Source organism: Somniosus microcephalus, chromosome 30 (genome assembly GCF_052327205.1).
Source record: "Somniosus microcephalus isolate GS21.2 chromosome 30, FLI_Smic_1.0, whole genome shotgun sequence".
Classification (NCBI taxonomy): domain Eukaryota; kingdom Metazoa; phylum Chordata; class Chondrichthyes; order Squaliformes; family Somniosidae; genus Somniosus; species Somniosus microcephalus.
In genome coordinates, this window is record NC_141016.1 from 34,801,123 (window position 1) to 34,945,301 (window position 144,179).

At 45.8% G+C, this 144,179-nt stretch overlaps 1 protein-coding gene across 1 annotated transcript; it reads right to left on the bottom strand.

The window, feature by feature from the left end:
• Positions 1-49,473: 49,473 nt before the first annotated feature.
• Positions 49,474-102,701, bottom strand: LOC147098126 (scavenger receptor cysteine-rich domain-containing protein DMBT1-like). Its single transcript, XM_085971333.1, has 16 exons — positions 102,656-102,701; positions 95,374-95,406; positions 94,273-94,587; positions 83,081-83,395; positions 80,283-80,597; positions 78,803-79,117; positions 76,873-77,187; positions 63,225-63,542; positions 63,064-63,141; positions 62,658-62,975; positions 62,481-62,522; positions 62,172-62,288; positions 61,096-61,203; positions 52,270-52,380; positions 51,631-51,762; positions 49,474-49,634 (listed from the first exon to the last, which is right to left on the bottom strand). Exons 1-16 carry the CDS (start codon positions 102,699-102,701, stop codon positions 49,474-49,476), a joined length of 3,039 nt encoding a protein of 1,012 aa, XP_085827459.1.
• Positions 102,702-144,179: the final 41,478 nt, after the last annotated feature.

The window sequence follows — 144,179 nt, forward strand, 5'->3', positions numbered from 1 at the left end:
GTATAGGCCCATTCTACACAATCTCTCCTCACAGGACATCCCAGTAATCAATCTAGTGAATCTTCGCTGCACCGTCACCAAGGCAAACATATCCTTCCTCAGATAAGGAGAGCAAAACTGTGCACAGTACTCCAGGTGTGGTCTCACCAAGGCCCTGTACAATTGTAGTAAGACTTCCTTACTCTTATACTCCAACCCCCTTGCAATAAAGGCCAACATGCCATTTGCCTTCCTAATTGCTTGCTGTACCTGCATGCTCGCTTTCTGTGTTTTCTGTACGAGGACACCTAAATCTCTCTGAACGCCAACATTTTATAGTTTCTCACAATTTAAAAAATATTGTTTTCCTATTCTTCCTACCAAAGTGAATAACCTCACATTTCCCCACATTATACGCCATCTGTCACCTTATTGTCCAATCACGTAACCTGTTGGGATGTGGGCGTCGCTGGCAAGTCCACCATTTACTGTCCATCCCCAGTCACCCTACACAACCGAGGGGCTCACTGGGCCACTTCGGAGGGCAATTAAGAGTCAACCAGTTTGGTGTGGGACTGGAGTCACATATATGCCCAGACCGGGTAAGGACGGCTGATTTCCTTCCCTAAAGGACATTAGTGAACCAGTTGGGTTTTTACGACAATCCGACAGCTTCACGGTCACTTTTACTGGGACCAGCTTTTTACTTCCAGATTTTTTAAACTGAATTCAAATTCTGAAACTGCCCTGGTGGGATTTGAACTGACTTAACACTGGATTAACTAGGCCAGTGTCATATCCACCACGCCACCCCTGCTGGAAGTGTTCGTTTGTCTTGGACATTGGCTTTGATCTGGATTGGGCTCAGTTCAGAAAGCATGCCGATACTCACTGATGGCGCTTATACCTAAAGAATGGTCAATTGGACAAGGTATTGGAGGGTCAGTGCCCCCCCTGTAAAACTATCCCCACCACAGGCAGCATCTTCAGGAGAGATGGGGAGTTGGCCCTAACTCACAAGGAAGGCTGGGGAAACGGATGGGAAAGTTAATCCCCGGGAGTCTCCCGTCCGTCACCGAGCATGGAGGGGCAGATTTCCAGTCTCATCCCCTGGTGCAGGCCGGGTGATAATCTGAGACTTGGAACAGAAAGAGGGGAGAAAGAGAACCAGTGCACGGAGGAAGACAGCAGACAATGAAAGTGATCGAATGTTGAGAGATTCCACTGATCCCAATCATCTGATTCCCAGGAGCACAGCGTTACAGTGAATATAACGGATACAGTGACTCGTACAGATGGGCCAGATGTTACAATGATGAGACGCCAAGGTGAGTGACATCCCACTCAGGTAGAGAACATGGTGATTGGGTGTAGGGGGCTATCGTAACCATGGCTGCTCAAAGTGGAGATCTGGAGCCCTCTGTCCTGTCGATGCTTAGAGCAACAATTTGCCTGAAATAGTGATTATCAGAATTGGCCATTTGAGCGCCTTTAGTACTCACACTGTTGATGGTGACCTTGAACAGAAACCACCCGTGCTCCAGCTTGGCTCACTTGGAAGCACTCTCGTCTCGGACTCCAAAGGCTGTGGGCTCAGGTCTCAATGCAGGATGAGGGCACATAGTCTAGCTGCCCGAGGTGCCACCTGCCTTTTGAAGTGGATGTTAAAGATCCCGTGTCATTATTTGTCGAACAGCAGGGAGTTCTCCCAGGATCCTGGCCAACACACCTCCCTCAACTAACACCCCCAAAAATGGATGAACTGGTTATTCAACTGATTGCTGTTTGTGTGATCTTGCTTTGTACGGATTAGCTGCTGTGTTTGCCCATAAAACACTGACTTCAATGTATTTCATTGAGTGTGAAGTGCTCTGGGACATTTCTGAGATGATATGAGGTGTTGCATCAGAGCGATTCCGCCTGACTGCCTGGGCCCCTGAAGGTGTTGGGACTCCAGCTGAACACAGTGCAGATCTGGATACCCTCTTCGTTTGGAATGGGATTATGTATCTCCGGCTTTGATTTGGGTTGTAGAACAGAATGAACGTGAGTGGGGAAGAGTGCAGGAAGTGGGTTTCTGAGCACCCACTTTATAGAACTTTAAAAAAAACTGTTTTGGGGTCAAGTTATCAAAAGACTCTCCAAACTTGAGCGATTTGCATTGGGAGATGTGCAGATTGAGAGACAAGATCAGGCAGGTTTGAATAATGTGAAGAATGCAAGATAATTTCAGAAGACACAAGACCTAAATTAAAGCTCGTGGAATTGAAGGCAAATTACTGACCTAGTGAGGAGATTAGTTCTGCAGTGGAAGACAGGGAGCAGGGATAATGGGTGTGTACTCGAGTTGGAAGGAAGTGACTAGTGGTGTCCCACAAGGATTTGTGCTGGGGCCTCAACTATTCACTATATTTATTAACACATTAGAGAGCCATATATCCAAGTTTACCGATGACACAGATTGGTGGTATCGTAAGTCATGTAGACAGGAGCATAAAATTATAAAGAGCCATTGAGAGATTCAGTGAGTGGGCAAAACCCTGGCAGATGGATTTCAACGCAGGTAAGTGCGAAGTCATCCATTTTGGACCAAGAAAGGATGGATCCGAGTATCCTCTAAATAGTGAAAAGCTGGGAACAGTGGAGGTCCCAAGAGATTTAGGGCTCCGTGTACACAGATCACTAAAATGTAGTCAGATACAAAAAATAATCAAAAGGCTAATGGAATGTTAGCCTTTATATCGAGAGGGGTAGAATTTTTTTAATTCGTTCATCGGATTTGGGCGTCGCTGGCAAGGCCAGCATTTATTGCCAATCTCTAGTTGCCCTTGAGAAGGTGGTGGTGAGCTGCCTTCATGACCAGCTGCAGTCCCTGTAGTGAAGGTAGTCCCACAGTGCTGTTAGGGAGGGAGTTCCAGGATTTTGACCCAGCGACGATGAAGGATCAGCGATATACTTCCAAGTCAGGATGATGTGTGACTTGGAGGGGAACTTGGAGGTGGTGGTGTTCCCATGCGCCTGCTGTCCTTGTCCTTCTACATAGATACATAGATACATAGAAGATAGGAGCAGGAGTAGGCCATTCGGCCCTTCGTGCCTGCTCCGCCATTCGATGAGATCATGGCTGATCCTTTAATTCAGTATCCCGTCCCCGCCTTCTCTCCGTAACCCTTAACCCCTTTTGCCCGTAGAAATATATCTAATTCCCTCTTAAATATATTTAATGAGCTGGCGTACACTGCCCTCTGTGGCAATGAGTTCCACAGGTTCACCACTCTCTGAGTGAAGAAATTCCCCCTCATCTCTGTCCTAAATGGTTTAGCCCTTATCCTTAAATTATGTCCTCTAGTTCTGTTCTCACCCGCCAAGGGAAACATTCCTTCTGCATCCAGTCTGTCTAGACCTGTCAGAATTTTATACACTTCTATGAGGTCCCCTCTCAATCTTCTAAACTCCAGTGTGTACATCCCTAAACTACATAGTCTCTCCTCATAGGTCATTCCCGCCATTCTTGGTATCAGCCTGGTGAATCGCCGCTGCACCCCCTCCATGGCAAGAACATCCTTCCTCAGATGAGGCGACCAAAACTGTACACAGTACTCGAGGTGTGGTCTCACCAGTGCCCTGTACAGCTGCAGCAAGGTATCCCTGTTCCTGTATTCTAACCCTTTTGCTATGAAGGCCAGCATACCGTTTGCCTTCTTGACCGCCTGTTGCACCTGCATGCTCGCCTTCAGTGACTGGTGTACAAGAACACCCAGGTCTCTCTGTACTTCCCCCTCTCCCAATCTATTGCCATTCTAGGTGGTAGAGGTCACGGGTTTGGGAGGTGCTGCCGAAGAAATCCTGGCGAGTTGCTGCAGTGCATCCTGTAGATGGCACACACTGCAGCCACGGTGCGCCGATGGTGGAGGGAGTGAATGTTTAAGATGGTGGATGGAGTGTCAATCAAGCGGGCTGCTTTGTCCTAGATGGTGTCGAGCTTCTTGAGTGTTATTGGAGCTGCACTCATCCAGGCAAGTGGAGAGTATTCCATCACACTCCTGACTTGTGCATTGTAGATGGTACAAAGGCTTTGGGGTGTCAGGAGGTGAGACGCTCGCCACAGAATACCCAGCCTATGACCTGCTCTTGTAGTCACGGAATTTATGTGGCTGGTCCAGTTAAGTTTGTGGTCAATGGTGAGCCCCAGGATGTTGATGGTGGGGGATTCGGTGATGGTAATGCCTTTGAATGTCAAGGGGCGGTGGTTAGACTCTCACTTTTTGGCGATAGTCATTGCCTGGCACTTGTGTGGCACGAATGTTGCCTGCCACTTATCAGCCCAAGCCTGAATGTTGTCCAGATCTTGCTACATGTGGGCATGGACTGGTTCAGTATATGAGGAGTTGCGAATGGAACTGAACATTGCAGTCATCAGCGAACATCCCCATTTCTGACCTTATGATGGAGGGAAGGTCATTGATGAAACAGCTGAAGATGGTTGGGCCCCGGACACTGCCCTGAGGAAGTTCTGTTACAGAAGGTTAGAGGCTAAAGTCAGAGAACCCCGAGCTGATGTCTCCAGTAACTCACTCCCGGGTATCCGTTATTGTATATATAAACCCCCTGTAGGACAGAACTGAATAAGGTAGATAGTTGCGTTAGAGTGATATCCTGGCATTACACTCGGCATCAGTGAGAAATTTCAGGGTTTTACCTTGTTAGAAAATGCCGCTGGGGTTGGTCACTCCTCCAGTGAGGGAGTCACCACCTTCAGGAGAGTGGGAAGAGACAAACCATCTGTGAAAGGGCAGATTGTACACGGTCTGTGAAAAGAAAGGGTCTGAAGGGGCATTTGCTGTCCGTAGTTTCATTTGTTCTGGCGGATTGCCAATATTTCAGTTGCTGTGGGAATTAATTTTATTTTCACTATCTAAATAAATCACCAACCGTGCCACATTAATACCTTGGGGAGGAGGGAGTGAATGTTCGGGGTCTTTGCAAACAGAAATATTCATCCCATTTCCATTTTTGCAGGGATTCCTGGCTGAGGCGCAGTACAGAGATAGTGGCCATTGATGCTATGAACCTTTGCAACCCCATGGACCAGTACCAACCTCGGTTTTTGAGAGGGAGCTGAGAATGATAAGCCCTGAGACAGGAAGAACACAACCCAGCAAAGGAAACTGGCTGCATTCAACACCCGTGGTCACACAGCTTGAAACGGATGCAAAGTGCATGGTAACCAGCTTAAAGGCGAGCAGGTCCTGTTGGGAACCCACACACAGTACCAGGGTAAAGTGAGAGCGGCCCACAGGTTAGCTCCTGATCTTAATCACAGGGCTTCAGGGTGACAGCCAGGCAAGGATATCGGAGGAAGTGTTACCGCGCACCACATTACTTCACCTCATGCGTTTTTAAGTTTCAGGATTCATTGAAGTCCAAGGTTGATTGAAACAGGTACAATTTTATGAAGATCTAAAACAGCAATCAGCGGCCCCTGCAGACTTAGATACTGCATCTTTGAGCCGGCCTGATCTCCAGTCTGCATCTAACCAGCTGTCTGATTGTCGAGCTGGCAGTGAAAAGTAGACCCTTGCCTGAGCCTCCCTGCCTGGTCCTGATCTCTGTCACACACCGAGGTGACCATGGGGGCAGCCACCTGTTGTCCACTAGCGGGGTCCCCTGGACATCGCTTCATTGATGCCAATTTACAAATGATCTAAATTTACACATTTTAGTTGGGACGAGCCAAGGGTGTTTCTCATTAGTGGTCGCCTCCTTCTGGAGGGTGTGGGCCCTTGGAGCTGCTCTCCGGGCTTGGCTAGTGTCACCCCACTGGCGTGAGCAAAATGGTCTACTTTGCCTCGACTTTCTGCTCTCGCCTCCCAACAGCCAGTTTCACAGCAGAGGCCAGGGAGAAGGTTTACCCATTTGTAGCCAACGACGTCCATTTGGGAAAAGGGAGAGAATAACTTATTATTTACAATACTTAAAGGTATCAGCAGCAAAAGTAGAATTATACTTTTTAATTGCGGGTCACAGATAAGATTGTGGAAATGATTTGGGTTTCTGCCCCTCTCCTCTCGACCTGCTGGTGTGGCTTGGGGCTTTCACAGTCGCTGCTGTTCCACTCACTGCTAAAGGATCTTGTCCCATCTGGTACTGAACCACAGCGATCCTTGCTTCGATCCCTGGTCAGTGCGGAGTTAGCTGGGCTTTGCCAGCCCAGTTTTGGGGCTGCTGCGGTGGGGGGAGGGGACGGTGGGCGGATGGGACGGTGGGCGGAGGGGACGGTGAGCGGAGGGGACGGTGGGGGAGGGGGCGGTGGTTGGAGGGACGGTGGGGGAGGGGATGGTGTGGTGGGGGAGGGGATGGTGGGCGGAGTGATGGTGGTGGAGGGGGACGGTGGGCGGAGGGATGGTGGGGGAGGGGATGGTGGGGTGGGCGGAGGGATGGTGGGTTACGGGATGGTGGGGAGGGATGGTGGGGAGAGGGACGGGGTGGGATGGGATGGACGGGATGGTGGGGGACGGGATGGTGGGGGAGGGGACGGGACGGGACGGGATGGGGTGGGGGCGGGATGATACGTGTGGGACGGTGGGGATGGACAGTGGGGGGACGGGACGGGGTGGGACAGGACGGGATGGGGTGGGGGCGGGATGGATCGGGCGGGACTGTGGGGGGGCGAGAGTGGACTCAGCCAGTGTCAGAACCTTCAGGAGAAGAGAGGCGAAGGCTGGAAATAAAAGGCCTCAACGACTGCATTTTGCTTGTTGGTCAGTTTTAGCAGCTTTGAGTCTGGTGCCTTTAATGCTGTGTCTCCTCTAACGGCTTTCTATGGATTATCATGCCGTGTGATACCAGCCAGTCAGCTTTCCGCCTTCGCCACCAGCAACTGGGGCTGTGGAGCATACAAAGGGGATGTACAGCTTAAAGGTTGGTTGATTGTTAAACTACCGTTAGTAAAAAGGCCACTTCAAGTGGAGTACAACCATCTGAGGCCACTGTGGGCGAGAAATTAATTATAGCCCAGGAGTGGGCGCTAACTTTGGAAAAGTTTGACATTTAGCGCCAGGCACTATTGAATCTCGCTGCACACAAAATTCAGTGTCATCGCTCAGAGAATGGATGGCAGCACTAAATCACGTGCTAACGGCTTAGCTCAGTGGCGTTACACTCCAAACGCTAACCAATATCAGGTGCAGTCTAATCGAAGGTCATCATTGCCACTGGCTCTTTCCAGTTCTTAGAGGGGAGCTTCATTGATGCAGCAGAACTCCATTCTCAGCATTGCTGCCTGTGAACCTGTGTCAGCAAGCAGGAGCAGGACAAGCCCAAGGAGCCGGATGATTCAAGCAGCTGTACTCATGGCAGATCAACGGCCCAGGGAGAGAGCCCGCAGATTCTGCAACCAAGCATTGGTCTTCGCTGTGGAGAGACACAGGGCCGTGCTGTACCCGGCAAGTGATAGGAGGCCCTTGCCGCAAGTCTTCTGCACCATGTGGAGGGAGGTAGCCCAGCAGGTCTCGGGCAGCACTGTGGTCCCCAGGACCCACACACAGTGCAGGAAGAAATTTGACAACCTCACTCGGGTGGTCAGGGTGAGTCAATGCTTCAAGAAATGCTACATACCACCATCTGAGCCACAACCTTCACACACTGGACAAAGCACCACACGCCCAGCACTCATCCACCAACAATCTCTACCTACCAACACTCACACCCACATCTCACACCTTGCAAACAATGACAGCTATTCAACTATGGCAGGCACATCTCCCAAACACATTGCTCCGCATTCACTCACACACTTACCTTCCTCTTGCAGGCTAAGTTCACTCACAACAGGAGGGAGCAGGAGCGCACAGACGGGGGGAAACCTGACACCCAACCACTGTCTGAGCTGGAGGAGAGTGCGGCAGATTATTGGGCACCAGGTGGTGGGCGTTGTGGCCACCAGCGATGTTGAGCCTCTTTGGGACAACAATGGTATGTACATCCCTACTCCTCCTCCTCATATCCCACTTCCCCCTCACCACACAAGCCTTTCCCACTTTCCAGGTAATCATGCTGAATGCATGCCTTTCTCAATTCCTGCCCGCTCCCCTCACCTTAAGGAAAGATAGGCAAAAAGGAAAAGGGGGTGGGGTAGCATTGCTGGTTAAAGAAGGGATTAACACAATTGTAGGAAAGATATTGGCTCTGATGATGTGGCATCTGTATGGGTAGAACTGAGAAATACCATGGGGTAGAAAACGTTAGTGGGAGTGGTATATAGACCCCCAAACAGTAATGCGGTGGCTGGGGATGGCATTAAAAGGGAAATTAGAGATGCGTGTAATAAGGGCACAGCAGTTATCATGGGTGACTTTAATCTACATATAGATTGGGCTAACCAAATTAGTAACAATACTGTGGAGGAGGAATTCCTGGAGTGTATACGGGATGGTTTCCTGGACCAATATGTCGAGGAACCAACTAGAGATCAGGCCATCTTAGATTGGGTATTATGTAATGAGAAAGGATTAATTCGCAATATTGTTGTGCGAGGCCCCTTGGGTCGGAGCGATCATAATATGATAGAATTCTTAATTAAGATGGAGAGAGAAGTCGTTGACTCAGAGACTAGGGTCCTGAATTTAAATAAAGGAAACTATGATGGTATGAGGTGAGAGTTGGATAGGATTGATTGGGGAATGTCACTCAAAGGGTTGACGGTGGATAGGCAATGGCAAACATTCAAAGATCGCATGAATGAACTACAGAACCTGTTCATCCCTGTTTGGCATAAAAATAAAACAAAAAAGGTGACTCAACAGTGGCTAACAAGGGAAATTAGGGATAGCATAAGATCCAAGGAGAGGACATATAAATTGGCCAGAAAAAGCAGTAAACCTGAGGATTGGGAGCAGTTTAGGATTCAGCAAAGGAGGAAAAAAGGGATTAATTAAGAGGGGGGAAATAGAGTATGAGAGTCCGCTACAGGGAACATAAAAAGTGACTGTAAAAGCTTTTATAGATATGTGAAGAGAAAAAGATTGGTGAAGTCAAGCGTAGGTCCCTTGCAGTCAGAATCAGGGGAATTTATAATGGGGAACAAAGAAATGGGCGACCAATTAAATACATACTTTGGTTCTGTCTTCACAAAGGAGGACACAAATAACCTCCCAGAGATGTCGGGGAACATAGGGTTTAATGAGAGGGAGGAGCTGAAAGTAATCAGTATTTGTAGGGAAATGGTGTTAGGGAAATTGACAGGATTGATGGCCGATAAACCCCCAGGGCCTGATAATCTACATCCTAGGGTTCTTAAGGAAGTGGCCCTAGAAATAATAGATGCATTGCTGGTCATCTTCCAAAATTCTATAGACTCTGGAACAGTACCATGGATTGGAGGGTAGCTAATGTTACCCCACTATTCAAAAAAGGTGGTCGAGAGAAAAAGGGGAATTATAGACCGGTAAGCCTGACATCAGTACTGGGGAAAATGCCAGAGTCCATTATAAAAGATGTAATAGCAGAGCACTTGGAAAACAGTGACAGGATCGGACAAAGTCAACATGGATTTACAAAAGGTAATCCGTGCTTGACTAATCTACTGGAATTTTTTGAGGATGTAACTGGTAAAATTGATAAGGGAGAACCAGTGGATGTGGTGTATTTGCACTTTCAGAAAGCTTTCGATAAGTTCCCGCATAAGAGATTAGCGTGTAAATTTAAGGCACATGGGATTAGGGGCAAGGTATTGACTTGGATAGAGAACTGGTTGGCAGACAGAAAGCAAAGAGTTGGAATAATCGGGTCTTTTTCCAAGTGGCAGGCAGAAACTAGTGGGGCACCGCAGGGATCAGACGTGGGACCCCAGCTATTCACAATATATTAATGATCTAGGCGAGGGAATTGGATGTAAGATCTCCAAGTTTGCAGACAACACAAAGCTGGGTGGGACTGTGTGCTGTAAGGAGGATGCCATGAAACTCCAGCATGATTTGGACAGATTGGGTGATTGGGCAGGCACATGGCAGATGCAATATAATGTGGATAAATGCGAGGTTATCCACTTTGGTGTCAAAAACAGGAAGGTAGATTATTATCTGAATGGCAATAGATTGGGAGAAGGAGAAGTGCAACGAGACCTGGGTGTCCTTGTGCACCAGTCGCTGAAGGTAAGCATGCAGGTACAGCAGGCGGTTAAGAAGGCAAATGGTATGTTGGCCTTCGTAGCGTGCGGGTTCAAGTACAGGAACAAGGATGTCTTGATGCAGTTGTACAGGGCCTTGGTGCGACCACACCTGGAGTATTGTGTGCAGTTTTGTTCACCTTATCTGAGGAAGGATGTTCTTGCCATGGAGGGAGTTCAGTGTAGATTCACCAGGCTGATACCTGGGATGGCAGGAATGGGGTATGAGGAGAGATTGGGTCGATTGGGCTTATACTCGCTGGAGTTTAGAAGAATGAGAGGGGATGTCATTGAAACTTATAAAATATTAACAGGACTAGATAGACTGGATGCAGGAAGGATGTACCCGATGGCCGGGGAGTGCAGAACCAGGGGTCACAGTCTAAGGATAAGGGGTAAGCCATTTAGGACTGAGATGAGGAGGAATTTCTTCACCCAGAGAGTGGTGAACCTGTGGAATTCTCTACCACAGAAGGCAGTAGAGGCCAATTCATTAAATATATTCAAGAAGGAGTTAGTTATATTTCTTAAGATTAAAGGGATCAAGGGATATGGAGAGAAGGCAGGAAAAGGGTACTGAATTTGGTTGATCAGCCATAATCGCATTGAATGGCGGAGCAGGCTCAAGGGCCGAATGGCCTACTCCTGCTCCTATCTTCTATGTTGCTATGTTAACCCGACTCTTGTGCCTTTATGCTTTCAGATAATGAGCAATCAGCTGAGCATCCTGTCCCTGAGGGTACCACAGAGAGCGAGGCGGAAGAAGAGGAGGACGAAGGACACACTGGGTCACTGCATGTCTCACCCACAGGCACCAGCTCAGACATTGGCACTACACGTTCTTTAGAGGCTAGTATATTAGCGGGATCTGCACAGGGTGATGCACTGGGGACAAGCGGGCTGCGGCAAGGCCAGGGGGAAAGGGTAGCTCAGGAGTCAGCTCCCCGGAGGGTGACCTCTCGGCAATGGTAAGGAGCGTGGAGGAGTCTGCACAGAGCTCTGAGCACACCATGGAGCCCATCATTTGCAGTCTGCAAAGGATGTTGGACTCCCAGAGAGACAGTGGTGACCCAGACCTGTTGCCGCGTGTGATGGGCAATGTTGCAGCTTCCATTGCAGCACAGGTGGGAGCCATGCAACGTCTTAGTGCTGTAATGCAGTCTATGCTTGGTGCCGTCGATTCTCAGACTGCTTTCATGCAGTCTCAGCTTGATGCCACGTAAGCTCTGACTGCTGCCATCGTGACTGGGTCGACCACCGTCCACCAGAGCTTTCATGGTGTCGCAGCAGGCCAGCAATCTGTGCTCCAGCAGATTGGCAGTGATGCTGAGGTGTTGCCTCGGGGGAGTGGCAGTGTGTCAGTGGAGCAGGAAGTTACTGTCCTCTCTCAGGATGACAGCATTCCTGCTCCCACCACTGGCACTCCGCCATTGCCCTTGTTGCTGCCTGTCATCCAGCCAGCCCAGACTGCTGCCGCCAATGCTGAGGTGGTGCAGTCTACAGCCGGGCCTTCCAGGCCCAGAGCTGGTCGAGTGCGATCCACAAGGCCATCTGAAGTCTCCCGCATGGACACTCAGCAGCCTTCCACCCACCGTGCTGCAGCCGCTGGGCCAACATTTGGTAGGGGCACTAGGGTAGGCAAAGGCACAGTAACAAGAGGCACTAAGGGATTGCACGAGGGTGAATAGTTAATATTGTTGTTGCAAATATGTGTTCACTGATTATCATTAATTGGCTTTGGATGATTTTGTGATGTCGCTCATTTCAGCGTTGTGCTGTGATGTGACCTGCGACAGGGATGGAATGATGGGGATGTGGTGAGCAACGGGGATCTGGGGTTTTATTTATTGGAACTGCAGTCTGATGAGGCGATCACAGACCGCCCTTCCAGAAGGCAGATTGAGTGGCTGCCTCCTCCCTCGCTCCTGTTCCTCCTACTCCTCCTCCTCCTCTTTCTCTTCCTCCTCGTCCTCGTCCTCCTCCCCCTCTCTCTCTTCCTCTTCCTGAGGTTGTTTCGCAGTCCCTGGTGGCAACAGCTGAGCCCTCATGATGGCCAAGTTGTGGAGCATGCAGCAGACCACAACGAAATGGGACACCAGCTCAGCCGAGTACTGAAGGGCTCCTCCCGAGCGGCCAAGGCACTGGAACCGTTGCTTGAGCACTCCAATGGTCTGTTCGATGATGTTCCTGATGGCAGCATGGATCTCAGTATATGAGTGCTGAGCAGGAGTGTTGGGTTGTGGAGGGGAGTCATGAGCCAGGTGGAGACCGGATAGCCCTCGTCTCCAGCCAGCCAGCCGCGAGCTTGACGTGGTGGCTGGAAGAGTGCTGGCACACCGGTCTCGTGCAGGGTGAAGGCATCGTGGGTGCTGCCACGATAGCGGGCATTCACATTGAGGGTTCACTGTCTGTGGTCGCACAACAACTGCACATTAAGTGAGTGGTAGTGTTTGCAGTTATGGAGACCTCAGGATTGTTATGCAGTGCCCGCAAAGCCACGTGGGTGCAGTCATTGGTGCCCTGCCCCATGGGGAAGCCCACTATCCCGGCAAAGCCACATGCGCGTTTGTCCTGCTCCTCCCTGGTGATGGGGAAGGAAATGTAGTCCCTTCTCCTACTGTAGAGAGCCTCTGTGACCTCCCGGATGTAGTGATGGTCTGCGAACTGGCAGATGTTCACTATATCTCCTGTTGCACAGTGGAAGGAACCGCTGGCGAAGAAATTGAGGGCGACGGTGACCTTGACTGCCACTGAGAGAGCCATGGTCGACCTGATCTGAGGCTCGAGGTCTGGTTGCAGGAGGTGGCCACATCCTTGCTGAAGCAGAGCCTTCTAATGCACTGCTCCTCGCTTAATTGGAGGTAGGAGAAGTGCTCTCGGAATACCCTCGGAGGGTAAGGCCTCCTCTTGAGAGCCCTGCTGGCCCTCCTCCTCCCTCAGGCCACATCTTGCAATCTTTCTCGCTTCCTCTGCTCCATGCGCTGTAGACCCTGGAGGGTGAGGTTGACTGCCAGTACAGCCCCCATTAATGTAACGATGTGTAGCACTTTGAAATTTTGTCAGAATAAATGTAACTAATTTTTAGTAGCCACAACCCTCCTGATACTAAAGAACTTTTAAATGGCTGAATTAAACTCTTGCACAATCGCAAACTGAAACAGCACGAACCTGACAGCTGTGACTGATCCCTTCAAATAGCGCCCCTGGAGCCGACATATGCCTGCTTCACGCCTCCTCCCAGTTCCGCTGTTGGGCGAGTCACTAAAGCAGGGGATGATGCTTAATTTGGCAGATTGGGCGCCCAGTGAGCGTTGCACACTCTGATGTTACGGTTTGCCTGCTGCTGAAGTCACCAGCGCTAATCGTAGCGGCGGTGCTACGGGGTGGGATGTCGAATTTGGCATGCGCTGCTGGATTCACCTCACCGCGGTGCTACTGCCTCAGTGCCCCATTAGCGCCCCGCCAGGCGCTAAGCTACCGAATTTCTCCCTGTGAGTTTTACAAGTTGGGTAAATACTGCAGTTGTAGTACCAGCACGCTGCTGCTGGTGGCGCTGTCGATTCAGTGGAAGGTGGTGGTCTCAGCACTGCCACCTGGAGGAAGTGGGTGGCATTAGCGCCCAGGAAGAGGAGAGAGTCTTGCATTTCTATAGCGCCTTTCACGACCACCAGACGTCCCAAAGCACATTGCAGCCAATGAAGAACTTTTTGGAGTGTAGTCACTGTTGTAATGTCTGAAACGCAGCAGCCAATTTGTGCACAGCAAGCTCCCACAAACAGCACTGTGATAATGCTGCAAATCTTCTGCTGTGTCCTGAAAGGAAAATAAAAATCCACCAGAGACAAAGAGCCAGGTGCTTGCATCCATGGGAACAATTCTAGAAACACAAATTTATATAGCGCCTTTAACATAAAATGGCCCAAGGTACTCAGAGAAAGATTGCTCACGCTGGCAAAGAAATGGGGAATAAGAGGGCGTCAGCACTAGGATCAGAAGAATTTTTGATCGTGCAGAGGGTTATTTGAACCTGGAACATTTTACCACGTGTGGCTGCTGTGGCAGAGCCCCACACATCATTTAAATGGGAATTGGATTCAGTATTTGAAAAGGTAGACGGTAAAGGTATAGAGGAAGGGCAGGATTAGAGTAGAAGGCTGCAGTTGCAGCACGGGCACCAGTACAGACCTGAGGTGCCTCACGGCCTCCTGCTGTGCTGTAATTATTATGACTCTGAAATCATGCTTTCTTTCCACAGCTCTCCTTCAGATAATGGCAGCTGCTCAGGCACAGAGGGACGTGGTGTACTTTACTTTTGGGGACAGGGCCTTGATGAGAAGCATATATGAAATGCATCAGTTTTTGCAAATGAAATATGTCACAGTGGGTAAGTACCAACCAAACTAGAAGATGGATAGTGTACGGTGTGAGCTCAGAGACAGCAGCAGTTTTTGGTATTTTCTGCTCGACGCCATTGGATAGTGATCAGGAACAGATGCCACAGCTGCTCAAATGTTAGGTCAATGTGTAGTTGTCAATGCTTTTATGACTGTTCTAACTCTCGAGGACATGCAAGAGCAGCAGTAGAGAGCCCATCAATAAAGCCATCCAGTGGCATCACTCGGGGAAAGATGAGGAATACCTACACCACCAGTTTACCGAGACCTTCAGCACTTGTGTGAAGGCGAGCTGCTGTAATGGCTCAGTTGAAAATTAATCTCCCAACGTGAGACTGGGGTTTAGAGGAGGATCCCAGGTTCCATTCCTGCTTCGTGCTTTGTTAGCAGAGTTAATGCAGGGCCTTGGTGAGTTGCTACAATTCACATCATCATTCTTATCGGGTGTGGGGGAATGGGCCAAAATCAGCCCAGCTCCTGGTCTTGATTAGTATATACTTGCTTGTAAGTAGTTGTGTGTGTGTGTGTGCGTGCGTGTTCGTGGGTGGGTGTGTGTTCGTGGGTAGGTGTGTGTTCGTGGGTGTGTGTTCATGGGTGTGTGTTCATGGTGTGTGTGTGTTCGTGGGTGTGTGTGTCTGTGTTCGTGGGTGTGTGTGTTCATGGGTGGGTGTGTTCGTGGGTGTGTGTGTTCGTGGGTGTGTGTTCGTGGGTGTGTTTTCCTGGGTGGGTGTTCATGGGTGTGTGTGTGTTCGTGAGTGTGTGTGAGTGTGTTCGTGGGTGTGTGTGTTCGTGGGTGTGTGTGTTCGTGGGTGTGTGTGTTCGTGGGTGTGTGTTCGTGGGTGGGTGTTCGTGGGTGGGTGTTCGTAGGTGGGTGTGTGTTCGTGGGTGTGTGTTTGTGGGTGTGTGTGTTTGTGGGTGCATGTTCGTGGGTGTGTTTTCGTGGGTGGGTGTTCGTAGGTGGGTGTGTGTTCATGGGTGTGTGTTTGTGGTTGTGTGTTCGTGGGTGGTTGTGTGTTCGTGTCTGTGTGTGTTCATGGGTGAGTGTATGTTCGTGAGTGTGTGTTCGTGTGGGTGGGTGTTCGTGGGTGGGTGGGTGTTCGTGGGTGTGTGTTCGTGGGTGTGTGTTCGTGGGTGTGTGTGTGTAGGTGTTCTTGTGTGGGTGGGTGTGTGTGTGGGTTCGTGTGTGCATGTGGGAGTGTGGGTGTGTGCGCGTGTGTGTGTGTTCATGTTTGTGGGTGTGTGTGTGTTCATGTGTGTGTGTCGTGTTCGTGGGTGCGTGTGTGTTCATGTTCTTGGGTGTGTGTGTGTTCGTTTGTGCATGCGTGCGTGTTCGTGGGTGCGCGTGTGTTTGTGTTCATGGGTGTGTGTGTGTTCATGCGTGTTCGTGTTTATGGGTGTGTTCGTGTGTGTGTGTTCATGTTCGTGTGAGTGTGGGTGTGGGTGTGGGTGTGGGTGTGGCTGTGAGTGTGGGTGTGAGAGTGGGTGTGGGTGGGTACGGGTATGTGTGTGTGTGTGTTCTTGGGTGTGTGGGTATGTGTGTGGGTTTGTGGGTCTGTGGGTGTGTTCGTCGGTGTGTGTATGTTTGTTCGTGAGTGTGTGGGTGTTCGTGGGGGGGTGTGCGCGTGTGTGTGCGTGCTTGTGTGGACAGATAGACATGTTAAAGGTAGATTCAGGTGCATATGTGAAGCCCCAAGTGGCTGAATAGCCTGCCACTACTTACTGTCCATGCACAGATTAACACACTGGTCCGGGGGAGGGAGGCTACGGCTAACGCCCGTGGGATTGTACCCCAGCAAGCGGCGGTACCTTAAGGAGAGGAGGTGAGAAATTATGTGAAAAACCTTTGCGAGCTGGTTTGAGTGTAATGTCATCAAACATTCTGCTGTTTTTCTCACAGGGCAACTTTACAACATTTTGGAGAAGTACTCGAGAACAGATTTTGGAACAAGCAGGGCCAGAGATCTATACGAGTTCATTCAGAACAATGTGAACTGCTTAAAGGTGCGAATCTGATCACCAGCAGCAAATGACAGAAAGACGCTCAGTGCATTGATGGAGGAGAGGATCTCATTCATAATTCATTCCTCAAATCAACAGGGTTCTTAAACATTGAAAATCAGTGGCCAGAGATTTATTAAGCTTACAGCACAGGCAATAGTACTTAAACATACACTTAAAAAAGACAGCATTTACAACATAAGAACATAAGAACATAAGAACATAAGAAATAGGAGCAGGAGTAGGCCAATCGGCCCCTCGAGCCTGCTCCACCATTCAATAAGATCATGGCTGATCTGATCCTAACCTCAAATCTTCTATCACTCTGCATCCACCCGAACCCATGTGATCTCCCGGGAGAGGCGAAAAACCAGATAAAGACCCAATGGCCAATTTGGGAGAAAAAAATCTGGGAAATTCCTCTCCGACCCATCTAGGCGATCGAAATTCTTCCAGGAGATCACTCTGTCCCTATATTTTCTACAGTACTTACCTTCTGTAAAGGCGATCTCCACCCCAGCCAGGAACAGGAATAAAACCATCTCCTGAAATCTAACAGAATTAGAACACAGTAGGAGCAGAACAAGGCTACACGGCCCCTGGGCCCGCTCCACTACCCACAGGGCCATGACCATTCCGAACCCAGACTCATGTCCAATTTCCTGCCCGCTCCCCGTAACCCTTTATTCCCTTTACTTCTAGGAAACTATCTATTTCTGTTTTAAATTTATTTAATGATGTAGCTTCCACAGCTTTCTGGGGCAGCAAATTCCACAAACCTACCACCCTCTGAGTGAAGAAGTTTCTCCTCATCTCAGTTTTGAATGAGCAGCCCCTTATTTTAAGATTATGCCCCCTAGTTCTAGTTTCACCCATCATTGGGAACATCCTCACCGCATCCACCCGATCAAGCCCCTTCACAATCTTATATGTTTCAATAAGATCGCCTCTCATTCTTCTGAACTCCAATGAGTAGAGTCCCAATCTACTCAACCTCTCCTCATATGACCACCCCCTCATCCCCGGGATTAACCGAGTGAACCTTCTTTGTACTGACTCGAGAGCAAGTATGTCTTTTCTTAAGTATGGACACCAAAACTGTATGCAGTATTCCAGGTGCGGCCTCACCAATACCTTGTACAACTGCAGCAATACCTCCCTGTTTTTATATTCCAACCCCCTAGCAATAAAAGCCAACATTCCATTGGCCTTCTTAATCACTTGCTGCACCTGCATACTAACTTTTTGAGTTTCGTGCACCAGGACCCCCAGATCCCTTTGTACTACAGTACTTTCCAGTTTCTTGCCATTAAGATAATAACTTGCTCTATGATTTTTCCTGAGGCTTGCTGCTTTAGTCGGGGACTGAAACGTGTCACAGCTTCGAGCTCAGTGTACAGGTTGATCAGACCTTGTGGTATCTGTACAAACACACACCTTTTATACCTTTTTCTTACCCCTTCGATGTGACTACCCACATGTTTCTGCATTAAGATTGTACAAAAGTTTAATTACAGCCCCATATAAGGTGAATCTTAATCAGCTTGTCCCCTTATCAATAATTTTAGTTTTGTTTGCTTAGAGTTATTTTTCTGTTGTGTTAATGAGACTCCTTACTCTGTTATCTTATCGCTAGTTTCTGCTATTCCACCAGGTGAAACCATTGATTGTAAATGTGTCTTTGATTCGGTGACATTCCATACCAGCCAATCTTCTGCTTCTACAGAAACCCCATTAAAAAGGAGGATGTATCCCCAGAGGGTTTCCTTTGTTTTTCACACACTTGTTATCAACTGATTAAAGTTCTGTGAAATATCTGGATCAGTCTGCACTGGGATGCCTTTAGGTTTACTGAAGTGATTAAACTGACCACTGCTTCGAGATCAGCCTTAGTTCAGTGGTCACCGCATCTAAATTAACTTAACAAGCAAAGGTGAAAGGTTAGCATTGCCACACAATGAAGAGAGCTCAGCAGCAGTACAGCGTCAGTCGGCTTCAGGCCAGTCTGATTAACCCTGCGCTTACAGCATTAGGGTCAGGGTTGGTTTTACAGAGATTGTGAGCACAGGAAGCGATGCTACAGCTGGGCAAATACCAACCAGATCCGAAATCAGAGCCTGAAGCTGTCTCATGCATTTTTAGACAGATTCCCAGGGGCCGTTTCATTTCATAGTGGGTCATCCGTCTTTCGGATGAGACGTTAAACCGAGATCCAGTCTACTCTCGCGGGTGGATGTAAAAGATCCCATAACACTATATCGTAGAGCAGGAGAGTTCTCCCCGGTGTCCTGGCCAATACTTATCCCTCAATGAATATCACTGAAACAAATTAACTGGTCATTATCACATCGCTGTTTGTGGGAGCTTGCTGTGCATAAATTGGCTGCCACATTTCTACATTATAACAGTGAGTCCAGTCTGTAAAGTCTGTGGGTTGTATAGCGAAGTAATAGACAGACTACAAGAATAACTTAAACAGGACTTTACTATTCGAAGGTCAGGGCGAATCTGCCCAATAAATTCTGCCACAGCACTTATATACCGGTGTGGTCACCGTCGGTATTACAGTATACAGCAGCCAGGATAAAGTAGTGCCACACCTAAAATAGTTCCCTTAAAGGTGGACAGTTATATACAATAGTTCTCTTAAATTTAGAACAGTTACATACACTACAATCCTCCCTTTCTAGCTTACAACATACTTATTCCCCATTAACATAACATCATAACATATCCAACTTCATGTTACAACAGTTCACAGAGGTAGTCTCTGCGGAAACAGTTCACAGATTCAGTCTCTGTGGGAAACAGTTCACAGATTCAGTCTCTGATCTTCTTGACTCGGTCCAGACCACGCCTCCGTGGTGTAGTCGGGTCACCTTGCTAGAGGGACTCATCCCATAGTCCTTCCCTAGACTTAACAGCTTTACTTCCATCACTTCTGAACCAGCATTGCTGACTTTTTAAAACAAACAAAAAACAGTTGGATTGCCTTGGGAAATTTTCCTACTTTCCAACTGATTTGGCTCCGTTCGGGGGACCACGTGTGTGATCGGGTAGAGGTAATAATGGTTCAGATGGTTATCATCTTCTGCTTCGTCTTTTCCTTTTTTCTTCTTGGAGACTCTCGGGGCTCCATTGTCAGCTGCCAGCTGTAACGCCACCATCTCCCTATGTTCCTTAGACTTTAAGTGATTCATCCTGATTTCGGCACTTTGGGAGTTCTCGGCACAAGCTGGGCAGACCAGGTCCTCGTAATAGTCAGTGTCACTCAACAGATCATGGTAATATTCGGTGTCGTCCTGAGCTGAGCCAGCGAGAGGGTCTTCTATTTCCTCCTTACCCAGCAGGACGTCAGCCGACTTATGTTCCAAATCCCGACATCTGTCCTGAAGAGACTTCATCATGCGTTCAGATTCATCCCGCTTTTTCTGGGCTTCCTGCAAGTCTTTTACTAATGACCTCATTTGTGATTTCAATACTTCAACTTCATTCGGAGATTGGTTGATCGGACTATTCAATCCCTCTACTGAAGTAGCTGTTTCAGTATTCTGTTGTTCTACATTGCCGTGCATCAGCGTACTTTTGGCATCCAAGGGCTGTTCTGCTGCAGACTTCTCAGTCTGGGTTGCCACCTCAGCTCTTCCAATGACTTTTGAGAGCTCCCTTTTCTTCCCCAGCTGCTTCTGTTGTCTTTCCAGATTCTCCCATTCGGTATCATAGAACTTTTTCATTGCTTTCATCTCTTGCTCGAGACAGCAATTCAATTGTTCTAATTGCTGTCGTAATCTGAAATAAGTTTGCATTCGAGCTCGATGTTCCTCAATAATATATATGTCTGTAACTTGAACAGACTCAGAATTCTCTGTCAAGCTATGTTGTTGTTCAGAGGAATTCTGTTCTGAAACTTTGTTCTCCTCTGGAGCATAAGCCTTTATGCCCACATTCGTTCTACCAACCTTAGTCAGCAAGTTCATTTTAGCCTTGTCTTTCATGCTTGGGCTGGTCTTATCGTCATCCGTTTCAGAGTCTGAGCTGATTGTCTGCCCCGAGTCCTCACTCGTTATTGCTTTGAGGTAGTGCCATTCCATGTCTATTTTCTTGATCCACTCCCGTCCTAGAAGTGGTGGTCCTCCCTCAGGTAGTACGTATAAGTCCATTCCGGGGTGTTCTTTGCCCCTGTCTCTCACCTTGACTCTTATCTTTCCCATGGGGTATACCTTATGCCCCGTGTATGTCTGCAATACGAACTTGGTATCTCTCAAGGGTATATGTGAGAATAGCCGGTTGTAATCCCTTCGATTTATGACTGATAGGGCTGATCCAGTGTCCAATTCCATTCTCACTTGGACTCCGGCTATTTTTAGCATGACCCAGATAGTTTGTAGGTCAGCTTCCTTACTCACATTAAGAATTCTCAGACTACCCAGTTCCTGGCCGCTTGGGTCTGAATCCGAATTCTGTTCATCTGAACTCTTCTCAACCACCTTGTGTACTTTGTTGTACTTTTCCTGTGATGGCTTTTTTTGTTGTTGTTGGTCTTCTTCCCTGACCGGCATACTTTGGCTATGTGACCCAGTTTGCCACATTTCCTACAGTCCTGGTTTTTAAACCAGCATTGGTTCTGGTCGTGTGTTGTCTTCCCACAACGATATCATTTCGTTGCACCCAAAGTAATTTGATCCACACTGAGGACCGCTGCCTTCAGCTGCATTTCCGCAGTTCCTTTCGCTGCGGCTTCGTGTGATGCTGCAATAAGGACAGCCCTATCCAGTGTAAGGTCGTTCTCTTCGAGCAGTCGCTTTTGCGTTCCTTCCTTCAACAACCCGCACACGAACTAGTCTCGCAATGCCTCTGTCAGATTTCCTCCAAACTGGCAGTATTTCGCTAGCCTACGCAGTTCGACCAAGTATTCCGCGTTGCTTTCCTCTTTCCGTTGCGTTCTCGCATAAAATTTGAATCGTTCCGCCAACATCAGCGGTGTGGGGTTCAAGTGATCCTTCAGAACAGCAACAATATTACCGAAGGTTTGATCCACTGGTTTAACTGGTGCTAGAAGATGCTTCAATAGCCCGTATGTCTTCGACCCCATCGAGTTTAGCAAGGTTATAGCTTGATCATCATCCTCTATTTTATTGGCCTCACAATATATCTCAATGCGTTCTACATACGTGGCCCAATCTTCTACCTCAGAATCGAAATCGTTGATGTTACCACGCTTAGGCATCTTCACCTCCCTGATAAACAACAACGAAATATTTCTTTAACTCTTTTTCTTTTTTCTTTTTATTTTTTTTTCCAAGATGGCGGTTTCCCCGCACTTATCTTCTTTCCCCGCCGCTTTCAAAATGGCGGTTCCCGCTTCTGTCTTTTTCTCCGCCTACTGGCGGCTTCCCGCGGTTTTCCGCGCTTATCTTCTTTCCCCGCCCACTTTCAAGATGGCGGTTCCCACTTTTCTTCCCCTGGCGGGAGGGGTAAGCTTTCCCCTCGGGCGACGGCCGCTGGCTTTCGGGGTTCGCAGCGTGCTCTTCGGCTTCAGCGCGTTCCCTTCTCTCGGCCGGGCAACCGGCTCTGGGTACAACCCGTTGGCGGCGAACGGTCTCAGCTGCTGGCTGGATCTCGCTCAGTCTCCCTCGGTCGGGCTCTGTCTCTCTGGTGCTGGGTACAACCCGTTGACGGCGAACAGTTTCAGCCGCTGGGCTGGATCTCGCTCAGTCTTCCTCGGGCTCTGTCTCTCCCGCTCGCGCGGCTCTCGCTCGCTCTCTCTCGGGCTCTGTCTCTCCCGTTCGCGCGGCTCTTGCTCGGGCTCTGTCTCTCAATCGTGCCTCCCAGCCCTCTCACAGTCCGGTGCTTCCCTCCCCGGCTGCGGCTGAGTTCTCCGTGATTTATTTATTTTATCTCTTCCCGCGCCTTATGATCCCAGTCGCAGCGCTTCGTGGCCTCGGTCACTGTCCGACCTTTTTCACCCAATCGCTCCTCCCAGCCTCTCGCAGTCCGGTGCTTCCTCCCCGGCAGCGGCTGCATTCTCCGCGGTTTATTTATTTTTATCTCTTCCCGCGCCTTACGATCCGGCCACAGTGCTTCGTGGCCTCAGTCACTGTCTTGCCTTTATCACCCCAATCGCGCCTCCCAGCTTCTCGCAGTCCGGTGCTTTCCTCCCCGGCTGTGGCTGAGTTCTCCGTGGCTTATTTATGTTAATATCTTCCCGCGCCTTACGATCCCGGTCGCAGCGCCTCGTGGTCGCGGTATTTGCCCGGCCTTTTTCGCCGTCGCGGTCTAGTCGTCTCACGATGCTCCCCAGCCCGCTTGTACTGCAGCTTCTGCTCCACGCTGCCCCAGTCTCAGCGCCTCTGGGCCCGACTTCTGTCCGGCTCCTTTCCCCCTCGACCGTGGTCGAGTGCACCGCCCTTATCCTCCATTTATTTGTTTCTATTTTCCCTTTACTCACAGTCACCATGGCTGACTTGCTTCTCGTGTTGATCGGCTCACTCACCACTGTGGCAGAAGGGACAATCCGTGCCTGTTGCTGATGGAAGACTTCGTGTTTGAAATCTTCCTCCTTTCTTGGTCTGCAGACTCGAGTTTTCTTTCAGCAAAACGACGAGGGTGGGTGCCTCTTCTCGACACTCGTTTACTTCTTCAGAAGTATTGTTGCTGCAGGGTAAGATCGAACTCGTCGCCACTGTAAAGTCTGTGGGTTGTATAGCGAAGTAATACACAGACTACAAGAGTAACTTAAACAGGACTTTACTATTCGAAGGTCAGGGCGAATCTGCCCAATAAATTCTGCCACAGCACTTATATACCGGTGTGGTCACCGTCGCTATTACAGTATACAGCAGCCAGGATAAAGTAGTGCCACACCTAAAATAGTTCTCTTAAAGGTGGATGGTTACATACAATAGTTCTCTTAAAGGTAGAACAGTTACATACACTACACAGTCCAAAGTCCTTCATTGGCTGTAAGGCCTGTGGGACATTCTGAGGTCGTGAAAGGCGTTATATAAATGCAAGTCTTTCTTTCTTTATAACTGTTAAGTGGTTCTCCAACCCAAATTGTTCTTATTTTGTACATCCTAATCCAAATTTAAATCTGAAAAAAATGTTGAAAGGAACGAGAATTTCTTTTGATGAGGAAACGGAGCACTCACTACATTTCACCGTCACTGTCAGTGACTGACTGACACATTAACCGCTGGGATGTCTGTGCAACCGCAATAGGATAGAATCAGAGCAATGAACCCAAGCCGAGGCCTCTCACCTGCCCCTCGCTCTCTCTCTTAGATCCACCGGTCTAATGTGCACAGCAGTTGTTCAGATCAGCGCCCGTACGGTGAGGGGCCAACGGGCCTGCTTTCACACCAGGGCGGCTGAGACATAGACCCAGATTATTTTTTTATTCGTTTATGGGATGTGGGCGTCACTGGCAAGGCCAGCATTTATTGCCCATCCCTAGTTGCCCTTGAGAAGGTGGTGGTGAGCCGCCTTCTTGAACCGCTGCAGTCCGTGTGGTGAAGGTGCTCCCACAGTGCTGTTAGGGAGGGAGTTCCAGGATTCTGACCCAGCGACGATGAAGGATGAGCGATAATTCTGCTTATAAAAGCAGAAGTCTATTTGTCACATGATGTGGTGGGGGGGCATTAGTTAGTAAAGTTCTCAATGAACTCTCACCAACAATAAATATCACACCTTCAGCTATCCAGTTTTAGACGGGGAGGGGGTGGTGGGGGGCGGAAGGTCGCAACCTTTCATTTAGCTGGTACATCCTCTGGGAGCCTCGTACCAATGAGCAGGAAGATGATGTTGAAAGAGCTCCGGGCTGGCATGAACAGGCACCGTCACTGACAGGCCCGGCTCCCAGCATGGATCTAACAGGAGGCAGCAAGAGCTGAAGGTGTTTAGTTTGAATAACCATGAAATCGGTTTCATTTTGACACATGGGATGAACTTTTCAGCGCATCCTATTGCTGAACTTGCGTGTGTTTCACGAGTAAGGGTAGAACTCATTTTGTAATTGTTTGTGGAGTGGACAGAGAAGTCATCAGGCCCCTGAATGGCAGCTCAGAGAGTGAGCAAGTCACGCCACCATTCACAGTTAGGAGGGAAGGACAGAAACCCACATCAGTGCTGTCACTAGGATTTCTATAAATGGGGCGTGCGGAACATTCACTCTTTAAAAAGCCTTCCTGAGGGACAATTCTAGAATGTATCCCTTCAAAGCTGGGCTGCATGAAGAGAGCATTCGGAGCCGGATAAAACAACAGTGAGGAGCGAACGGGTACAAGACTGTCACTGGAGTTGGAAGCAGTGTGAGGAGATGAACAAGAATTGCACACCATGAAATCAGTGGGATTAAATGTGATTTTCCTTCACTGCATTGCCAACAAGATGTTAAATGCTTGGCAATTACGGATTTCTTCATCAAAGGAAGTGACTGAGAGCTGGTCTTGTAGAGGTAAGCAAGATAGTCAGTGGGATATCCGCGCCACAGCTAACACCGCCTATTTCCAGCATCGTAACCTCACCTGACTGCCATTGCCTCAGCTCATCTGCTGCTGAAACCCTCATCCATGCCTTTGTTACCTCTCGACTTGACTATTCCAACAGACTCCTGGCTGGCCTCCCACATACAACCCTACGTAAACTTGAGTTCATCCAAAACTCGGCTGCCCATGTCCTAACTCGCACCAAGTCCCATTCACCCATCACCCCTGTGCTCGCTGACCTACATTGGCTCCCGGTTAAGCAATGCCTCGATTTCAAAATTCTTATCCTTGTTTTCAAATCCCTCCATGGCCTCCCCGCTCCCTATCTCTGTAACCTGCTCCAGCCATACAACCCCCCCGAGATATCTGCGCTCCTCTAACTCTGGCCTCTTGAGCACCCCTGATTATAATCGCTCAACCACTGATGGCCGTGCCTTCTGTTGCCTCGGCCCTAAGCTCTGGAATTCCCTGCCTAAACCTCTCCGCCTCGCTACCTCTCTTTCCTCCTTTAAGACGCTCCTTAAAACCTAGCTTTGATCAAGGTTTTGGTCACCTGCCCTAATTTATCCTTATGTGGCTCAGTGTCAAGATTTATTTGCTGCTCCTGCGAAGCACCTTGGGAGGTTTCACTACATTAAAGGCACAAGTTGTTGTTGTTGTAATAAGCATTCTGCTGAACAAACACAAAAACTGACAAGAACGGATAAAAATGAGTTGGATACAGTTAAAAAAATAATGGCCGTATCTTGTAGTGTACCGCCATACCGCCTTTGAAATATACCACAAGTTAATGGTGAACTGGTGGCCTATCAAGATACTCGGGAACGATGCTGCTGGCCACAGTGTTTGGGCCAATAATCCACAACAGGTAAAGCTGGAACTCAGTGAAGTAAGCACTTTTGTTGAAAGATATCACAATGTGACAAGGCAGACTAAAAATGACCTGCTGAGTATTTCCAGCATTTTCTGTTTTTATTAAAAATTGAAAGTTCAGTGAAAAGCTAGCAATCTACGACACAGAAATCTTTAACTCAATGAAATGACTGAATTGACAAATTGAAAGAATGATGGTTGGAATGACTGAATGTCAGAATGAATTAAATTTGAATGAACGACTGAATGAAAGCGTCTCAGAGTCATAACGGCACAGAAGGAGGACATTTGGCCCATCGAGTCCGTGCCGGCTCTCTAGAGCAAGCCAGTCAGTCCCATACCCCCGCTCTATCCCCATAACTCTGCAAGTTCATTTCCCTCAAGTGCCTATCCAGTCCCCCCTTGAAAGCATTGAGTGTCTCCATTGGCAGCGAGTTCCAGATCATCACCACTCGCTGCATAAAAAAGTTTTCCCTCACATCCCCCCTGTATCTCTTGCCCAAAACCTTAAATCTGTGTCCCCGAGTCCTTGTACCATCAACTTGTAGGAACAGCCTTTCCACATCTAGCCTACCAAAACCCATCATAATCTTGTACACCTCTATCAAATCACCCCTCAACCTCCTTTGCTCTAATGAAAACAAATCCAGCTTCTCCAACCTGTCCTTGTAGTTAAGATCCCCCATCCCCGGAAACATTCAGGTAAATCTCTGCACCCTCTCAAGGGCCTTCACATCCTTCCTAAAGTGTGGTGACCAGAACTGGACACGATACTCCAGTTGTGGCCTAACCAGCGCTTTATAAAGGTTCAGCATAACTTCTCTACTTTTGTACTCAGTACCTCTATTAATGAAGCCCAAGATCCCATATGCTGTGTTAACCACTCTCTCAATATGTCCGGCCACCTTCAGGGGCCTATGCACATTAACTCCCAGGTCCCTCTGTCCCTGCACACTCTTTAAAACTGTGCCGTTAAGTGTATACTGCCTCTCCCTGTTCCTTCTGCAAAATGCATCACCTCACACTTATCTGTATTAATTCCATCTGCCACTTGCCTGCCCATTCTGCTAGTCTTTCTATGTCCTGTTGCAGTCGATTGGTATCATCCTCACTGTTTGCCACACCTCCAAGTTGGCGTCATCGGCAAATTTAGAAATTCTACTCTGTATTACAATATCCAGGTCATTTATATATATCAAAAAAGCAGTGGCCCCAGCACTGACCCTTGGGGAACACCACTGTCTACCATCCTCCAGTCTGAAAAACAGCCATTTACCACAACTCTCTGTTTTCTGTCCTTAAGCCAATTCCTTATTCAAGCTGCCACTGACCCACCTATTCCCATGAGCCTCAATTTTGTTAACCAGCCTTTTATGTGGTACTTTGTCAAATGCCTTCCTAAAATCCATGTAGACAACATCCATTGCATTCCCTTCATCAATCCTCCCTGTTACTTCATTAAAAAATGCAATTAGTTTCTTCAAACATGATCTGTCTTTTACAAATCCATGTTGGCACTCCTTAATTAGCTTAAGCCTCTCCAAGTGCCTGTTAATTTTTTCCTTGATTATTGTTGCTAAAACTTTACCCACCACTGATGTTAAACTGACTGGCCTGTAGTTACTAGGATTGTCCTTACACACTTTCTTGAACAATGGTGTCACATTTGCCACTTTCCCATCCTCAGGCACCTCCCCCGCATCTAGGGAAGATTGGAAAATTATGGCAAGCCCTTCTGCTATCTCCTCCCATAATTCCCTTAGCAACCTGGGATGCAAGCCATCTGGACCAGGTGACTTATCTACTCTAAGCATACCCAGCCTTTCTAGTACATCCTGTCTATCAATTTTCACCCCTTTCTACCTTTTCCACTTCTGCTGATATTTTGTCAGCACCACCTCCTTAGTAAACACCGATACAAAGTGATCATTGTGTATTCTAGCCTTGCCCTGCACCTCTAAGCATATATCACCTTCTTTGTCTCTAATAGGCCCCACCCCGCCTCTTACTACCTGCTTACTGTTTACATGCTGGTAGAAGAGTTTTGGGTTCCCTTTTATGTTAACCGCCATTCTGCTCTCATATTCTCTCTTTGCCAATCTTATTTTCATCTTTACTTCCCCTCTCAACTTACTGTATTTGGTCTGGTTCTCCCTTGAAGAATTCACCTGACATGCATTGTAGACTCTCTTTTTTTGTTTCATCATCTTCTCTATCTCCCCCGCCATCCAAGGAGCCCTTGCTTTGGTTCCCTCACCCTTCCCTCTTGTTGGAATGTACCTAGCCTGTACTTGGAACATCTCCTCCTTAAAGATCACCCATTGTTCTGTTACAGTTTTTCCTGTCAGTCTTTGGTTCCATTTTACCCTGGCTAGATTTTAGCCCAGAACCTGCTCCCCTCCTCCAATCCACATACACTGACTCCTGCCCTGCCATTGGCCCAGAGGTTGCTCACCTAATCGAATCCCCACACACTGACTCCTAAGCTGCCATTGGCACAAAGCCTGCTCCCCTCCTCCAATCCACATACACTGAATCCTGCCCTGCCATTGGCCCAGAGGCTGCTCACATCCTCCAATCCACATACACTGACTCCTGCCCTGCCATTGGCCCAGAGCCTGCTCACCTAATCCAATCCCCACACAGTGACTCCTAACCTCCCATTGGTCCAGAGGCTGCTCACATCCTCCAATCAATACATAAGAACATAACATAAGAACATAAGAACATACGTAGGAGCAGGAGCAAGCCATACGGCCCCTCGGGCCTGCTCCACCATTCAATAGGATCATAGCTGATCCGAACCAAGACTCACATCCACTTCCCTGCCCGTTGCCCATAACCCCTAATTCCTTTATCAGCTAGGAAACTGTCTATCTCATTTTAAATTTATTTAATGTCGCAGCTTCCACAGCTCTCTGAGGTAGCAAATTCCATAGATTTACTACACGCTGAGTGAAGAAGTTTCTCCTCATCTCAGTTTTGAAAGGGCAGCCCCTTATTCGAAGATTATGCCCCCTAGCTCTAGTCTCACCAATCAGTGGAAACATCCTCCCCGCATCCACTGGATCAAGCCCCCTCACAATCTTATATGTTTCGATAAGATCGCCTCTCATTCTTCTGAATTCCAATGAGTAGAGGCCCAACCTACTTAATCTTTCCTCATAAGTCAACCCCCTCATCTCCGGAATCAACCAAGTGAACCTTCTCTGAACTGCTTCGAGAACAAGTATATCTTTTCTTAAATATGGAAACTAAAACTGTACGCAGTATTCCAGGTGTGGCCTCACCAGCACCCTGTATAACTGCAGCAAGATTTCCCTGCTTTTATACTCCATCCCCCTTGCAATAAAAGCCAAGATTCCATTGGCCTTCCTGATCACCTGCATACTAACATTCTGTGTTTCATGCACCAGGGCCCCCAGGTCCATTTGTACTGGAGCACTTTGCAGTTTCTTTCCATTTATATAATAGCTTGCTCTTTGATTTTTTCTGCCAAAATGCTTAACCTCACACTTACCAACATTTATATTCCATCTGCCAAATTTCTGCCCACTCACTTAGCCTGTCTATGACCTTTTGCAGGTTTTTTTATGTCCGCCTCACTCACTGCTTTCCCTCCCATCTTTGTATCGTTGGCAAACTTGGATACGTTGCACTTGGTCCCCTCCTCCAAATCATTAATATAGATTGTAAAGAGTTGGGGTCCCAGCATTGACCCCTGCAGAACACCACTAGTTACTGATTGCCAACCCAAGAATGACCCATTTATCCCCACTCTCTGTTTTCTGTTAGATAGCCAATCTTCCACCCATGCCAGGGTATTACCCCCAATCCCGTGATTTTTTATCTTGTGCAGTAATCTTTCGTGTGGCACCTTGTCAAATGCCTTTTGGAAGTCCAAATACACCACATCCACTTGTTCCCCTTTATCCACTCTGTTTGTTACGCCCTCAAAGAATTCGAGCAAATTTGTCAAACATGACTCCCCCTTCATAAAACCATGCTGACTCTGTCCGTTTAAATTATGCTTATCCAAGTGTCCTGTTACTGCTTCCTTAATAATGGACTCCAACATTTTACCAACCACAGATGTTAGGCTAACTGGTCTATAGTTTCCAGACTTTTGTCTACCTCCCTTTTTAAATAAGGGCATTACATTAGCAGTTTTCCAATCTTCTGGGACCTTTCCTGAATCCAGGGAGTTTTGGAAAATTACCACCAATGCATCCGCAATCCCTACCGCCACTTCTCTCAAGACCCTAGGATGTAAGCCATCAGGTCCAGGGATTTATTCGCCTTAAGTCCCACTATCTTACCGGGGAGAGGGCAGGGAAGTGGACGTGAGTCTAGATTCGGATCAGCCATGATCCTATTGAATGGCGGAGCAGGCCCGAGGGGCCGTATGGCCTACTCCTGCTCCTATTTCTTATGTTCTTATGTACCGTCTCCTTAGTGATTTTAATCATGTTTAGCTCCTCCCCCCCTATAGCCCCCTGTTTGTCCAGTGTTGGGATATTTTTAGTGCCCTCTACTGTAAAGACTGATACAAAATATTTGTTCAGCATATTTGCCATCTCCATGGTTCCCACTACTAATTTCCCAGTCTCGTCCTCTAAGGGACCAACATTCACTTTAGCCACCCTTTTTCTTTTTAAAAAACTGAGAAACTCTTGCTAGCTGTTTTTATATTTTTTGCTAGTTTACTTTCATAATCTATCTTCCCATTCTTAATTAATCTTTTAGTTAGTACCAGAGGACTGGAGAACAGCTAACGCAGTACCATTATTCAAGAAGGGTAGCAGGGATAAACCAGGGAATTACAGGCCAGTGAGCCTAACATCTGTGGTAGGGAAATTATTGGAAAAAATTCTGAGGGACAAAATTAGTCTCCACTTGGAGAGGCAAGGATTAATCGGGGATAGTCAGCATGGCTTTGTCAAGGGTAAATCATGTCTGACAAACCTGATTGAATTTTTCGAGGGGGTGACTAGGGGGGTGGATGAGGGAAATGCTGTGGATGTGGTTTACATGGACTTCAGTAAAGCTTTTGACAAAGTCCCGCATAGGAGGCTGGTCAAGAAGGTAAGAGCCCATGGGATCCAGGGTGCCTTGGCGCGTTGGATCCTAAACTGGCTGAGTGGCAGGAGGCAGAGGGTGATGGTCGAAGGTTGCTTTTGTGACTGGAAGCCAGTGTCCAGTGGGATACCTCAGGGATCGGCGCTGTGTCCCTTGTTGTTTGTGATCTACATAAATGATTTGGATGAGAATGTAAAAGGTATGATCAGTAAGTTCGCAGTTGACACAAAAATTGGTGGGGTGGTAAATTGCGAGGAGGAAAGCCTCAGGCTACAGGACGATATAAACGGGTTGGTCAGATTTGCAGAAAAGTGGCAAATGGAATTTAACCCTGAAAAGTGCGAGGTGATGCATTTTGGACGGACAAATAAGGCAAGGGAATACACAATGAGTGGTAGGACCCTAGGAAGTACAGAGGGTCAGAGGGACTTTGGTGTACATGTACATAGATCCCTGAAGGCAGCGGAACAGGTAGATAAGGTGGTTAAAAAGGCATGTGAGATACTTGCCTTCATTAGCCGAGGCATAGAATAAAAGAGCAGGGAGGTTATGATGGAGCTGTACAAAACGCTGGTGAGGCCACAGCTGGAGTACTGTGTGCAGTTCTGGTCGCCTCACTATAGGAAGGATGTGATTGCTTTGGAGAGGGTGCAGAGAAGATTCACCAGGATGTTACCTGGGATGGAGCGCCTCAGCTATGAAGAGAGGCTGGACAGGCTGGGGTTGTTTTCCTTGGAGCAAAGAAGGCTGAGGGGGGACCTGATTGAGGTGTACAAAATGATGAGGGGCATAGATAGGGTAGATAAAGAGGAACTTTTCCCCTTAGTAAGGGGGTCAATAACAAGGGGGCATAGATTCAGGGTAAGGGGCAGGAGATTTAGAGGGGATTTGAGGAGGAACTTCTTCACCCAGAGGGTGGTTGGAATGTGGAACTCAATGCCTGAAAGGGTGGTAGAGGCAGGAACCCTCACAACATTCAAGAAGCATTTGGATGAGCACTTGAAATGCCATTGCATACAAGGCTATGGACCAAGTGTTGGAAAATGGGATTAGACTGGACAGGGATGGATGGGCGGCGCAGACACGATGGGCCGAAGGGCCTCTTTCTGTGCTGTAAAACTCTATGACTATGACTATGACTTATTCTTTGCTGGCTTTTAAATGCTTCCCAATCTGCTATCCTCCCACTAGATTTGGCTGCTTTATATGCCCTTGTTTTCAGTCGGATACTATCCTTTATTACTTTACTTAGCCATGGATGGCTGTATTTTCTTTTACGCCCCTTTTTCCTCAGTGGACTATATTTGTCTTGAAAGTTGTGAAATATCTCCTTGAATGTACACCACTGCTCATGTACCAATGCGATATCACATTGCAATATAATAGTCACTTTCAATGCAATAGCACATTGCAATGGAATATCACTTTGAAATTTAATCGTCACTAGCAATTCAATAAAACATTGCAATGGAATTTTACTTTGCAATATAATAGTCATTTGCAATGCAATAGCATATTGTAATGGAATATCGCTTTGCCATATAACCGTCCTTTGCAATGCAATACAACATTGCATTGGAATATCGCTTTGCAATATAATCATCATTTGCAATGCAATAGAACATTGCAATGTAATATAACATTGCAATATTATAGACATTTGCAATGCAATAGCACATTGCAATTGAATATCACTTTGCTGTATAATAGTTATTTGCAATGCAATAGCATATTGGAATGCAATGTCACTTTGCAATATAATCCTCATTTGCAATGCAATATAACAATGCAATAGAATATCATTCTGCAATATAATAGTCAATTGCAATGCAATATCTAATTGCAATGGAATATAAATTTGCAATGTAATAGTCATTTGCAATGTATTATCACATTGTAATGGAATATCACTTTGAATTAGAATCATCATTTGCAATGCAATAGAACATTGCAATGTAATATTACTTTACAATATAATAGACATTTGCAATGCAATAGCACATTGCAATTGAATATCACTTTGCTATATAATAGACATTTGCAATGCAATAGCACATTGCAATTGAATATCACTTTGCAATATAATAGTCATTTGCAAGGCAATATAACAATGCAATGGAATATCACTTTGCAATATAATAGTCATTTGAAATGCAATAGCAAATTGCAATGGAATAAACATTTGCAATAAAAAAGTCATTTGAAATGCAATGTCACATTTAATGGAATATCGCTTTAAAAAGAAATTGTAAATGGCAATGCAATCGCACATTGCAATGGAATATCAATTTGGAATATAATCGTCACTTGCCATGTAATAGAACATTGCAATGCAATATCACTGCAATATAATTCTCATTTGCAATGCAATTGAAAATTTCAATGGAATAACACTTTTCAAAAAATCACTATGTGCAATGCAATATAACATTGTAATGTAATATCATTTTGCAATATAATAATAATTTGCAATGCAATAGAGCATTGCAATGGAATAACATTTTGCAATATTATAGTCATTTGCAATGCAATAGCGCATTGCAATGGAATATCACTTTGCAGTATAATATTCACTTGCAATGCAATAGAAATTTGCATTGGAATTTTACCTTGCAATACAAGTCATTTGCAAAGAAGTAACACATTGCAATGGAATATGGCTTTGCAGTATAATAGTAATTAGAATATTGCAATGGACTATCTCTGCAATATAATTGTCATTTGCAATGCAATAGAACATTGCAATGGGATACCGCATTGCATTATAATCATCATTTGCAAAGCAATAGAACATTGCAATGGAATAGAACATTGCAATATAATCATCATTTGCAATGCCATAGTACATTACAATGCAATAGAACATTGCAATGTAATATCACTTAGCATCTTCTGAGGCAGTACATGGAACCGTGGATGAATTGCTTCCACATTAGAAATGAGTTCTCAGGTGACTGATGAGTCCAATGCGGGACCTACAATCTCTGTTACAGGTGGAGCAGACGGTGGTTGAAGGGGAGGTTGGGTGGTGTGCTTGGGTTGACGTGCACTCCTTGCACTGCCTGCGCTTGGCTTCTGCGTGCTCCTAGTGAAGAGACTTGAGGTGTGCGGCGCTTTCCCGGATGCTTCTCCTCAACTTTGTGTGGTCTTCGGCCAGGGATTCCCAGGTTTCGATGGGGATGTTATACTTTTTCAAGGAGGCTTTGAGGGTGACCTTGAAGTGTTTCCTCTACCCACCTGGGGCTCTCTTGCTGTGTCGGAGCTCTGAGTAGATCGCTTGTTTTGGGAGTCCCGTATTGGGCATGTGGACAATGTGACCCATCCATCGGAGCTGATGAAGTGTGGTCAAAGCTTCGATGCTGCGAATGTTGGCCTGAGCAAGAACACTTACACTGGTGCACCTATTCTGCCAATGGATTTGCAGGATCTTGTGAATTGCAATGGAATATCAATTTAAAATAGAACAATCATTTACAATGCGACAGAACATTGCAATGGAATATCACTTTGCAATATGTTCATCATTTGCAATGCAATAGCACATTGCAATGGAATATCACACTGAAATATAATCGTCACTTGCAATGCAATAATACATTACAATGGAATATTACTTTGCAATTTAATAGTCATTTGCAATGCAATAGCACCTTGTAATGCAATGCCACTTTGCAATATAACCATCATTTGCAATGCAATAGAACATTGCAATGGAACATCACTGCAATACAATCGTCATTTGCAATGCGAAAGAACATTTCAAGCTACTACCAGTTGGCAATATAACAGTCATTTGCAATGCAACAGAACAGTGTAATGGAACATCACTGCAATATAATCGTCATTTGCAATGCGAAAGAACATTTCAAGGTACTATCAGTTTGCAATATAATAGTAATTTGCAATGCAATAGAACACTGCAATGGAATATTCCCTTTCAATATAATAATCATTTGCAATGCAACAGAACATTGCAATGGAATATCAATTTGCAATATAATTGTCATTTGCAATGCAAAAGCACATTGCAATGGAATATCACTTTGCAATATAATTGTCATTTGCAATACAATAGCAAATTGCCATGTAATATCGATTTGCAATATAATCATCATTTGCAATGCAATAGCACTTTGCAATGGAATATAAATTTGCAATATAATAGACTTTTGCAGAGCAATATCGCAATGTAATGCAATATCGCTTTAAATAAAATTTGTAATTCGCAATGCAATAACATATTGCAATGGAATATCAATTGGCAATATAATCATCATTTGTAGTGCAAGAGCACATTATGATGCAATAGAACATTGCAATGGAATATAAATTTAAAATATAACAGTCATTTGCAATGCAATAGTAGATTGCAATGGAATATCAATTTGCAATATAATAGTCATTGGCAATGCAATAGCACATTGCAATTTAATTTCGCTTTGCAATATAATCATCATTTGCAATGCAACAGCACTTTGCAATGGAAAATAAATTTGCTATTTAATAGTCCTTTGCAAAGCAATATCGCATTTTAATGAAATGTCACTTTGCAATATAATAGGCATTTGCATTGCAACAGTACATTGCAATGGAATATCACTTTGAAATATAATAGACGCTTGCAATGCCAAAGCAAATTGCAATGGAATATCATTTTCCAAAACACAACTATTTTGAAAACAAGATAACAATGCAATGTAATATCACTTTGAAATATAATTGTCATTTGCAATGCAATAGAACATTGCAATGGAATATAACATTGCAATATAATAGGCATTTGCAATGCAATGGAACATTGCAATGGAAGATAACATTGCAATATAATAGGAATTTGCAATGCAATAGTGCATTGTAATGGAATATCGCTTTAAAATATAATCACTATCTGCAATGCAACAGCATATTGCAATGGAATATCACTTTGCAATATTATCATCATTAGCAATGCAATAGCACTTTACAATGCAATAGACCATTGCAATGGACTCTCAGTTTGCAACATAATAGTTAATTGAAAGGCAATGGCACATGGCAATGGAATATTAATTTAAAATATAACAGTCATTTGCAATGCAATAGGACACAATAGAATATCACTTTGCCATATAATATGCTTTTGCAATGCAATAGAACATTGCAATGGAACATCATTGCAATATAATCGTCATTTGCAATGCAATAGAACATTTCAATGGACTCTCAGTTTGCAATATAATAGTCATTTGCAATGCAATAGAACATTGCAATGGAATGTTACCTTGCAATATATTAGTCATTTGCAATGAAAAGAACATTGCAATGGAATATCACTTTGCAATATTATCGTCATTTGCAATGCAACAATGCATTGCAATGTAATTTCAGTTTGCAGAGTAATAGTCATTGGCAATGCTTTAGAACATTACAATGAAATATCACTTAACAGCACAGTAGTCATTTGTAATGCAATAGAACATTGCACTGGTATTTCACTTAGCAATGTAATAGTTGCAATGCAAAAGCTCATTACAATTGAATATCGCTTTGCAATATAATTGTCATTTGCAATGCAATAGCAAATTGCAATGGAATATCGATTTGCAAAATATTCGTTATTTGCAATGCAAGATAACATTGCAATTGAATATCACTTTGCAATGTAATAGTCATTTGCAATGCAATAGAAAATTGCAATGGGATATCACTTCACAATACAATAGTCATTTGCAATGCAATATAACATTGCAATGGAATATAAATTTGCAATATAATTGTCATTTGCAATGCAACATCACATTGGAATGCAATGTCGCTTTTCAATATAATTGTCATTTGCAATGCAATATAACAATGCAATTTAATATCACTTTGCAATATAATAATCATTTGCAACGCAATAGCAAATTGCAATGGAATATAAAACTGTAATGTAACAGCAAATGCAATGCAACATCACAATGTAATGGAATATTGCTTTAAAATAAAATCGTAATTGGCAATGTAATAGCATATTGCAATGGAATATCAATTTGAAATATAATCGTCATTTGCAAAGCATTAAAACATTGCAATGGAATATCACTTTGCCATATAATAGTCATTTGCAATGCATTACCTCATTCAAATGGAATATCACTTTGCAATGTAACAATCATTAGCAATGCAATAGCATATTGCAACGGGATATCACATAAGAATATAGTAGTCATTTGTAAGGCAATAGAAGATTGCAATCTAATATCACGTTGTAATATAATAGTCATTTGAAATGCAATGGCACATTGCAATGGAATATCACTTTGCCATAAAGTATGCTTTTGCAATGCAATAGAACATTGCAATGGAACATCACTGCAATATAATCATCATTTGCAATGCAATAGAACATTTCAATGGACTATCAGTTTGCAATATAATAGTTATTTGCAATGCAATAGAACATTGCAATGGAATATTACCTTGTAATATATTAGTCATCTGCAATGCAAGAGAACATTGCAATGGAACATCACTCTGAAATATAATCGTCACTTGCAATGCAATAAAACATTGCAATGGAATATTACTTTGCAATTTAATAGTCATTTGCAATGCAATAACACCTTGTAATGCAATGCAGCTTTGCAATATAACCATCATTTGCAATACGATAGAACATTGCAATGGAACATCACTGCAATACAATCGTCATTTGCAATGCAAAAGAACATTTCAATCTACTATCAGTTGGCAATATAATCGTCATTTGCAATGCAATAGAACAATGGAATATCGATTTGCAGAGTAATGGTTATTTGCAATGCAAAATAACTTTGCAATCTAATATCACTGTGTAATGTAATAGTCATTTGTAATGCAATATCATATTGCAATGGAATACCACTTAAGAATACAGTAGTCATTTTTAATTCAATAGAAGATTGCAATCTAATATCACGTTGTAATATAATACTCAATTGAAATGCAACAGCACATTGCAATGGAATTTCACTTTGCAATATCATAGTCATTTGCAATGCAATAGAACACTGCAATGGAATATTACCTTTCAATATAATAGTCATTTGCAATGCAACAGAACATTGCAATGGAATATCACTTTGCAATGTGATCGTCATTTGCAATGCAAAAGCACATTGCAATGGAATATCACTTTGCAATATAATTGTCATTTGCAATACAATAGCAAATTGTCATGTCATATCGATTTGCAATATAATCGTCATTTGCAATGCAATAGCACTTTGCAATGGAATATAAATTTGCAATATAATTGTAATTTGCAAAGCAATATCGCATTGTAATGGAATAACGCTTTAAATCAAATTTGTAATTGGCAATGCAGTAACATATTGCAATGGAATATCAATTGGCAATAAAATCATCATTTGCAATGCAATAGCACATTACGATGCAATAGAACATAGCAATGGAATATCAATTTTAAATATAACAGTCATTTGCAATGCTATAGTAGATTGCAATGGAATATCACTTTGCAATATAATAGTCATTGGCAATGCAATAGCACATTGCAATGTAATTTCGCTTTGCAATATAATCATCATTGGCAATGCCAAAACAAATTGCAATGGAATATCATTTTCCAAAACACAACTATTTTGAAAACAATATAACAATGCAATGTAATATCACTTTGCAATATAATTGTCATTTGCAATGCGATAAAACATTTCAATGGACTATCAGTTTGCAATATAATAGTCATTTACAATGCAATAGAACATTGCAATGGAATATTATCTTGCAATATATTAGTCATTTGCAATGCAATAGAACATTGCAATGGAACATTGCTTTGCAATATTATCATCATTTGCAATGCAACAACACATTGCAATGTAATTTCAGTTTGCAGAGTAACAGTCATTGGCAATGCATAATAACATTGCAATGACATATCACTTAACAACATAGTAGTCATTTGTAATGCAATAGAACATTGCAATGGTATATCACTTAGCAATGTAATAGTCACTTCCAATGCAAAATCTCATTACAATGGAATATCGCTTTGCAACATAATATGCTTTTGCAATGCAATAGCAAATTGCAATGGAATATCGATTTGAAAAATATTTGTTATTTGCAATGCAATATAACATTGCAATTAAATATCACTTTGCAATATAATAGTCATTTGCAATGCAATAGAAAATTGCAATGGGATATCACTTTACAATACAATAGTCATTTGCAATGCAATATAACATTGCAATGGAATATCACTTTGCAATATAATAGTCATTTGCAATGCAATAGCAAAGTGCAATGGAATATAAATTTGCAATATAATAGCCATTTGCAATGCAACATCACATTGGAATGCAATGTCACTTTTCTATATAATTGTCATTTGCAATGCAATATAACAATGCAATTTAATATCACTTTGCAATATAATAGTCATTTGCAATGCAATAGCAAATTGCAATGGAATATAAATTAGCAATATAATAGTATTTGCAATTCAACATCACGTAATGGAATATTGCTTTAAAATAAAATCGTAATTGGCAATGCAATAGCATATTGCAATGGAATATCAATTTGAAATATAATCGTCATTTGCAAAGCAATAGAACATTGCAATGGAATATCACTTTGCCATATAATAGTCATTTGCAATGCATTACCTCATTCAAATGGAATATCACTTTGCAATGTAACAATCATTAGCAATGCAATAGCATATTGCAACGGAATATCACATAAGAATATAGTAGTCATTTGTAATGCAATAGAATATTGCAATCTAATATCACGTTGTAATATAATAGTCATTTGAAATGCAATGGCACATTGCAACGGGACATCACTTTGCCATATATTATGCTTTTGCAATGCAATAGAACATTGCAATGGAATATGACCTTGCAATATATTAGTCATCTGCAATGCAAGAGAACATTGCAATGGAACATCACTGCAGAATAATCGTCATTTGCAATGCGATAAACCATTTCAATGGACTATCATTTTGCAATATTATAGCCATTTGAAATGCAATGGCATATGGCAATGGAATATTACTTTAAAATATAACAGTCTTTTGCAATGCAATAGAAAATTGCAATGGAACATCACTGCAATAATTTCATCATTTGCAATGCAATAGAACATTTCAATGGACTATCAGTTTGCAATATAATAGTAATTTGCATTGCAATAGAACATTGGAATGGAATATTACCTTGCAATATAATAGTCATTTGAAATGCAATAGAATATTTCAATGGGATATCACTGCAATACGATCGTCATTTGCAATGCAATAGAACATTGCAATGGAATATCAGTTTGCAATATAATAGTAATTTGCATTGCAATAGAACATTGGAATGGAATATTACCTTGCAATATAATAGTCATTTGAAATGCAATAGAATATTTCAATGGGATATCACTTTGCAATACGATCGTCATTTGCAATGCAATAGAACATTGCAATGGAATATCACTTAACAGCATAGTAGTCATTTGTAATGCAATAGAACATTGCAATGGTATATCACTTAGCAATGTAATAGTTACTTGCAATGCAAATGCACATTGAAAAGGAATATCACTTTGCAATATAATTGTCATTTGCAATGCAATAGAACATTGCAATGGAATAGTACCATGCCATATATTAGTCATTTGCAATGCAAGAGAACATTGCAATGGAACATCACTGCAATATAATCGTCATTTGCAATGGGATAAAACATTTCAATGGACTATCCATTTGCAATATAATAGCCATTTCAAATGCAAAGGCATATGGCAATGGATTATTACATTAAAATATAAGAGTCTTTTGTAATGCAATAGCACATGGCAATGGAATATCACTGCAATAATTCCATCATTTGCAATGCGATAGAACATTTCAATGGACTATCAGTTTGCAATATAAAAGTCATTTGCATTGCAATAGAACATTGGAATGTAATATTACCTGGCAATATAATAGTCATTTGTAATGCAATAGAACATTGCAATGGTATATCACTTAGCAATGTAACAGTTACTTGCAATGCAAAAGCACATTGCAAAGGAATACCACTTTGCTATATAATTGTCATTTGCAACGCAATAGCAAATTGCAATGGAATATCGATTTGCAAAATAATCGTTACTTGCAATGCAATATAACCTTGCAATTGAATATGCAATGCACTAGCTCATTGGAATTCAATGTTGCTTTGCAATATCATCGTCATTTGCAATGCAATACAAAATGCAATGGAATATCACTTTGCAATCTACTAGTCATTTGCAATGCAATAGTAAATTGCAATGAAATATAAATTTGCAATATAATAGTAATTGCAATGCAATATCACATTGTAATGGAATATCCCTTTAAAATAAATTCATAATTGGCAATGAAATAGCATATTGCAATGGAATATCAATTTGAAATATAATTGTCATTTGCAATGCAATAGAACATTGCAATGGAATAACATTTTGCAGTATAATAGTGATCTGCAATGCAATAGAACTTTGCACTGGAATATTACCTTGCGATATAATAGTCATTTGCAATGAAGTAGTACATTGCAATGGGACATGGCTTTGCAGTATAATAGTAACTTGCAATGAATTAGAACATTGCAATGGAATATCACTGCAATATAATCGTTATTTGTAATGCAATAGAACATGGCAATGGAATATCGCATTGCGTTATGATCATCATTTGCAATGCAATAGAACATTGCAATGGAATATCACTTTGCAATAGTATCGTCATTTGCAATGCAACAGCACATTACAAAGTAATTTCAGTTTGCAGAGTAATAGTCATTTGCAATGCATTAGAACATTGCAATGGTATATCACTTAGCAAAGTAATAGTCACTTGCAATGTAAAAGCACATTGCAATGGAATATCACTTTGCAATATAACCGTCATTTGTAATGCGCAATAGCAAATTGCAATGGAATATCGATTTGCAAAATATTCGTTATTTGCAATGCAATATAACTTTGCAATTGAATATCACTTTGCAATATAATAGTAATTTGCATGCAATAGAAAATTACGATGGGATATCACTTTGCAATATAATAATCATTTGCAATGCAATAGCACATTGGAATACAATGTCGCTTCGCAATTTAATCGTCATTTTAAATGCAATGGAATATCACTTTGCAATAAAATAGTCATTTGCAATGCAATAGCAAAATGCAATGGAATATAAATTTGCAATATAATAGTCATTTGCAATGCTAAATCACATTCTAATGGAATATCGCTTTAAAATAAAATTGTAATTGGCAATGCAATAGCATATTTCAATGGAATATCAATTTGAAATATAATCATCATTTGCAATGCAATAGAGCATTGCAATGGAATAACATTTTGCAGTATAAAATTGACTTGCAATGCAATAGAACTTTGCATTGGAATATTACCTTGCAATATAATAGTCATTTGCAATGACGTAGCACATTGCAATAGAATATGGCTTTGCAGTATAATAGTAATTTGCAATGCATTAGAATATTGCAATGGAATATCACTGCAATATATTCGTTATTTTCTATAGCATTAAAAGACAGGCATAGCTTGGACCCATGTGGGTTAACCAGTGACAAATTTATTTGGAGGAAGTGAGCAGTGTCAAAGGAAAAGCTGTTTAATGTGAGACGGAGATTGGCCAGGTGGAGGAGGGTGGTTGTGGATTGGTATTGGTTCGGTCGCCATGCATGGATGAAGCGCAGGGCCCGCAGGCCATCCTGCTGTACCTTTTTGCTATGTAAGCTTTGGCAATATGGTTCTCTGTAAACTTTCATGCCAATAAAGCATTTGAATTGAATTGAATTGAATTGAAAACAGAGCGGGAGTGAAGCGATGAATTAAAGTGACAGGCGACCGAAAGCTCAGGGTCACCCTTACGGACTGAACGGAGGTGTTCCGCAAAGCGGTTGCCCAATCTGCGTTTGGTCTCCCCAATGTAGAGGAGACCGCATCGTGAGCAGCGAATGCAGTATATTAAATTGCAAGAAGCACAGGTAAATCGCTGTTTCACCTGGAAGGGGTGTTTGGGGCCCTGGACAGTGGGAAGGGTGGAGGTAAAAGGGCATGTGTTGTATCTCCTGCGCTTGCATGGGAAGGTGCCAGGTGAAGGAGAAGGGCTGTTGTGGGTGACTGAGGAGTGGACCAGGGTGTCACAGTGGGAGCAGTCCCTTCGGAATGCTGAAAGGGGAGGTGAGGGGATCACGTTGAAGGTGGTGGAAATGGCGGAGGACGATCCGCTGAATGCAGAGGCTAGTGGGGTGAAAGGTGAGGACAAGGGGAACCCTATCTTGGTTCTGGGAAGGAGGGGAAGGGGTGAGAGCAGCAGTGCGGGAAGTAGAACGGGCACGGTCCAGGGCCGTGTCAACCACAGTAGAGGGGAATCCTCGGTTGAGGAAAAAGGAAGACATGTCGGAAGCACTGGTATGGAAGGTGGCATCGTCAGAACAGATGCGGTAGAGACGGAGAAACTGGAAGAATGGAATACAGTCCTTACAGGAAGCGGGGTGGGAGGAAGTATAGTCCAGGTAGCTGCGGGAGTTGGTGGGCTTGTACTGGATGTTTGTTGAAAGCCGATCGCCAGAAATGGAGACGGAGAAGTCAAGGAAGGGAAAGGAAGAGTCGGAGATGGACCATGTGAAGGTGAGGGAAGGGTGGAAATTGGAAGTAAAGTGAATGAACTTATCTAGTTCAGGGCGAGAGCAGGAAATGGCACCAATAAATTCATCAATGTACCAGAAAAAGTGGTGAGGGATGGGACCTGTGTAGGACTGGAACAAAGAATGTTACACATATCCCATGAACAGGCAGGCATAGCTAGGGCCCATGCGGGTTCCCATAGCAATACCTTTAATTTGGAGGAAGTGAGTGGAGTCAAAGGAGAACATGGTCAATGTGAGAACAAGTTCAGCCAGGCGGAGGAGGTTGGTGGTGGATGGGGACTGGTTGGGCCACTGTTCAAAGAAGAAACGGAGCGCCCGAAGCCCGTCCTGGTGGGGGATGGAGGTGTAGAGTGATTGGATATCCATAGTGAAAAGGAGACGGTTGGGGCCAGGAAACTGGAAACTGTTAAAGTGACGGAGGGCATCGGAAGAGTCGGGAATATAGGTGGGAAGAGACTGGACAAGGGGAGAAAAAATAGAGCCGAGATAGGAAGAGCTAAGTTCCGTGGGGCAAGAACAAGCTGAACCGATGGGTCTTCCAGGGCAGTCCTGTTTGTGGATCTTGGGAAGGAGGTAGAAGCGGGCTGTGCGGGGTTGGGGGACTATGAGGTTGGTGGCCATGGAGGGAAGATCTCCAGAGGAGAGGAGGTCAGTGACATACTTGGAAACAATGGCTTGATGTTTGCTAGTGGGGTCATGGTCAAGGCGAAGGTAGGAGGAGGTGTTGGAGAGTTGGCGTTAAGCTTCCGCACGGTAGAGGTCGGTTCGCCAAAGAACAGCAGCACCACCCTTATCAGCAGGTTTAATGATAATGTTAGGTTTGGATCGGAGAGAATGGAGTGCTGCAAGTTCAGAGAGAGGTAGGTTGCAGTGAGAGAGGGGAGTAGAGAAATGGAGATGGCCGATGTCACGTCGGCAGTTAGCAATGAATAGATCTAGAGAGGGTAAAGGCCAGAGGGAGGGGTCCAAGTAGAAGGAGCATTTAGAAAGCGGGAGAAAGGATCAGCCATGCGGGGGAAGACTCCTGGCCAAAGAAGTGGGCACGCAGATGAAGGCAACGGAAGAAGAGCTCAGCATTGTGCCGAGCTCAAAATTCATTCAGTTAGCGGCATAAGGGGATGAAGCTCAGGCCTTTGCTGAGGACTGATCGTTCGGGGTCAGAGAGGGGAAGGTCAGAGGGGATAGTGAAAACATGGCCAATCCTTTCTCCCGCTTTCTAAATGCTCCTTCTACTTGGACCCCTCCCTCTGGCCTCTTACCCTCTCTAGATCTTTTCGTTGCTAACTGCTGACGTGACATCGGCCGTCTCCATTTCTGTGCTCCCCTCGCTCACTCCAACCTACCTCCCTCTGAACTTGCAGCACTCAATTCTCTCCGATCCAACCCTAACATTATCATTAAACCTGCTGATAAGGGTGGTGCTGTTGTTGTTTGGCGAACCGACCTCTACCGTGTGGAAGCTGAACGCCAGCTCTCCAACACCTCCTCCAACCCATGCCTGGACCATGACCCCATTAGCAAACATCAAGCCATTGTTTCCAAGTGTGTCACTGACCTCATCTCCTCTGGAGATCTTCCCTCCATGGCCGCCAACCTCATAGTCCCCCAACGCTGCACAGCCTGATTCTAACTACTTCCCAAGATCCACAAACAGGACAGCACTGGTAGACACCATCGCGTCTGTTCAGCCTGTTCTTGCCCCACGGAACTTATCTCTTCCTATCTCGACTCTATTTTTTCTCTCCTTGTCCAGTCTCTTCCCACCTACATTCGCGACTCCTCCGACGCCCTCTGTCACTTTAACAGTTTCCAGTTTCTTGGCACCAACCGTCTCCTTTTCACTATGGACGTCCAATCCCTCTACACTTCCATCCCCCACCAGGACGGACTTCGGGCGCTCCGTTTCTTCCTTGAACAGAGGCCCAACCAGTCCCCATCAACCACCACCCTCCTCCACCTGGCTGAACTTGTTCTCACGTTGAACAACTTTTCCTTTGACTCCACTCACTTCCTCCAAATTAAAGGTGTTGCTATGGGAACCCGCAAGGGCCCTAGCTATGCCAGCCTGTTCATGGGATATGTGGAACATTCTTTGTTCCAGCCCTACTCAGGAACCCTCCCTCACCTCTTTTTCTGGTACATCGATGACTGTACTGGTGCCATTTCCTGCTCTCGCCCTGAACTAGATAAGTTCATTCACTTTACTTCCAATTTCCACCCATCCCTCACCTTCACATGGTCCATCTCCGACTCTTCCCTTCCCTTCGTTGACTTCTCCGTCGCCATTTCTGGCGATCGGCTTTCGACCAACATCCACTACAAGCCCACCGACTCCCACAGCGACCTGGGCTACACTTCCTCCCAGCCTGCTTCCTGTAAGGACTCTATTCCATTCTCCCAGTTTCTCCGTCTCCGTCGCGTCTGTTCTGACGATGCCACCTTCCATACCAGTGCTTCCAACATGTCTTCCTTTTTCCTCAACCGAGGATTCCCCTCTACCGTGGTTGACACGGCCCTTGACTGTGTCCATTCTATTTCACGCACTGCTGCTCTCACCCCTTCCCCTCCTTCCCATAACCACGATAGGGTTCCACTTGTCCTCACCTTTCACCTCACCAGCCTCCACATTCAATGGATCATCCTCCGCCATTTCCGCCACCTCCAACGTGATCCCACCACCAAACACATCTTCCCCTCACCTCCCCTTTCAGCATTCCAAAGGGACCGCTCCCTCCGCGACACCCTGGTCCATTCCTCAATCACCCCCAACAGCCCTTCTCCTTCGCCCGGCACCTTCCCGTGCAAGCATCTGCCCTTTTACCTCCTCCCTTCCCACTGTCCAGGGCCCCAAGCACCCCTTCCAGCTGAAACAGCGATTTACTTGTACTTCTTGCAATTTAATATACTGTATTTGCTGCTCACGATGCGGTCTCCTCTACATTGGGGAAACCAAACGCAGATTGGGCGACCGCTTTGTGGAACACCTCCGTTCAGTCCGTAAGGGTGACCCTGAGCATCCGGTCGCCTGTCACTTTAATTCACCGCTTCACTCCCGCTCTGATCTCACTGTCCTCGGCCTATTACACTGTTCCAATGAAGATCAACGCAAGCTCGAGGAACAGCAGCTCATCTTTCGATTGGGCACTTTACAGGCTGCCGGACTCAACATTCAGTTCAACAATTTCAGATAATTATCCCTGCCCCCATTTTTCATGCAGTATGATTTTTGCCATTCCAATTTGCAACATTTTATCTTTTCTGCCTCTTACAAAAGTACAGGATGTTCTTTCAATTCCTTCCTCCCCTCCTAACCCGCCCCCCTGTCTCTGATCCTGCTTATTATCTGTTACATCTCCAGGTTTTTCCAGTTCTGATGAAGGGTCCCAGACCTGAAACGTTAACTGTGTTTCTTTCTCCACGGATGCTGCCTGGCCTGCTGAGTATTTCCAGCATTTTCTGATCGGAATCTTCTTGAAAGGTCCTCTGTATCCCAGGGCGATGGGTCTCTGCGGGTGGAGATTTCCGCTATTTGCCCAAGTTACGCCCGCTGAATGCCTGTGAAGTTCTTATGCCTGGTAAATGCAGGTGTGAGGCCTGCTGTTACCAGAATCAGAGTTTTAAAAAATAGCAAAATAAAATGTTATCACTCATTTATACATTAAAAAAAACTGTGCAATAATGTAAGTTGATTTTTAGCCCGTTAATACATTTAATTTTTTTCAAAAAGTTAAAACTTTCGTTTAAAATAATTAATTAAATGGCATTTTAATTAAATTTAAATATGTAATTTATTTATTTATTTTATGTGTTTGTGTATTTTTAAAGTGATCCCATTCACACTTATGGGAGCTCCGTACGCACGAAACTCCCAGAAATATGAATGGGGGTTCCCTTCTTTTATTGGTTGAGCTGGCCCATGTGATCCCATGGGCGCTTGTGAGCCGCATGCGCACCTGAGATCCCTGGGCCTCTGCCCGCGCGGACCCGGAGAAGCCCAGGATCGCGAGCCTCCAAACCTCCCGGGCCACCAGGGAAATGCGGAGATTTTTCACAGGTCGGAGGCATCCACCCGCGGGAAGCCTCCGCTCGCAAATTGTGGGCCTTTGTGTTTAGACCCCACAAGGTGGCGCTATTTTCATCACACAACAACAGCGACTCCCTTATCAGCAGATTTAATGATAATGTCAGGTTTGTACCTGAGAGAATGGAATGCTGCAAGTTCACAGGGACATGGTTCAGAGTGAGGGAAGCGAGGATTCACTGAATCACTCCTGCCCTCCATCCTACCACAGACCTTCAGCCTTTTGATCTTTTCATGCCCCCTTTTCCCTGGCTCTTTATTTACTAAAAGCGGTTAATCTCTGACATTTTAAATTTCTGAAGTTATCACTGACATGAAACGTTAACTGTTTCTCTTTCCACAGATGCTGCCTGACCTGCTGAGTGGTTCCAGCATTTCCTGTATTTATATATAATAATTTTCGCCCTCTGCTGGTGGACACTTGCCATTGCAGTGGTCACACTGATGGAATAAGCATCGCCACCTGCTGGCGGACACTGCACGGTACAGGCGTTTTTCTGATTGAGTGACCATTTCTCCCTGCGGCTGAATAACTGAAATATTTAGCTTTTAGAATTAAAGTCCAAAAACAGTGGCTGTGGAACTCTGATCAGATTCTCCTGGTCTCCTGCCATACGCCGAATTCCCAGGGACAAGTGTCGTGCAGCAAAACAACATTGTGCTGTATCTAGGGATTGGTGTGTGTTTACTGATGGGACATAATAAAAACATGAACATCGACAAAGGCACAGATTTCAAATAATGTTTAATAAATGCATTTTTATTTTTCAACGCAATGTACATCACCATTTCCAGTAGGAGACTGCAGCAGTCTCTGTACATCGAGTATATGGCGGTGCAGGGACCAGTTACAATAAAGGGAGATAAAACAGACAGACTATTCCTTTGACCCCCTGCGGGTTCTGAACAATCTTAAATGGAGGATGTAAAAGTGAAGCGGTTACAAAATGAAGTTTATATAAAACCTTCAGCAATAAACAGATGTTCTTAATCTCTTTTACACAGTTGCTTAATCCACGCAGAGCAGTGTCTTACAGTATTACTATAGACAGAGCAATGATCCGAATACATTCTTCCTCTTTAATAATGTTTAATTAAGCAGAACGCAGCCAGAATATAGAGAAAAGCTAAATCTATGTATTTCAAAACAAATTTACATGGCGATTGATCAAATACATTGATGTTTATATCGTGAAGAAAAGCACATTCAGCATGTTCACACTGTTCGTTAAGTTAATGGATATTCGCTCAGATTTAACACAGGTTATTTCCCGCTACACTGTGACACGCCCCGAGACATCGCAACCTGGATTTTCCACTTAATTCTCTCTGAAAGGAAAAAAAACACCTTGAGAGAGCGAGAGAGGATTAAACAATTCACCAACACACCATACAATCAAATGGAGTCTTTTTCACTACTCAGAATGTTCTCTCTGATACTTCACTTCAATTAGCCTTTTATTTAAATAATAAATAAACAACATCTTCTCTCTGACAGTTTCAGTATCATTTGCCGTTAAACACACTCCCCACAATCACAGAATTGAATTAATTACAGCCAGTATAATGGGGTATTTATTTCCACAGTAAATGCACAGCATGTTCTCTCTGCTAGTTTCAGTATCACTAACGGTTGAACTCACTGCCCATTGTCACACAGTAGAATCCACCCGGGACTGGACACTCCCCCAGCACTGGGACACAAACAATGCAACAGATAATAAAACATTGCTCTTACCGGCTTGACGTAGATGTAACATTTTGAGCCACACAATCACTGCCCATCGGTGGCGGAATGTCCGGGGTTGTGAACGTGTCCCAGTGAACATGGTCATTGTTACCAGGAGTGGAAGGAACAGGTAAACCGGGATCAGTGCGGGTCTGAGAGCTGTACACTGTGGGAGAGACAGATTATGGATTAATGATGGCGGTAAAACCCGCATCAGTGTGGGTCACATATATCTGTCAATTTGGTGAAGGGGCTGGACTTTGTTCGTCTGTGAGTGGAAGAGAATTGTTTTCTACCCACACCCCCGTGCTGGGTTTAGAGTCATAGAGTCATAGAGTTTTACAGCACAGAAAGAGGCCCTTCGGCCCATCGTGTCTGCGCCGCCCATCCATCCCTGTCCAGTCTAATCCCATTTTCCAGCATTTGGTCCATAGCCTTGTATGCAATGGCATTTCAAGTGCTCATCCAAATGCTTCTTGAATGTTGTGGGGGTTCCTGCCTCCACCACCCTTTCAGGCATTGAGTTCCACATTCCAACCACCCTCTGGGTGAAAAAGTTCCTCCTCAAATCCCCTCTAAATCTCCTGCCCCTTACCCTGAATCTATGCCCCCTTGTTATTGACCCCCCCACTAAGGGGAAAAGTTCCTCTTTATCTACCCTATCTATGCCCCTCATTATTTTGTACACCTCAATCAGGTCCCCCCTCAGCCTTCTCTGCTCCAAGGAAAACAACTCCAGCCTGTCCAGCCTCTCTTCATAGCTGAGGCGCTCCATCCCAGGTAACATCCTGGTGAATCTTCTCTGCACCCTCTCCAAAGCAATCACATCCTTCCTATAGTGAGGCGACCAGAACTGCACACAGTACTCCAGCTGTGGCCTCACCAGCGTTTTGTACAGCTCCATCATAACCTCCCTGCTCTTATATTCTATGCCTCGGCTAATGAAGGCAAGTATCCCATATGCCTTTTTAACCACCTTATCTACCTGCTCCGCTGCCTTCAGGGATCTATGTACATGTACACCAAGGTCCCTCTGACCCTCTGTACTTCCTAGGGTCCTACCACTCATTGTGTATTCCCTTGCCTTATTTGTCCGTCCAAAATGCATCACCTCGCACTTTTCAGGGTTAAATTCCATTTGCCACTTTTCCGCCCATCTGACCAACCCGTTTATATCGTCCTGTAGCCGGAGGCTTTCCTCCTCGCAATTTACCACCCCACCAATTTTCGTGTCATCTGCGAACTTACTGATCATACCTTTTACATTTTCATCCAAATCATTTATGTAGATCACAAACAATAAGGGACCCAGCACCGATCCCTGAGGTACCCCACTGGACACAGGCTTCCAGTCACAAAAGCAACCTTCGACCATCACCCTCTGCCTCCTGCCACTCAGCCAGTTTAGGATCCAACGCGCCAAGGCACCCTGGATCCCATGGGCTCTTACCTTCTTGACCAGTCTCCTATGCGGGACTTTGTCAAAAGCTTTACTGAAGTCCATGTACACCACATCCACAGCATTTCCCTCATCCACCCCACTAGTCACCCCCTCGAAAAATTCGATCAGATTTGTTAGACATGATTTACCCTTGAAAAAGCCATGCTGACTATCCCCGATTAATCCTTGCCTCTCCAAGTGGAGATTAATTTTGTCCCTCAGAATTTTTTCCAATAATTTCCCCACCACAGATGTTAGACTCACTGGCCTGTAATTCCCTGGTTTATCCCTGCTACCTTTCTTGAATAATGGTACTACGTTAGCTGTTCTCCAGTCCTCTGGTACATCCCCTGTGGCCAGAGAGGTTCTGAAAATTAGTGTCAGAGCCCCTGCAATCTCCTCCCTTGCCTCCCACAGCAGCCTGGGATACATCTCATTACCGCTGGGTGACAGCAGACGAGGTGCGTCTAATATCCGACAATCGGGCGGTTCAGTTTGAGCACTGGAATGATTCCTGGTGCGAATATTAACAAGGAAGATAATCCACACTGAACAGCATCAGGATCTCTTTTCTAGAACACTTCATTCCCTGTAATCACAACATGGTCTTAAATCAACCATCGCTCTGTGTCACCGCCGATTAAAAGGGAATTTAAAACAGCGCCAGTCCATTCCTACACAGAGGGCTGGTGACTGCGGGAATATCAGAGATGTAACTCACCGAGAGTGGAGAGATCACCGCCGGCACTTCTGAGTGTGAGGAGATCATCAGGACCACCGTCCAGCAGAAAGTGACCGCCCTGAGTGTCAGTGACTCCAGTCTCAACATCGTCATAATCGCCCGGAACCGGACCTGGGAGGAAATAGAGATTTCCACTGAAACCAAATGCCAGCACTGAGTACTCAGAATGATATTATTATAAATCAATCTACCCGGGCCTTGCAGGGCGGGAGAGTGGACCAATGTGGTCTTCGGGTGAAGTGGGGTTATCTGGGGGAATGATTGGACCGTGTCGTGTCGAGGTAGTTTAGTCTCCGTGTTAAAGTCACAAATATCGCATTGAATCACCCACCCAAGCTGCACACACATTTCACATTTCACGGCCCATGGAGCCGTGTGAGGAAACACAATGAACTGAATGTTTCCTTCCATTATACCATTGGGGGAAATCGATATGATTTTGTTTCAAATCCAAAGTATTTCCACAATATTTTGTAACAAAAATCACTGTCTAGTACTACGGATCCTTGACACTGTCATTTTTCGGCGAGTAAGCTCTGATGTCTTTAGTTGTTGGTTTTAGGTAATAAACTGTGTGAAGTCCAACAAATGATTGTAGTAATTGGGATATTTACCCACCCTGAATAGTGGAGGAGTTCCCTTCAGGATTTTCTGATCCCGGATCAATGTCACCCAAAATGTCACTGGTGTAATATTCAATCTGATTGAGGGAGTCAATGGAACCCGAAACTGTCAAACACAAAAAATGGATGGTTATTAGAGTGATTGATTAGCACATCGGAGCAGACAACAAAATACCTTCATCGTCCCATTGACAAAATCTTGGGATTTCCTAACTGACACCATTGTGGGAGATCATTCACTACAAGGGCTGCAGTGGTTCAGAGGAAGGCCCACCACTACCTTATCAGGGCAACTAGGGATGGACCATAAATGCCGGCCCTCCCAGCAGTCAGACACAATAATGTATAATCCATTAGGACAGGCAATACCTCAGGTATCAGAGCAGAGAAAATAGTGTATAACACAGTCGGTTAGTACAGAGAGAGTGAGCGGGGTTTCCTGCTCATGATCCCCCTTGGACATGACAGCAGCACACCCAGCCCAGTCAACACTGCAAAGTTCTGCTCACGAACATCTGGGGACTTGTTCCAAAATTGTGCGAGCTGTCCACAGACTAGCAAGCAACAGCCTGACATATGATACTCACAGAAACATACATTAAAGCCATTAGGTAACCTCTCCAACACCGACCCTGGCTATGTCATGCCCCACCGGCAGGATAGACCCACCAGAGGTGGCGGTACAGTGCTATACATTCGGGAGGGATTGGTAATGGGAGTGCTGAACATTGACTCCAGCACCATGAAGTCTTATGGCTTCAGGTCGAGCCGGGCAAGGAAACCAGCTGCTGATTACCACCTACCACCCTCCCTCAGCTGCTGAATCAGTACTCCTCCATGTTGAACACCACTTGGAAGAAGCACTGAGGGCAGCAAGGTTACAGAATTTACAGAATCAACGGTTCAGATCAAAATGTACCCACCCTGAATATTGGAGGCGTTCCCTTCAGCATTTTCTGATCCCGGGTCAGTGTCACCTAAAACGTCACTGGTGTAATATTCAATCTGATTGAGGGAGTCAGTGGAACCATAAACTGTCAAACACAAATAATGGATGGTTATTGGAGAGGTTGTTCAGGATATCGGAGCAGAAAACATAAACCGGATTCTCCGGGGCCTATGATCGCATACACACAATGTACATGGTCATAAGTGTCCCACAAGCTCCGTGTTTCCACATGTGATGCACTTGAACAAAAACGCAGACCTTGCAATCTGTCAAGATTCTGTTTGACAGATCGTGCTCACCCGCAGGAAATGGACATTCGCTGGCGCAGGGCTCGGCTCTTTGCCCAACTACCGCCCAGCGAATAAACACAACACTTACACCTGGTAAAAGCAAGAGTAATGCCTTCTTGTACCAGTGTAAGCATTTAAATACCTAGTAAAATACATTTATTTAAATGATTTAAACATATATAAACGTTTAAAATTAGTTTCCGATATTTTTTGCCCCTTGAAAAAAGTTTAAATTTATTTTTCAAAAATTAAATTTTCTTTTAAATGTTTAATTACATTTTATTTTAATTAATTTTGACCATGTGATGATTTATTTTTATTTCAGTTTTGTTAAAATGTACATTTTTAGGGGATTCCTGTTATGCTTAAGTGGATTCCGTATGTAAATATTTGTCCTTCAATCAACATAACAAGAACAGATTATCCGGTCATTATCACATTGCTGTTTGTGGGAGCTTGCTGTGCGCAACTTGCCTGCCGCATTTCCCACATTGCAACAGTGACTGCACTCCAAAAGTACTTCATTAACTGAAAAGTGCTTTGAGGCGTCCAGTGGTCGTGAAAGGCGCTATATAAATGCAAGTCTTTCTTTAAATTGAATCCCCATAAGAATGAGAATCCCCCTTTGTGATTTATTGGGCTGGCCCACCTTATCACAGGGGCGCTTGCAAGTGCTCCTGGGATACGTGGGCCTTTACACAGGCTTATGCCTGGAGGCCCAGGAGCGCAAGTGTCCGAAGGTCCAGGGGCACCAGGTAGGTGCTGAGTTTACTTGTGGTTCAGAGGCATTCCCCCGCGGGAAGCCTCTGACAGCAATTTCCAGCCCTATAATCGCTTCATCACCCCTGTGACACTGTCCTGGAATTTGGTAACTGACACCATTTTGGGAATCCTTCACCACAAGGACTGCAGCGGTTCTGGAGGAAGGCCCACATTACCGTATCAGGGAAACTACGGATGGATCATAAGTGACGGCCTCCCAGCTGTCAGACTCAATAATATACATTACAGCCCATTAGTACAGGCAATATCTCAGGTATCAGAGCAGAGAGAATAGTCTATAACATAGTTGTTAATACAGAGCGAGTGAACGGGGTTTCCTGATCATGATCCCTCCACCCTCCCATCATCTCTTTCATTTACAGAGACTCTAAAACCGCCAGCGGTGACTGCAAAAATTGGCCCCCGCCCCACTCATGGGCCAGAAAATAGTGCAAGGAGGACAATATCCGATTCGTTCATCCATCTGTTTTTTAACCAAATGATTTATGTTAACGGTTAAATCCCTCCCTAACAATAGCCCAAGACAAAGGTTTCACCGATTCGATAAGCGTTATTGTTCTAATATCCTAAAGAACAATTTGTAAATTAAAGTTATACATAACAATACAACCTGTTAGAGTAAGTCGGATAGAAACAACCAATCCCTGGTTAGGATTTCCTGCGAGGAACATGTTCCAGATACAGGAATCCAGACTCCGAGAGAAATGGAATCTGGGACAATGCGGCTGTCGCCTCATAAAAGCAGCGAGTTTTTATGGGATTGTTTAAAGGGAATAAAATGAAATGTTAGTGACAGAGAATCCAAGGTCAGCTAATACTGGAAACAATGGCCCGGATTTTCCGTGACATATGGCGGCGTACACACACCATCGTAAGTTTCCCGCAAGTTCCGGGGTTACGCGTTTGATGCCCGACAACCCACAACTTGCAATCTGTCCAGATTCTGTTTTACAGATCGTTCGAATCCGCAGGAAATTGACATTCACTGGTGCAGAGTTGGACTATTTGCCCAACTACTGCCCAGCGAATGCCCACAAAGCCCTTAGGCCTGGTAAAAACAGTGGTATGGCCTTCTTTTACCAGCGTAATGGTTTAAATAATTCTTGAAATACATTTTTTAAAGTAATGTAAATATTTAAAATTAGTTTAGGTTATTTTTGCCCCATTAAAAATGTTTATATTTAATCTACAAGAAAAATTGTTTTAAATGTTTAATTAAATTGTATTTTAACTAATTTGGAACCTCTGATTATTTATTTTTATTTAAGTGGTGTGAAACTGCGCTTTCAATTTGCGGTCGCAGGCTTCCCGCGGGCGAATGCCTCCGAGCCGCAAGAATAGTGCGAACCGACCTGATGGTCACGGATATTCGGACACTTGCGCTCCTGGGCCTCTCCGCGCACACCTGTGTAAAGGCCCACGTATCCCGGGGCGCACGCAGTTCGCAAATACCTTGCGATCACGTGGGCCGGCCCAACCAATCATAAAGGGGAATCCCCATAATCATGATAGGAATCCCATAAAAAAGACAATTACACACCAGTTAAAATCAAATCATTACACATTCAAAATGAATTAAAATGCAATTTACTAAAACATATAAAGCCAAAGTTTAATTTTGCAAAATATAAATTTAAATGATTTAAAGGGGCTTAAAATAACCTAAACTAATTTTAAACGTTTATTATTTTTAAATGATTAGAAAATATTTTAATATTTACTGAAAGTCTTACGCTGTTAAAAGAAGTCCTTATCTCTGCTTTTACCAGGTGTAAATTTCACGGGCATTCGCTGGGCAGTAGTTGGGTAAATAGCCCAGTTCTCCCCAGCGAATGTTCATTTCCGGGGATGCGGTGGATCTGTCGAGCTGATACTTGACAGATCGCATGTTCTGGGTTTTCGCGCATGTGCATCGTGGAAACCCAGAGGTTGCGGGGCACTAGAGGCTGCGTACACACCGCATACTCGGTCATCGGCACCAGGAAATCTGGACCATTCTGGTTACCGAGACTCCATACTAAAATGGAATTCCCATACGCAAAATAGGAATTCCCCATTGAGATTGATTGGACTGGCACACTGCTTGCGAACCGCTTGCGCCCCTGGGATATGGGGCATTTACGCATGTAGATGCCTGCAGGCCCAGGAGCGGAACAGAGCAAAGGTCTGGAGGCAGCAGGTAGCTGCATACTTTTCTTGTAGGAAGTCACACAACACCAGGTTATAGTCCAACAGCTTTATTTGAAATCACAAGCTTCCGGAGCGCTGCTCCTTCATCCACCTGACGAAGGAGCAGCGCTCCGAAAGTTTGTGATTTCAAATAAAGCTGTTGGACTATAACCTGGTGTTGTGTGACTTCCTACATTTGTCCACCCCAGTCCAACACCGGCATCTCCACATCATGGCTACTTTCGTTGTGGTTCAGAGTCGTTCGCCCGCGGCAGGACTGCAACCGCAATTTCGAGGCCAATTTTGGGCCATATTTTCTGATCAGAGACTTCCCGCGTGCGGAGGCTGCCGATCTGGAAAAAACTCCACGGGCTTACCTGAGGGCTCCTGAGGTGAATATAGTTCTGCTCCTGGGCTTCTCCAACTCCAAGGGCGCCGGGCCCACGTATCCCAGAGGCACATGCGGTTCGCAAGTGTACCTGGGACCATGTGGGCACCAGGGAGCCAATCAAAGAAGGAAATCTCCCTTCATACACTTGACAGACAGTCCGGAAACATAGTAAAACTTTAAATACATTTTAAAATAAGCCATCACCTTTTGAAAATTAGTTGAAATTACAATAAGTTAAATATTTTTTTTTTAATTATATTTTTGGAACAAAATAATTAAAGTTTTTTACGGGGCTAAAAATAAACTGACCTTTTTTGAAAGTATTTTTACATGATAAATGAGTGAAAACATTGTTTTTTTTTACTTTTTAATACTTATCCTGGTTAAAGCAGGCCTGCTTTTACCAGGTGTAAGAATTGTTTGGGTTTTCTGTCATAGAGTCATAGAGTCATAGAGTTATACAGCACAGAAAGAGGCCCTTCGGCCCATCGTGTCTGCGCCGTCCATCAAGCCCTATCCAATCTAATCCCATTTTCCAGCATTTGGTCCATAGCCTTGTATGCAATGGCATTTCAAGTGCTCATCCAAATGCTTCTTGAATGTTGTGAGGGTTCCTGCCTCTACCAACCTTTCAGGCAGTGAGTTCCAGACTCCAACCACCCTCTGGGTGAAAATGTTCCTCCTCAAATCCCCGCTAAACCTCCAGCCCCTTACCTTGAATCTATGCCCCCTTGTTATTGACCCCCCTACTAAGGGGAAAAGTTCCCCTTTATCTACCCTATCTATGCCACTCATCATTTTGTACACCTCAATCAGGTCCCCCCTCAGCCTTCTTTGCTCCAAGGAAAACAACCCCAGCCTGTTTAGTCTTTCTTCATAGCTGAGGCGCTCCATCCCAGGTAACATCCTGGTGAATCTTCTCTGCACCCTCTCCAAAGCAATCACATCCTTCCTATAGTGAGGCGACCAGAACTGCACACAATACTCCAGCTGTGGCCTTACCAGCGTTTTGTACAGCTCCATCGTAACCTCCCTGCTCTTATATTCTATGCCTCGGCTAATGAAGGCAAGTATCCCATATGCCTTTTTAACCACCTTATCTACCTGCTCCGCTGCCTTCAGGGATTTATATACATGTACACCAAGGTCCCTCTGACCCTATGTGCTTCCTAGGGTCCTACCACTCATTGTGTGTTCCCTTGCCTTATTTTCTGTCAAAAATGCATCCCCTCGCACTTTTCAGGGTTAAATTCCATTTCCCACTTTTCCGCCCATCTGACCAACCCGTTTATATCGTCCTGTATCCTGAGGCTTTCCTCCTCGCAATTTACCACCCCACCAATTTTCGTGGCATCTGCGAACTTACTGATCATACCTTTTACATTCTCATACAAATCATTTATGTAGATCACAAACATCAAGGGAGCCAGCACCGATCCCTGAGGTACCCCACTGGACACAGGCTTCCAGTCACAAAAACAACCTTCGACCATCACCCTCTGCCTCCTGCCACTCAGCCAGTTTAGGATCCAACGTGCCAAGGCACCCTGGATCCCATGGGCTCTTACCTTCTTGACCAGTCTCCTATGCGGGACTTTGTCAAAAGCCTTACTGAAGTCCATGAATACCACGTCCACAGCATTTCCCTCATTCACACACCTAGTCACCCCCTCGAAAAATTCAATCAGATTGGTCAGACATGATTTACCCTTGACAAAGCCATGCTGACTATCCCCGATTAATCCTTGCCTCTCCAAGTGGAGACTAATTTTGTCCCTCAGAATTTTTTCCAATAATTTCCCTACCACAGATGTTAGGCTCACTGGCCTGTAATTCCCTGGTTTATCCCTGCTACCCTTCTTGAATAATGGTACTACGTTAGCTGTTCTCCAGTCCTCTGGTACATACCCTGTGGCCAGAGGGGTTCTGAAAATTTGTGTCAGAGCCCCTGCAATCTCCTCCTTTGCCTCCCACAGCAGCCTGGGATACATCTCGTCCAGGCCTGAGGATTTATCCACTTTTTGGCCTGCTAAAACCGCTAGTACCTCCTCCCTCTCGATGCTAATATGTTCAAGTATATCACAGTCCCCTTGCCCGATTTCTATGCCTACATCGTCTTTCTCCATAGTGAACACAGATGCAAAAAATTCATTTAAAACCCCGCCTACATCATCTGGCTCTACACACAGATTGCCACTTTGGTCCTGAATGGGTCCTACCCTTTCCCTGGTTATCCTCTTGCCCTTAATATACTTAGAAAACATCTTAGGATTTTCCTTTATTTTGCTCGCCAGTGTTATTTCATGGCCCCTCCTCGCTCTCCTAATTTCTTTTTTAAATATGCCCCTGCACTTTTTATACTCCTCTAGGGCTTCCTCCGTCTTTAGTAACTGCCAAAAGCCCCCCTTTTTTTCCTAATGCATTTTTGTATATCCCTTGTCATCCAAGGTTCCCTTTGCTTGTTGGTCCCACCCTTGACCTTTACGGGAACATGTTGGTGTTGTACTCTCTCTATTTCCCTTCTGAAAGTCTCGCACTGCTTTGATGTGGATTTTCCTATAGGTAGCTGCTCCCAGTCCACTTTGGCCAGATCCTGCCTTATCATATTAAAATCGGCCTTCCCCCAATTTAGAACCCTTATTTCTGGGCCGTCTTTGTCTTTTTCCATGACCACCTTAAATCTCACCGAATTATGGTCACTGTCGCCAAAATGCTCTCCTACTGACACTTCCACCACTTGCCCGGCTACATTCCCTAGAATTAGGTCCAGTACCGCCCCCTCTCTTGTAGGACTTTCTACATGTTGGCTCAAAAAGCTCTCCTGGATGCACTTTAAGAATTCTGCACCCTCTAAGCCTTTCACACTCTGACTATCCCAATTAATATTGGGGAAGTTGAAAACCCCCACGATTATTACCCTATTATTTTCGCACTTCTCTGAGATTTGCCTACATATCTGTTCCTCTATCTCCCCCTGGCTGTTTGGGGGCCTATAGTACACTCCCAGCAAAGTGCTTGCCCCCTTTTTGTTTTTAAGTTCTACCCATATGGCCTCATTAGAGGAACCCGCTAATATATCATCCCTCCTTACAGCAGTAATTGACTCCTTAATTAATATTGCAACACCCCCTCCCCTTTTACACCCCACTCTGTCTCGCCTGAAGATTCTATACCCTGGAATATTGAGCTGCCAGTCCTGACCCTCCCTCAACCATGTCTCCGTGATAGCAACAATATCGTACTCCCATGTGTTCAACAACAACTTCAGTTCATCCACCTTATTTGCAAGACTCCTTGCACTAAAATAAATGCCTTCCAGCCTTGCCATATTCCCTTTTGCCTTCACATATTTGCTCTGCCTTCCCAGCTGACTTGTTTTTTCCTCCGTAAATCACCCCCTACTATAGCTCCACGCTGTATCCCATCCCCCTGCCAAGTTAGTTTAACCCCCCCCCCCCCACAACAGTGCTAGCAAACCTCCCCGCAAGGATATTGGTCCCCCTCTGGTTCAGGTGTAAACCGTCCGACTTGTACAAGTTCCACCTTTCCCAGAAGCAGACCCAGTGATCCAGGAAACTAAAGCCCTCCCTCCTGCACCATCCCTTTAGCCACGCATTCAACTGTTCTATCTTCCTATTCCTATACTCTGCGGGCGGAGGGTCTCCAGAAAGCGGAACTCTCTGCTCGCGGAGGCCCTTCTCCAGGGCAGGTGGAGGATCTGTCAAGACCATGCATGAAACCGGCATTTCCGATGTCCCTGCGGGTGCGTACACAGCGCGTAAACACACGTAGGGATCGGAATATCTGGCCAAACGAAAGGCGATAAGTGAAGGAATGAAGATGGTTTCAATCAATCTGTGACTGCATGTCATGTTTGAGTGAATATAAAATAAGAAATACAATCAGCCGATGGGTTTATTATTCCTGGGCTCAGATATCTGAAGGAGTCCGTGTGGAGCCGGGTGGGAAATAGAAACAGCGTCTCTGCTCTCTATTTACAAACAACCCAAAATCCCATTCTGTGAAAAATACCGACCAGTGGGAATCTTCCCAAACCATTGCTGTTCTCACTATACACACGGACACAGAGACACTCTCACTGTGATAGGATTCCTTCACATGGGGACAGTGAGCGTACTGCTGATCGTGTCCAGTCAGTACATTGACCATTAAAAGGGGTATTTAAGGGAAGGCAACATTTGTCCAGTGAAGATTCAATATCAAACGGAAAATACAGACCTGAACCCTGGGTCTGAGCGGAATCCTGGCCAGGTGGAATATTCTCAATCTCTTCATAAATTGCTTGGTACAAACAAGCAGGTGACTTCCTGCCGCGAGTGACAGCACCTGTTGGAGGGAGGGCGGGGAGATTAACATTTTGATTCACTTCACGCGCGTTTCACGGGAATTCATCTGCGGAAAAATCCAAATAACTGATATAGTGATAGTCAAGGGACAGAATCAGTTAGCGTGAATGTGGAGGAGTTTAGTTGTGTGTGTGATTCCGTGTGTGTGTCTGTGTCTCTGTGCAGACACATGTTCACTTCCAGCAGACTGCGGCCAGTTGTATTGACCTCGGGAAGAGGGAATGAGGGGATATCAGGAGAAATGAGCTCCAGTTGATCGCTCGGTTACGGGGCCACACGGGGAGTTCAGCTGAAGAGAAGCTGGGTGAAGTTGACTGATCTCTGCGGACAGCATCAGTTTGGAAGCGCGAGTAAGGAGCTGATGGTTCTTTGGCATGTCCCGTCAGTGTGAGAGGAGCCTTGCTGTATACACAGTACAGGAGTGTGCTGGGCGGGTGAGATAGGTGTGGAATAGTTGTGTTGGGATGTAGAGTAATCACCGGAGAATGCAGAAAGTCCTATAAAACTGTCACCTCTCAACATGGTGGACAGAACCCGGTCAGAGCGTTCGAGATTGGGCATCCGGACCCAGAAACTGAAGGGGTGGAACGGACACCCAATGGATAAAGGAAGCACTACAGACCAATAAATAACTGAGCGCACAGCCCAGACAGTTCAATAAACTTTCTGTCCCATTGTTGCAGCAATTAAATTCTTCAGGAATCTCATGTACCGGCTGATGAACTGGGACAGTGAATGTGGACACTTTAAATAACTCTCCCTTTTAAATGTCACATTTTACTCATTCGAGCAGCACATTGAATGGAACAATTCGCCAAAAGCGAATTCAGATTTATTGCTAACAAGACAACATGACACTCTATGGAAAATGAAGTGAACTGGAGACTCGCCCGGGTATGAAGCGATCTGAGATCAAGTGTTAATTCAGCGGCAAGATATGAGCCTCACCTCTTCTTGTGGACTTTCTCTGTATTACCGTCATCAGTGCGATCAGCTCACAGATTAGAAGGACTCCGAGGGTTATGCAGACGGCAACAGGGTTGGAGGTGGTTTTTCCTCCCTGTCCTTAATCACAAGATTACAGAAAGGTTTAACACAGACACAGTCCGCCTTGTATTTTAAAAATGTTCCAGTCAATTTGGAACTGCTCACATTATCTACAGAAATTAACACAACCAAGAAAATGTCAATAACACCAATACCACTAATACGAACGCTAACATTAATACTAATAATAGTGCTAATAATGGTAAGCACCTGCAGGTGTGGACGGAGAAGCAGTAGGAGGCAAATCGAGTCCTGTGGAATATATTGTACAAACAGTTCATCAACTTCAAATATAAGGATTTTATATTGAAAATATAAACGTTGTTCTTAATTTCCGCAATCCATGAGTAATGATCACAGAACGAGAAAACGCCCTGCGACCCTTACCGGAACAAATCACACTGGCATCTTCCTTGTGATCACAGTCATGTTGACCTGCCGGTGAGGAACGACAGTCGGACAGAAAGGATTCACTTCCGGTGCACTTCACCTCATCCAGCCAGATAAGGCCGGCCCCCTGGGCAATTGCGGCCCCTCCTGCGGCCAATAGAGCGGGGCCGCAACCCAGCTGTCTGCAGACAACATTGGAATCGGCCATATCCCAGGAGTCATCACACACCGTGCCCCAGCTGTTATTGGACAATATCTCCACTCTCCCGGAGCAGTTGGTGTTGCCTCCAACCAGGCGCAATGGTTGTCCCGAGTCTATCACAGAGAATCATTTATTGTTATTTATTTAGTACAAGCCTGGAGTACAAGTTAGATAGTTGATATAATGAAGAGGAGGAAGCACCTGGTGAATGTTCATGTTTAGGATCAGATTCTCGATCGCAGACCCTTGAGCTGTGGGGCCTCTCCGTCACTTTGACTTCTGTTGAGAAGAGAAATATGCTGACTCTATTGGACAGCAATGTTTTAAATGACACGCGCACATTGAACGGTTCCTTGTGTTACCTGAACAAACAACACCTGCATCCTCCCTGTGATAACAGTTGTGTTCCCCCCACGGGTCTGACTGACACTGCCAGAGGAAGGACTCGTGTGATTTACATTCCATCTCATCGAGCCAAATGGTTCCGGATCCCGCTCCGAATAACCGAGTGTTATACTCAATAGATATGAGGGGGCCGCACTGTAACTGTTTACAGATCACTTCTGCATCATGTCGATCCAGTTTCTCCGAGCACACTGTTCCCCAGGTCCCATTGTAGAACACTTCCACTCTTCCCTCACAGCGATGCTTTCCTTTCACCAGCCGCATCTCTTTGTGCTCTGTCAATGAAACAAGAAATGTCCAGGTGGTTCGATTGGTAACTCTGTGTGTTCATACTGCACAACACATATTGCACCGGTTGTGTTCACTAGTGTCGATAATTATTTCAGAAATTTAATGGAAATACAGCTAGAAATCGAAAATAAAACAAACAATAAAAACAGAGCATTCTGGAAATACTCAGCAGGTCAGGCAGCATCTGCGGAGAGAGAAACCGAATTAGATTTTCAGGACGATGACCATTCGTCAGAACTTGAATAAAGTTAGAGATGTAACAGGTTTTAAGCAAGTGCAGGAGCGGGAAATTGGGGAGGGGAGAAAGAACAAAAGGGAAGGTCCGTGATAGAGTGGAAGGCAGGAGAGATTGAGAGACAAAAGAGATGATGGTGCAAGGCAAAAGGAGATGGTAATGGGGCAAAAGAAACCAATATGTGTCGAGAGGAGGTATTAATAGGAGTAACAGAATCATCAGCAATAGCTACTGCAAGAAAACATTTGGGCAGAGGTTATGATCTGATATTGCTGAACTTAATGTTGAGTCCTGAACTCTGTACATTTCCTTACCGAAAGATGAAGTGCTGTTCCTTGAGTTTACGTTGAGCTTCATTGACTGGTGTAGGAGTTTGAAGACAGCGAGGTCAGAGTGGGAGGGGGGCAAAGAATAAAAATGACAGGTAACTGGAAGCTTGGTGTCAGCTTGCAGACTGAGTGGAGGTGTTCCACAAAGCGAACACCAATCTGCGTTTGGCCTGCCCAATGTAGAGGGGACCGCATCGTGAGCAGCGAATGCTCAATACTAAATTTAAAGAAGTACAAGTAAATCGCTGTTCCACCTGGAAGGAATGTTTGGAGCCCTGGATGGTGGGAAGGGAAGTGGTAAAATGGCAGCTATTGATTCTCCTGCGCTTGCATGGGAAGGTGCTGTGGGAAGGGGACGGGGTGTTGAGGGTGATTGAGGATTGGACCAGGGTGTCGCGGAAGCAACAGTCCATTCAGAATGCTGAAGGGGGAGGGGAGATGTGTTTGGTGGTGGGAACATGCTGGAAGTGGCAGAAATGTTGGAGGTTGATCTGTTGAATGTGGAGGCTGGTGGGGTCGAAGGTAAAGACAAGGGGAACCATATCGTGGTTCTGCGAGGGAGGAATGGGGTAAGAGCAGAGGTACGGGCAATGGAAAGGACAGTTCGAGTGCCCTTTCAACCATGGTGGAGGGGAATCCTCAGTTGAGGAAAAAGGAAGACATATCGGAAACACTAGGATGGAAGGTGGCATCATCAGAACAGATGCGATGGAGATGGAGAAACTGGGAGAATGGAATAGAATCCTTACAGGAAGCTGCCTGGGAGGAAATGTAGTTAAGTTAGCTGTGGGAGTCAGTAGGCTTATAGCGGATATTGGTCGATAGCCTATCCCCAGAAATGGAGAGAGAGATGTCGAGGGCGGGAAGAGTCTCAGGTTGACCATGTCAAGGCCAGGTAGCGCTGGAAATTGTTCACAAAGTTGATGACATTTGCCAGTTCGGCACAAAAGGAGGAAATGGCATCGATACAGTCACCAACATTCCAGAATCAGATGTGAGGAATGGGGCCTGACTAGGAATGGAACAAAGAATGTTCCACATATCCCACGAAAAGACAAGCACAGCTACGGCTTCCCAGAGCAATGCCATTTATTTGGAAGAAGTGAGTGGAGTCAAATGAGATGTTGTTCAATGTGAGAACATTTTCAGCCAGGCAGGGGAGAATGGTGGTGGATGGGAACTGGTTGACCCACTATTCAATGAAGAAGCTGAGAATCTTCAGGCCGTCCTGGTGGGGGATGGATGTGTAGAGTCCATGGCGAAAAGCAGATGGGTAGTGCCAGGAAACTGGAAGCTGTTCAAGTAGTGGAAGGTGTCAGAAGATTCATGGATGCAGGCGTGAAGAGGCTGGATAAGTTGAGAAAAAAAGTCGAGATAGGAAGGAATCATTTCCATGGGGCGAGAACAGGCTGAAACATTGGGTCTACCAGGGCAGTCCTGTTTGTAGATCTTGGGATGGATGTAGAATCGGGCTGTGTGGGGTTGGGGGTCTATGAGGTTGGAGGCCATTGAGGGAAGATGCGGTCGGCAACCGTCTTTCAAATGATGGCTTGATGTTCGGTGGTGGGGTCTTGGTCCACGGGGAGGTACGAGGTGGCTTCAGAGACTGGGCGTTCAGACTCTGCAAGTTAGAGGTCGGTTCGCCAATCAACAGCAGCGCCGCCCTTGCCAGCAGGTTTAATGACAATATTAGGATTAGGTACGAGAGAATGGATTGCTGCAATGTCAGAGGGAGGTAGATTAGAGTGAGTGAGTGGAGCAGAGAAACTGAGACGGCCGATGTCACGTTGGCAGTTCCCAATGAAAGGAACTAGAGACGGTAGGAGGCCAGAGCAACGGGTATAGGGGGAACGAGAATTCTGAAAATGGTAGGAAGCATTCTCTGTGCGGGGGCAGATTCTGGCCAGATAATTGGGCACAGAGGTGATGGTGATGGAAGATTAGTGCAGCATTGTGCCGATCTCGAAATTCACTGAGTTAGGGGCGTATGGGATGCTGATCATATGGGGCCAGACCGGATAGTAAAAACACAGCAATTGCTGAAATTGGAAGTTCGATGTCAGCTCAAGGAACAGCTCCTCGTCTATTGATTAGACACATTACAGCCTTCCGGATTCAAAATTGAGTTAAACAATTTCAGATCATAACTTTGCTGTATTTCTTTCAGATGGCAGCCATTGCTGATGATTCTGCTGTTCCCATTTACACCTCCACTAGACCCAACTTTAGTTTCGTTACTTGTCCCATTACCATCTCCTTTTGCTTGGCACTATCACCAGTTTTGTCATTTATTCTCCCCTGACTTTGCGTATGTTCTTTGCTCCACTCCCAGCTTTCCCACTACTGTACTTGCTTAAAAACCTGTTACATATTTTTCCAGTTCTGGTGAAAAACCATCGATCTGAAACGTTAACTCTGTCAGTGTCACCAAAGATGCTGCCTGACCTGCACAATATTTCCAGTATTTTCTGTTTTTATTTCAGATTTCCAGCAACTACAGTGTTTTGCTTTTATATGTAATAAAGAATAGTCAACACGGATTTTAAGAGAAAGTCATGCTTTACCAACGTTATTGATTTAAAGAAGAAGTTACAGACAATATAGACAAGGGTAATGTGGTGGGTGCAATATACATGGATTTGAAAAAGGTCTTCGATAAGTTAGCACGTCATAGAAACAGGACTGACGTCAGGCGATGTGGAGTCAGAGGACAAGTAGCAGAATAGATAGCTCGCTGGCTACAAAACAGAAAACAGATAGTTGGGGTTAAAGGTATTTATCAGACTGGTGGAAGCTCAGAACTGGTGTTCCCCAAGGATCGGTACAGGGACTGCTACTGTTCATCATTTGCATAAACGATTTGTACTTGGGATTTGGAAGTACAATTTTAAATAAATGGAGTACACCAATCTGGGGGCTATAGTTAATACCGAGGAAGATTGCAACAAAATATTAGAAGATATTAATAAACTTGCAGAATGGGCGTGTAAATGGTAAATTAATTTTTTTATCGGTAAGTGTTAGGTGGTGCATTTTCATAAGCAGCATAAGGAGGCCACAAAATCTTTGGAAAATAAACGCTTAATTGGGATAGAGGAACAAAAGATACACTTTAACTAATAATTAAAACTAGCAATGGAAGTTAACAAGGGCATAAAAACGCAAACAAAGCAAAGAGGTTCAATTCAAGTGGAATTTAATTGAAAAGCAAGGACATTACTTTAAACGATAGCAAAATACTGCAGATGCCGGAAATCCGAAATAACAACAGAAAATACTGGAAAAACTCAGCAGGCCAGGCAACATCCATGGAGAGAGAAATAGACTCAACGTTTCAGGTCGAAACCCTTTGTCAAGACTGAAAAAGCACACGGAATGAAACAGATTAAAAGGCCAGGCTGGGAGAGAACAAAAGAGAAGTGAAGAGACATTAAGCAGTATTCAAAACGAGACGAGATGGTGGTAGGAATAGTGGAGACAATAAACGGCTCTGGACTAGATGTGAAATGCGCTGGCAGAATGGGAGGCAGCTGCCATGTGGGAGAGAAAAAAAGGGGGAGGGCCAAAACAAAGTTATGGATAAAAAATATAAGTAAAAATGTAATGGGGGCCGAGGTCTGAGTGGAATGGGGCGGTGAATTAAAAGGACTGGTGACCGGAAGCTCGGGGTCATCCTTACGGACTCAATGGAGGTGTTCTGCAAAGCAGTCACCCAATCCGCGTTTGGTCTCCCCAATGTAGAGGAGACCACATCGTGAGCAGCAAATACATTATACTAGTTTGCAAGAAGTACAAGTAAATCGCTGTTTCACCTGGAAGGGGTGTTTGGGGCCCTGGCCAGTGGGAAGGGGGGGAGGTATAAGGGCAGGTGTTGCATCTCCTGTGCTTGCACGGGACGGTTCCGGGCAAAGTGGAAGGGGAGCTGGGGGTGATAGAGGAGTGGACTAGGGTGTCTTGGAAGGAGTGGTCCCTACGGAATGCTGAAAGCAGAGGGGAGGGGAAGATGTGTTTGGTGGTGGGATCACGTTGGAGGTGGCGGAAATGGCAGAGGATGATCCATTGAATGTGAAGGCTGGTAGGGTGAAAGGTGAGGACAAGGGGAAACCTATCGTGGGTCCGGGAGGGAGGGGCAGGGATGAGGGCAGATGTGCGGGTGATAGAATGGACACGATCGAGGGCAGTATCAACCATGGTAGAGGGGAATCCTTGGTTGAGGAAATAGGAAGACATGTCGGAAGCACTGGTGTGGAAGGTGGCATCGACGGAGCAGATGCAGGGGAGATGGAGAAACTGGGAGAGTGTATAGAGTCCTTACAGGAGTCGCAGTGGGAGGAAGTGTAGTCCACGTAGCTGTGGGAGTCAGTGGGCTTGTAGTGAATGTTGGTCAATAACCTATTCCCAGAGATGGAGATGGAGAAGTCGAGGAAGAAACATAGGAACATAAAAGATGGGAGCAGATGTAGGCCATTTGGCCCCTCGAGCCTGCTCCGCCATTCAATGAGATCATGGCTGATCATTAAACTCAGTACCCTGTCCCTGCCTTCCCCCAATATCCCTTAATCCCTTTAGCCTTAAGAAATATATCTAACACCTTCTTCAATATATTTAATGAATTGGCATCTACTGCCTTCTGTGGTAGAGAATTCCACAGGTTCACCACTCTCTGGGTGAAGAAATTCCTCCTCAGCTCTGTCCTAAATGGCTTCCCCCTTATCCTTAGACTCTGACACCTGGTTCTGGACTCCCCCGCCATCGGGAACATCTAATCTGTCTAGTCCTGTTAGAATTTTATAAGTTTCAATGAGATCCCCTGTCATTCTTCTAAACTCAAGCGAGTATAAGCCCAATCGACCCAAGCTCTCCTCATACGTCATTCCTGCCACCCCAGGTATCAGTCTGGTGAATCTTCGCTGCACTCCCTCCATGGCAAGAACATCCTTCATCAGATAAGGCGACCAAAACTGCACACAATACTCAAGGTGTGGGCTCACCAAGGCCCTGTACAACTGCAGCAATACATCCTTGTTCCTGTACTCAAACCCTCTCGCTACAAAGGCCAACATACCATTTGCCTTCTTAACCGCCTCCTCCACCTGCATACTTACCTTCAGCGACTGGTGCAAAAGGACGCCCAGCTCTCGTTGCACTGCCACTTCTCCCAATCTATTGCCGTTCAGGTATTAATCTGCCTTCCTGTTTTGGCCACCAAAGTGGATAACCTCGCATGTATCCACATTATACTGCATCTACCATGCACCTGCCCAATCACCAAACCTGTCCAAATCATACTGGAGTTTCTCGGCACCCTCCTCACAGCACACACACCCACCCAGCTTTGTGTCGTCTGCAAACTTGGAGATATTACATCTAGTTTCCTCGTCTAGATCATTAATATATATTGTGAATAGCTGGGGTCCTAGGACTGATCCCTGCAGTACCGCAGTAGTCACAGCCTGCCACTCAGAAAAAAACCCGTTTATTTCAACTCTTTGCTTCCTGTCTGCCAACCAGTCATCTATCCACGTCAGTACCTTGCCCCCAATCCCATGTGCCTTAAGATTACACGCTAATCTCTTATGCGGGACCTTATCAAAAGCCTTCTGAAAGTCCAAATACACCACATCCACTGGTTCTCCCTCATCTGTTCTACCAGTTACATCCTCATAAAATTCCAGTAGATCAGTCAAGCACGATTTACCTTTTGTAAATCCATGTTGACTTTGTCCGATCTTGTCACTGTTTTCCAAGTGCTCTACTATAATATTTTTTAGAATGGACTCCAGCATTTTCCCCACTACTGATGTCAGGCTTACTGGTCTATAATTCCAAGTTTTCTCTCTACCACCTTTTTTGAACAGTGGGGGAACATTAACTACCCTCCAATCCATGGGAACTGTTGCAGAGTCTATAGAATTTTGGAAGATGACCAGCATTGCATCTACTATTTCCAGGGCCACTTCTTTAAGCACCCTAGGATGTAGATGATGAGGCCCTCGGGATTTATTGGCCTTCAATCGCGTCAATTTCCCTAACACCATTTCCCTACAAATACTGATTTCATTCAGTTCCTCCCTCTCATTAGAACCTATGTTCGCCGACATCTCTTGGAGGTTATTATTGTCCTCCTTTCTGAAAACAGAACCAATGTATGTATTTAATTGATCTGCCATTTCTGCGATCCCCATTAAAAATTCCCCTGATTCTGACTGCAAGGGACCTATGTTTGACTTCACCAATCTTTTTCTCTTCACATGCCTATAAAAGCTTTTACGGTCAGTTTTTATGTTCACTGAAGCTTACTCTCATACTCTATTTCAACCTCTTGATTAATTCCTTTTTCCTCCTTTGCTGAATCCAAAACTGCTCCCAGTCCTCAGGTTTACTGCTTTTTCTGGCCAATTTGTATGTTCTCTCTTGGGTTTTATGCTATCCTTAATTTCCCTTGTTATCCATGGTTGAGTCACCTTTTTTGTTTTATTGTTATGCCAAACAGGGATGAACAAATTCTGTAATTTATCCGTGCGATCTTTGAATGTTTGCCATTGCCTATCCACCCAATCGATCCTACCCAGCTCGCAACTCATATCACAGTAGTTTCATTTATTTAAATTCAGGACCCTAGTCTCTGAGTCAACTACTTCACTCTCCATCTTAATGAAGAATTCTATCACATTTTGATCGCTCCGCCCCTAGGGGCCTCGCGCAACACGATTGCTAATTAATCCTTTCTCATGACATATGGAAATGTCATGGAAAAGGACAGGGATGGGCCAGAAATAAAGGTTCTAAATTGGGGGAAGGCCGATTTTAATAGGATAAGGCAGGATCTGGCCAAAAGGGACTGGGATCAGCTACTTGTGGGAAAATCTGCATCGGAGCAATGGCAGGCTTTCAGAAGGGAGATTGAGATCATACAATGGCAACATGTTCCCATAAAGGTCAAGGGTGGTTCCAAAAACCACAGGGAACCTTGGATAGCTGGGGATATACGAGAATGGATTTGGAAATAAAGGAGTGCTTTTGGCAGATACAAAAGGCTAAAGACAGAGAAAGCCCTAGAGGAGTACAAAAAGTGCAGGGGGATACTTAAAAAAGAAATTAGGATATCAAGGAGGGGCCATGAAATAACACTGGCGAGCAAAATAAAGGAAAATCCTAAGATGTTTTATAAGTATATTAAGGGTAAGAGGATAACTAGGGAAAAAATAGGGCCTATTAGGGACAAAAGTGGCAATCTGTGTGTGGAGCCGGAAGATGTAGGAGGGGTTCTAAATGAATTTTTTGCATCTGTTTTCACTATGGAGGAGGACGATGTAGACATAGAAATAGGGCGGGGGGACTGTGATATGCTCGAACATATTAACATCGAGAGGGAGGAGGTATTGGCGGTTTTAACAGGCCTAAAAATGGATAAATCCCCAGGCCCGGACGAAATGTATCCCAGGCTGCTGTGTGAGGCAAAGGAAGAGATTGCGAGGGCTCTAACACATATATTCAGGACCTCTCTGGCCACAGGGGATGTGCCAGAGGACTGGAGAACCGCTAATGTAGTACCATTATTCAAGAAGGAAAGTAGGGAAAAACTGGGGAACTACAGGCCTGTGAGCCTAACATCAGTGGTAGGAAAATTATTGGAAAAAATTCTGAGGGACAAAATTAGTCTCCACTTGGAGAGACAAGGATTAATCAGGGATAGTCAACATGGCTTTGTCAAGGGAAGATCATGTCTGACTAATTTGATTGAATTTTTTGAGGGGGTGACTAGGTGTGTGGATGAGGGTAATGCACTGGATGTGGTATACATGGATTTCAGTAAGGCCTTCGATAAAGTCCCGCACAGGAGACTGGTCAAGAAGGTAAGAGCCCATGGAAACCAGGGTGCCTTGGCACATTGGATACAAAACTGGCTTAGTGGCAGAAGGCAGAGGGTGATGGTCGAAGGTTGTTTTTGTGACTGGAAGCCTGTGGCCAGTGGGGTACCACAGGGATCGGTGCTGGGTCCCTTGCTGTTTGTGGTCTACATTAATGACTTGGATATGAATGTAAAAGGTATGATCAGTAAGTTCGCGGATAATACAAAAATTGGTAGGGTGGTAAATAGCGAGGAGGGTAGCCTCAGTCTGCAGGACGATATAGATGGGTTGGGCAGATGGGCGGAACAGTGGCAAATGGAATTTAACCCGGAAAAGTGCGAGGTGATGCACATTGGGGGGACTAACAAGGCAAGGGAATACACAATGAATGGTAAGACCCTAGGCAAGACGGAGGGGCAGAGGGATCTGGGTGTGCAAGTACACAGATCCCTGCAGGCGGCGGAACAGGTGGATAAGGTGGTAAAAAAGGCATATGGGATACTTGCCTTCATTAGCCGAGGCATAGAATATAAGAGCAAGGAGGTTATGATGGAGCTGTATAAAGCACTGGTTAGGCCACAGCTGCAATACTGTGTGCAGTTCTGGTCGCCACACTACAGGAAGTATGTGATCGCTTTGGAGAGGGTGCAGAGGAGATTCACCAGGATGTTACCAGGGCTGGAGCGCTTCAGCTTTGAAGAAAGACTGGGCAGATTGGGTTTGTTTTCCTTGGAGCAGAGGAGGCTGAGGGGGGACATGATTGAGGTGTACAAAATTATGAGGGGCATAGATAGGATGGATACTGAGGAGCTTTTTCCCTAAGTAGAAGGGTCAATAACTAGGGGGCATAGATTCAAGGTAAAGGGCGGGAGGTTTAGAGGGGATTTGAGAAAGAGCTTTTTCACCCAGAGGGTGGTTGGAGTCTGGAACTCACTGCCTGAAAGGGTTGTGGAGGCAGGAACCCTCACAACATTTAAGAAGCATTTGGATGAGCACTTGAAATGCCATAACATACAAGGCTACGGACCAAATGCTGGAATATGGGATTAGATTAGACAGGGCTTGATGGCCGGCACGGACACGATGGGCCGAAGGGCCTCTATCCGTGCTGTATAACTCTATGACTCTATGACTCTATGACTCTACAGTACGCAGTCTAAGATGCCCTTGTCTCCAGTTGGTTCCTCGACATATTGGTCCAGGAAAGCATCCCGTATACGATCCAGGAATTCCTCCTCCACAGTATTGTTACTTATTTCGTTAGCCCAATCTATATGTAGATTAAAGTCACCCATGATAACTGCTGTGCCCTTATTGCACGCTTCTCTAATTTCCCATTTAATGCCATCCCCAATGTTCGCATTACTGTTTGGGGGCCTGTATACCGCTCCCACTAAAGTTTTCTGTTCCTTGGTATTTCTCAGTTCTACCCATACAGATTCCACATCATCAGAGCTAATATCCTTCCTTACAATTGTGTTAATCCCCTCTTTACCAGCAATGCTACCCCACCTCCTTTTCCCTTTCGCCTGTCTTTCCTGAATATTGAATACCACTGGATGTTGAGTTCCCAGTCTTGGACACCCTGGAGCCATGTTTCCGTAATCCCAATCATATCATATCCGTTTATCTCTATTTGCACAGCTAATTCATCCACATTATTATGAATGCTCCTCGCATTAAGACACAAAGCCTTCAGGCTTGTTTTTAACACTCTTAGAACTTTTAGAATTATTATTTACTGTTGCCATGTTTGATTTAAACCCTTGATTTCTCTGACTGCCACCTTTGCTTGTCTCCTTCCTGTCTTTTGCTTCTATCATTGATCCCCTTTCATCTGCCTCCCTGCTCAGGTTCCCAACCCCCTGCCATTTTAGTTTTAACCTTCTCCCAGAGCACTAGCAAACACTCCCCCTAGGACATTAGTCCCGGTCCTGCCCAGGTGCAAACCATCCAGTTTGTACTAGTCCCACCTCCCCCAGAACCGGTTCCAATGTCCCAGGAATTTGAATCCCTCCCCCTTGCACCATTCCTCTAGCCATGTATTCATCTATTTCTACTCTGACTAGCACGTGCCACTGGTAGCAATCCTAAGATTACTACCTTTGAGGCCCTATTTTTTAATTTACCTCCTAACTCCCTATATTCAGCTTTTAGGACCTCATCCTGTTTTTTAGCTACCTCGTAGGTACCTATATGCACCATTACAACTGGCTGTTCACCCTCCCCTTCCAAAATGGGAAGGGAAGAGTCAGAGATGGACCATGTGAAGGTGAGGGAAAGGTGTAAATTGGAGGCAAAGTGAATGGAATTGTCTAGCTCAGGGCAAGAGCAGGAAACGGCACCGATACATTCATCAATGTACCGGAAGAAGAGGTGAGGAAGGTGACCTGAGTAGGACTGGAACAAAGCATGTTCCACATATCCCACGAAAATGCAGGCATAGCTAGGACCCATGCGGGTACCCATAGCAACACCTTTGATTTGGAGGAAATGAGTGGAGTCAAAAGAGAAGTTGTTCAATGTGAGAACAAGTTCAGCCTGTCAGAGGAGGGTGGTGGTGGATGGGGAATGGTCTGGACTCTGTTCAAGGAAGAAGTGGAGTGCCATCAGGCCATCTTGGTGGGGGATGGAGATGTAGAGGGATTGTACGTCCATGGTGAAAAGGAGGTGGTTGGGGCCAGGAAACTGGAAAATGTTAAAGTGGCGGAGAGCATCAGAAGAGTTGTGGATGTAGGTGGGAAGAGACTGGACAAGTGGAGAAAAGATAGAGTCGAGATAGGAAGAGATAAGTTCCGTGGGGCAAGAACAGGCTGAAACAATGGGTCTAGCAGGGCAGTCGTGTTTCTAGGTCTTGGGAAGGAGGTAGAAGCGGGCTGTGCAGGGTTGGGGAACTATGAGGTTGGTGGCCGCTGGGGGAAGATCCCCAGAGTAGATGAGGTCAGTGACCGTCTTGGAAACGGTGGTTTGATGTTCGGTAGTGGGGTCATGGTCCAGGTGGAGGTGGGATGAGGTGTCAGAGAGTTGGTGTTCATGTTCCGCTGGGTAGAGGTCAGTTGGCCAAACAACAACAGCACCACCCTTGTCAGCAGGTTTAATGGCATGTCAGAGTTGGATCAGAGAATGGAGTGCTGCAAGTTCAGTGGGAGGTAGGTTGGAGTTAGTGAGGGCAGCAGTGAAATGGAGATGGCCAATGTCACGGCGGCAGTTCCTTTTTCCTCAACCGAGGATTCCCCTCTACCATGGTTGACATGGCCCTCGACCGTGTCCATTCTATCTCCCACACTTCTGCCCTCACCCCTGCCCCTCCCTCCCGGAACCACGATAGGCTTCCCTTGTCCTCACCTTTTACCCCACCAGCCTCCACATTCAATGAATTAACCTCCGCCATTTCTGCCACCTCCAACGTGATCCCACCACCAAATGCATCTTCCCCTCCCCCCTCCTTTCAGCATTCCACAGGGAGAGCTCCCTCCGAGACACTCTAGTCCACTCCTCTATCATCCCCAGCACCCATTCCCCTTCGCCCGACACCTTTCTGTGCATGCGCAGGAGATGCAACACCTGCCCTTATACCTCCCCACTCCCCACTGTCCAGGGTCCCAAACAGCCCTTCCAGCTGAAGCAACGATTTACTTGTACTTCTTGCAAACTAGTATAATGTATTTGCTGATCACGATGTGGTCTCTTCTACATTGGGAAGACCAAACGCACATTCGGTGACCGCTTTTTGGAACACCTCCGTTCAGTACATAAGGGTGACCCCGAGCTTCCGGTCGCCTGTCATTTTAATTCACCGCCCCATTCCCACTCAGACCTCACTGTACTCGGGCACTTGCAATGTTCCACGGAAGCTCAGCATAAGCTGGAGGAACAGCACCGCATCTTCTGATTAGGCACTTTACAGCATTCCGGACTCAATATCGAGTTCAACAATTTCAGATCATAACCTCGGCCCCCATTACATTTAAACTTATATTTTATCCACATCTTTTGGTTTTGGCCCTTCCCCCCTAATCTAGAGCCGTCTTTTGTCTCCACTACTCCTATCACCATCTCGTTTCGTTTTCAATACCTCTCAATGTCTCTTCACTTCTCTTTTGTCCTTTCCCAGCCTGGCCTTTTAATGTGTTTCATTTCCTGTGCTTTTTCAGTCTTGACAAAGGGTTTCGACCTGAAACGTTGACTCTATTTCTCTCTCCATGGATGTTGCCTGGCCTGCTGAGTTTTTCCAGCATTTTCTGTTGTTATTTTTGAAATTACTTTAAAACATGTATGGAAACTTGGTTTAGAACCCACTTAGAGTAATGTATAGTATACTGGTCTAAAAAAGGATATACAAGCACTGGAGAAAGAGCAAAAAATGAGTTGTAAAAATGATACCAGAACGCAAAATTTAGAACTATCAAATAAGACTGAATAGGCTGCGGCTCTTTCCTCTAGAAAAGAGAAGGCTGAAGGGTGTCCTCAAAGAGGTCTTTAAAATTATGAAGGGAATAGGTAGGTGGACATAGAGAAGATGTTTCCAATTGTGGGGAGTCCAGAACAAGGTTACCTGTATATAAAATAGCCGCTTGTCCAACAGGGAATTCAGGAGAAACCTCTTTACCCAGAGAGTGGTTAGAATGTGGAACTTGCTATCAGATAGAGTAGTTGAGGCGAATAGCGTAGATGCCTTTAGTTGAAGCTAGATATGTACATGAGGGAGAACGAACAGAAGGATATGGAGATAGAGTTAGATGAAGTACGGAGTGAGTAGGCACGTGCGGAGCAAAAATATCGCACAGACCATTTTGGTCAAATGGCCGGTTTCTGTGCTGTAGATTCTATGTAAAATCTCCAGAGTAAAGCCTCGCATATAACGCTGCAGAAATGAGCAGATAGAAAGCTCCCTTACCTGAACACACCACCCTCGCATTTTCTTTATGAGTACAGTCGTGTTTACCCCACGGTGCTGAGGGACATTCCCAGAGAAACGATTCGTTTCCCGAACAGTTCAGTTCATCCAACCAAACTGGGCCTGAGCCTGGTCCACAAGCAGTAGGAAGTTCCACATCCACCGCATTCCCGCAACCCAGCTGTTTGCAAACCACGTCAGCGTCGGCCAGGTCCCAGGAATCATCACAAACTGAGCCCCAGGTCCCACTGTAATAAACCTCCACTCGCCCAGCACATGGGCTTCCACCGTCGGACAACCTTAACTGCACGTGTCCTGTTAGAGAACAATACAGGAGGATTATACTTCAAATATACATTTATCTCATCACTCAATCCAAACATTGCTGCTTCTCCAGCTAAAGAAAATGGTGCTTTTAATGTGTCTGTGACAGGTACATGATATTATATCCCGCAACATCTGTCTGCACTTACATATTACATACAATTATACAGAATGTACAGCACAGAGTCAGGCCATTCGACCCAAGGGGTCCAACACGGTATTCATGCTCCACACTAGCCTCCTCCCACCCCACTTCCCCTAATCCTTTCAGGATAACATTCTATTCATTTCTCCATCGTTCGATTTATTGCCTCCAGTTCTCCCGTTTGGTTTGGAATGCTGTGCACATAGATGTACAGCCAAATTAAGTTGTTTTTATTAATTGTGCCACTCACTTTATTTTTAACAATCAATTTATAATTCTGTTCTATAAGTGTATCTGTTCCCTAACCGTTAATCTTACCCGTATTGGTTACCTTGGTCTGACATTCACTCACACCTCCTCTTTCTTTTATCTTCAGGCTTATGTTAATTTCACCAGATTCCTCCCCCCGTAATACTAGCTTATAGACTTATCCACAGCTTTATTTATCACTTCCGCTGCACACTGCATACTGCAGAATGCAACGTACGTACAGCATAATGGAACTTACACCATTTCAGGCCCAGAATGTCTGTCTACATTCATATGCTGTGTAATAACACTTAGACCAGTCCATGCCAAAACATCCTTCCATACTTATACACAACATAATGGAACTTAGACCAGTGAATCTCCAGCACATCTGTCTGCACGTTTATGCTGCACAATGGAACTGACTTGCAAACTCGGCCGCATTTGACCGCCGAGCTGATCTTCCAATCCCACGTGCTCTCCGTCACAAAGACCGCCGACTTCCACCTCTGTATCATCACTCACCTCCGTCCCTGCCTCAGCCCATCTGCTGCTGAAACGCCGTCCTCCCATCCTGCACCCTCCATAACCTTCAGCTCACCCGAAAACTCCTGATATCCTGACCCGCACCAGGTCACACTCACCATCATCCTTGTGCTCACTGCTTTGGATTGGCTTCCTGTCCGCCAAAGCCTCCAGTTTTAAATTACCATCCTCAGGTTCAAATATCTTCATGCACTCGACCCCCTCTATCACTATAACCACCTCCAGCCCGAATCATTTCGGGAACTCTACTGTTCTCCAAATGTGGCCTCTTGTGCATCATTCACTTCCTCCCTCCACAATTGGCGGCCGTGAATTTCTCCGTCTCGGTCCCAAGATCAGGAATTCCCTCCCTAAACCTTCCGCCTCTCCTGGTTTAAGACCAGCTCTTGAAACTACCCAAATGGCCAGGCTTTTAGTCGCCTGTTCTAATACCTTCATCTCTCTTCCTGTGAAGCACCTTACGACGGTTGTCTTTCGTTTAAGGCGCTATATAAATGCAAGTTCTCGTTTTTTTCCAGTTCAGCCCGTATCCTCTCGCTTTTCGCTCACCCCCTGAGTTAAATAACCAATGTAGAGACACCGAGGAACAAGTGACCAATTTACCACTTTTCTCAGCAGATTAGATATTCCCCTTGATGGTTCTGTAAAATTGAACCATTTGTTCACCTGAACACAGGACCCCTACGCCGATGCTGTCATTGAGAGAAGGATTCAATGTGAATGAGCTGCAGTTCCGGAGCCGAGACTCGTTTCCTTCACACTGGACATCATTCACCCACACGGGCCCTTCACTCTCACCGTACTTTGAAGAGTTATAAGCGGCTATCGCAGAGCCGCAGCCCAGCTGTCTGCAGACCACGTTGGCATCATTTAGGTCCCAGAGGTTGTCCCGCACTCTCCCCCAGCTGCCGTTGTAGTAAATCTCCACTCGCCCGTCACAGCGGCTTCCCCCATTAGTCAGTCTCGGCGGCCAACCTTCATCTACAAACAGAAACACATTGCGAGCAACGGTTAAACTGAGCCAAAATATCCCATAATTTACTAACTCTCACCCGGACAGTTATTGTTAATTTTAATGATTATATTTCTGTAATAATTACCCACAACGCTTGTAGGGTGATCCTCTCCGCCATTACCTTTTCTCAGTGAATTGATTTTAGAGAGATGCCGAGCAGCTTCCGGAGGCTAATCTGGGGAAAGGGGCTAAAAACTAACTGAGGGCGGGCGGCCCAGGCTGGCTATTGATATGAGCTCTGATCAAAGGCAGGAGCACGGGCACAAAATAGCTTCTGGCTGCTCACAGTTCAGCTGATGTGGAGAGAAACAAACAGAAGTGTAATTGATGGAGCGCTTCCCAGGACGGCCCAAAGCTCTTCACAGCCACTGAAGTACTTCTGATTTGTTGTCACTGCGACAGCAGCAGGACAGGCCGGAGGGGCTGAAGGGCCTCCTCCTGTCCACATGTTGCGATGTTTTAAGTGTGAAACGCGAGAGCTGATTTGCGCTCAGTCAGTTCCCACAAACAGCAATGAGATAACGGACCAGATAATCTGTTATAAGCTGGGGCTGGTTGATGGATAAATGTGTTCCAGGACACCGTGACAACTGTGATGTGCGGAAAGTTCGTGAAATAATCAGAGATACAGAGCAGTTTATGGATATTAAAACTCATCTCGCACTATTTATCTGGCAAGAAATTAACAGAATGTTCTGTTAAAATACAGCTGATGTGTGCGGAGAATTCTATGTTGATTCATATTTGAACCGGTAACATTGATAACGGTTCCAATACTGGTGCAGTGTTTCCGTGCTATAGCAGTGGTCCCGGGGGCTTTTTGCCGTTTCAATAGCTGTTGGTGGCGACCGCTGGGTGTTACTTTGTATTTACAAAGATTTACACCGTAACACGAGATATGTATTTATTAAACGTGCACTGGATTGAAAGCCTTTGATTCATTGCTAATATACTTCAGTCCAATCGACCGACACACACACCTCAGACTCGCTTAGTGTCAGAGGAAGAAGGTGATCTTGATCAGTAAAACGGGTGAATCAGTGACTTACAGAAATAGTGCCACTGGTGTGAGACTCTGCTCGACAGGAGAACAGTTGGTGTATTTCATTTCAATACACTGAGTGGACTCACCCGAGCAGATGACACTGGTGTCATTTCCATGTGAGCAGCGAAACTGATCCCAGGATGAAACCGGACAATCCCACAATCGGGACTCGTTCCCCCGGCACCTGTAGTTCTCCTTCCACACTGGGCCGGTTCCCTCCCCAAAGTGAGCTGCTCCCGGGGTTGCGGTGACTGCCCCGCACTGAAGGTGCTCACAGACCACGCTGGCATCTTCTAAACTGAAATAAACATCACACAGAGTCCCCCACTGGTCTCCGTGTAGCACTTCCACCCGGCCGGAGCACCTGTTCTCCCCACCAACCAATCGGGGTCCATGGTTCCCTGTTTTGGAAACAAATACAGATTCAAATAGAATGTAAATCACCTTTAGTATATATAAGGGGCAAAATAGAAAATGGGGGAAGCTTATCCACCACTATCGCACGTCCGTAATTTATCAAATAGTTATTTCTTTGTAGCAATCAAAGTTACTGCAAGACCCCAAGAAGTTGTGTGATAACTCAAAAGTTGACAGCTCTTCCTGAAAAACTAATGGATTGTTGGCCGTTATCTCAATGGGCTTGGAATATAAAAGTGAGGAAGTGATGTTTCAGTTGTACCGAGTCTTGGTCAGACCCAAACTGGGGCACTGCTCTCAGTTTTGGGCACCGCATTTCAGAAAAGATATCTTGGCCTTGGAGGTGATGCAGCGCAGATTCAGCAGAATGACAACAGTGCTTAAAGTGATGGAGGGACTGGGTGTTTAAGGTGGTGGATGGGCAGGCAATCAAGTGGACGGCTTTCATCTGGATAGTGTCGAAATTCTTGAGTATTGTTGCAGCTGCACCCAACTAGAGAGTATTCTATCAACTCCTGACCTGAGCCTTGCCGGTGGTGAAGAGGCATTGGGGAGTCAGAAGGTGGGCCACTCGCTGCAGAATACCCAGCATCTGACCTGCTGTATTAGACACGGCATTTATGTGGCTGGTCATGTAGGGTTTCTAGTAAATGGCCACACAGAAAATATTAATGGTGGGGGATCGGCGATGGTAAAGCCAATTAATATCAAGAGGAGGTGGTCAGAGTATGTCATGTTGGAGATGGTCATTGCCTGACCCTTGTGTGGCACGAATGTTACTTGCGAACTATCAGCCCAAGTCTGGATGATGTCCACGTCTTGGTGCAAGTGGCCATGGCTTGCTTCATTATCTAAGGAATTGCGAATGGAGCTGAACACTCTGCAATCATCAGCAAACAGCACCACTTCTGACGTTATGTTGGAGGGAAGGCAACTTATGAAGCAGCTGACGATAGTTGGGTCAAAGACTGAAATTGCGAAGAAACTTTTCACATAAAGGGTAGTGGAAATCTGGAAATTCTCCACCTGCTCCCCAAAGGAAAGCCTTTGCATGCTGAGTTCAATCGAAATGTTCAACACTGTGATAGATTTTTGTTTGTTAAGGGTAGCAAGGAATATGGCTCAAAGGCAGATAAATAGAGTTGAGATACATATCAGTCATGATCTAATAGAATGACCGAACAGGCTAGAGGTACGGAATCTCCTATTTCTGATCATATGGATTTGTTTCCCATCATATCAGCTGTGGGGAGTAAAGAGAATTGATTCTATAATATAACTGCCCAATCTTCTCCCTCTGGCCTGATTGTACTGACCAGTGCGGGAGTACAGCCGCCCCCTGATACCCCGCTGTTCAGTAAGTGTGACTCTGGACAGGGTGGGTCGAAATGCTATTGCCATGTGGTACAATTAATAGGGCCTGGTGTTCACATCAAAGTATCTAATTAGGTCAATGCGCGTTTATGAAGTCAATGTCCGACTTTTGGGGACAATGGTCAATTATCTAGGTCAGTGAACAGTTAATGAGATAAGTGATCAGTGTCTTGTTACTACGATTGATGCTAATTAAAGTGACTGCACCACTGAGAAGTTCAGTGCGGGTCTCCTAAGTCAGTGTACCGGTAAAGTTGACGGTGCACGGCTGGTGACATCATTGCGCTGTTAATCAAGTGAATGTCGGGCTAATGACCGCAGTGCAGGCACCATCACACAGGAGCATCAGCAATGGTAAAGGTGCCCGGGGTTTAGGACAGTGTCGGTTTAATGACGTCAGCGGATGGTTAAGGAGCGCAGTGAAGGGACCAGAAAGTCCGTGGTTGGGCAACGAGGACAATCGACCGCCCATAACATCAGTGCACGACAAATCAAGTCAGAATCAAGGGATGGTTAACAAAAAAGGAACCAAACTAATGACGTCAATGCACAGTTCATCAAGTCAGCTTATTTTTAGCAAGGGTTCTGAGTTGTTACTTAAGTTAACCTGTAGTTAATAAAGTCTGTAATTTGTTAATGAGTCAAAGTACATTGAACGATGTTCTCGGTCAATGATGTCAGCGTGTGATTAATGATGATAACCCGTAGGGAATGAGGCGGTGTCCTATTAATGAACCTACCGTGATGGTCTATGAGGTGTGCACAAGTTTAATGAGACAGTGCGCGACTAGCGAGTTGTTAGACACCGATTGTGACATCAACTGTCTAAGAGAAAAATACGTTCAGTGCAGGCGGTAAATAAACTAGCAACAAATTTGCTTACTTCAGAAGAAACCTTTAAGTTTAGAAACTTTCTATTGACAAATTATTGCGGATATTTTGACGTGTTCGGCCAGACCTATAACAATAATAGTAAACTGTAAGGACTAGTTTATATATGATATTGTTAGAGAGAAACACAGGAATGTCACCTTCCTCAGTTTTCCCAATATTAAGGAGGAAGTTGTCTGTTGTTCAGTAAGTCTGTACTCACCGGAGCAGATCACACTGGCATCGTTCCTGTGGGTGCACTGGTGGTGATTTACTGGAGAAAGAGGGCAGCCAACCAGACTTGTCTCGCTGCCTGTACATTCAAAGACATCACTCCGTAGAAGTCCAGTGCCCTCTCCAAAATAAGCCCCTCTTGGCACGGACACCGCGGCTCCACACTGAAGCTGAGCACAGGCCACATTGGCGTCATTCAAATCCCAGTGAAGGTCGCACACTGTTCCCCAGGTTTCACCGTACTGGACCTCCAGTCTGCCCGAGCATGGGGAGTCTCCGGATACTAGTCTAGGAAATCTGTGATCTGAATAATCATAATAATCACAATACTCACGATATTCACCATAAAATATTTGCAAATGAGTACACATCTGATTAATGACAGGTCTGACACTATTGGTTCTCAGATTGGTTCCAATCTGGTCCAATACCGATGATGCTGTTTTTCCTCTAACGCTATTGGTTATAATGTGACTGTCTGGCTTTTTATAATATTGCTTTATTTGTTGGTACCTTACCCAGTGGCCGTCACTCTGATGTTACAAACACGCACTGTATCAGCAGAGAGAACGCGGCAAAGTATCGATAGAGAGAGAAGAGTAAATCGAAGTCAAGCAATCTCTGTCCTCCCTGCACCCACTTTGGGTTGGCTCCACTGCCGGCCGCATCCATGTTCTCCTCCAGAAAGTAGAGGCCGAGATGGGCCGGCAGAGGGCGCCCTCGCTTTCACCCTGTAACTGAAGGACACCGAGGGGAGAATTTCCCGACCACCCCGTCTCCCTCCAGGAACACCCTGCCTTTACACAACACACGATGCATCCGTTTGATGATGACGGTTGGAGCCGGTACAGCTCATTAACCCAGAATGACCCTAAAGACGGCTTTTCGCATCTGCCTTGTCAATGATTCTATTTTCCTCAATCAATCTACACCAGATTCCAGACCAATCCTCCATCGCTCTCTGTGAGAAGAATATCCGGACACCAGTCCTAAGTCTGTCTTTCTCTCCCTTCGGTATTTCACACCTTGTTGTATTGACATGTTCAAATTAAAGTTTTTTTTATCTGATTCACGATTTCGCCCCATTTACTGCCTCCAGCAGATCACATCCCGCTACAAGGCCCATTATTCAGCACAGCGGTTTGTAGAGATCTGACTCCAGTTTTGGCTCTACACCACTTCCAGGGTTTAATTGTCCCCGTGTACCTCGTTACCGGAACGATACACGGTGCACAAGGCGAGGCCTGGTCAGAGCACTGTCTAGTTTAACTCTGAGCTCTTGTGCCTCGTGACCGGATGTATACACACAGCACAAGGCGTGACTGGATGGAGCTCTGTTCCGTGAAATCCAGACACCCTGATTTGCCCTGCACTCTTTTGCTTACATAGTTGAGCATTCGGTTTGTTTGCTGATTGCTGTTGTTCGCTGATTGGACATTTGAGGATCAAGGCCAAGAACTACGCTCGATCAAAAACAGATAGAGTCGTGAATTTCTAAATGCTGAAAAGGTAGAAACATTGAAGGCCCAAAGAAATTGAGGGGTACATGTACACAGATCACTAAACTGCAGTGGTCAGTTACAAAAACATAATAAAAAATGCTAATGGAATGTTAGCCTTTATATCTAGAGGGCTAAAATGTAAACGGGAGGAGGTTTTCCTACAGCTATACAGCGCCCTGGTTAGACCACATCTGGAGAGCTGGGTCCAGTTCTGGGCACCGCACAACAGAACGAAGATATTGGCCTTGGAAGGAGTGCAGCGCAAATTCACCAGAACACTGCCAGTGCTCCAAAGGTTAAATTATGAGGAGGGATGACATGAACTAGGCTTGTATTAACTGAAGTTTAGAAGGTTAAGGGGAAATTTAAATGGTGTTTATAGAATTTTGAAAGGAACTGGTAGGACAGAGAGAGAGAAACTTCTTCCACCGACGGGGAGTCTGGGACCAGGGGACAGAACCTTTAAATCAGAGCCAGGCCATTCAATAGAGTTCAGGAACAATTCTTCATATTAAGGTTGGTAGAAGTGTGGAACTCCTTCCCACAAAAAGCAGTAGATGCAAGCTCAATTAATAATATTACATCGCCATATAGGGACCGATCTCTAACATCAGATTCAAAGTTTTACAGTGAAATTCCCATAACCAGTTATTCATTTAATCAAACACTTCAGCAAATGTCCTCACAAGACGACGACTATAGTGGCCATGATTGATGAGAAACACGGGCCGGAGTGCAGATTTCCAGCCATGTTCTCTCTCTTCCCCACTCGCTCTCCCCTCGGTTCCTGTTTAACTGAGACAGAGAGTGCCGATGTGAAGGGAGCCGCAGTGATCCCGATCCTCCCTCATCGACCTCCGCCACTAACAGCGAGTAACCGTTCAGCACATACACCGAATTGCCCGGATTAATTTCAGGGAACGCAAATCCACAGTCAGTACAGCTCTCAGTAAACAGGATCTCTTAACTCCGACCAACACTTATGCTACCGGATCCAGGCCGTTCCCTTTTATAACCGGGACCCAGACCGCTCCCTTTGATAACCGGACCCAGACCACTCCCTTTGATAACCGGACCCAGACCGCTCCCTTTGATAACCGGACCCAGACCGCTCCCTTTGATAACCGGGACCCAGTCCGCTCCCTTTCATAACCGGACCCAGACTGCTCCCTTTCATAACCGGACCCAGACCGCTCCCTTTGATAACCGGACCCAGACCGCTCTCTTTGATAACCGGACCCAGACCGCTCCCTTTCATAACCGGACCCAGACCGCTCCCTTTCATAACCGGACCCAGACCACTCCCTTTCATAACCGGACCCAGACCACTCCCTTTCATAACCGGACCCAGACCGCTCCCTTTCATAGCCGGACCCAGACCACTCCCTTTGATAACCGGACCCAGACCGCTCCCTTTGAGAACCTGGACCCAGACCACTCCCTTTCATGTTATGGAGCTTGAGACCGAGCTTCGGACACTGCGACACATCAGGGAGGGGGAGAAGTTCCTGGACTCTATGTTTCAGGAGATGGTCACACCTATGAAGTTAATTACTGCAGATGTAGTCCGTGGTCAGGGACAGGACGGTGTGACTACGAGTGAGGAAGGTACAGGGATCCAGGATGTAGTGTTGAAGGAGACGCAGCCCTTGTTCTTGTCCAGCAGGATCGAGGTTCTTACTCCCTGTGAGGGCGGGAGCGGGGACTGCAGGGAGGATGAGCAACCTGGCCAAAGCACCGTGGTACAGGGGGCCATTCAAGTGGAGGGAGTAAAAAGAAATGTTGTAGTGGTAGGGGATAGTATCATTAGGGGGATAGATAGGGTTCTCTGCAGTCAAGAGCGGGAGTCCCGAAGGCTGTGTTGCCTGCCTGGTGCCAGGGTTAAGGACATCTCTTCTGGGCTGGAAAGAAACTTGCAGTGGGAGGGGGAGGATCCAGTTGTCGTGGTCCATGTTGGTACAAACGACGTAGATAGGACAAGGAAGACGGTTCTGTTAAAGGAGTATGAGCAGCTAGGGGTAAAATTAAAAAACAGAACCTCAAGGGTAATAATCTCTGGGTTATTACCTGAGCCACGAGCGAATTTGGCTAGGATAACTAAAATTAAAGAGTTAAATGCGTGGCTCAAAGACTGGTGTGGGAGAAATGGGTTTTGCTTCTTGGGACACTGGCACCAGTACTGGGACAGGAGGGAGCTGTTCTGTTGGGACGGACTCCACTTGGCCAGTGCTGGGACTAGAGTCCTGGCGAATCATATAACTAGGGCTGTAGAGAGGGCTTTAAACTAATTAGTGGGGGGGAGGTTTCTAGAGAGCAAATAATAGAAATGACAACAGAGAAGGTCATAGACTTAGGTAGCAGTGGGGGAATTAAAAAACAGAATGTGTCAGGAAGGGACAGAAGGTATGGAGTAAAAAGTAAAGTACTAAAAAGGGAAAAAACAGGAACTAAGTGTTACAAAACATATTTGAAAGTCCTTTATCTGAATGCACGTAGCATTCGTAACAAAATGAATGAGTTAACGGCACAAATAATGACATATGGGTATGATCTTGTGGCCATTACAGAAACATGGCTGCAGGGTGACCATGACTGGGAATTAAACATACCAGGTTATTTAACAATCAGGAAGGACAGGCAGGAAGGGAGAGGAGGTGGGGTGGCTATGTTAATAAAGGAAGGAATCACTATAATACAGAGAAATGATATTGGGTCAAAGGAGCAGGATAGTGAAACAGTTTGGGTGGAGGTAAGGAATAATAAGGGGAAAAAAACACTAGTGGGTGTAGTCTATAGGCCTCCGAACAGTTGCAACTCTGTTGGACGGAGTATTAATCAGGAAATAGTTGAGGCTTGTAATAAGGGAACAGCTATAATTATGGGGGATTTTAATTATCAAAGTAACAGGACAAATCAAATTGGGCAGAGCAGCCTTGAGGAAGAGTTCATTGAGTGTATTAGGGATGGGTTTCTTGAGCAGTATGTAACTGAACCGACCAGGGGGCAAGCAACCTTAGATTTGGTCCTGTGTAATGAGACAGGATTAATTAAAAATGTCCTAGTAAAGGATCCCCTTGGAATGAGTGACCATAACATGGTTGAGTTCCATATTCAATTAGAGGGTGAGAAGGTTGGATCTCAAACAAGCGTGCTGAGCTTGAATAAAGGAGACTATGAAGGTATGAGAGCGGAATTAATTAGAGTGGACTGGGAAAATAGATTAAAGGGTAAGACGGTACATGATCAGTGGTGTACATTTAAGGAGTTATTTTACAACTTCCAAAAAAAATATATTCCACTGAGGAAAAAAGGGTGTAAAAGAAAAAATAGCCATCCGTGGCTAAGTAAAGTAATTAAGGATAGTATCCGACTAAAAACAAGGGCATATAAGGTAGCCAAATCTAGTGGGAGGATGGAAGATTGGGAAGTCTTTAAAAGACAGCAAAAAATAACAAAAAGATTGATTAAGAAAGGGAAGATAGATTATGAAAGTAAATTAGCAAAAAATATAAAAACAGACAGTAAAAGTTTCTATAGTTATATAAAAAGAAAAAGGGTGGCTAAAGTAAATGTTGGTCCCTTAGAGGATGAGACCGGGAAATTAATGGTGGGAAACATGGAGATGGCAAAAACACTGAACAATTATTTTGTATCAGTCTTTACAGTAGAGGACACTAAGAATATCCCAACATTGGACAAACAGGGGGCTCTAGGGGGGGAGGAACTAAATACAATTAAAATCACTAAGGAAGTGGTACTTGGTAAAATAATGGGACTCAAGGCGGATAAATCCCCTGGACCTGATGGCTTGCATCCCAGGGTCTTGAGGGAAGTAGCGGTAGGGATTGTGGATGCATTGGTAATAATTTTCCAAAACTCACTGGACTCAGCAAAGGTCCCGGCAGATTGGAAAACTGCTAATGTAACACCCTTATTTAAAAAGGGTAGTAGGCAGAAGGCTGGAAACTATAGACCTGTTAGCCTAACATCTGTGGTTGGTAAAATGTTAGAGTCCATTATTAAGGAGACAGTAACGGGACATTTGGATAAACATAATTTAATAGGGCAAACTCAGCATGGTTTCATGAAGGGGAAGTCATGTTTAACAAATTTGCTTGAGTTTTTTGAGGAAGTAACATACAGGGTCGATAAAGGGGAACCAGTGGACGTAGTGTATTTAGACTTCCAAAAGGCATTTGACAAGGTGCCACACAAAAGATTATTGCTCAAGATAAAAAATCACGGGATTGGGGGTAATATTCTGGCGTGGGTGGAGGATTGGCTCTCTAACAGAAAGCAGAGAGTTGGGATAAATGGTTCATTCTCAGATTGGCAACCAGTAACTAGTGGTGTTCCGCAGGGGTCAGTGCTGGGTCCCCAACTCTTTACAATCTATATTAACGGTTTGGAGGAGGGGACCGAGTGTAACATATCAAAGTTTGCAGATGATACAAAGATGGGACGGAAAGTAGTGAGTGAGGAGGACATAAAAAACCTGCAAAGGGACATAGACAGGCTAAGCAAGTGGGCAGAGATTTGGCAGATGGAATACAATACTGGAAAGTGTGAGGTTATGCACTTTGGCAGGAAAAATCATAGAGCAAGTTATTATCTTAATGGCAAGAAACTGGAAAGTACTGTAGTACAAAGGGATCTGGGGGTCCTGGTGCACGAAACTCAAAAAGTTAGTATGCAGGTGCAGCAAGTGATTAAGAAGGCCAATGGAATGTTGGCTTTTATTGCTAGGGGGTTGGAATATAAAAACAGGGAGGTATTGCTGCAGTTGTACAAGGTATTGGTGAGGCCGCACCTGGAATGCTGCATACAGTTTTGGTGTCCATACTTAAGAAAAGACATACTTGCTCTCGAGTCAGTACAAAGAAGGTTCACTCGGTTAATCCCGGGGATGAGGGGGTGGTCATATGAGGAGAGGTTGAGTAGATTGGGACTCTACTCATTGGAGTTCAGAAGAATGAGAGGCGATCTTATTGAAACATATAAGATTGTGAAGGGGCTTGATCGGGTGGATGCGGTGAGGATGTTCCCAATGATGGGTGAAACTAGAACTAGGGGGCATAATCTTAAAATAAGGGGCTGCTCATTCAAAACTGAGATGAGGAGAAACTTCTTCACTCAGAGGGTGGTAGGTTTGTGGAATTTGCTGCCCCAGAAAGCTGTGGAAGCTACATCATTAAATAAATTTAAAACAGAAATAGATAGTTTCCTAGAAGTAAAGGGAATTAAGGGTTACGGGGAGCGAGCAGGAAATTGGACATGAGTCTGGGTTCAGAATGGTCATGGCCCTGTGGATAGTGGAGTGGGCCCAGGGGCCGTGTAGCCTTGTTCTGCTCCTACTGTGTTCTAATTCTGTTAGATTTCAGGAGATGGTTTTATTCCTGTTCCTGGCTGGGGTGGAGATCGCCTTTACAGAAGGTAAGTACTGTAGAAAATATAGGGACAGAGTGATCTCCTGGAAGAATTTCGATCGCCTAGATGGGTCGGAGAGGAATTTCCCAGATTTTTTTCTCCCAAATTGGCCATTGGGTCTTTATCTGGTTTTTTGCCTCTCCCGGGAGATCACATGGGTTCGGGTGGATGCAGAGTAATAGAAGATTTGAGGTTAGGATCAGATCAGCCATGATCTTATTGAATGGTGGAGCAGGCTCGAGGGGCCGATTGGCCTACTCCTGCTCCTATTTCTTATGTTCTTATGTTCTTATGTTCATAACCGGACCCAGACCGCTCCCTTTGATAACCGGACCCAGACCGCTCCCTTTGAGAACCGGGACCCAGACCGCTCCCTTTGATAACCGGACCCAGACCGCTCCCTTTCATAACCGGACCCAGACCGCTCCCTTTGATAACCGGGACCCAGACCGCTCCCTTTGATAACCGGGTCCCAGACAGGTTGTGATAATCCTGGGAAATCCGCATTTTTATTTTCTCTTGCTGAACTGAACTAAATCAATGATTATATTATGCATTCTAGTTTAAAGATTTCATTGTGTTATTGCTTCATTTATAACCATACTTGTAAACCCTGATTATAACTGTACCTGTAAACCCTGATGTAATATGCCATGGGTAGACCTGATTAGATTTTAAAATGGAAAAAACCGAGCCGCTGGGCCTCCCTTGATTAACTTTTTAAAACTGCCTCTCAGCAAACATAATAATAAGAACAGACAGCGTGTCTGTCGGAACAGAACTAGCAAGGTCCTGTGTGGCTGCCACTTTGTGGAATGTTCTGATATCTGCAGTGAATTAAAAACATAGTCAAACAGCAAGGACACCACATCTCAGCCTATGGAGACATGTTCCGTTTGTGTTGCCAGAACCACCCCAGATATGGGTCTTGATGGTCAAAAACAGATGATGTCAGGGTGTTACGGGATGAGGGCCTGACGGGGGCAGGCGGGATTTTTAGGTCCGGGGCATCCCTGTAATTGTACACGGGCTTTCAGGTGTAAGTCAGTGATTAGGTTAACTGGTCCCCAGAGGCTTTGCTGGGATGAAGTATAAGAAGGGGGTTTCTGAAACACATAGATTGTAGAGACAGTCAGAAAAGAGCTTGGGAACATCCTCCAGACCAGCCGAGGAGGGATTCGGGTTGTTGGAGGACCCACACGCGTCACACCAGACGGCCGGGCGAGCCTCGAGGCCAGGGCCGATTGGAGTTGAACCCTGGATATCGCGTCTTCTACCCAGGGCATAACGGGAAATATAAATCTTGATTGCACCTTGTTTAACTACCGCTCAGATGCTGTAATGTATCAAATCTCACTTAAACTGAACAAAATATAATTACTGTCACCAATACGGGTCAAGTCGAATCTTTTGGAACTTGGGAGTGAAAGGGTTAATTGGCAACGATCCAGAACCTCTACACGCACCCTTTGATAACCGGGTCACAGGCCGTTCCCTTTGATAAGCGGGACACAGACCACTCCGTTTGATAATGGCTACCATCTCTGTACACGGATTGTTCCCCCAATAACAGCAGCTGCCCCCAAATATTCCCTCTTGTTTTCGTAATGATGAAATGTCATCGACCTGAAACGTTAACTTTGCCTTTCCACAGATGCTCCCTGACCAGCTGAGTGCTTCCAGCATTATCGGATTTTAGTTCAGATTTCCAGCAGCCGGAGTATTTTGCTTTTGTTTTAGAGGGAAATTCTGGGAATTTGGTGTAAATAAACACTTTGAGTTCGGGTAGTAGCAGAGTGGATAGTAAACAACACAATAAGTCATTTTTCTTGGAAAGTAAGTGCCTAAATTGGGTAGAGTAGCAATGGGATCTAGAGGTACAGGTACACAAATCATTAAAAGTAGTGACGCAAGTTAATAAAGCCATAGAAAAAGCAAACACAGGTTTGTTTCTAGAGGGACAGAATTGAAAAGGAGAATAGTTATGTTTGACTTGTATAGAACCTTGGTTGAACCATACTTAGATTATCATAGAAACATAGAAGATAGGAGCCCCTCGAGCCTGCTCCGCCATTCAATGCGATCATGTCTGATCATCCAAATTCTGTACCCGGTTCCTGCTTTCTCCCCATACCCCTTGATCCCTTTAGCCTTGAGAAATATATCCAAATCCTTCTTGAATATATTTAATGAATTCACCTCTGCTGCCTTCTGTGGTAGAGAATTCCACAGGTTCACCACTTTCTGGGTGAAGAAATTCCTCCTAATTTCTGTCCTAAATGGCTTACCCCTTATCCTTAGACTGTGATCCCTGGTTCTGGACTCCCCGACCATCAGGAACATTCTTCCAGCATCTAGTCTGTCTAGTCCTGTTAGAATTTTATGAGTTTCGATGAGATCCCCTCTCATTCTTCTAAATTCCAGCGAGTACAAGCCCAATCGATCCAATGTCTCCTCATACGTCATTCCTGCCATCCCAAGTATCAGCCTGGTGAATTTTCGCTGAACTCCTTCCATGGCAAGAACATCCTTCCTCAGATAAGGTGACCAAAACTGCACACAATACTCAAGATGTGCTCTCAACAAGGCCTTGTACAAATGCAGCAAGACATCCTTATTGCTGTACTCAAACCCTCTCGCTACGAAGGCCAACATAGCATTTGCCTTCTTAACCGCCTGCTGCACCTGCATGCACACCTTCAGCGACTGGTGCACAAGAACACCCAGGTCTCGTTGCACTTGCCCTTCTCCCAATCTATTGCCATTCAGATAATAATCTGCCTTCCTGTTTTTGCTACCAAAATGGATAACCTCACATTAATCCACGTTTTATTGCATCTTCCATGCTTCTGCCCAATCACCCAACCTGTCCAAATCATCCTAGAGTTTCTCGGCATCCTCCTCACAGCACACACGCCCACCCAGCTTTGTGTCATCTGCAAATTTGGAGATATTACATCTAGTTCCCTTGTCTAGATCATTAATATATATTGTGAATAGCTGGGGTCCAAGGACCGATCCCTGCAGTACCCCACTAGTCACTGCCTGCCACTCGGAAAAAGACCTGTTTATTCCAACTCTTGGCTTTCTGTCTGCCAACCAGTTCTCTATCCAATTCAGTACCTTGCCCCCAATCCCATGTGCCTTAACTTTACACACTAATCTCTTATGCGGGACCTTATCGAAAGCCTTCTGAAAGTCCAAAAACACCACATCCACTGGTTCTCCCTTATCTATTTTACCAGTTACATCCTCCAAAAATTCCAGTAGATTAGTCAAGCATGATTTACCCTTTGGAAATGTATGTTGACTTTGTCCGATCCTGTGCACAGTTCGGGTTTCCAATTTATAAAAAGGATAAAGAGGCACTGAGAAAATAAAGATTTACAACGATGATTCTGGAACTGAGAGGCAATACCTATCAGGAAAGATTGAACAAGCTAGAAAAAAGACGGCTGAGGGGCGGAATTAGTAGTGGTATTTAAGAATATGACAGCATTTGATAGGGTAGAATAGAGAAGGTTTCCACTTGTGGGGTGAGCAAAACTCGGAGCCATAAATATAAGCGGGTCACAAATGAACTACTCTCTGGGTAAATTTGTTTCCCCTGAACTCCCTATTGGAGTCATTTGTCTAAGATTCTGTCCTTTTTATCTTCTCAATATTTATCAAAACTGGAAATGAATGGGAATGTACAGGCATCTGTGGGATCTTACTGTGTATTTCCTCCCGTGCTGCCCACAGTAACCGCGGACCCATTGCCCAGGCTCCCTGAGGCTGAGAAACCACCCTCCCCAGTCTCAGATTCACAGTCTGTGGAAAATATCAGATCGCACAACAAGCGATGAGCGCAGGCGCAGAGCCGGGCTCACGGCGCATGCCCGGTAGCGGCTGTTGGGTTGAGAATGGAGAGTTGGATTGAGATTGTGGCATTTCCAGCGGGTCAGCTCATTCACTGCGGCTTTGGGGCAAATCTCAATGGAAACTTGTTCTGTCTGCATTGTAAATGTGCCGCGTGTCAGCTATTTACTGCTCCCGGTGGGGGTGTTTATTGTATTAAATAACAGTAATATTATAATAACACAAACATTAATCCTAATATTAATAATATAACATTAATAATAACCGGGGAATACTGGAATTATAATCTCTCTCTTTCCGGGGACGGACACCCGCTGATAATTTTACTTCCGCTTTATTCCGGAAACAATCAGAGGCGGCGGGAGATGAGAGACAGAAGAAAGATGTTTACCTGCACAGATGACGCCGGCATCATAGGAGTGTGACAGTGAAGAGTGATCCCATTGATCTGAATCACACTCCCGCAGAGCGGCCTCGGTCCCGCCGCACTGAACATCATACGTCACAATGGGTCCGGACCCTTCCCCAAAGTGAGCCCCGCCCGGTGCTGACAGCGCGACCCCGCAGCCCAGCTCCCGGCACACAACAGCGGCGTCCGGCAGGTCCCAGAGATCATGGTCCACAGTCCCCCACTGTCCCCTGTAGTGAATCTCCAGTCTCCCAGCGCACGGACTGCCCCCATTCACCAGTCTCAGCTTCACCGTCTCTGTAAAATATCAGAAATAACATCAAGCGGTTAGAGTGTATTAAACCCGCAGTCTCCCAGCGCACGGACCGCCCCCATTCACCAGGCCAGAGGGACCATGTGAGGAATCAATGGGAACATCAGACTGTGCCCAGACCCCGAATAAAACCCGGAGTAAATATTAAACATGGCAAAAGGGAGATGGAAATATTAATAAACGGTGTGAACGAGCAGGGAACCGGGAGTCAGCGGGAAGTTCCCAGCACCAGAGCGGCTCCCACGGGGCCGGGTGGTGATTGGCTCAGAATATATTCCAGCCTCCAGAGGTCGGGAGATGGGCGTGGCTGCAATGGTCAGCTGTCCATCATGGTCAGTACCGATTGGCCGAACGTAGTGAGAGCACAGCCCCAGTCAGGATTGGAGGAAATTCCCCCCAATCCCAGGAGACAATAGAGGAAGAGGCGGGGCTGGATGGTCATGTGATCCTAATGTCAGCACTGATTGGTGAGGTGAATGTGAGAGCTGCTGTGGGACCGGCAGCAGTGTCAGTGCAGCCGGTCCTTCACACTCTGCCCTTCAGGGACCCCGTTTATTGTCGCTCTGCATGAAGGCAGCAGCCGCCTCTCGGCTGGAATTAAAGATCTTTAGTAACAGTCCGCGGGAAACACTCTTCCTGTCCGAGGGACACACGAGGAGCGGGTTAATCGGTGATCAGAAAGGCCCTGAGATTGTCATCTAGCCTTAATATTCAATGGGATGGATCAGAGCAGAGAGATTCCAGATAACGTGACAATAAAAGGCGATTACCTGACGGGTGAGCTTGACTGTTCCCGGGTCTGCCTGAAATGAGACATTGAGAATTAGAGTTCGCTAGGGCAAGAAATGGATAAAACTGTCAGAAAGAAAAGTCACAAATACAAAGAACTGTGCGGTAAAATTTCCCATCAATTTGCGAAAGAACTGATACCGGGGTCTGTGATTTCATCTGTTCTTCATTCCTTATAAAACCGCAAATACAATCTATGCAGCAACCTGACATTTGTAAAGTGCCTACAGTTTATCGAGAATGATTTTCACACAAACACACACTGACCCCTGGGCGCACTCTCTCCTTGTGATGACGGTGCTCGGGCCCCATTTATTACCAGTGTGTAGGTGCCCAGAGATGGCGGTGGTGATGGACCTGCTTCTCCCGAATGCTTCTCCTTAACGTTGTGCGGTCTTGGGCCAGGGATTCCCAGGTGTCGGTGGGGTTGTTGCACTTTTTCAAGGAGACTTTGCGCGTGTCCTTGAAGTGTTTCCTCTGCCCACCTGGGGCTCTCTTGCCGTGTTGGAGCTCCGAGTAGAGCGCTTGCTTTGGGAGTCTCGTACTGGGCATGCGGATGTCCTGGCTCATCGATCGGATCTGATAGAGCATGGACAAAGTTTCGATGCTGGACATGATGGCCTGAGCGAGAATACTGACGTTGGTGCCTTTATCCTGCCAATGGATTTGCAGGATGTTGCGGAGGCAGCATTCGTGGTAATTCTCCAGTGCTTTTAGGTGCCTTCTGTACATGGTCCATGCCTCTGAAGCATACAGGAGGGCGGGTATCACTACTGCTCTTTTGACTGTGAGATTGGTGCTGGGTTTGAGGTCCTAGTCTTCAAACACTCACTTCCTCAGGCGACCGAAGGCTGCACTGGCGGTGTTGGACTTTGTCATCGATGTCTGCCCTTGTTGACAGTAGGCTCCCGAGGTACGGAAAGTGGCCCGTGTTGTCCAAGGCGTCGTCATGGATTTTGATAATCGGGGAGCAGTATTGTGTGGCGGGTGCAGGTTGATAGAGGACCTTTGCCTTACGGATGTTTAGGGTAAGGCCCATGCTCACGTACGCTTCAGTGAAGGTGTTGACGATGGTTTGGAGTTCGACCTCAGAGTGTGCGCAGAAGCAAGCATTGTCTGCATAATGTAATTTGATGAGAGAGGATGGGACGACCTTGGACCTGGACTTGAGGTGATGGAGGTTGAACAGTTCCTGTTTGTTCTGTAGATTAGCTCCACTCCAGCGAGGAGCTTACTGAGGATGAGATGGAGCATTGCAGCAAGGAAGATTGAGAAGAGCGTTGCTGCGATAACACAACCTTGCTTGACCACGGTCCATACGTGAATTGGGTTTGCGGTGGATCCATTGGTCTGGAACACGGATGGCATGTCGTCGTGAAGCAGCCGGAGGATGTTGACAACTTTTGAGGGCAGCCGAATTTGAGGGCTCTCTCACAGTGATATTAGGTAGCGAGGTAAAGGATTCCCATGCAAAGTTCATGATGGAACACAAATATGATTGAAATTATGTTACAGATAATCTTATTGTGTGATGCATTTCATCTCTTTTATTTTAAACCAATGTTTTCCACGTGGAAATGTCAACGTTTCAATAAAGTTGTAACTGGAAGTTTCTGCTACTCATTTTATTTCTAAATTCGCCAAACAAAACAAAATGAGCCGTTTGTCAGGCGGGTTCCCACCTCCTATCTCCGTGCTGGGTGTTCCTCATTAAGTTCCTGCTGAGCGAATTCTCTTGTAAACTGTCCTCGCCGATTGGTCCATCATTTTACCTGTTAATGATGTTCGGTTAATGGTCCTCTCATTCACTGCTTAAGCTTTGCTGCTTTTTGAAATGCAGCCAGTTTGTTGACCTGCTCCCAACCCCCCTGATGATATTGTGTCCCACAGATCTCCAGGTCTCTTTCTATTCCCCCGGTTGTATATTACAGACAACGTGAAACCGATTCCTGTCCTCAGCTGCGTTTGTCAAGAATACTTGAATGAGAGCAGTTTCCAAACAGAATCTCTCTGGTCTCGTTTTGGCCCGGGCTCTGTAATGTTGACAGAGCGTTACAAACTTCCACTCCAGGAGAGCCTCTGCAGTCCTTCCCAACACTCTGCTGTCCTGCAAATTCATCTTTTATTGTTAACCATTGACAGACGAGTGGGAAAATTCTTTCAGTATTTACTCAAAAACGTTAAAAACTCAACCCTTCTGTTAGAATTGGTCATTTTGAGATTACAAAATAGAGTCACTAGAGAGTGTTTATAAGAAAAGTGTTCTCATGTCAGACTATCAGGTCTGTCAAGAATCAAAATAATTATTTTATATTAAATGATTTCAAGTCCGACTTGAACAGCTTTCACAATTAAATGAGTCCTGTTATGTTTAAGAAGCAAATGAATAGAAAATCTTTAATTGTAGGTTAAAACCTCCAGTAAAACACCAGAGGGAGCTCACACCAAACAATCCAGACTCTGAGCGTTAACAGCGCAAAGAGTAATTTCAAACAAAATATCTCCATAGCCCTTAACTAGTGCTTGGATAAACGTTACAATGGTTAGAAAATCAGCAAACACGCATCGAATATTGACAAGAACAGGAAAAAGTGCTCTGATCGCTATCTGCCGAAGTTAAATATACAAACAAAATCAGGATTTGTTACACAAAACTACCAGAGCATGGGACATGTGGAAGGAGATTGAGAAACATGTCCCGCTATCTCATTAAATGCTACATGACACTATCTAAAACTATGGAGTAATTGGAAGGGTATTAAGAAACAAGTCCCTATACCTCATTAAACACTACATGACAATGTATATAAAGTATGGGACATGTGGCAAGAGATTGAGAAACATGTCCCGTTATCTCATTAAACACTACATGATTCTGTAGAAAAAGTATGGACCATGTGGAAAGAGACTGAGTAACATTAATTGTTACATGACACTGTTCGTACAAATGTATGGAATAGAAAGCTTAATTTAACATAAAAAGCTCATAGTTTTGACGATCCTCACAAATTAAACAAAAATAGCATACAGCAAAACCCGGTGTGATTTAGGATCTTTCAATAGCATCATTTATGATGAGTGTACTTGATAAGAACTCCATTAATAATGATTACTAATTGAGGCAATATTGGTTCCACCTCTAGTTAATATTTAACTTTTACAATATTTATAGTCCTTGTCAAATGCTCCAACGCTGAACACATTTTTTAAAAAAGGTCAATTCTCTGCATCACATGGTGTCAGACAGCGCTTCACTGAGAAATATCTGGGACCGAAATCTCTATGTGGGTTCATTCGGCAGTAGGTGCAGCTTTGACTGGTGTTCCACACTCAGTGAGTTCACTTACACCCCAGACTCCGATACACTCTATTCCAACAGTGACCGCGCTCTACTTCCAACAGGCTCTGTTTGAAACACCGACTGGAATATCATCTCCAGTCTGCTCTGTCTGTACGAGAGCCGCAGGGAACAAAATAACAATAACTGGTGCAGAGTTTGTGCTCGATTTCGGTTTAAAATCTAAATTTGACACAAAGATCCTCTGAAAATTAAAGTAAGTTTTGATCAGATGCAATACATAATACACATATTTACTGTCACCGAGAGAATTGAACAATTGTTTCCAATTTGAAGTTGATGGAATTTTAAAATCAAACAAACAACCCAAAAGATGTATTAAATTAAAATTCTACAAATTAACAAAAACATTTCAATATTCACTTCACTTCACTTCATTTCATACGATCCCAATGAATGACATATTTGAATCAAATATGCCCATTATCTGTAAATTGATTTTCATCAACACGCGATTTGTGAAAATGATTCAGGGAGTGGGATACATTTCATGATTTTTCTCCGTTCTCTGATTTACAGCAAATGTTCTTTAAGCTATCTATAAAGCAGGATTTTAGTTTCCAATCAATTTTATAACATCAAATAAATCACGGTAACATAGTTCGTTAAACGTACAATGCATCTGATAACAGTGCGATAATGTTACCCTGTCAGTAAACCAGGCTTTGTTAATGATCGAGATTAATAAATATAACCAAACACACACTAAAAACTGAGAGAAACTGAATGAAGTCATCGACCGACAAACTCAGCAAAGGTTATCGAGCAGTTGGAAGGAGATTGAGAAACCAGTCCGGATATCTTATTAAACACTACCTGATATTGTATAAAAACATGGGCATGTGGAAGGAGACTGAGGTACGTTAATTATTACGTGACACTGTTAATACAAATGTATGAAATAGAATGATTAATTTCAGATAAAATGTTCATAATTTTGAAGGTCATCAGTGACTAAACAACAATAAGCACACTCCCGGACAGTGTGGAAATTTCAGGAACATATTTGTTTGGAGAGTAAACTTAACAATGATTGTACTGATAATGAATGCAAATTGAACAATATTGGTTCCACGTCTAAGTAGTATTTATCTTAACAATATTTAAATTCCTTCTCCAACCCTCTAATGCTGAATAATCTATTTAAAATAGTTCAGTTCACTGTACCACACGGGGTTAGACAGCACTTCTGCTGAGAAATATCTGAGACAGAAATGTGTGTGCGTGTTCAGTCGGCAGTAGGTGCAGCTTTGACTGGTGTTCTACACTCAGTGAGTTCACTTACGCCCCAGACTCTGATACACTCTATTCTAACAGTGAATGCGCTCTACTTCCAACAGGCTCGGTTTAAATAATCGGATTAGAATTTCAACTCCAGTCTGCTCTGTCTGTGCAGGAGCTGCAGGGGACAAAATAAAACAAACTGGTGCGGTAGTGCCTTAGATTTCGGTTTTAAAATTAAATTTCGCTCAAGGCTCACCTGGGAATTTAAAATAATTGCTATTCGGATGTAAAATATTCTTATATCTGAATAGAATGACATCGACAGAAATGGGTAAAGTTTCCCTACTTGTAGTTGATGCAATTTAAAATGAAACAACCAACCCAAAATATGTTTTAAAAGAGAATTCTTCAAAATGCATCAAGCATTTCAATATTCACTTCATGCGATCCCAATGAATGACAAATTTGAAGAAAAGATGCCCGTTTTCTTCAAATTGAATGTGATCAGCAGGCGACTTGAGAAAATGATTCAGGGAGTGATACACATTTCATGCTTTTTCTCCGTCCTATGATTTGCAGAAAATGTTCTTTGAATACTAAAGTCCTGTTTTGTAGATAATTTAATCAGTTTTTAAAAATAATATAAATTTAAACACAGATCAAGTGTCTGATAGCAGTACGATAATATTTCCCTGTCAGTAACCAGCATTTGTTATTGATAGAGGTTAATAAATATAACCAAACACACACTGGACACAGAGAGAAACTGAATGGAGTCACCGACCAAAAACCTCAGCAAAAAATATCGAGCAAGTGGAAGGAGACTGAGGAACAAGTCCCGAAATATGAATAAACCCTACATGACACTTTATAAAAAGTATGGAGAATGTGGAAGGAGATTTAGAAACAATCCCAATAGCTCATTAAATTCTACATGACTCTGTATGAAAAGAATGGGGCATGTGGACACAGACTGAGTAAGCTTAATTATTACATGACTCTGTACATGTAATTGTTAGATCTGGAAAAATAATTTAATATTAAAAGTTCAAAACTTAGAAGGTAATCACTAACTAAGCAACAACACACACAGAAAATTCTCCAAAGATTTAGGAAATTATATTAACATCAATAGTTGGAGAGTGTATTTAATTGTAATTGTACTAATGATTAATGTTAATTTTGACAATATTGGTTCCACCACTAGTTAATATTTTATTAGAAAATATTTATAAACTCATCCAACATTCTAATACTGAAAAACTTTTAAAAATATTTCAGTTCACTCTATCACACGGGCGTCAGACAGCACTTCTAGTGAGAAATATCTGTCACAGAAATGTGTGTGTGAGTTCAGTCGGCAGTAGGTGCAGCTTTCAATGATGTTCTGCACTCAGAGATTTCACTTACAGCGCAGACTCCGATACAGTCTTCTCTAACAGTGACCGCTCTACTTCTAACAGGCTCAGTTTAAATAATCCGAATATATTTTCCACTCTAGTCCGCTCTGTCTGTACAAAAGGTACAGGTGGAAAGCGAATGCGAAATCAGTCCGATATCTCATTAAACTCTACAGGACACTATTAAAATTCAAGGAAACAACCTTAAATTTCCACATCACCTCAATGTCTTCAGTAGTAAAGACCAATAATTATATTAACGTGGTAATAAAAAGCGTATACATAGATAAACTAAACAACAACACTCACAGTAAACTCCCCAGAGATTCAAGAAGTTTCAGTGACATATTCTTTTGGGATAGAGTAGTAAAAAATACTAAGAATTAATGCTAATTGAAACAATATTGGTTGCACCGCTAGGTAATATTTTATTATACAATATTATATACCTTGTACAACACCCTAACGCTGGACAAACTCTGCAAAACACGGGGGTCAGACAGCATTTCTACTGAGAAATATCAGTCACAGATATGTGTGCGTGTTCACTTACACCCCAGACACCGATACACTCTATTCTAACAGTGACTGCGCTCTACTTCCAACAGGCTCGGTTTAAATAATTCGATTAAAATTTCAACTCCAGTCTGCTCTGTCTGTACAAAAGCCGCAGGGGACAAAACAAAACAAAACTGCCGCGGTATTTGTGACCGATTTCTGTTTTCAATCTAAGTTTTACACAAATCTCGAGTGGGAATTTAAAATAGGTGTTAATCAGATGAACAATATTCTAAACCCGCTCATTGTCACCGACAGAAATGGAGAATTGATTCCCTATTTGAAGTTGATGGAACTTAAAATCAAACAAACTGCCCAAAATATGTATTAAGTGAAAATTCTACAAATTAAATAAACCATTTCAATATTCACCTCATACGATCCCACTCAATTGCAAACTTGAATAAAATATACCAGTTTTCTGTAAATGGACCCAGAGCCCGATACATTCCATTCTATCAGTGAACGCGCTCTACTTCGAACAGGTTCAGTTTAAATCGTCCGATTAGATTTTGAACTCCCGTCTGCTCTGTCTGTACAGGAGCAGCATGTGAAGGCGATTGAGAAACCAGCCCCGACATCCCATTAAGCTCCAGATGACATTATTACAATTCAAGAAAATAACATTTGCTTTCCATATCACTTCAATATGTTCAGTAGTAAAGAGCAATAATTGTATTAATGAGGCACAGATTGTAATATTAATAATCAGCGATGACTCACAGTTGAGAAGCTGCAGTAAAAAGATGGTCAGGAAAGACCGCAGCATCTTCCCCGGAGCCAGTTACAGCGACGGGACATGAACATTAACCGAATGTTGTTCCCGGTTACCGAGCGGGCCCTCCAGCACCTTCCGACACCCCGACTGAACTGGAACTTAATTCGTGGATTACTGTTTGTACAGAAACCAATGTTTCTTTCAAAATAACCAATAGATTTTGAAATGTGTTAACCGTGAATTGCAGCCTGGTAAAATACACCAATGAGAAGGAACCTGCCCATTAATAGATGCAAAGAGCCCCGGTTCCATCCACTGCCGTTGATCTGCGTGAGTCTGATAAACAAAATGAATCACCGACCCCGCATCCGGATCACAGAATCATACAGAACAGAAGGAGGCCATTCGGCCCGTTCTGCTTGTGCCGGCTCTTAGAAAGAGCTGTTCAATTTAGTTCCACATCCCCAGCTGTTTGCCTATAACCCGAAACTCCTTTCTTAAGCCTGGTGTGCAGAATTGTATCCAATACTCCAGCTGAGGCATAACCAGAGATTTGTAAAGTTTTAGCATTATTGACTAGTTTTTTATATTCAATACCCATATTTACAAAGCCAAGTATCCCATACGCTTTCTTAACCACCCTCTCAACTTCCCCAGTCATCTACAAATATTTGTCAGTTCCCTCTGTTCTTGCACCCCTCAAAATAGTACCATTACGATTATACTGTCTCTCCATATTATTCCACTCAAAGTGCAGCATTTCACACTTATCCACGTTAAATTGCATGTTCCATGCGTCTGCCCATTTCACGGGTATGTCGATGTCTTTCTGAATTCTGCTACTATAATGTTCACTGACATAATAAATCTCACTACACAATTGGTTTGTGCATAAAGCAAGGCTTTAATCAACTTGTTTCAGAACATGGAGGTCTAGTTGTACTTCACTAGTTCCTTGTCTTACAAAATGTCCCTGGCAGGCTGGGGCCGACGCCCGAGTATTTATACTCCTTGGACGGTGCCAACAGCTGGCCATCCAGCATTATTTTGCGAGTAGTTTCTTGATGAATTATGACATTTATAAAACTCACTATTTAATAAGTTGTGTAAATGTATATCGCCTGCAATATTTGAAATTGTATTCCATGCACAGAAGTCCAGGTCATTTATAGATTGCAAGAAAAGCAATGGTCCTAATACCGACACCTGGGGGACCCCACTTCATAATTCTATCCAGTCAGATAAAAATTCCTTCACCACTACTCTCTGCCTCCTATTCCTTAGCCAATGTACTACACAAGTTACCATCATCCCTTTAATATAATGAGCGTCTATTTTCGGAATAATCTTCTGTGAGATACTTTATTAAATGGCTTTTGAAAGTCCATAGATACAACATGTACTGCAGTACCTTCATCAGTCATCTCTGTTACTTCATCAGAGAACTCAATCAGTTTAGTCAGAAACGAATTACTGCCCGTTATTAACCTATGCTTCTACAAGTGAAAATTAATTTTGTGCTTGACAATGGTCTCTAGTAGTTTTTCCCACCAGCACTGACGTTAGACTGACAGGCCTGTAGTTTCCTGGTTTTTCCCTCTCCGCTTTTTTGAAGAGGTGTGTGACAGTTACAATCCTCCAGCCCTCTGGCCCCACTCCAATATCCAAGGAGATTGACAGATTGTGATCAGAGCATCTGTTATCTCTATCCTAGCTTCCCTTAGCAAGCTAGGATTCACCCATCTGAACCGGGTGACTTGTTAACTTTGTGTGGTGCCAACATATTTAGCACCTCCTTTCTATATTTTTTATCTTATCCAATATCTCTACTCCCCACTCCTCTACTCCGGCATTAACTTCATCTTCTTCCTTTGTGAAAATAGATGCAAAGTATTCATTCAGTAGCTCAGTCATGCCCTCTGCCTCCACAAGAATATTTCATTATTTGCCCCTAATCGGCCTCACAATTCCTTTAACTATCCTTTCACTTCTTATACGTATGTAGAAGATTTGGGGGTTCCTTTTACATTACAAGCTAATATTTTAGCATTCTCTCTCTTTGCTCTTATATCCTTTTTCAATTGCCCTCTGCACTCTCGTTAATTTGCCTGGTTTCAATTGTATTCTCTATCTTCCTTTTGTCATAATCCTCAGTTTTCTGTTTTATTTTAATCTCTATTTTCTTTGTCATCCAGGGAGCTCTAGTTTTGGATACCCAATTTTCCCTCTTTATGGGGATATATTTGTAGTGTGCCCGAATCATCTCCACCTTCAAGGCCGGTCATTGTCCCTTTACTGTTTTCCTGGTCTTTTTTTAATCCACATATGCTAGATCACTTCTCAAATCAGTGAAATTTTAGTTCTCTTCCATTTGATTATTTTCATAGATACATAGATACATAGAAGATAGGAGCAGGAGTAGGCCATTCGGCCCTTCGTGCCTGCTCCGCCATTCGATGAGATCATGGCTGATCCTTTAATTCAGTATCCCGTCCCCGCCTTCTCTCCGTAACCCTTAACCCCTTTTGCCCGTAGAAATATATCTAATTCCCTCTTAAATATATTTAATGAGCTGGCGTACACTGCCCTCTGTGGCAATGAGTTCCACAGGTTCACCACTCTCTGAGTGAAGAAATTCCCCCTCATCTCTGTCCTAAATGGTTTAGCCCTTATCCTTAAATTATGTCCTCTAGTTCTGTTCTCACCCGCCAAGGGAAACATTCCTTCTGCATCCAGTCTGTCTAGACCTGTCAGAATTTTATACACTTCTATGAGGTCCCCTCTCAATCTTCTAAACTCCAGTGTGTACATCCCTAAACTACATAGTCTCTCCTCATAGGTCATTCCCGCCATTCCTGGTATCAGCCTGGTGAATCGCCGCTGCACCCCCTCCATGGCAAGAACATCCTTCCTCAGATGAGGCGACCAAAACTGTACACAGTACTCGAGGTGTGGTCTCACCAGTGCCCTGTACAGCTGCAGCAAGGTATCCCTGTTCCTGTATTCTAACCCTTTTGCTATGAAGGCCAGCATACCGTTTGCCTTCTTGACCGCCTGTTGCACCTGCATGCTCGCCTTCAGTGACTGGTGTACAAGAACACCCAGGTCTCTCTGTACTTCCCCCTCTCCCAATCTATTGCCATTTAAATAATAATTTGCCCTCCCGTTCCTGCACCCAAGGTGGATAACTTCGCACTTGTCCACATTATAGTGCATCTGCCATTTATCCGCCCAATCGCCCAGTCTGTCCAAATCGCTCTGGAGCTTCCTGGTCTCTTCCTCTGAGCCCACCCCCCCTCCTAGTTTAGTGTCGTCTGCAAATTTGGAAATGCTGCATCCGACTCCCTGATCCAGGTCATTAATGTAAATTGTGAACAGCTGGGGGCCCAGGACAGATCCCTGTGGTACCCCACTTGTTACTGCCTGCCATTCAGAAAATGAGCCGTTTATTCCAACTCTCTGTTTTCTATCTGACAGCCAGTTCCCTATCCACGCCAAAACTTTCCCCTTTATCCCATGAGCCTCAATTTTCCATGCTAATCTTTTATGTGGGACCTTATCGAAGGCCTTTTGGAAGTCCAGGTACACCACATCTACTGGCTCTCCCCCATCTATTCTACCAGTTACTCCCTCAAAAAATTCCAATAGATTAGTCAAGCACGATTTACCCTTTGTAAATCCATGTTGACTCTGTCCTATCCTGTCCCCATTTGCTAAGTGCTCCGCTATTTCATCCTTAATGATGGACTCCAGCATTTTGCCCACAACTGATGTAAGGCTTACAGGTCTGTAATTACCTGCTTTTTCCCTACCCCCCTTTTTGAATAGTGGGGTAACGTTAGCTACCCTCCAATCCATCGGCACTGTTCCCGAGTCTAATGAATTCTGAAAAATCATCCTTAGTGCATCCGCTATCTCTAGGGCCACCTCCTTCAGTACCCTAGGATGCATGTTATCAGGCCCTGGGGATTTGTCCACCTTCAATCCCTTTAGCTTCCTTAACACCATATCCTTAGAGATATTGATTTGCGTCAGTTCCTCCTTTGCCAATGTCCCTATTTTTCCCGATATCCCAGGGAGGTTTTTTGTGTCTTCCTTCGTAAAGACTGACCCAAAGTATGCATTTAGTTGATCTGCCATTTCCTTATTTCCCATTATATATTCCCCCGTATCTGACTGCAATGGACCAACTTTGGTTTTCACCAGTCTTTTCCTTTTGATATACTTATAAAAGCTTTTGGAGTTAGTTTTTATATTTTCCGCCAGCTTGTTTTCGTAAGCTATTTTGCCCCTCTTGATTATGCCCTTTGCCCTCCTTTGCTCTATCTTAAACTGTTCCCAATCTTCCGCTCTGGCGCTTTTTTTGGCTATTTTATACGCCCTATCTTTGGATTTTATGCTGTCTCTAATTTCCCCTGTTATCCACGGTTGAGTCACCTTTTTAGATTTCCTTTTATGCCAGATTGGTATAAACAATTTTTGCAATTTTGTCATTCTATCTTTAAATGTTTGCCATTGTTTATCTACCTCCAGTCCTCCCAGGAACGTTGTCCAATCAGACCTACTCAGTTCCCGTCTCATGGCATCATAATTCCCCTTGTTTAAACATTTAATTTTTCTTCTACCATGTTCATAACAAGTTACACATAATTATATTATGATCACTATTACCCAGATGTTCTCACTCTGAATCACACTGCACTTGCTCTACTTCATTACCCAGAACTAGATCCAGTAATGTTTCATTCCTCAGAAATGTAACAGCGCATTCAGAAATGTAACAGCTCATTTTCTGTCCCGTAACTCTAAGCTCATCTATTCAGTGTTTTAACTATCTAATATACCGTCCCTTTCTAGAACTGTAATATTATCCTTGATCAATCTGCCAGCCCTTCTTTTCCCCTTCCCTATCCCTCCTTACTATATTGTAGCCATGAATGTTTAGTTCACATTCCTGCCCATGTTTAAGCCAGTTTTCCTTCAAAGTGAATTTATTATAAACCCACGTGGCAACTTGCACCTGTAGATCGTCAACATTATTTGTAGCAGTCCTTGCACTAACACACATGCATTCCAAAACCATGCTAGTCGGCTTTGTTTCTTTCCTCATTTTCCTTACTTCTCTTAATAAGTTATTGTTTGTTCTGTTGCTGTTCGTCCCTCCTAGATTTACTTACTGCAATTACTGTTCGTTCTGTTGCTGTTTCTATGCACCTGGTCTCTCCTCCCTGCTGCTACATCCTGGTGCCCTTTTCCCGGCCAAATTAGTTCAAACCCTCGCCCAGGGCACTAATAAAACTCCCCATGAGGACATTGGTCCCAGCCCTGCTCAGGTGCAAGCTGTCCTGCCTGTACAGGTCCCCGCTACCCGACAACTGGTCACAATGCCCCAGAAATCTGAAGTCTTCCATCCTGCACCACTTCTCCAGCCACGCATTCACCTGCACTCTCTTCCTGTTTATGTGCTCACTGGCACGTGGCACTGGGAGAAATTCGGAGCAGATCACCTTTGAGGACCTGTTCTTTAATAGTTGTCCATCTTCTGAAATTCTGCCTGTTTGACCTCAGCCTTTTTCCTGCCAATGCCATTGTTTCCAATATGGATCACAACTTCTCCTGTTCCCCTTCCCCTCGCACAATGTCCTGCAGCCGTTCAATGATATACTTTACCTCGGCACCAGGGAGGCAATACACCATTGGGAACTCATATTTGTGGTTGCAGAAACGCCTGTCTATTCCCCTGACTATCAAATCTCCAAAGCCCCCCAGAGCTACACACTCTTGTGCCCCACTGTGCAGTCCAGACTCCCACAGTGCCGCACATTTGACTCTGACTCCAAGACCCCGCGCTAACTCCACCCGAATGTTATTCAACACTGATTACCGGTTTGTGAGTGAAAATAGGAGTCTATCAGGGAAACACGGACGTAAATCCCCATGAGAGATGATTTTGGTCTCAGACCAACTTTACTGATCGTTATCACTGATATTATCATTTTATTACATATAAAGAAGAATGAATCCTCTCACTTTCTGATGTGCTGCAGCCCTTTACCCAGCACTAAAGTATTCGGAATAGGATTGAGTGATTAAACACCGACAATCAGATGGATTCAATCCCAGTTAATGCCTTTCCCAAGAGTGGTTCACAGTGTAGCGGCGCTCACTTTTTTAAATTGACTTCACCGATACAGAGAGGAGAATGTGAGATCCATTAACACTCCGAGCCGGGAGATTCCCGAGTCGGGCCGGTCACCATTCCCGCTGGCGGTCAACACCAGACGGGCTAGAGCTGGACCGATAACCCCACTGGGACAGGCCCGGAGCAGCAACAGGTCACCTCACACATGAGAGCAGCAGTTGCTTTAAATTATAACATATTGAGGTAATTATATGTAACACGTTAATATGAAATCATTCTCCATTCTGATAAATACCGTGATTGTTAATCACCCGGTAGAATTCCCTTCGTCCCTTACACGCACTAAAGCTGGAGTTTAATATCAGTGATCGGCCCCACAATGGTTCCAGTGGGTCCCCCCAGTACTGCAGCTATAATGATCTCACTCTGAACAAACATTCAGTCTTTGGTTTATTCACGTTAACCGCGTCCCCTAGTGTTCCTCGCCCTGGACTATACAGAGGTAGAGAGCCGATCCACGGACAATTCCTCTTTAGTTGGCGGCCTATATGACTGTGTCTGGTGAAAAAGGAGACCCAGACTAAACTGTCGCTCAGGCCCATTTGCTTTTCCCGATATCACATCTGATACATTCTGCCTCTAATGTAAAATATCCGCTACAGAACAAAACGGGATTAACAATCACAGGCTGAATGAAACTCGCTTTCACTCAACTGTTCAATCTCCCGAATATAACGAAAAGCGGAACAGGTGCCTCCAAACCCAGTGACTCTTTCCAGCCACTACTAAATGTGATGTGATAATTAGGACAGCTCCATACAGAGAAAGGAACGTAGTGAGGGAGAATAAAACAAGAATTCCGGCTCCTCATAAATTTGGGGAAACTGTGACAGGTAAGGACACCAACAGACACATTTGGAGCCCGACACTACAGTGCTGGAGTGTCAGAGACACGGAGCAGAATGACGGAGGGGCAACTGAGAGCCCAATGGTTCCAGTAAGCCAGTGTCAAGCAGTAAACACAGGTCGAGATAATGATTCCAAACCCTCTCCCTGACAGACAGACTCTATTGACCTGACTGCAGAGAGTGTAGATGCATTTTGACAGAACCAAGGGTTCGGGACCTCTTGTGTCCAAGTGTTCCACAGGAGTTTATCCAGCGGACCGGGGCCGTTTTCCAGTACAGAGCACTGGGAAGGTTCTTCAGGCTATAGGTAATGTCTCCAGCGCTGTCCCCAGAGTCTCAGAGATTCCCATTTAGACGTCAGATGGGCCAACTGCCTTCAGCACGGTGGATGCTGTGACACAGGGCCGCTGGCAGGGTGTCATTCTTCTTGATGCTCTAGCAGATTAAATCCAGCACCATTTACCAGACTCACGCACCAACAACTACGGAATTGAAAATACACGGCCCCATGTTCGGGGGTTTAATAGAAGCTTTCCCATCTTGGGATTGATTGCCACACTGTTGCTATGTCACAGTCTGCCAGTGCTCTTACCCTGAGTCCTGCCTCCATGCAACCGGTTCCCCTTTTGCCCGAAAGCCGCATCGTAACTTGGTCGTGGATCTTGTACATGGAGCAGAGGGACTGCTTTTACTGCATGTCTAGGAGGTCAGAACAATGAAGTAGAACATGCAGCACACCGGTATGATTCGGCCACTTTCCTGCCGCACTCTCTCACCCCAATCGCTCTGCCCAGCAAGGTTTAATATTCTCATCAACTCTTTAATGTCGGCATATGTCTGCCATATGCCATTAAATAAGCGTGAAGAGAAAGCCCATGAAATGGCTTTCCCAGTCTTTCTCCTTCTTTTACCTTTCCCGGAAATCGGTCTCTCCCGGTTGTGCTGCTCTGTCCTGATCTTATTAAACCCTCCTGCAACTTTACCTCCCTTATCACCCTGCCTGCTCGAGGTTCTCTGTTTCCATCTTTCTATTGTCTTGTGGGCTCTCTCTCTCTCTTCATTCCTTTATTTGGTGTACTGATTGACAACCACTCTAGTGTATTTTTTCACTGGTATCCTATCTATCAATCTATCTATCTATTTATCTATCTATCTATTTATCTATCAATCTATCTATCTATCTATCTATCTATCTATCTATCTATCTATCTATCTATCTATCTATCTATCTATCTATCTATCTATCTATCTATCTATCTATCTATCTATCTATCTATCTATCTATCTAGCTATCTATCTATCTCTCTATCTATCTATCTCTCTATCTATCCATTACTCTGATTAGTGTATAGGTTTCTCACGTGCTCTAGTTCATTGGTTTCACTCCTCTCTCTGTTTCAATATCTCTCTTTTCTCTCTGTCTCCCTCGCTCTCTCTGGCTCTCTCTCTATATTTTATCATTTTTCTCTCTCTATGTCTCTTTCTCTATAACGTTCTCTCCATCCCATTGATTCTTGTACAGGGTCGCCTCATGCTGTAGATAATTGCGTTCACTCTCATCTCTGTCTGTGTCTCTGTCTGCATTTCTCTCTCTGCCTGTGTCTCTCTATATCTATCCGTCTCTGTCTGCCTGTCTCTCTCTGTCTCTCCATCCCTCTGATAAAAGTACAATGTCACTACATGCTCCAGATCAAAGCTTTCATTCGCCTCTCTGTGTCCATCTCCAGTCCCACTCACTCCCACCGCTCACTGTTTCTCACATATTCTCTGTTCTACCCTCGAATGGTGGAACTGCAGCTCCGGGAAGTTCAGGCGCCAATAGTTAAACCAATATGTTTAAATAGCTTCATGTTTATCTAAATACTCTTATGTGAGTATCACCGATGGGCCGATGGAATCACTGCAATAGTGAGAAATGATATTGGGTCAAAGGATCAGGATAATGAAACGGTTTGGGTGGAGATAAGGAATAATAAGGGGAAAAAGTCACTCGTGGGCATAGTCTATAGGCCTCCTAACAGTTGCAACTCTGTTAGTTGGAGTATAAATCAGGAAATAGTTGGGGCTTGTAATAAGGGAACAGCTGTATTCATGGGAGATTATAACTTTCATATTGACTGGACAAATCAAATTGGGCAGGGCAGCCTTGAGGAAGAGTTCATAGAGGCATTAGGGACGGGTTCCTTGAGCAGTATGTTACTGAACCAACCAGGGGGCAGGCAATCTTAGATCTGGTCCTGTGTAATGAGTCAGGATTAATAAAAAATGTCTTAGTAAAGGATCCACTTGGAATGTGTGACCATAACATGGTTGAATTCCAAATTCAGTTGGAGGGTGGGAGAGTTGGATCTGAAACCAGCAAACTAAGTTTAAATAAAGGAGACTATGAAGGTATAAGAGCAGAGTTGACTAAAGTGGACTGGGAAAATAGATTAAGGTGTAAGATGGCACATGAGCAGTGATGTACATTCAAGGAGATATTTTGCAACTTTCAAGAAAAATATATTCCACTGAGGAAAAAGGGGTGTAAAAGAAAAGACAGCCATCCGTGGCTTAGTAACGTAATAAAGGATAGTATCCGACTAAAAACAAGGGCATATAAAGTAGCCAAATCTAGTGGGATGATAGAAGATTGGGAAGCATTTAAAAGGCAGCAAAGAATAACTAAAAGATTAATTAAGAAAGGGAAGATAGATTATGAATATAAACTAGCAAAAAATATAAAAACAAAAAGCAAGAATTTCTACAGTTATATAAAAAGTAAAAAAGTGGCTAAAGTGAATGTTGGTCCCTTAGAGGATGAGACTGGGAAATTAGTGCTGGGGAACATGGAGATGACAGAAATGCTGAACAAATATTTTGCATCAGTCTTTACAGTAGAGGACACTAAAAAATATCCCAACACTGGACAAAAAGGGGGCTATAGGGGGTAGAAGCTAAACATGATTAAAATCAGTAAGGAGATGGTACTCGGTAAGATAATGGGACTTAAGGCAGATAAATCCCAGGACCTGATGGCTTACATACTGGGGTCCTGAGAGAAGTAACGGCAGGGATTGCGGATGCATTGGTGGTAATTTTCCAAAACTCCCTGGATTCAGGAAAGGTCCCAGCAAATTGGAAAACTGCTAATGTAACGCCCTTATTTAAAAAGGGAGGTCGACAAAAGGCTGGAAACTATAGACCCATTAGCCTAACATCTGTGGTTGGTAAAATGTTGGAGTCCATTATTAAGGAAGCAGTAACAGGACATTTGAATAAGCTTAATTTAATCGGACAGAGTCAGCATGGTTTTATGAAGGGGAAGTTATGCTTGACAAATTTGCTCGAATTTTTTGAGGACATAACAAACAGGTTGGATAAAGGGGAACCAGTGGTATGATATGGCAGCTGTTGCTCCTATGACCGGAAAGCCCTGCAGCGGGTAGTCAAAACTGCCCAATGCATTACTGGCACCCGGCTACCGACCATAGAGAATATCTACCAGAAACGCTGTTTACGGAGGGCACTGACCATCATCAAAGACCCTTTCCACCCCAGCCACAGTCTGTTCACCCCCCTGCCATTTGGGAGATGCGACAGATGCATTCGCACCCGAACAACCAGATTTAGGAACAGCTTCTTTCCCAGGGCTGTCATCCTACTGAACTCCACAAATAAACTCTAACGCCTGCACATCTGCCAACGCACTTTATTATGGTTATGTTTATGTATTACAAGCCAAATGAATGTTGAATGTTAAATGTCTTAACCTTAAATGTACACTCTCGGGAGCCGCAAGCCTACATTTTGTTGTGCTGCACTTGTGCACTAAAAATGACAATAAAGTTGATTATTATTATATTATTATTATGTGGTGTATTTGAACTTCCAAAAGGCATTTGACAAAGTGCCACACAAAAGATTACTGCACACGATAAAAAATCACGGGACTGGGAGTAATATACTGGCATGGGTGGAAGATTGGCTGTCTAACAGAAAACAAAGAGTTGGGATAAATGGTTCATTCTCGGGTTGGCAATCAGTGACTAGTGGTGTTCCGCAGGGGTCAGTGCTGGGACTCCAACTCTTTACAATCTATATTAACAATTTGGAGGAGGGGACCAGGTGCAACATATCCAAGTTTGCCGACGATACAAAATGGGAGGGAAAGCAGTGAGTGAGGAGGACATAAAAAACCTGCAAAAGGACATAGACAGGCTAAGTGAGTGGGCAGAAATTTGGCAGATGGAATATAATGTTGGAAAGTGTGAGGTTATGCACTTTGGCAGAAAAAGTCAAAGATCAATTTATTATCTAAATGGAGAGAAACTGCAAAGTGCTACAGTACAAGGGATTTGGGGGTCCTGGTGCACGAAACATAGAAGGTTAGTATGCAGGTACAGCAGGTGATCAGGAAGGCCAATGGAATCTTGGCTTTGATTGCAAGGGGGAAGGAGTATAAAAGCAGGGAAGTGTTGCTTCAGTTATACAGGGTACTGGTGAGGCCACACCTGGAATATTGCGTACAGTTTTGGTTTCCATATTTAAGAAAAGATATACTTGCTCTCGAGGCAGTTCAGAGAAGGTTCACTCGGTTGAGTCCGGAGATGAGGGGTTTGACTTATGAGGAAAGGTTGAGTAGGTTGGGCCTCTACTCATTGGAATTCAGAAGAATGAGAGGCGATCTTATCGAAACATATAAGATTGTGAGGGGGCTTGATCGGGTGGATGCAGGGAGGATGTTTCCACTGATGGGTGAGACTAGAACTAGGGGGCATTAAGTGGCTGCCGTTTCAAAACTGAGATGAGGAGAATACTTCTTCACTCAGAGGGTAGTAAATCTATGGAATTTGCTACCTCAGAGAGCTCTGGAAGCTGCAACATTAAATACATTTAAAACGGAGATAGGCAGTTTCCTAGCTGATAAGGGAATTAGGGGTTATGGGGAGCGGGCAGGGAAGTGGACGTGAGTCTCGGCTCAGATCAGCCATGATCCTATTGAATGGCGGAGCAGGCCCGAGGGGCCGTATGTCCTACTCCTGCTCCTACTTCTTTTGTTCTTATGTTCTTATGTTCTACTCAGATATTGTTTTGGTAAAACATATGGTCGCTTCGCATTGTTTAATTCTGGCTAAATTATTTCATTATTTCTTTTTTATATAATATATAACCACAACATATAATGCTGGTTCATTACATCTATTTCTCCATACAATAGGCAAGTACTGAAATGTCTAAACCAAAATACTGCGGATGCTGGAAATCCGGAACAACAACAGAAAATGCTGCAAAAACTCAGCAGGCCAGGCAACATCCGTGGAGAGAGAAATAGAGTCAATGTTTCAGGGCGAAACCCTTCGTCCCATAAGCAGAATAGCAATCACCTGATAAATACAATTTCACAAAACTGAAATAAAAAAAAATTACAAGTTCAAAGTTACTTAAAATACCCTATAATTAAAAATTTTAAAATAGATTAAATTTTTTAAATAATAAATTCAAACATTTATAAACGGGTCAAAAATAACCTGAACTAATTTTAAAAGTAAGTGAATGTTTAAAGCATTAAAAAATTGTTTTAACATTTATTTAAATGCTCATGCTGGTAAAAGAGAGACTTATGCCTACTTTTGCCAGGTGTAAGGGTTGGGTGGGTATTCACTGGGCAATAGTTGTGCCAATCACACAAATCTGCACCACCGAATGTGAATTTGTAGTGGCTGGTTATGATCTGTCACGAAGAAACTTGACAGATCGTAAGTTCTGGGTTATCGCACATCAGTACCTCTCCATGTTGAACACCACTTGGAAGAAGCACTGAGAGTAACAAGCGCACAGAACATACTCTGGGTGGAGGACTTCAATGTCCATCACCATGAGTGGCTCTGTAGCACCACTACTGTCCGAGCTTCCCGACTCCTGAAGGATATCGTTGCCAGTAAGGGCCTGTGACATGTAGTGAGAGAACCAATACGAGGGCAAAACCCACCTGACCCCATCCTCACCAATCTCTCTGTTGCAGATGCATCTGTCCATGACAGTATTGGTAACATTGACAACCGCAGTCATTGTGGACACGAAGTCCCGTATTCACACTAAAGACACCCTCCATCGTGTTGTATGACACCCCCACCATGCTAAAAGGAATAGATTTAATCTCCAGTGCAGCACGGTGGCATAGTGGTTAGCACTATTGCCTCACAGCACCAGGGACCCGGGTTCAAATCCGGCCTCGGGTGACTGTCTGTGTGGAGTTTGCACATTCTCCCCGTGTTTGCGTGGGTTTCCTCCGGGTGCTCCGGTTTCCTCCCACAGTCCAAAAATGTGCGGGTTAGGTTGATTGGCCATGATAAAAATTGGCCCTTAGTGTTGGGGGGGATTAAATACGTGGGGTTACGGGGATAGGGCTTGGGTGGGATGGCTGTCGGTGTAGGGACCGGGTGCTAGGGTTTGGATGATCAGCCATTATCTAAGGGCAGCACGGTGGCATAGTGGCTAGCACTGTTGCCTCACAGCGCCAGGGACCCGGGTTCGAATCCGGCCTCGGGTGACTGTCTGTGTGGAGTTTGCACATTCTCCCCGTGTTTGCGTGGGTTTCCTCCGGGTGCTCCGGTTTCCTCCCACAGTCCAAAGATGTGCGGGTTAGTTTGATTGGCTATGATAAATTGACCCTTAGTGTTAGGGGGATTAAATATGTGGGGTTACGGGGATAGGGTGGGATATGTGTTGGTGTAGGGGTTACGGGGATCGGGTGGGATATGTGTCGGTGCAGGCTCGATGGGCCGAAATGGCCTCTATCTGCACTGTGGGGCTTCTGTGATCTGTGAACAGACCAAGCAGCTCAAAACTGGGCATCCATGAGACGCTGTGGACCTTCAGCAGCAGCACGATTGTATTCCACCAAAATCAGTAACATCATGACCTGGCATATTCCTCATGTTAACATTGCCAGCAAGCCAGGGGACCAAGCTTGGTTCAATGAGGAGTTTCGAAGAGCATGCCAGGAGCAGCACCAGCCGTACCGAACAAAGGGTGCAAACCTGGGGAAGCTGCAACACAGGACTACATGCATGCTAAAAAGTGTAACAGCAAGCTACAGAAAGGGCTAAGCGATACTAAAATCAACGGATCAGATCAAAGCTCAGCAGTCCTGCCACATCCAGTGGTGTACCATTAAACAACTAAAGGGAGGTGGAGATTCCATGAATATCTCCATCCTCAATGATGGTGGAGCCCAGCACGTGAGTGCAAAAGACAAGGCTGAAGCGTTTGCAACAATCTTCAGCCAGAAGTGCTGAGTGGATGATTCATATCGGCCTCCTCCTGAGCTCCCCACCATCACAGAAGACAGTCTTCAACCAATTCAATTCACTCCATGTGATATCAAGAGATGGCTGAGCTCACTGGATACAACAAAGGCTATGGGCGCCGACCACCTCCCAGCTCTCGTGCTGAAGACTTGTGCTCCAGATCTTTCCGTGTCTGTAGCCAAGCTGTTCCTGTACAGCTAAAACACTGGCATCTATCTGACAATGTGAAAAATTGCCCAGGTATATCCTGTCCACTAAAAGCAGGACAAATTCAATCCAGCCAACTATTGTACCATCAGTCTGCTCGTAATCATCAGCAAAGTGATGGAAGGTGACATCGACAGTGTTAACAAACGGCACTTACTCACCAAATACCTGCCCACTGATGCCCACTTTGTGTTCCACCAAGACCACTCGGCTCCAGACCTCATCACAGCCTTGGTCCAAACATGGACAAAGCAGCTGAATTCCAGAGGTGAGGTGAGAGTGACTGCCCTTGACATCAAGGCAGCATTTGACCGAGTGTGACATCAAGGGGCCCTAGTAAAACTGAAGTCAATGGGAATCGGGGGAAATCTTTCCATTGGTTGGAATCATACCTAGCACAAAGGAAGGTGGATGTGGTGGTTGAAGGTCAATCATCACAGCCCCAGGACTTCACTGGAGGAGTTCCTCGGGACAGTGTCCTGGGCACAAACATCTTCAGCTGTTTCATGAAAGACATTCCCTCCAACATAAGGTCAGAAATGGAGATGTTCACTGATGACTGCAGTGTTCAGTGCCATTCACAACTCCTCAGATAATGAAGCAGTCCATGCCTGCATGCAACAAGACCTGGACGACGTTCAGGCTTGGGCTGATAAGTGGCAGGTAACATTCACGCTGCACAAGTGCCAGGCAATGACAGTCTCAACCAAGCGAGAGTCTAACCATAGTCCCTTGTCTTTCAACGGCATTACGATTGCTGAATCGCCCATCATCAACATCCTAGGGGTCACCATTGACCAGAAACTTAACTGGACCAGCCACATCAATATTGTGGCAACAAGAGCTAGTCAGAGGCTAGGTATTCTGCGTCGAGTCTCTCACCTCCTGACTCCCGAATGTCTTTCCACCATCAAAAGGCTCAATTAAAGTGTGTGATGGAATACTCTCCACTTGTCTGGATGTATGCAGCACCAAAATCGCTCAAGAAACTCGACACCATCCAGGACAAAGCAGCCCGTTTGATTGGCACCCTGTCCACCACCTTAAGCATTCACTCCCTGCACCACCAGCAAACCGTGGCTGCTTTATATACCATCTAAAAGATGCACTGCAGCAACTCGTCAAGTCTTCTTCGGCAGCACCTCCCAAACTTGTGACCTCTTCCACCTAGAAGGAGAAGGGCAGCAGGCGCATGGGAACACCACCACCTCCAAGATCCCCTCCAAGTCACAAACCATTCTGAATTAGAAGTATATCGCCGATCCTTCATTGTTACTGTGTCAAAATCCTGGAACTCCCTACCTAACAGCACTCTCGGAGTATCTTCACCACACGGAATGTAGCGGTTCAAGTATTCGGCTCACCACCACATTCTGAAGGGCAGTTAGGGATGGGCAATAAACGCTGGCCTTACCAGCAACGCCTACATCCCATAAACGAATAATAAAAAAGTGCTTTAGGAAGGGAATTCCAGAGCTTAGGCCCTTGGCATCTGAAAATCCTTTAATTACCAAGAGCTGCATCAATGGTCGTTGAACAAAAACTACTGATTAAGTTCCATTGTTGAGTCGAGTATTGATGGGAAATAGGTCTGTTTTTGTTGAGTGGTGAAATTCTATAGCAAGCTGGTGTGTCTGACTAAATATTTCATTTCTTACCTGATTTCAGTAGAATTAAAATCAGCCAAGTTCTGGACAGGGCGTGCGATCTGCCCATCAGAATAATACCCAGAGGGTGAGGTTGAAATTTCACCAGAAATGTACTGGACAGACAGTATATATAGATAGAGGGGCACAGGGATCAGGCAGAAATCTCATAAGAATATAAGAACATAAGAAATAGGAGCAGGATTAGGCCAATCGGCCCCTCGAGCCTGCTCCACCATTTAATAAGATCATGGCTGATCTGATCCTAACCACCATTCTACTATCACAGAACCATCTCCTGAATCTAACAGAATTACACACACGAAATAGGAGCAGGATCAGGCTACACGGCCCCTGAGCCCGCTCCGCTAGCCACAGGGCCATGTCCGATCGGAACCTAGACTCATGTCCAAATTCCTGCCCGCTCCCCGTAACCCTTAACTCCCTTTACTTCTAGGAAACTGTCTATTTCTGTTTTAAATTTATGTAATGATGTAGCTTCTACAGCTTTTTGGGGCAGCATATTCCATGGACCTACCACCCTCTGAGTGAAGTAGTTCCTCCTCATCTCAGTTTTGACAGAGCAGCCCCTTATTCTAAGACTATGCCCCCTAGTTCTAGTTTCACCCATCATCGGGAACATCCTCCCCGCATCCACCCGATCCAACCCCTTCACAATCTTATATGTTTCAATAAGATCGCCTCTCATTCTTCTGAACTCCAATGAGTAGAGTCCTAATCTACTCAACTTCTCCTCATATGTCCATCCCCTCATCCCCGGGATTAACCGAGTGAACCTTATTTGTACTGACTCGAGAGCAAGTATATATTTTCTTAAGTATGGACACCAAAACTGTATGCAGTATTCCAGGTGCGGTCTCACCAATACCTTGTACAACTGAAGCAATAACTCCCTATTTTTATATTCTATCCCCCTAGCTATGAAAGCCAACATTCCATTGGCCTTCTTAATCACTTGCTGCACCTGCATACTAACCTTTTGAGTTTCGTGCACCAGGACCCCCAGATCCCTTTGTACTTCAGTACTTTCCAGTATCTTGCCATTAAGATAATAGCTTGCTCTACGATTTTTCCTGCCAAAGTGCATAACCTCACACTTTCCAGTATTGTATTCCATCTGCCAAATCTCTGCCCATTTATTAGCCTGTCTATGTCCCCTTGCAGGTTTTTTATGTCCTCCTCACTCACTACTTTCCCTCCCATCTTAGTATCATCTGCAAATTTTGATATGTTACACTCGGTCCCCTCCTCCAAATCGTTAATAAAGATTGTAAAGAGTTGGGGACGCAGCACCGACACCTGCGGAACACCACTAGTTACTGATTGCCATTCTGAGAATGAACCATTTATCCCAACTCTCTGCCTTCTGTTAGATAGCCAATCCTCTATCCATGCCAGAATATTACCCCCAATCCCGTGATTTTTTATCTTAAGCAATAATCTTTTGTGTGGCACCTTGTCAAATGCCTTTTGGAAGTCTAAATACACTACGTCCACTGGTTCCCCTTTATCCACCCAATGGGCCAGAAATTCCAGAACGGGGCTTGCAGCGCGTGCAAGCCCCGTATTTGCACTTACCCCGCGCTCCTGCCAATCAGCTCCAGGGACGCCTGCACTTCCAGAAACTGAAACAAGAATCCCGGGCAGCGTATGACGTCACGCCGCCCAGGAGTGCAGCCAGCGCGGACCCAGGAGCGTGCAGTGTAAGTGAGACACGCCCCTTGAGGTCTCAGTTTCACTGGACACGCCCCCAATGTTTCTGTCAAGCTGCTTTGCTTTTTTACATGCAAAGCAGCAGTTTAAACATAGAAACATAGAAACATAGAGATAGGAACAGGAGTAGGCCATTCGGCCCTTCGAGCCTGCTCCGCCATTCAATGAGATCATGGCTGATCTTCGTCTGAGATCATAGCTGATCTTACCAGTTCAGTACCCCGTCCCCGCCTTTTCTCCGTAACCCTTAATCCCCTTAGCCTTCAGAAATATATCCAATTCTCTCTTGAAAATATTTATTGAATTAGCCTTCACAGCCCTCTGTGGCAGGGAATTCCACAGGCTCACCACTCTTTGAGTGAAGAAATTCTTCCTCATCTCTGTTTTAAATGATTTGCCCGCTATTTTTAGACTGTGGCCCCTGGTTCTGTGCTCCCCTGCCATTGGAAACATTCTCTCTGAATTCAGCCTGTCCAGGCCTGCCATAATTTTATATGTTTCGATGAGATCCCCTCTCAATCTTCTAAACTCCAGTGAGTACAAGCCCAAACTATTCAATCTCTCCTCGTAGGTCATTCCCGCCATTCCAGGTATCAGCCTGGTGAATCGCCGCTGCACTCTTTCCATGGCAAGAACATCCTTCCGCAGATGGGGCGACCAAAACTGTACACAATACTCCAGATGCGGTCTCACCAGCACCTTGTACAGCTGTAGTAAGGTATCCCTATTCCTATACTCGAACCCCCTTGATATGAAGGCCAACATACCATTTGCCTTCTTAATCGCCTGTTGCACCTGCATGCTCTCCTTCAGTGACTGGTGCACAAGAACACCCAGGTCCCTCTGCACTTCCCCATCTCCCAATCTATTGCCATTTAGATAATAATCCACCCTCCTGTTTTTACCCCCAAAGTGGATAACCTCGCATTTATCCACATTATAGTGCATTTGCCACGTATCCGCCCATTCCCCCAACCTGTCCAAATCGCACTGTAGCCTCCTGACATCCTCATCAGAGCCCACCCCTCCTCCTAGTTTAGTGTCGTCAGCGAATTTGGAAATATTGCATCCAATTCCCTGATCCAGATCATTTATATATATTGTGAACAGCTGGGGTCCCAGGACAGATCCTTGCGGCACCCCGCTGGTCACTGCCTGCCACTCCGAAAACGAGCTGTTTATTCCAACTCTCTGTTTTCTATCCGCCAGCCAGTTCTCTATCCACGTTAATACTTTGCCCCCAATCCCATGAGCCTTAATTTTGCATGATAATCTTTTGTGTGGAACCTTATCGAAGGCTTTCTGAAAGTCAAGGTACACCACATCCACTGGCTCTCCCCCATCTATTTTACCAGTTACTTCCTCAAAAAATTCCAGCAGATTAGTCAAACACGATTTACCCTTTGTAAATCCATGTTGACTCTGTCCGATCCTTTCCCCATTTGTCAGGTGCTCCGCTATTTTATCCTTAATAATGGACTCTAGCATTTTGCCCACAACCGATGTAAGGCTTACTGGTCTATAATTCCCTGCTTTCTCTCTACCCCCCTTTTTAAATATTGGGGTAACATTAGCTACCCTCCAATCCACGGGTACTGTTCCCGAGTCAATGGAGTTCCGGAAGATGATCCTTAGAGCATCTGCTATCTCCAGGGCCACCTCCTTAAGTACCCTAGGATGTAGTTTATCAGGCCCCGGGGATTTGTCGGCCTTCAATCCCCTCAACTTACCCAACACCATATCCCTAGAGATACTAATTTCTGTCAGCTCCTCCCTCTCATTAGTCCCTATGTTTGCCGATATTCCTGGGAGGTTATTTGTGTCCTCCTTTGTGAATACAGGACCAAAGTATGAGTTTAATTGGTCTGCCATTTCCTTATTCTCCATTATATATTCTCCCGAATCGGACTGCAAGGGACCGACTTGGGATTTTACCAGTCTTTTCCTCCTGATATACCGATAAAAGCAGAGACCTGCGCACACGCGTTGGACCTCTGAAACCCTTGGTGGAAATGACGGTTTCCCGCGCATGCGCTGTGCATGCTGAAATCCGGCACATCCAACGGGCCCACGCATGAGTACCCCGTCCGTACTCACATGTTGGGACTGGAATTACTGGCCCACTAACTGTGGTGTGATATGTTCAATAACACTGAATGAACGGTGTGCAAACACCTAATAAGTTGAATGACCTGTTAATTTTGGGAGGTTTGCTAACGAGGAAACTGGGAGAACTGAGCGTTCTTCTACAAAAATGCCATGGGATATTTTACTTCTACCTAAACAGGCAGATGGGTCCTTAGTTAATCTTAAAGACAGCACTTAAAACAGTGCAAAATTCCCTCACTACAATATATTTTATTCGTGCATACTACCTGTCAACTTTACCATTATTACTTTATTTACCTGCATTTAAAATGGCAATTCCTTCTGTAAGTTTGTGAAGCTGTTATTACACCCTCTCCGCATTGGGCACGTTGCAGCGCCGTCACTGGCAGGAGGGCATAACAGCAGCCTAACGGGTTTAAGACGGGAAATGTTCATCTATATCTATATATATAAAGCGGCTCTTCTGTCTGTCTGTCTGTCCGCCTGGTCTCTATACGTTTGGAAGTTACAGAGCGTACCGACGCGTGCGTCGCCTCAAAAGAAAGCTTGCGATTCCGGACCGGTCATCGGCGTATTTACGTTTCGGCCGGACAAAAGTCACGCCCGCGGTATCCCAAAAACGTTCAGCGTTCCGCTCATTAGCATCTCATTAGTGACCGTGTGACGTCGAGGTCTTCCTACAGTTGAGTGTCGAGTGACTCGACGATTGACCAATCCCACGCTTGAAAGTCAATCATCACAGCCCCAGGACATCGCTGCAGGCGTTCCTCAGGACCGTGTTCTAGGTCGATCCATCTTCAGCTGCTTCATCAATGAAATTCGCTCCAACATAAGGTCAGAAATGGGGATGTTCACTGACGATGGCACATTCAATGGCAATACGATCACAGAATCCCCCACCATCAACGTCCTGGGGGTCTCCATTGGCCAGAAACCTAACTGGACCAGCCACATAAATACTGTGGCAACAGAGCAGGTCAGAGGCTAGGTATTCTGCTGTGAGTGTATCACCTCCTGTCTCCCCAAAGCCTTTCCACCATCTACAAGGCACAATTAAGGAGTGTGATGGAATAGTCTCTACTTGCCTGGATGAGTGCAGCTCCAATTCAAGAAGCTCGACACTATCCAAAACAAAGCAGCACAATTGATTGACACCCGATCTACCACCTTAAACATGCACTCTCTTCACCACCAGTGTAACATGGCTGTAGTGTATACCATCTACAAGATGCACTGCAGCAATCCACAAAGTCTTCTTTGGCAGCATCTCCGAAACACACGCCCTCTTCCACCAAGAAGGACAAGTCCAGCAGGCGCATGGGAATGGCACCAGCTTCAATTCCCCTCCAAGTCACACACCATCCTAACTTAGAAGTATATCGCTGATCCTTCATCGTCGCTGGGTCAAAATCCTGGAACTCCCTACCTAACAACTCTGTGGGAGTACCTTCAACACACAGTCTGCAGCATTTCAAGAAGGCGGATCACCAGCACCTCCTCAAGGGCAACTAGGGATGGACAATACATTCTGGCCTTGCCAGCAATGCCCAGATGCCATACACGAATAAAACATAACACATTGAGGCAGTGAGTTCTAGACTGCCTCCACCCTCGGGGTGAAAACATTTCTCCTCAAATCCCCTCTAAACTTACTACCAATTACTTTAAATCTATGCCCCTGGTTATCGAACCCTCTGCTAAGGGATATAGGTCCTTCCTGTCCATTCTATCATGGCCCCTCATATTATATACAACTAAATTAGGTCTTCCCTCAGCCTCCTTTTTTCCAAAGAAAACAACCCCAGCCTATCCAATCTTTTATCATAGCTAAAATTCCACAACCCGGGCAACATCCTCGTAAATCTCATCTTCACCCTCACTGGTGCAATCACATCCTTCCTGTAATGAAGTGACCAGAATTGCAACAATATTCTAGCTGTCGTCTAACTAGTGTTTTATACAGTTCAAGCATAACCTCTCTGCTCTTATATTATTTGCCTCGGCGAATGAAGGCAAACTTCCCGTATGCTTTCTAAACCAATTATCTACCAGTCCCACTACCTTCAGGGATCTGTGGACATTCACTCCAAAGTCCCTGAGATCCTCTGCACTTCTCTGTGTCCTACCATTTATGGTGTATTCCCTTGCCTTGTGAGCCCTTCCCAAATGCATTTCCTCACACTTCTCCGGATTTAATTCCATTTGCCACTGTTCTGCCCACCTGACCAGTCCATTGATATCTTCCTGCAGTCTGCAGCTTTCTTCTTCACTATCAACCAAACGGCCAATTCTTGTATCATCTACAAACTTCTTAATCATACTCCTCCGTTCAAGTCTAAGTCATTGATATATACCACAAAAAACAAAGGGCCTAGTACTGAGCCCTGCTGAACTCACTGGAAACAGCCTCCGAGTCACAAAAACAGCCTTCGAACTTTGTTTCCTGCATCTGAGCCAAGTTCGGATCCAACTTCCACATTACCTTGGATCCCATGGGCTTTTACTTACGTGACCAGTCTGCCATGCGTGAAATAGAAACATAGAAACATAGAAGATAGGAGCAGGAGTAGGCCATTCGGCCCCTTGAGCCTGTTCCCCCATTTAATGAGATTATGGCTGATCTTTCAAATTAAGTACCCTTTCCCTGCTTTCTCCCCATATCCCTTGATCCCTTCAGCCTTAAGAAATATATCTAACTCCTTCTTGAATATATTTAATGAATTGGCCTCAACTGCCTTCTGTGGTAGAGAATTCCACAAGTTCACCACTCTCTTGGTGAAGAAATTCCTCCTCATCTCTGTCCTAAATGGCTTACCCCTTATCCGTAGACTGTGACCCCTGGTTCTGGACTCCCCACCATCGGAATCATCCTTCCTGCATCTAGTCTGTCTAGTCGTGTTAGAATTTTTATAAGTTTCAAAGAGATCCCCTCTCATTCTTCTAAATTCTAGCGAATATAATCCTAATCGACTCAATCTCTCTTCATATGTCATTCCTGCCATCCCAGGTATCAGTCTGGTGAATTTTCGCTGCACTCCCTCCTTGGCAAGAACATCCTTCCTCAGATAAGGCGAACAAAACTGCGCACAATACTCAAGGTGTGGTCTCACCAAGGCCGTGTATAACTGCAGCTAGGCATCCTTGCTCCTGTACTCGAATCCTCTTGCTATGATGTCGTGCCTAACATTTTCCTTCTTAACCAGCTGCTGCACCTGCATGCTTACCTTCAGTGACTGGTGCACAAGGACACGCAGGTATCGTTGCACTTTCCGTTTTCCCAATCAATTGCCATTCAGATAATAATCTGTCTTCCTGTTTTTGCCACCAGTGTGGATAAGCTCGGATTTATCCGCATTATACTGCATCTGCCATGCATCTGCCCAGTCACCCAACCTGTCCAAATCTCAGTCGAAAACCTTGCTAAAATCCATATAGACTACATCAAACACACTACACTCATCGACACCCAGGCATCATCTGCGGAGAGAAAAACAGTTAACGTTTCAGATCGATGACACTTCAGCAGAGCTGGAAACTGGTATACATTTAACAGTTTTTAAGCAAGTACAGAGACAATGAAAGGGAGAGGGGAGGAAAGAACAAAAGGATAGGTCTGTGATAGGGTGGAAAGCGGGAGTGATTAAATGACAAACTGGATGATGTTGCGAGGCAAAAGGGGGTCATAATGGGACAAGTAATGAAACAAAAAATGGGCCTAGATGAGCTGAGAATGACAAAAGCAGAATCATTACCAGCAACTGCTGTGCAACACAGTGGGAGCAGTGGTAATGATCTGAAAACGTTGAACTAAGTGTTGAGACATGAAGGCTCTAAAGTGCTGAATCGAATGATGAGGTGTTGTTCCTCGTACTTCCATTGAGCTTCATTGGAACAGTGTCAGAGTCCGAGGACAGTGAGGTCAGAATGGAATTGGTGCGGAGAATTAAGATGACAGGTGACTAGAAGCTCAGGATCAAGCTTGCGGACTGAATGGAGTGTTCCACAAAGCGATCACCCAATCTGTGTTTGGTCTCCCTATGGAGAAGAGTCAGGATCGTGAGCAGAAAATACAGTATACTAAATTGAAAAAAGTAAAAGTAAATTCGAGGCACCACAATTTAGGAAGGAGGTGAAGGTGAATGATTTAGAGAGTACAGGAGAACGTTACTAGAATGGATCCAGGGCTGAGGGATTACAGTTACTTGGAGAGTCCAGAGAAGCTTGGGTTGTTCTACTTCGAGCAGATAAGGCTATGAGGAGTTTAGATAGTGTAAATGAAGAGAAACCATTGCCAATAGCAGAACTATCGATAACTGGAGGTCACAGATTTAAGCTGATTGGCAAAAGAATCAGGGGTGAAAATGAGGCAAAACTTTATTACGCAACAACTGGTTAGGATTTGGAATGCACTTCCTGATAGGGTGGTTGATATAGATTCTACAGTAGTGTTCAATTCGGAATGTGATACATACTTGAAGGGGAAAATAAGTGCAGGGTTATGGGGCAAGAGCAGGGGAGTGAGACTAACCGGATTTCGCTTCAGAAGACCGGATGCAGACACAATGGTCCAAATGGCCACCTTCTGTGCTCTACTATTCTATTTGGGGCCCTGGATGTTGGGAATTGAGGAGGTAAAAGGGCAGGTGTTTCATGTCCTGCGTTTGCATGGGAATGTGCCGATTGGGAGAGGATGTTTAGGTGATTGAAGAGTGGACCATGGTGTCGTGGAGGCAACAGACTCTTTGTAATGATAAAATGGGAGGAGAGGGGAAGATCTGTTTGGTAGTGGTATCATGCTGGAGGTGATGGAAATGGCAGAGGATGAGCCGTTGCATGTGGTGGCCGGTGGGGTGGAAGGTGAAGACAAGGGAAACCCTATCAAGGCACTGCGAGGAAGCGTAAGGGGTGAGATCATAAGTCCAATTCATGGGATGGACATGGTCGAGGGCCCTGACAATCATGGTGGAGGGGAATCCTCGGTTGAGGAAAAAGGAAGACATATCAGAAACAATGGTATGGAAGGTGCCATCTTCAGAATCGATGCGGCAGAGATGGAGAAACTGGGAGAATGGAATATAATCCTTGCAGGAAGCGGGATGGGAGGAAGTGAAATCAAGGTAGCTGTGGGACTCAGTGTGCTTATAGAAGATGTTGGTCAACAGCATATCCCCAGAAATGGTGATAGAGAGGTCGAGGAAGTGAAGGGAAAAATCGGAGATGAAGCATATGAAGGCGAGGGAGAGGTGGAAATTGGAAGCAAAGATGAAGGTATTTTCCAGTTTGGGGCAGAGCAGGAAGTGGCACCAATACTGGCATCAATATGCCGGAAATAGAGGTGAGGGAGGGTTCCTGACTAGAACCGGAACAAAGAATGTTCCACGTGTCCCACGCAAAGGCAGGCATAGCTAGGACCTATACGGTTTCCATAGGAACACCTTTTCTTTGCAGGAAGAGAGTGGAGTCAAAGGAGAAGTTACTCAATGTAAGGGTGGTGCATGGAGACTGCTTGGGTCTCCGCTCAAGGAAGAAGCAGAGGATCCTTAGGCCATCCTGGTGGGTGATGGAGGTGTAGAGGGACTGGATGTCCATGGTGAAATTGAGATGGTTAGTGCTAGGAATAGTGGCGGAGGGCGTTGACCTGAAACGTTAACTCTTTGTCATTCCACAGCTGCTGCCTGACCTGCTGAGTACTTCCGGCATTTTCTGTTTTTATCATCCTTTTAATTAATCCTGGATATATATATCATATTAAAGGTAGACAACTCAATAGTCTCGAAGAGAGTTCTTCCATTATGTCTGAGCACTGTAATATTTTATAGTTTAAACCTAGTGTGTTGCCCTTTTCAAACTCTTTCTACATCCTGATTACAATCAGTGTATTAATTGAGAGAGCGTGTGGTTTACAGCGTTTATTGTCAGTCACAGACTGCAAGGCCTTTAACCGAATGTTAAACAAGCTGTTAAACACACAGACAAAAACCGACCTGAACCATTCAGACATGTTGTACAATGGCCTTTATAACATGTTAGAAAATGACAGCGATAACTAGCTGAAATATCTACTTGAAAGTTCTGTTCTCCTGTCAGTGACCTAAAGGGGCCGTTTAAAAGGACCTCAGTTAAACAATTGTGCGGGTATTGATAGCATTGTGTTTGGACTGGGATTTGTGCGTCTCATTATTATAGATTCCGGTGGATTCTCCAAAATCCCAAATCAGTCTCATTAGTAGAAGAAACAGCGGAATATGGAGAATTCACAGCGAATTTCTACAGAGATACTCAAATGATTTGATTTGCATTTCAGAGAGGGCAATCACTCCAACAGGAGACCTTTAGCAAGCTGTTGGGTTGACCTTCAGTCTGAATGTGGTCTGAAGCTCAGAATGTTTAGTTTTGCTAGTATTGATAATTAGGAACATGGTAACAGGGTACTTAGAACATCGAAATATGATTAGGCTGAGTCAACATTGTTTTATGAAAGGAAAATCGTGCTTGACCAATCTGTTACAGGTTCTTGAAGATGTAACTGGTCGGATGGATAAGGTGGAACCAGTGGATGTAGTGCAATTGGATTTTTAAAAAGCCATCGATAAGGAGCCACACAAGAGGTTATTACACAAATATCGGACTCATTGCATAGGGGGTAGTATATTAGCATGGATTGAGGATTGGTTAATGGACAGAAAACTGAGAGTAGGAATAAACGGGACTTTTTCGGTTTGGCAGGCTTTAACTAGCAGAGTATCACCAGGATCAGTGCTTGGGCCTCAGCTGTTTACAATCTATATTAATGACTTAAATGAAGGGACTGAGCATAACATATACAAGTTTGCTGATGACACAGTATTCAGTGGGAAAGTTAGCTGTGAGGAGGACGCGAAGAGGCTGCAGAGAGATATAGACAGGTTGACAGAGTGGGTAAGAACACTGTCGTCCAAAGATGTGCAGGTTAAGTTGATTGGCTATGATAAATTGACCCTTAGTGTTAGGGGGATTAAATACGTGGGGTTACGGGGATATGTGTTGGTGCAGGGGTTACGGGGATCGGGTGGGATATGTGTCAGTGCAGGCTCGATAGGCCGAAATGGCCTCTATCTGCACTGTGGGGTTTCTGTGACTCTGTGATTCTGTGATTGCAAATGGAATACACTGTGGGGGAGATTGAAGTTATCCACTTTGGTAGGGAAAAAAAATCTGAATATTTTTGAATGGTGAGAGACTGGGAAATGTTTGCATTCAGAGGGACCTGGGTGTCCTTGTACATGAATGACAGAAAGTTAACATGCACGTAGAGCAAACAATTCGGAAAGCAAATAGTATGTTAACTTTTGTTACAAAGGACTTCATGTATAACAGTAAAGAAGTCTTACTACAATTATACAGGGCATTAGTCTGGCCACACCTGGAGTACTGTGAACAGTTCCAGTCTCCTTACCTAAGGAAAGGCATACTTGCATTCGAGGGAGTAAAACGAAGGTTCACTAAACTGGTTCCTTGGATGATGGGATAGTTCTATGAGGAGAGATTGGGTAGACTAGGACTATGTTCCCAAGAATTTAGCAGAGTGAGAGGTGATCTAATTGAAACATTTAAAATTCATCAGGGGCTTGACAGGTGTAAATCTGATAAAATGATTCCCCTGGCGGTGTCATAGTCTCCAAATAAGTGGTCGACCATTTAGGACTGAGATGAGGAGAAATTTCTTCACTCAAAAGTTTGTGAATCTTTGGAATCTCGACCCCAGAACGCTGTGGCTGCTCAGACGTTGAGTGTATTCAAGACAGAGGTCAATATTTTTGGGGGTACGAAGCGAATTATGGGATATGGGGATAGTGGGGGAAGGTAGAGTTGAGGAAGAAGATCAGCCATGATCTTGTTGAATGACGGAGCAGGCTCGAAGGGCCAAATGGCCTTCTCCAGCTCCTATTTCTTATGTTATTTCGATGCTTCAAATAGCGGGTGCCTGCTCTATGGGTATTTAGTTCTTATTGTTAAATTGTGAGTGAAAATTCAGTGCAGTGATTCGGCTCATGTCCTTTTTTGTTTAGCTCTTGTTAGCTTGTGAGTGATGGTTCAGTACAATGATTCAGCTCCTGTCTCTTGCTCTCTTTAGTTCTTTCTGCATCGGTTCCATTATGTTCCAAACGACAATTTTAAACACATCAGTTCACTCAATAATTGTATAATTTTCCATTGTTTATTCAGTGATTGCCAATAGAAGTTCGATCCACAATTTGGGTCAACTTTTAGAAAGCGGGTGTCCAATGAACGATCTCTGTAGTTGTCTCTCGAGGCTTATCTCATTTGTCTACTATTGAGCACCTGCTCTGATGTTTCATTGTGGCGGTATGATGCTGAATTTCGACAAGTAGTTAAACATTACATCACACCACCGAACTCATCTTCCTCTCCACCCCCATTTAAACATTCCGAAAGGACTGTTCCCTCCATGACACCCTGTTCCATCCTTCCGTCACCCACAACACTGGCTGCACTTCCCACGGCACCATCCCAAGCAAGCGCAGTAGATGCAATACCTACTCTTTCACCTGATCTCTTCCTACCGTCCAGGCCCCGAAATCATCCTTCCAAGTGAAACAGCGATTTACGCCTTTCAATTTAGTCTACTGCATTCACTGCTCACGATGCAGTCTCCTCTACATTTGGGGGACCAAATGCAGATTGGGTGATCGCTTTGCTGAACATTTCCATTCAGTCTGCAATCATGACCCTGAGCTTCTGGTCACATGTCATTTTAATTCTCCGCCTCACTCCCACTCTGACATCTCTGACCGTGACCTACTGCACTATTCTAATGAAGCTCAACGGAAGCTCGAGGAACAGCACCTGATCTTTCGATGAGGTACTTGACAACCTTTCAGACTAAACATCGAGTTCAACAGTTTCAGATCATAATCCCTGCTCCTATTCTTTCAGACAGCGGGTGCAGGTAATGAATCTGTTGTCCATTTAAACATTCCTGCCTTCCACCCTATCACAGAGCTTCTCTGTTGTTATATATCCCTGCCAACTCTCCTTACCTTGAGGTGGTTTATATTGTTTGGTGGGAATGAGGAGGCCACTTATTCCTTCGATGGTAAGAAACTAAATGGAGTAGAGGACTAAAGAGACCTGGGAATATAGATTCAGATACAGATTCAGGTTAGGTTTATTTGCCATATGTAACAAGTACAAAGGAATGCTTGTTCCCCGTAGGGATGCGTCAGCTATACATACAGTGCCGCGTTCAGATTCAATACAATGGCTTCCCATGGCAGTGGGAGCACGCTGTCCCTCAGCCGCTCCATCCTCCACTTCACCGCGGCCTTCTCCTCACTGTTGCTGACTCCATGTGTGGTGGCCTGCTTCTCCCGCTCTGGCCACCATGCCCGGCTCCCCTCCTCCCATCCGGACTGCGAGTTACCCGAAATGGAGCTGCCAGCCGACGTGCTGCAGCATGTCATGAGTCTGCTGCTGCTGCTCATTACGCTGTGCTCCTCTGCCTGACTTGCCGAGCACCCACCCAATGTGCTGGATTCATTTCTACAGGCAGAGAAAATAAAAGCAGCGAGGTAATTTTAAATGTTATAGAACCTTGGTTAGATCACTTGGAGCAATGTGTGCAGTTCTGGTCTGTATCAAGGATGTCACTGAGTGGCTGCAGGGCATTGTGGAGGGAGAGGGCGAACAGCCAGCTGTCATGTTTCACATTGGTACCAACGACATAGGTAAAAAAGGGATGAGGTCCTGCAACAAGTATTTAGGGAGCTAGGTAGAAGATTAAAGAGCAGGACCTCAAAGGTTGTAATCTCTGGATTACTCCCGATGCCACGTGCTAGCGAGTATAGGAATAGGAAGATAGAACAGATGAATGGTGGTGAAAGGGATGGTGCAGGAGGGAAGGCTTTAGTTTCCTGGATCACTGGTTCTGCTTCTGGGAAAGGTGGGACTTGTACAAGTCGGACGGTTTACACCTGAACCAGAGGGGGACCAATATCCTTGCGGGGAGGTTTGCTAGCACTGTTGGGGTGGGGTTTAAACTAACTTGGCAGGGGGATGGGATACAGAGTGGAGCTATAGTGGGGGGTGATTTACAGCCAAATACGGAGGAAAAAACAAGTCAGCTGGGAAAGCAGAGCAAATATGTGAAGGCAAAAGGGAATATGGCAAGGCTGGAAGACATTTATTTTAATGCAAGGAGTCTTGCAAATAAGGTGGATGAACTGAAGTTGTTGTTGAACACATGGGAGTACGATATTGTTGTTATCACGGAGACATGGTTGAGGGAGGGTCAGGACTGGCAGCTCAATATTCCGGGGCATAGAATCTTCAGGCGAGACAGAGGGGGGTGTAAAATGGGAGGGGGTGTTGCAATATAAATTAAGGAGTCAATTACTGCTGTAAGGAGGGATGATATATTAGTGGCATCGTCTAATGAGGCCATATGGGTAGAACTTAAAAACAAAAAGGGGGCAAGCACTTTGCTGGGAGTGTACTATAGGCCCCCAAACAATCAGGGGGAGATAGAGGAACAGATATGTAGGCAAATCTCAGCGAAGTGCGAAAATGATAGGGTATTAATTGTGGGGGATTTCAACTTCCCCAATATTAATTGGGATAGTCAGAGTGTGAAAGGCTTAGAAGGTGCAGAATACTTAAAGTGCATCCAGGAGAGCTTTTTGAGCCAACATGTAGCAAGTCCTACAAGAGAGGGGGCGGTACTGGACCTAATTCTAGGGAATGTAGCCGGGCAAGTGGTGGAAGTGTCAGTAGGAGAGCATTTTGGCGACAGTGACCATAATTCGGTGAGATTTAAGGTGGTCATGGAAAAAGACAAAGACGGCTCGGAAATAAGGGTTCTAAATTGGGGGAAGGCCGATTTTAATATGATAAGGCAGGATCTGGCCAAAGTGGACTGGGAGCAGCTATTTATAGGAAAATCCACATCAAAGCAGTGGGAGACTTTCAGAAGGGAAATAGAGAGAGTACAACGCCAATTTGTTCCCGTAAAGGTCAAGGGGGGGGACCAACAAGCAAAGGGAACCTTGGATGACAAGGGATATACAGAAATGCATTAGGAAAAAAAGGGGGGCTTTTGGCAGTTACAAGAGACTAAAGACGGGGGAAGCCCTGGAGGAGTATAAAAAGTGCAGGGGCATACTTTAAAAAGAATTTAGGAGAGCGAGGAGGGGCCATGAAATAACACTGGCAAGCAAAATAAAGGAAAATCCTAAGATGTTTTATAAGTATATTAAGGGCAGGAGGATAACCAGGGAAAGGGTAGGGCCCATTAGGGACCAAAGTGGCAATCTGTGTGTGGAGCCAGATGATGCAGACGGGGTTTTAAATGAATTTTTTGCATCTGTGTTCACTATGGAGAAAGACGATGTAGACATAGAAATCGGGCAAGGGGACTGTGATATACGTGAACATATTAGCATCGAGAGGGAGGAGGTATTGCGGTTTTAGAAGGCCAAAAAGTGGATAAATCCCCAGGCCCGGACGAGATGTATCCCAGGCTGCTGTGTGAGGCAAAGGAGGAGATTGTAGGGGCTCTGACACAAATTTTTAGAACCTCTCTGGCCATAGGGGATGTACCAGAGGACTGGAGAACAGCAAACGTAGTACCATTATTCAAGAAGGGGAGCAGGGAAAAACCAGGGAATTACAGGCCAGTGAGCCTAACATCTGTGGTAGGGAAATTATTGGAAAAAATTCTGAGGGACAAAATTAGTCTCCACTTGGAGAGGCAAGGATTAATCGGGGATATTCAGCATGGCTTTGTCAAGGGTAAATCATGTCTGACCAAACTTATTGAATTTTTCGAGGGGGTGACTAGGTGTGTGGATGAGGGAAATGCTGTGGATGTGGTATACATGGACTTCAGTAAGGCTTTTGACAAAGTCCCGCATAGGAGACTGGTCAAGAATGTAAGGGCCCATGGGATCCAGGGTGCCTTGGCACGTTGGATCCTAAACTGGCTGAGTGGCAGGAGGCAGAGGGTGATGGTCGAAGGTTGCTTTTATGACTGGAAGCCTGTGTCCTGTGGGGTACCTCAGGGATCGGTGCTGGGTCCCTTGCTGCTTGTGATCTACATAAATGATTTGGATGAGAATGTAAAAGGTATGATCAGTATGTTCGCAGATGACACGAAAATTGGTGGGGTGGTAAATTGCGAGGAGGAAAGCCTCAGTCTACAGGACGATATAAACGGGTTGGTCATTTGGGCGGAAAAGTGGCAAATGGAAGTTAAACCTGAAAAGTGCGAGGTGATGCATTTTGGACGGACAAATAAGGCAAGGGAATACACAATGTGTGGTAGGACCCTAGGAAGTACAGGGGGTCAGAGGGACCTTGGTGTACATGTACATAGATCCCTGAAGGCAGCGGAACAGGTAGATAAGGTGGTTAAAAAGGCATATGGGACACTTGCCTTCATTAGCCGAGGCATAGAATATAAGAGCAGGGAGGTTATGATGGAGCTGTACAAAACGCTGGTTAGGCCACAGCTGGAGTACTGTGTGCAGTTCTGGTCGCCTCACTATAGGAAGGATGTGATTGCTTTGGAGAGGGTGCAGAGAAGATTCACCAGAATGTTACCTGGGATGGTGCGCCTCAGCTATGAAGAAAGACTAAACAGGCTGGGGTTGTTTTCCCTGGAGCAAAGAAGGCTGAGGGGGGACCTGATTGAGGTGTACAAAATGATGAGGGGCATAGATAGGGTAGATAAAGAGGAACTTTTCCCCTTATTAGGGGGGTCAATAACAAGGGGGCCTAGATTCAAGGTAAGGGGCAGGAGGTTTAGAGGGGATTTGAGGAGGAACTTTTTCACCCAGGGGGTGGTTGGAGTCTGGAACTCACTGCCTGAAAGGGTGGTAGAGGCAGGAACCCTCACAACATTCAAGAAGCATTTGGAAGAGCACTTGAAATGCCATTGCATACAAGGCTATGGACCAAATGCTGGAAAATGGGATTAGATTGTACAGGGCTTGATGGACCGCGCAGACACGATGGGCCGAAGGGCCTCTTTCTGTGCTGTATAACTCTATGGCCTAGAAATTCAGCTGTTTGCGCCAGATGTTAGCGCCAGATTTCCGGCGCTATCCACTTAGCGGCCGGGCACCGCCGGATCTGCGCCTACGCCGAAATTCAGCTGGGCTTTAGCGCCGGCGCAAAGTGTTAGCGCCCGGTCAGCTGCGCGCGCATCTTATGACGTCATTCCGTCGTGCAACGCCGTTTGTGCGCCCCAAACCGGAAATTCAGTGGCGCCCGGCCGATGTTGGCGTGGCGCTACTAAGAACTGTGAAATGGAACTCAACACAGGCCCTGTGGGATTCAGGGAGCGCTAATTAAAGGGCACATCCACTCACCCATAAAAGCTAGCCATTTCGCTGCAATGACGTGACTGGTTTGGATTTCTGCACAGAGAGCAAGGCACAGAGATTACTGATTTCGGACACCATAGGAGAGGTATTTTTGGCTTCTAGCCACTGCTTTGACATTTGCATCCTTGTGATTTTGCTGTTTGGAACGTTGTCATGGGGGCTGCATGGGGGGCCAACCCTCATTTCCTACATTTTGTGCGAAGGGCTGGCAGACGCTTTGAGACAGGCCCAGGCATGGCTACATGCAGAGGGGCCATTAGGCGTCGCCAACGTAGGCCTTACCCAGTCAGGCAATACCGGGAGCAGGTCTCATATCTCACCATGACTGCGGCGCATTGTGTTAAGAGGCTGCGCTTCAGAAGGGAGGTGATTGAAGAGATCTGCCAGCGGCTTCATGCAGATTTGCAGCCACAGCTCATGTCCAGGGCGTCTCTCTCGGTGGAAGTGAAGGTCACGGTGGCTCTCAACTTCTATGCCTCTGGCTCCTTCCAATCTGCTACTGGGGACATCGCGACCATCTCCCAGTTCGCCGCGCATCGCTGCATCCGACAGGTCACCGAACCACTTTTCACGAGGAGCCACCAATCATCTCCTTCCCCATGACCCAACCCAAGCAGGAGCAGCGTGCATTCGGATTTGCCAGGATCGCGGCCTTCCCCATGGTGCAGGGCGCCATTGACTGGACGCATGTGGCTATGCGGCCACCTATCCACAATGCCGAGCAAGACCGCAACCGGAAGGGCTACCATTCCCTAAATGTGCAGCTGGTGTGTGACCACAGGCAGCGCATCCTAGCTGTCAATGCCCGCTTCCCAGGAAGCTTCGACGATGCCTTTATCCTGCGACAGACTACTGTGGCTGACATGTTCCAGGCACAGGCTCAAGCAAGGGGATGGCTTCTCGGGGACAAGGGCACCCTTTGTGCACATGGCTCATGACCCGGCTCCGCGCGCCCAGGACCCCAGCGGAGCTGGCATACAACGAAAGCCATCAAGCCACAAGGAACCTAATAGAGCAAACGATAGGCGTCCTCAAGCAACGGTTCCGTTGCCTGGATCGTTCATCCGGGTCTCTTGAGTATTCGCCGGATAGAGTCTTCCAGTTCGTCGTGGTCTCCTGCATGCTCCACAACCTGGCTATCCGCAGGACTCAGGCACTGCCACCTGACATTGGCCCACCACCTCAGGAGGGCGAGCAGGAGGACCCTGAGGAGGAGCAGCACCAGGCCAGGAGGGAGCGACAAGGTCCAAGGGTCGTCCGCCGGGGGCTTATTGCTCGACACTTCTAGGCCCCCTGGCAGGGAATGGCCTGGCTCACTGAACGCAGCTGCTTCGCAAGCCCTCAGCCGGTTAACCCAACAACCACTTGAAACATGACACCTGCACATGGTTAATAAATAAACATCTTTATTTGAAAACCTCAGGGCCCTTCCCACATGGAAGAGCAAAACAGAGAAGACCCCCAAAAAACAGTAACAAACTTCTGTCACTCCCAAAACCTGGGGAGGACTAACATAACATCAGCATGCAAATGGCCTCGTCACTGGCCCAACAAAAACAAGCCCCCCCAACAACACAAACACCCCCATAAAACAGAAACACATAGTGCCCCCCAGAACAGAAGCCCCCGCATCACCCAAACCCTCGGTGAACACACTCTATTGGGTGTGGCGAGAGGGCGAGTCTGTGGACAGGCGCCTTTTGCCCCGGCCCGTCCTGCTGCTGCGCCTCAAGCTGGGCCGTGAGGCTGTGCCGAGGCTGGGGGAAGGATCCTCAGGGCGACAAGGCGTCTCGCCAGATGCCCTTGGGGGTCGGCCTACACGAGGGCGGGCCCGGGAGGGGCCGGCTGGTGGCTGCTGCAGCTGTGGGTGGCCCTCTTCAGTGGCTGCAGGAGCTCCTTGCACCGTGGCTGGGGGAGTGACAGGCTCGCCTGCACCAATGGGTACAAGGTGGGTGATGTCAGGCGCGCGCTGGTCGCCAGACACACGTGCATGCGGCCGGCCTGGCCGGGGAGCAAGCGCGCCAAACTGTGGGTGGCCAGACCGGTGTGCGGCAGCAGGGCGGCGCCTGGCCTGGCGACGCCTCCCCACAAGTGCGAGGGTCGCTGAAGTCAGTGCCCCAACTGCGCCGGCATGTCCCCGCATCTGCAGTCCCATTGTCTCGACAGCACCTCTCAGCTGGCGAGTGGCGTGCTGCGCTGCCTCGAGCTGCTCGACCCCCCTCTCATGCGCTGCCACAAGGAGCTCCACCCCCCTGGCGTGCGCTGCAGAGAAAACCTCTAGGCCCCTGGCCTGGGCTTGGCCGAAAGCCACCGCACTTTGAGAGAGGCTTTCGATGGCCTGAGGCATCTGTGCCAGCACCTCCATTATTTCCACGTGGCGGCGCTCCGACGCCGCCGACATCTCGTCCAGGAGGCGCACCTCCTGGGCGACGTCCGAGTCCGGACTGGAGGACGCCTCCACCCTCTGGCCGGAAGGCTGGCGTGCCGCCGGAGCGCTGCCGTGTGCGGCCACGCCACTGACACCAGGTTCTGCCCTCCCCTCCACCGCCTCCCCCCTCTGGGCAGAAGGGTCGCGTGCCGCCGGAGCCTTGCCGCGGGCGTCCATGCCACTAGGACCAGGTTCGGGGCTCCCCTCCCCCACCTCCCCCTGGCTCTCCGGCACGCCAGACGTATCCACTTCATTGGCATCTCCTGGAGCGGAGGAGGGTTCTCCCGAGGTGGCGCCTTCCTGCTGCTCCTCCACGTCCTCCTCCTCCGAGGGCCTGGCTGTGTGGGCTTCAGGGAGCACCTCCTCCTCAGCAGCTGAAAGCAGGAAGGCACAAGTGTAGCTTTAGAGTGAGGACAGGCCGACAGCGAGGGAGGCCGCACTGGTGCATTATGCGCATTTATCGGCCAGTGGGGAAGGATGTAGATCTGATGCGCGAGGGCAAGGATAGAGGTGCAGCCGGTCCTGTCCTTACCAGTGGGCTCAAGTATAGGGTCGGCGTCGCCGATCGCCACAGGCCCAATCACCGGGTGCCGCAGCAGTCGGGCCACCCTCTCTTCCAGAGGCGTCAGCTCCTGGAAATCACGAGGGCCTCCACCAGTGAGACGGAGGCTCCTGGCGTACCTCGCCAGCTTGGCCTGCAAGAGAAAGGAGGGCGTCTAAGTACAGTGTGGTGCCCTGTAGCTGTGTGTGAGGCCTGCCATGGTGGAATAGCTTGCACAGTGTGGTGCCCTGTAGCTGTGTGTGAGGCCTCCCATGGTGGAATAGCTTGCACAGTGTGGTGCCCTGTAGCTGTGTGTGAGGCCTCCCATGGTGGAATAGCTTGCACAGTGTGGTAAGTGCAGAAAGAGCTCTTGATTAACATGCAAGTGCCATTGCAGCGGCAGCAGGGCTGGCCATTAGACCTTGGATGTCCCTTTGGCCCTAATGGGAGGTGCACATGCAAGGATGAGGGGGACATTGGAAAGGGTACTCACCTTGACCAGCCGACATAGGTCGTTGTATTTCTTGCGGCACTGGTCCGCACTCCTGGGAACATCTGAGGTGGAGGAGACCCTCCGGGCAATTTTGGTCCAGGCCTCCCTGAACTGGCTCCTGGGAGCCTTCCTGCCACGAGCCGGGCAAACGACCCGCCTTCTTTTGCGCACCCCATGAAGGAGCACACCCAGCGCATGCTCAGAGAAGCGTTCTGCTCTTTCACGGGCCCTCTCCATGTCCTCCAGGCGTTGATGTACCACACAACCACTCCTGAGGCCTAGTTGCAGGGCTACAGCATGCAGGGCGTGGCTGCAGTCAAAGTTGACCCTTCCCCCTTTAAGAGCTGGCCGGCGTCAGGGTGTCTGCTGACACTCACCACATGATCGCACCTGCGCTGCGCCCGGAATCGGCGTTATTAGGCTGCATCGCCGGATTAGCGCCTGAACACAGGGTTCCAACGCCTTGTGCAGCGCTCGGCCAAAAAGTTGGCCAAATCTACTGAATTTCGGCGAGCTCGCCTGCACTTTCCGGCGGGCGCCCGACTTTAGCGCCGCAATAGCGTCAGAACTGAATTTCTAGGCCTATGACTCTATGGGCTAGATTTTCAGTATAGACAGTTTTGGGGCGCTAACCTTAGCGCCCGCCCGAAGTTAGCGCCCGCCCCAAAGTAGCGCCCCGTTGCCGGAAATTCAGTGGCTTCGCCCTAAGAGAGTGGTGGAGCGCTAAAAGAGGCGTTCCACTCCTACCTTTAGGCGCTAAGCCGGCGGTCCAGAGGGATAGCGCCCAGGCGGGGCGCAGCGCGGGTGCGGTCATTTTTGCACTGACAGCAGACCCCGTGGTGCCGACCAGCTGTTAAAGGGGGAAGGGACGAATTGGTCTGCTGCCACGCCCTGCACACTGCAGCCTTGCAAAGAGGCCTCAACACTGCTGCTCAGCCCCAGGGAGTCATGGCAACGCCAGAGAAGGCCCGTCAGTGTGCCCTGCGCTTCTCAGAGGGTGATCTGGACATAATGGTCACAGCTCTGGAGGTGAGGCGCAAGATCTTGTTTCCAGAGAGTGGGAGGAATCCAACCCACCATTACTACACCAAAGCCTGGAAGCAGATCGCCCAGAGGGTGACGTTCACCGGCGAGGCCCCCAGGACCCACAAACAATGCCGTAAAAAATACAACGATCTGACCAGGATTGTGAAGGTGAGTAGCCTTTCCAGTCTCCTGCTCATTCTTGCATGTACACCTGACATGATGGGCAAAGGGACCTGAAAGTCCTATTGGCCAGCACTCAGCCAGCAGCATTGGGACTGTCATGAGCATCAAATGGCCATTCGGCACTCTACACTTTGGCCAAGCTATTCCACCATGGGAGGCAGTGCACAGTACATCAGGGCTTCACTCTGTCCAAGCTATTCCACCATGGGAGGCAGTGCACAGTACATCAGGGCTTCACTCTGTCCAAGCTATTCCACCATGGGAGGCAGTGCACACTACATCAGGGCTTCACACTGTCCAAGCTATTCCACCATGGGAGGCAGTGCACAGCACATCAGGGCTTCACTCTGTCCAAGTTATTCCACCATGGGAGGCAGTGCACACTACATCAGGGCTTCATTGCGCACTTACAGCCCGTCCTTTCTCTTGCAGGCTAAAGTAGCGTTTAATCGCCAGGCCCGTGCCAGGGGTGGCCGCGCCAAGCTGCAGAAGCTCACTCGGCTGGAGGAGCGCGTGTGTGTGCTCATGGGAGCCTGTGTGATTGTCCCCACAGCGTGCGGTGTATCCGACCCTCCACTGCCCGGCAATGGTAAGGACCTCGCCTTTTGGCCCTCTCGCGTCGCACTGGCCCATCCGAGCTACCTCCTTTGCCACTGTCCCACCAATGCGCTGAATCCCACCAGTCCTAACTCCCTCGCTGATGCCGTCTCCTCACTCTGAAGCTACTCTTGTGCATTCCTGCTTTCAGCTGGTGACGACCAGGACCCTGAAGCTGCCAGTGACAGCACCTCCGACCAGGAGGAGGAGGAGGAGCAAGCCGGACCTTCGGGGGAACAGTCACGTCCCGCAGGAGAGGAGGAAATGCTTGACACCTCCTCACTGGACGAGTGCCTGGAGGAACTGTCGCAGGGCAATGCAGCTTCTGGGACCAGTGGCGTCCAGCCACCCAGCAGCCGTGCGCGTGGCCCACGGCCTTCTCCCCAAAGGGGGGAAGGATCAGAGGGGAGTGCTCCTGCTCGGCACACTCGCCGTCACCAACGCGGCAAGGGTCCCCTAGTTCGGCCCCCTCCTCCCCAGCGGGAGAGTCGCGACTCCAGTCCGGACACCTTCACTTCGGAGGAGGTGCAGAAGCTGGATAAGATGGCCGACGACTCGGACCGGCGCCACACGGAGCTCATGAGCATGGTGGGGCGCATGCCTGAGGCCATCGAGTCGCTGGCGACCAGTGTGCGCGAGTTCGGGGCAGCAACTGCCGCGAGTGGCCGCATGCTGACTGATGCCGTCAAGACCCTGGTGGATGTGATGCGCGCGCACACCAGGACCACAGGGCCACTCACTGCTGCCACACGCGCTGTCTCAGGCAGGCATCGCCAGGGCAGCCGCCGCGCTGGACCATCCCAGCAAGCCGCCCGTCGGCTGATTGCTGTGGATCCTGCAGTGCGGGCCCGGCCGAGTGCCACCACGCCACAGCACCAGCCAGCGCATCCCAGACACCAGCTGGCCCACATTGCGCCATCCGTCGCCGCCATTCCCCCTCTGGGGCGTCAAGGGCAAGCGGCTGCAGCTGATGGTGGCCAGGCTCAGGTGCGCCACTCAGCAGATGGCCCCTGGAGGCCCAAACGCCGTGTAGGCCGCCCCCCAGCGGCATCTGGCGGAAGGGCATCTGAGCCTCAGGCGCCTTCCCCCAGCCTCGCAGCAGCCACTGGGCAGAGCTTGCGAAGGAGCAGCAGGCCGGGCAGGGGAGGCAAAAGGCTGGCCAAGGTCTCGCCCTCGCGGGCCACTCAGTAGAGGGTGTGGGCAGCTTTCCTTTAATATGGCGGTGGCCATCTTTATTTTGCCCATGGTTGTGCTTTTGGAGGGCTTATTTTTTGCATTAGGCCGACGTTGAGGCCCGGTTTGAAGAAAGGTGGAGTGGCTCCTCCCCAGTTTGTGGGAGTGAGTCGTTTGTTGGCCTTTTTGTGGGGCCCGTTTATTGTTTTTGGGGATTCATGTGGGAAGGGCTTTTCATTTTTGTGCAATAAAAATTATCTTTATTCATGCAGTCTCCATGGTTGTTCTTCTTAGTGTTTGTTGGCTTCGCCGGCTGAGGGCTTGCGGAGCGGCTGCATTCATCTTCCCTCATGGCCCCTGGCCATTCCCTGACAGGGGGCTTAGAAGTACCGTGTAATAAGGTGGCGTCGTGCGGCCCTTGGCCCTGGTCGCTCCCTCCTGGGAACGTACTCCTGCTCCTCCTCCTCCTCCTCCTCCTCATGCTCCTCCTGCTCCTCCTCCTGAGGTGCTGGTCCAACGTCAGGTGGCAGTGCCTGAGTCCTGCGGATAGCCAGGTTGTGTAGCATGCAGCAACCCACCACAAATTGGGAGACCCGGTCCGGCGAATACTGGAGAGCTCCTCCGGAGCAATCAAGGCAGCGGAACCGCTGCTTGAGGACCCCAATAGTTAGCTCGATGATGTTGCGGGTGGTTTGATGGCTCTCGTTGTAGGCCTCTTCAGCAGCGGTCCTGGGCGCACGGAGCGGGGTCATGAGCCAGGTGCACAAAGGATAGCCTTTGTCCCCGATGAGCCATCCTCTTGGGGGAGGCTGTGCCTGGAACATGTCATGCACAGTACTCTGCTGCAGGATAAAGGCATCGTGGCTGCTGCCTGGGAAGCTGGCATTGACTGCCATGATGCGCTGCTTGTGGTCACATACCAGCTGCACATTCAGAGAATGGTAGCCCTTCCTGTTGCGATACTGCTCGCCATGCTCCAGAGGGGCCCGCAAAGCCACATGCGTACAGTCAATGGCGCCCTGCACCAAGGGGAATTCCCCGAGTCTGGCAAATCCCAATGCGCGCTGATGCTGGCTCTCGAGGGCCATGGGGAAGGAGATGAATTGGCTTCTCCTTCTGAACAGTGCTTCGGTCACGTGGCGGATGCAGCGATGGGAGATGTTTGCTATGTCCCCAGCAGCGTATTGGAAGGAGCCGGTGGCATAGAAGTTCAATGCCACCGTCACCTTCACTTCCACCGACAGAGACGTCCTGCACCTGAGCTTTGGCCGCAGATCTCGGCGAAGCAGGTGGCAGATCTCTGCAATCACCTCCTTTCGGAATCGGAGCCTTCTAACACATCGCGCGGTACTCATGTTTAGGTAGGAGCGCTGCTGGCGGTATAGCCTGACTGGGTAAGGCCTACGTGGCCGACGCCTGTAGCCCCCTCTGCCTCTAGCCAGGGCTGCCCCTCTCACAATGCGTCTGCGAGCCCTACGGACATGGCGCTGCAGCTGCGCGTTGGCACCCCATGCAGCCCCCATCAAATCCTGGCAAACAGTCTAATTTCCAAATGGCCACTTGCAGCGCTATGGCCTGAGTCCAAAAATACCTGGCTCTTGCTGCTTGAAACCAGTTAGCTATCCTCCTTGTTGTGTCTCCAGAAATGCGTTGCACAAGACTGTT

Excerpts from the sequence above, each read along its gene's own strand:
- LOC147098126 (XM_085971333.1), bottom strand. The coding sequence starts at position 102,701 with ATGCTGCGGTCTTTCCTGACCATCTTTTTACTGCAGCTTCTCAACT. Across the intron at positions 95,407-102,655 it reads TTTACTGCAGCTTCTCAACT|GCAGACCCGGGAACAGTCAA; the intron begins GTGAGTCATCGC and ends GTCTCATTTCAG. Across the intron at positions 61,204-62,171 it reads GAGAAAGTCCACAAGAAGAG|GTGCTGTCACTCGCGGCAGG; the intron begins GTGAGGCTCATA and ends TCCCTCCAACAG.